This window comes from Hyla sarda, unplaced genomic scaffold (assembly GCF_029499605.1).
Source record: "Hyla sarda isolate aHylSar1 unplaced genomic scaffold, aHylSar1.hap1 scaffold_308, whole genome shotgun sequence".
Classification (NCBI taxonomy): Eukaryota; Metazoa; Chordata; class Amphibia; order Anura; family Hylidae; genus Hyla; species Hyla sarda.
The window spans coordinates 81,239-204,142 of record NW_026609803.1 but is presented as its reverse complement, the minus strand read 5'-3'; the positions used below and the strand labels follow the sequence as shown (position 1 = coordinate 204,142).

The following is a 122,904-nucleotide window of genomic DNA, read 5'->3' as shown; positions in this document are numbered from 1 at the left end:
CTGCCCCCCCCCCCTTTCTTCCATCTCTCTGCCCCACTTCTTCCATCTCTCTGCCCCCCTTCCTTCCATCTCTCTGCCCCCCTTCTTTCCATCTCTCTGCCCCCCCCCTTCTTCCATCTCTCTGCCCCCCCTTTCTTCCATCTCTCTGCCCCCCCTCTCTTCCATCTCTCTGCCCCCCCCTTTCTTCCATCTCTCTGCCCCCCTTCTTCCATCTCTCTGCCCCCCCTCTCTTCCATCTCTCTGCCCCCCCTTTCTTCCATCTCTCTGCCCCACTTCTTCCATCTCTCTGCCCCCCCTTCTTCCATCTCTCTGCCCCCCCTTCTTCCATCTCTCTGCCCCCCCCTTCTTCCATCTCTCTGCCCCCCCTTTCTTCCATCTCTCTGCCCCCCCTCTCTTCCATCTCTCTGCCCCCCCCTTTCTTCCATCTCTCTGCCCCCCTTCTCTTCCCATTCTCTCTGCCCCCCCTTTCTTCCATCTCTCTGCCCCCCCTTTCTTCCATCTCTCTGCCCCCCCCTTTCTTCCATCTCTCTGCCCCCCCCCTTTCTTCCATCTCTCTGCCCCCCCCTTTCTTCCATCTCTCTGCCCCCCCCTTTCTTCCATCTCTCTGCCCCCCCCTTTCTTCCATCTCTCTGCCCCCCTCTCTCTCCCCCCTTCCATCTCTCTGCCCCCCCCTTTCTTCCATCTCTCTGCCCCCCCCTTCTTCCATCTCTCTGCCCCCCCTTCTTCCTTCTCTCTGCCCCCCCCCTTTCTTCCATCTCTCTGCCCCCCCTTCTTCCATCTCTCTGCCCCCCCCCTTTCTTCCATCTCTCTGCCCCCCCCCTTTCTCCATCTCTCTGCCCCCCTTCTTCCATCTCTCTGCCCCCCCCCTTTCTCCCATCTCTCTGCCCCCCTTCTTCCATCTCTCTGCCCCCCCCTTTCTCCCATCTCTCTGCCCCCCCCCTCCCCCCCCCCTTCTCCCCCTCTCCCCCCCTCTCTTCCATCTCTCTGCCCCCCCCCTCTCTTCCATCTCTGTGCCCCCCCCCCTTTCTTCCATCTCTCTGCCCCCCCCTCCCCCCCTTTCTTCCATCTCTCTGCCCCCCCCTTTCTCCATCTCTCTGCCCCCCCCTTTCTTCCATCTCTCTGCCTCCCCTTTCTTCCATCTCTCTGCCCCCCCTTTCTCCCATCTCTCTGCCCCCCCCTTTCTCCCATCTCTGTGCCCCCCCCCCCTTTCTTCCATCTCTCTGCCCCTTCCTGATTTTGTCAGGAGTTCAGGGTAGATTTGGGGGACCCCCTCCTGTAGACGTCCTGATATTTCTCTCTTATTATTCTTAGTTTTTGCAGAGACTTGTTTCCTGTCCTGATCTCGTCACTGAAGAGGCTGGAGAAAGTCAGGAAGGACGAGCGCATTTCTCTTATTCCTGGCAGATCACAGAGCAGGTAGGAAGTCTTCAGGATGTGTCCGAGGCCTAATATCCTGGAGGAGGTGGAGGAGCCCGCGGTCCTGTCTCCTACCCGAACATATTGAGGAGAAAAATAATAACGGGATGATTGGGGGATCTGTAGAGGAGAGGACTGGGGTATAGATTAGATTGGGGGGGATCTGTAGAGGAGAGGACTGGGGTATAGATTAGATTGGGGAGAATCTGTAGAGGAGAGGACTGGGGTATAGATTAGATTGGGGGATCTGTAGAGGAGAGGACTGGGGTATAGATTAGATTGGGGGGATCTGTAGAGGAGAGGACTGGGGTATAGATTGGGGGATCTGTAGAGGAGAGGACTGGGGTATAGATTGGGGGATCTGTAGAGGAGAGGACTGGGGTATAGATTAGATTGGGGGGGGATCTGTAGAGGAGAGGACTGGGGTATAGATTAGATTGGGGGGATCTGTAGAGGAGAGGACTGGGGTATAGATTAGATTGGGGATCTGTAGAGGAGAGGACTGGGGTATAGATTAGATTGGGGAGGATCTGTAGAGGAGAGGACTGGGGTATAGATTAGATTGGGGAGGATCTGTAGAGGAGAGGACTGGGGTATAGATTAGATTGGGGGAATCTGTAGAGGAGAGGACTGGGGTATAGATTAGATTGGGGGAATCTGTAGAGGAGAGGACTGGGGTATAGATTAGATTGGGGGGGGATCTGTAGAGGAGAGGACTGGGGTATAGATTAGATTGGGGGGATCTGTAGAGGAGAGGACTGGGGTATAGATTAGATTGGGGATCTGTAGAGGAGAGGACTGGGGTATAGATTAGATTGGGGGATCTGTAGAGGAGAGGACTGGGGTATAGATTAGATTGGGGGATCTGTAGAGGAGAGGACTGGGGTATAAATTAGATTGGGGGATCTGTACAGGAGAGGACTGGGGTATAGATTAGATTGGGAAGGATCTGTAGAGGAGAGGACTGGGGTATAGATTAGATTGGGGGATCTGTAGAGGAGAGGACTGGGGTATAGATTGGGGGATCTGTAGAGGAGAGGACTGGGGTATAGATTGGGGGATCTGTAGAGGAGAGGACTGGGGTATAGATTAGATTGGGGGGATCTGTAGAGGAGAGGACTGGGGTATAGATTAGATTGGGGGATCTGTAGAGGAGAGGACTGGGGTATAGATTAGATTGGGGATCTGTAGAGGAGAGGACTGGGGTATAGATTAGATTGGGGGGATCTGTAGAGGAGAGGACTGGGGTATAGATTAGATTGGGAAGGATCTGTAGAGGAGAGGACTGGGGTATAGATTAGATTGGGGGGGGATCTGTAGAGGAGAGGACTGGGGTATAGATTAGATTGGGGATCTGTAGAGGAGAGGACTGGGGTATAGATTAGATTGGGGGATCTGTAGAGGAGAGGACTGGGGTATAGATTAGATTGGGGATCTGTAGAGGAGAGGACTTGGGGTATAGATTAGATTGGGGGGGTCTGTAGAGGAGAGGACTGGGGTATAGATTAGATTGGGGGATCTGTAGAGGAGAGGACTGGGGTATAGATTAGATTGGGGGGGGATCTGTAGAGGAGAGGACTGGGGTATAGATTAGATTGGGGATCTGTAGAGGAGAGGACTGGGGTATAGATTAGATTGGGGGGATCTGTAGAGGAGAGGACTGGGGTATAGATTAGATCAGGGGATCTGTAGAGAAGAGGACTGGGGTATAGATTAGATCAGGGGATCTGTAGAGGAGAGGACTGGGGTATAGATTAGATTGGGGGGGGATCTGTAGAGGAGAGGATTGGGGGGATCTATAGAGGAGAGGACTGGGGTATATATTAGATTGGGGGATCTGTAGAGGAGAGGACTGGGGTATAGATTAGATTGGGGGATCTGTAGAGGAGAGGACTGGGGTATAGATTAGATTGGGGGATCTGTAGAGGAGAGGACTGGGGTATAGATTAGATTGGGGGGGATCTGTAGAGGAGAGGACTGGGGTATAGATTAGATTGGGGGGGATCTGTAGAGGAGAGGATTGGGGGGGATCTGTAGAGGAGAGGACTGGGGTATATATTAGATTGGGGGATCTGTAGAGGAGAGGATTGGGGTATAGATTAGATTGGGGGATCTGTAGAGGAGAGGACTGGGGTATAGATTAGATTGGGGGGGGTCTGTAGAGGAGAGGACTGGGGTATAGATTGGTGGATCTGTAGAGGAGAGGACTGGGGTATAGATTAGATTGGGGGATCTGTAGAGGAGAGGACTGGGGTATAGATTAGATTAGGGGGGAACTGTAGAGGAGAGGACTGGGGTATAGATTAGATCGGGGGGGGGATCTGTAGAGGAGAGGACTGGGTATAGATTAGATTGGGGGGATCTGTAGAGGAGAGGACTGGGGTATAGATTAGATTGGGGGGATCTGTAGAGGAGGACTGGGGTATAGATTCGATTTGGGGATCTGTAGAGAGAGGACTGGGGTATAGATTGGGGGATCTGTAGAGAGAGGACTGGGGTATAGATTGGGGGATCTGTAGAGGAGAGGACTGGGGTATAGATTAGATTGGGGGATCTGTAGAGGAGGACTGGGGTATAGATTCGATTTGGGGGATCTGTAGAGGAGAGGACTGGGGTATAGATTAGATTGGTGGATGTGTAGAGGAGAGGACTGGGGTATAGATTAGATTGGGGGGGATCTGTAGAGGAGAGGACTGGGGTATAGATTAGATTGGGGGATCTGTAGAGAGGACTGGGCTATAGATTAGATTGGGGGGGATCTGTAGAGGAGAGGACTGGGTATAGATTAGATTGGGGGATCTGTAGAGGAGAGGACTGGGGTATAGATTAGATTGGGGGGATCTGTAGAGGAGAGGACTGGGTATAGATTAGATTCGGGGATCTATAGAAGAGAGGACTGGGGTATAGATTGGGGATCTGTAGAGGAGAGGAATGGGGTAAAGATTAGATTGGGGGGATCTGTAGAGGAGAGGACTGGGGTATAGATTAGATTGGGGATCTGTAGAGGAGAGGACTGCGGTATAGATTAGATTGGGGGGTATGTAGAGGAGAGGACTGGGGTATAGATTAGATTGGGGGGGATCTGTAGAGGAGAGGAATGGGGTATAGATTAGATTGGGGGGATCTGTAGAGGAGAGGACTGGGGTATAGATTAGATTGGGGGGGATATGTAGAGGAGAGAACTGGGGTATAGATTAGATTGGGGAGGATCTGTAGAGGAGAGGACTGGGCTATAGATTAGATTGGGGGGGATCTGTAGAGGAGAGGACTGGGGTATAGATTAGATTGGGGATCTGTAGAGGAGAGGACTGGGGTATAGATTACATTGGGGGGGGGATCTGTAGAGGAGAGGACTGGGGTATAGATTAGATTGGGGGGGATCTGTAGAGGAGAGGACTGGGGTATAGATCAGATTGGGGGGGGGATCTGTAGAGGAGAGGACTGGGGTATAGATTAGATTGGGGGAGATCTGTAGAGGAGAGGACTGGGGTATAGATTAGATTGGGGGGGGATCTGTAGAGGAGAGGACTGGGTATAGATTAGATTGGTGGATCTGTAGAGGAGATGACTGGGGTATAGATTAGATTGGGGGGGGGGGGGGGGTCTGTAGAGGAGAGGACTGGGGTATAGATTAGATTGGGGGATCTGTAGAGGAGAGGACTGGGGTATAGATTAGATTGGGGGGGATGTGTAGAGGAGAGGACTGGGGTATAGATTAGAGTGGGGATCTGTAGAGGAGAGGACTGGGGTATAGATTAGATTGGGGGGGGGGTCTGTAGAGGAGAGGACTGGGGTATAGTTTAGATTGGGGGATCTGTAGAGGAGAGGACTGGGGTATAGATTAGATTGGGGGATCTGTAGAGGAGAGGACTGGGGTATAGATTAGATTAGGGGGGAACTGTAGAGGAGAGGACTGGGGTATAGATTAGATCGGGGGGGGGGATCTGTAGAGGAGAGGACTGGGGTATAGATTAGATTGGGGGGATCTGTAGAGGAGAGGACTGGGTATAGATTAGATTGGGGGGATCTGTAGAGGAGGACTGGGGTATAGATTCGATTTGGGGGATCTGTAGAGGAGAGGACTGGGTATAGATTAGATTGGTGGATGTGTAGAGGAGAGGACTGGGGTAAGGTATAGATTAGATTGGGGGGGATCTGTAGAGGAGAGGACTGGGGTATAGATTAGATTGGGGGATCTGTAGAGGAGAGGACTGGGCTATAGATTAGATTGGGGGCGATCTGTAGAGGAGAGGACTGGGGTATAGATTAGATTGGGGGGATATGTAGAGGAGAGGACTGGGGTATAGATTAGATTGGGGGGGATCTGTAGAGGAGAGGACTGGGCTATAGATTAGATTGGGGGGGATCTGTAGAGGAGAGGACTGGGGTATAGATTAGATTGGGGATCTGTAGAGGAGAGGACTGGGGTATAGATTGGGGGATCTGTAGAGGAGAGGACTGGGGTATAGATTAGATTGGGGGGGGGATCTGTAGAGGAGAGGACTGGGGTATAGATTAGATTGGGGGGGATCTGTAGAGGAGAGGACTGGGGTATAGATCAGATTGGGGGGGGATCTGTAGAGGAGAGGACTGGGGTATAGATTAGATTGGGGGAGATCTGTAGAGGAGAGGACTGGGGTATAGATTAGATTGGGGGGGGATCTGTAGAGGAGAGGACTGGGGTATAGATTAGATTGGTGGATCTGTAGAGGAGATGACTGGGGTATAGATTAGATTGGGGGGGGGGTCTGTAGAGGAGAGGACTGGGGTATAGATTAGATTGGGGGATCTGTAGAGGAGAGGACTGGGGTATAGATTAGATTGGGGGGGGATGTGTAGAGGAGAGGACTGGGGTATAGATTAGATTGGGGGGGATCTGTAGAGGAGAGGACTGGGGTATAGATTAGATTGGGGGGATCTGTAGAGGAGAGGACTGGGGTATAGTTTAGATCGGGGGATCTGTAGAGGAGAGGACTGGGGTATAGATTAGATTGGGGGGATCTGTAGAGGAGAGGACTGGGGTATAGATTAGATTGGGGGGATCTGTAGAGGAGAGGACTGGGGTATAGATTAGATTGGGGGGGATCTGTACAGGAGAGGACTGGGGTATATATTAGATTGGGGGGGATCTGTAGAGGAGGACTGGGGTATAGATTCGATTGGGGGGATCTGTAGAGGAGAGGACTGGGGTATAGATTAGATTGGGGGATCTGTAGAGGAGAGGACTGGGGTATAGATTAGATTGGGGGATCTGTAGAGGAGAGGACTGGGGTATAGATTAGATTGGGGGGGATCTGTAGAGGAGAGGACTGGGCTATAGATTAGATTGGGGGGGATCTGTAGAGGAGAGGACTGGGGTATAGATTAGATGGGGGGATCTGTAGAGGAGAGGACTGGGGTATAGATTAGATTGGGGGGATCTGTAGAAGAGAGGACTGGGGTATAGATTGGGGGATCTGTAGAGGAGAGGACTGGGGTATAGATTGGGGGATCTGTAGAGGAGAGGACTGGGGTATAGATTGGGGGATCTGTAGAGGAGAGGACTGGGGTATAGATTGGGGGATCTGTAGAGGAGAGGACTGGGGTATAGATTAGATTGGGGGGATCTGTAGAGGAGAGGACTGGTGTATAGATTAGATTGGGGGATCTGTAGAGGAGAGGACTGCGGTATAGATTAGATTGGGGGGATCTGTAGAGGAGAGGACTGGGGTATAGATTAGATTGGGGGAATCTGTAGAGGAGAGGACTGGGGTATAGATTAGATTGGGGGGATCTGTAGAAGAGAGGACTGGGGTATAGATTGGGGGATCTGTAGAGGAGAGGACTGGGGTATAGATTAGATTGGGGGGATCTGTAGAGGAGAGGACTGGGGTATAGATTAGATTGGGGGGGATCTGTAGAGGAGAGGACTGGTGTATAGATTAGATTGGGGGGGATCTGTAGAGGAGAGGACTGGGGTATAGATTAGATTGGGGGGATCTGTAGAGGAGAGGACTGGGGTATAGATTAGATTGGGGGGGATCTGTAGAGGAGAGGACTGGGGTATAGATTAGATTGGGGGGGGGATCTGTAGAGGAGAGGACTGGGGTATAGATTAGATTGGGGGGATCTGTAGAGGAGAGGACTGGGGTATAGATTAGATTGGTGGATGTGTAGAGGAGAGGACTGGGGTATAGATTAGATTGGTGGATGTGTAGAGGAGAGGACTGGGGTATATATTAGATTGGGGGGATCTGTAGAGGAGAAGACTGGGGTATAGATTAGATTGGGGGGATCTGTAGAGGAGAGGACTGGGGTATAGATTAGATTGGGGGATATGTAGAGGAGAGGACTGGGGTATAGATTAGATTGGGGGGGATCTGTAGAGGAGAGGACTGGGGTATAGATTAGATTGGGGGGATCTGTAGAGGACAGGACTGGGGTATAGATTAGATTGGGGGGGATCTGTAGAGGAGAGGACTGGGCTATAGATTAGATTGGGGGGGATCTGCTGAGGAGAGGACTGGGGTATAGATTAGATTGGGGTGGGATCTGTAGAGGAGAGGACTGGGGTATAGATTAGATTGGGGGGATCTGTAGAGGAGAGGACTGGGGTATAGATTAGATTGGGGGGGGATCTGTAGAGGAGAGGACTGGGGTATAGATTAGATTGGGGGGATCTGTAGAGGAGAGGACTGGGGTATAGATTAGATTGGGGATCTGTAGAGGAGAGGACTGGGGTATAGATTAGATTGGGGGATCTGTAGAGGAGAGGACTGTGGTATAGATTCGATTGGGGGGGATCTGTAGAGGAGAGGACTGGGGTATAGATTCGATTGGGGGGGGATCTGTAGAGGAGAGGACTGGGGTATAGATTAGATTGGGGGGGATCTGTAGAGGAGAGGACTGGGGTATAGATTAGATTGGGGGATCTGTAGAGGGGAGGACTGGGGTATAGATTAGATTGGGGGATCTGTAGAGGAGAGGACTGGGGTATAGATTAGATTGGGGGGATCTGTAGAGGAGAGGACTGGGGTATAGATTAGATTGGGGGGATCTGTAGAGGAGAGGACTGGGGTATAGATTAGATTGGGGGGATCTGTAGAGGAGAGGACTGGGGTATAGATTAGGTTGGGGGGATCTGTAGAGGAGAGGACTGGTGTATAGATTAGATTGGGGGATCTGTAGAGGAGAGGACTGCGGTATAGATTGGGGGGATCTGTAGAGGAGAGGACTGGGGTATAGATTAGATTCGGGGATCTGTAGAGGGGAGGACTGGGGTATAGATTAGATTGGGGGATCTGTAGAGGAGAGGACTGGGGTATAGATTAGATTGGGGGGATCTGTAGAGGAGAGGACTGGGGTATAGATTAGATTGGGGGGATCTGTAGAAGAGAGGACTGGGGTATAGATTGGGGGATCTGTAGAGGAGAGGACTGGGGTATAGATTAGATTGGGGGGATCTGTAGAGGAGAGGACTGGGGTATAGATTGGGGGATCTGTAGAGGAGAGGACTGGGGTATATATTAGATTGGGGGATCTGTAGAGGAGAGGACTGGGGTATAGATTAGATTGGGGGATCTGTAGAGGGGAGGACTGGGGTATAGATTAGATTGGGGGGATCTGTAGAGGAGAGGACTGGGGTATAGATTAGATTGGGGGGGATCTGTAGAGGAGAGGACTGGGGTATAGATTAGATTGGGGGGGATCTGTAGAGGAGAGTACTGGGGTATAGATCAGATTGGGGGGGGGGGATCTGTAGAGGAGAGGACTGGGGTATAGATTAGATTGGTGGATGTGTAGAGGAGAGGACTGGGGTATAGATTAGATTGGTGGATGTGTAGAGGAGAGGACTGGGGTATATATTAGATTGGGGGGATCTGTAGAGGAGAAGACTGGGGTATAGATTAGATTGGAGGGATCTGTAGAGGAGAGGACTGGGGTATAGATTAGATTGGGGGATATGTAGAGGAGAGGACTGGGGTATAGATTAGATTGGGGGGATCTGTAGAGGACAGGACTGGGGTATAGATTAGATTGGGGGGGATCTGTAGAGGAGAGGACTGGGCTATAGATTAGATTGGGGGGGATCTGCTGAGGAGAGGACTGGGGTATAGATTAGATTGGGGTGGGATCTGTAGAGGAGAGGACTGGGGTATAGATTAGATTGGGGGGATCTGTAGAGGAGAGGACTGGGGTATAGATTAGATTGGGGGGGGATCTGTAGAGGAGAGGACTGGGGTATAGATTAGATTGGGGGGATCTGTAGAGGAGAGGACTGGGGTATAGATTAGATTGGGGATCTGTAGAGGAGAGGACTGGGGTATAGATTAGATTGGGGGATCTGTAGAGGAGAGGACTGTGGTATAGATTCGATTGGGGGGGGGATCTGTAGAGGAGAGGACTGGGGTATAGATTCGATTGGGGGGGATCTGTAGAGGAGAGGACTGGGGTATAGATTAGATTGGGGGGGATCTGTAGAGGAGAGGACTGGGGTATAGATTAGATTGGGGGATCTGTAGAGGGGAGGACTGGGGTATAGATTAGATTGGGGGATCTGTAGAGGAGAGGACTGGGGTATAGATTAGATTGGGGGGATCTGTAGAGGAGAGGACTGGGGTATAGATTAGATTGGGGGGATCTGTAGAGGAGAGGACTGGGGTATAGATTAGATTGGGGGGGATCTGTAGAGGAGAGGACTGGGGTATAGATTAGATTGGGGGATCTGTAGAGGAGAGGACTGGTTTATAGATTAGATTGGGGGATCTGTAGAGGAGAGGACTGGGGTATAGATTAGATTGGTGGATGTGTAGAGGAGAGGACTGGGGTATAGATTAGATTGGGGGATCTGTAGAGGAGAGGACTGGGGTATAGATTGGGGGATCTGTAGAGGAGAGGACTGGGGTAAAGATTGGGGGATCTGTAGAGGAGAGGACTGGGATATAGATTAGATTGGGGGATCTGTAGAGGAGAGGACTGGGGTATAGATTAGATTGGGGGGATATGTAGAGGAGAGGACTGGGGTATAGATTAGATTGGGGGGGATCTGTAGAGGAGAGGACTGGGGTATAGATTAGATTGGGGGGATCTGTAGAGGACAGGACTGGGGTATAGATTAGATTGGGGGGGATCTGTAGAGGAGAGGACTGGGCTATAGATTAGATTGGGGGGGATCTGCTGAGGAGAGGACTGGGGTATAGATTAGATTGGGGTGGGATCTGTAGAGGAGAGGACTGGGGTATAGATTAGATTGGGGGGATCTGTAGAGGAGAGGACTGGGGTATAGATTAGATTGGGGGGGGGATCTGTAGAGGAGAGGACTGGGGTATAGATTAGATTGGGGGGATCTGTAGAGGAGAGGACTGGGGTATAGATTAGATTGGGGATCTGTAGAGGAGAGGACTGGGGTATAGATTAGATTGGGGGATCTGTAGAGGAGAGGACTGGGGTACAGATTAGATTGGGGGATCTGTAGAGGGGAGGACTGGGGTATAGATTAGATTGGGGGGATCTGTAGAGGAGAGGACTGGGGTATAGATTCGATTGGGGGGGATCTGTAGAGGAGAGGACTGGGGTATAGATTAGATTGGGGGATCTGTAGAGGGGAGGACTGGGGTATAGATTAGATTGGGGGGATCTGTAGAGGAGAGGACTGGGGTATAGATTAGATTGGGGGGATCTGTAGAGGAGAGGACTGGGGTATAGATTAGATTGGGGGGGATCTGTAGAGGAGAGGACTGGGGTATAGATTAGATTGGGGGATCTGTAGAGGAGAGGACTGGCTTATAGATTAGATTGGGGGATCTGTAGAGGAGAGGACTGGGGTATAGATTAGATTGGTGGATGTGTAGAGGAGAGGACTGGGGTATAGATTAGATTGGGGGATCTGTAGAGGAGAGTACTGGGGTATAGATTGGGGGATCTGTAGAGGAGAGGACTGGGGTAAAGATTGGGGGATCTGTAGAGGAGAGGACTGGGATATAGATTAGATTGGGGGATCTGTAGAGGAGAGGACTGGGGTATAGATTAGATTGGGGGGATCTGTAGAGGAGAGGACTGGGGTATAGATTAGATTGGAGATCTGTAGAGGAGAGGACTGGGGTATAGATTAGATTGGGGGAGATCTGTAGAGGAGAGGACTGGGGTATAGATTAGATTGGGGATCTGTAGAGGAGAGGACTGGGGTATAGATTAGATTGGGGATCTGTAGAGGAGAGGACTGGGGTATAGATTAGATTGGGGGATCAGTAGAAGAGAGGACTGGTGTATAGATTAGATTGGGGGATCTGTAGAGGAGAGGACTGGGGTATAGATTAGATTGGGGGGATCTGTAGAGGAGAGGACTGGGGTATATATTAGATTGGGGAATCTGTAGAGGAGAGTACTGGGGTATAGATTAGATTGGGGGATCTGTAGAGGAGAGGACTGGGGTATAGATTAGATTGGTGGATCTGTAGAGGAGAGGACTGGGGTATAGATTAGATTGGGGGATCTGTAGAGGGGAGGACTGGGGTATAGATTAGATTGGGGGATCTGTAGAGGAGAGGACTGGGGTATAGATTAGATTGGGGGGGATCTGTAGAGGAGAGGACTGGGGTATAGATTAGATTTGGGGGGATCTGTAGAGGAGAGGACTGGGGTATAGATTAGATTGGGGGGGATGTGTAGAGGAGAGGACTGGGGTATAGATTAGATTGGGGGATCTGTAGAGGAGAGGACTGGGGTATAGATTAGATTGGGGATCTGTAGAGGAGAGGACTGGGGTATAGATTAGATTGAGGGGGATCTGTAGAGGAGAGGACTGGGGTATAGATTAGATTGGGGGGGGATCTGTAGAGGAGAGGACTGGGGTATAGATTAGATTGGGGGGGATCTGTAGAGGAGAGGACTGGGGTATAGATTAGATTGGGGGGATCTGTAGAGGAGAGGACTGGGGTATAGATTAGATTGGGGGATCTGTAGAGGAGAGGACTGGGGTATAGATTAGATTGGGGGGGATGTGTAGAGGAGAGGACTGGTGTATAGATTAGATTGGGGGATCTGTAGAGGAGAGGACTGGGGTATAGATTAGATTGGGGGGGGATCTGTAGAGGAGAGGACTGGGGTATAGATTAGATTGGGGGATCTGTAGAGGAGAGGACTGGGGTATAGATTAGATTGGGGGATCTGTAGAGGAGAGGACTGGGGTATAGATTGGGGGATCTGTAGAGGAGAGGACTGGGGTATAGATTAGATTGGGGGGGGATCTGTAGAGGAGAGGACTGGGGTATAGATTAGATTGGGGGGATCTGTAGAGGAGAGGACTGGGGTATAGATTAGATTGGGGATCTGTAGAGGAGAGGATTGGGGTATAGATTAGATTGGGGGATCTGTAGAGGAGAGGACTGGGGTATAGATTAGATTGGGGGGGATGTGTAGAGGAGAGGACTGGGGTATAGATTAGATTGGGGGGATCTGTAGAGAAGAGGACTGGGGTATAGATTAGATTGGGGGATCTGTAGAGGAGAGAACTGGGGTATAGATTAGATTGGGGATCTGTAGAGGAGAGGATTGGGGTATAGATTAGATTGGGGGGGATGTGTAGAGGAGAGGACTGGGGTATAGATTAGTTTGGGGGATCTGTAGAGGAGAGGACTGGGGTATAGATTAGATTGGGGATCTGTAGAGGAGAGGACCGGGGTATAGATTAGATTGGGGATCTGTAGAGGAGAGGACCGGGGTATAGATTAGATTGGGGGGGGATCTGTAGAGGAGAGGACTGGGGTATAGATTAGATTGGGGGATCTGTAGAGGAGAGGACTGGGGTATAGATTAGATTGGGGTGATCTGTAGAGGAGAGGACTGGGGTATAGATTAGATTGGGGGATCTGTAGAGAAGAGGACTGGGGTATAGATTAGATTGGGGGGATCTGTAGAGGAGAGGACGGGTATAGATTAGATTGGGGATCTGTAGAGGAGAGGACTGGGGTATAGATTAGATTGGGGGATCTGTAGAGGAGATGACTGGGGTATAGATTAGATTGGGGATCTGTAGAGGAGAGGACTGGGGTATAGATTAGATTGGGGGATCTGTAGAGGAGAGGACTGGGGTATAGATTAGATTGGTGGATGTGTAGAGGAGAGGACTGGGGTATAGATTAGATTGGGGGGGATCTGTAGAGGAGAGGACTGGGGTATAGATTAGATTAGGGGGGAACTGTAGAGGAGAGGACTGGGGTATAGATTAGATTGGGGGGATCTGTAGAGGAGAGGACTGGGGTATAGATTAGATTGGGGGAGATCTGTAGAGGAGAGGACTGGGGTATAGATTAGATTGGGGGGGGATCTGTAGAGGAGAGGACTGGGGTATAGATTAGATTAGGGGGGAACTGTAGAGGAGAGGACTGGGGTATAGATTAGATCGGGGGGGGACCTGTAGAGGAGAGGACTGGGGTATAGATTAGATTGGGGGGATCTGTAGAGGAGAGGACTGGGGTATAGATTAGATTGGGGGAGATCTGTAGAGGAGAGGACTGGGGTATAGATTAGATTGGGGGATCTGTAGAGGAGAGGACTGGGGTATAGATTAGATTGGTGGATGTGTAGAGGAGAGGACTGGGGTATAGATTAGATTGGGGTGGGATCTGTAGAGGAGAGGACTGGGGTATAGATTAGATTGGGGGGGATCTGTAGAGGAGAGTACTGGGGTATAGATCAGATTGGGGGGGGGGATCTGTAGAGGAGAGGACTGGGGTATAGATTAGATTGGTGGATGTGTAGAGGAGAGGACTGGGGTATAGATTAGATTGGGGGGGATGTGTAGAGGAGAGGACTGGGGTATATATTAGATTGGGGGGATCTGTAGAGGAGAAGACTGGGGTATAGATTAGATTGGGGGGATCTGTAGAGGAGAGGACTGGGGTATAGATTAGATTGGGGGGGATGTGTAGAGGAGAGGACTGGGGTATAGATTAGATTGGGGGATATGTAGAGGAGAGGACTGGGGTATAGATTAGATTGGGGGGGATGTGTAGAGGAGAGGACTGGGGTATAGATTGGGGGATGTGTAGAGGAGAGGACTGGGGTATAGATTAGATTGGGGGGGATGTGTAGAGGAGAGGACTGGGGTATAGATTAGATTGGGGGGGATGTGTAGAGGAGAGGACTGGGGTATAGATTAGATTGGGGATCTGTAGAGGAGAGGACTGGGGTATAGATTAGATTGGGCGGATCTGTAGAGGAGAGGACTGGGGTATAGATTAGATTGGGGGATCTGTAGAGGAGAGGACTGGGGTATAGATTAGATTGGGGGATCTGTAGAGGAGAGGACTGGGGTATAGATTAGATTGGGGGGGATCTGTAGAGGAGAGGACTGGGGTATAGATTAGATTGGGGGGATCTGTAGAGGAGAGGACTGGGGTATAGATTAGATTGGGGGGATCTGTAGAGGAGAGGACTGGGGTATAGATTAGATTGGGGGATCTGTAGAGGAGAGGACTGGGGTATAGATTAGATTGGGGGGATCTGTAGAGGAGAGGACTGGGGTATAGATTAGATTGGGGGGATATGTAGAGGAGAGGACTGCGGTATAGATTAGATTGGGGGGGATCTGTAGAGGAGAGGACTGGGGTATAGATTAGATTGGGGATCTGTAGAGGAGAGGACTGGGGTATAGATTAGATTGGGGGATCTGTAGAGGAGAGGACTGGGGTATAGATTAGATTGGGGGGATCTGTAGAGGAGAGGACTGGGGTATAGATTCGATTGGGGGGGGATCTGTAGAGGAGAGGACTGGGGTATAGATTAGATTGGGGGGGATCTGTAGAGGAGAGGACTGGGGTATAGATTAGATTGGGGGATCTTTAGAGGGGAGGACTGGGGTATAGATTAGATTGGGGGGGATCTGTAGAGGAGAGGACTGGGGTATAGATTAGATTGGGGGGGATCTGTAGAGGAGAGGACTGGGGTATAGATTGGGGGATCTGTAGAGGAGAGGACTGGGTATAGATTAGATTGGGGGGATCTGTAGAGGAGAGGACTGGGGTATAGATTAGATTGGGGGGATCTGTAGAGGAGAGGACTGGGGTATAGATTAGATTGGGGGGATCTGTAGAGGAGAGGACTGGGGTATAGATTAGATTGGGGGGATCTGTAGAGGAGAGGACTGGGGTATAGATTAGATTGGGGGGGATCTGTAGAGGAGAGGACTGGGGTATAGATTAGATTGGGGGATCTGTAGAGGAGAGGACTGGCTTATAGATTAGATTGGGGGATCTGTAGAGGAGAGGACTGGGGTATAGATTAGATTGGTGGATGTGTAGAGGAGAGGACTGGGGTATAGATTAGATTGGGGGATCTGTAGAGGAGAGGACTGGGGTATAGATTGGGGGATCTGTAGAGGAGAGGACTGGGGTAAAGATTGCGGGATCTGTAGAGGAGAGGACTGGGATATAGATTAGATTGGGGGATCTGTAGAGGAGAGGACTGGGTTATAGATTAGATTGGGGGGATCTGTAGAGGAGAGGACTGGGGTATAGATTAGATTGGGGGATCTGTAGAGGAGAGGACTGGGGTATATATTAGATTGGTGGATCTGTAGAGGAGAGGACTGGGGTATAGATTAGATTGGGGATCTGTAGAGGAGAGGACTGGGGTATAGATTAGATTGGGGGGGATCTGTAGAGGAGAGGACTGGGGTATAGATTAGATTGGGGGATCTGTAGAGGAGAGGACTGGGGTATAGATTAGATTGGGGGGGATGTGTAGAGGAGAGGACTGGTGTATAGATTAGATTTGGGGATCTGTAGAGGAGAGGACTGGGGTATAGATTAGATTGGGGGGATCTGTAGAGGAGAGGACTGGGGTATAGATTAGATTGGGGATCTGTAGAGGAGAGGACTGGGGTATAGATTAGATTGGGGGGATCTGTAGAGGAGAGGACTGGGGTATAGATTAGATTGGGGGGATCTGTAGAGGAGAGGACTGGGGTATAGATTAGATTGGGGGGGGGATCTGTAGAGGAGAGGACTGGGGCATAGATTAGATTGGGGGGGATCTGTAGAGGAGAGGACTGGGGCATAGATTAGATTGGGGGGGATCTGTAGAGGAGAGGACTGTGGTATAGATTAGATTGGGGGGATCTGTAGAGGAGAGGACTGGGGTATAGATTAGATTGGGGGGGATGTGTAGAGGAGAGGACTGGTGTATAGATTAGATTTGGGGATCTGTAGAGGAGAGGACTGGGGTATAGATTAGATTGGGGGGATCTGTAGAGGAGAGGACTGGGGTATAGATTAGATTGGGGATCTGTAGAGGAGAGGACTGGGGTATAGATTAGATTGGGGGGATCTGTAGAGGAGAGGACTGGGGTATAGATTAGATTGGGGGGATCTGTAGAGGAGAGGACTGGGGTATAGATTAGATTGGGGGGGATCTGTAGAGGAGAGGACTGGGGCATAGATTAGATTGGGGGGGATCTGTAGAGGAGAGGACTGTGGTATAGATTAGATTGGGGGGATCTGTAGAGGAGAGGACTGGGGTATAGATTAGATTGGGGGATCTGTAGAGGAGAGGACTGGGGTATAGATTAGATTGGGGGATCTGTAGAGGAGAGGACTGGGGTATAGATTAGATTGGGGGATCTGTAGAAGAGAGGACTGGTGTATAGATTAGATTGGGGGATCTGTAGAGGAGAGGACTGGGGTATAGATTAGATTGGGGGGATCTGTAGAGGAGAGGACTGGGGTATAGATTAGATTGGGGGATCTGTAGAGGAGAGTACTGGGGTATAGATTAGATTGGGGGATCTGTAGAGGAGAGGACTGGGGTATAGATTAGATTGGTGGATCTGTAGAGGAGAGGACTGGGGTATAGATTAGATTGGGGGATCTGTAGAGGGGAGGACTGGGGTATAGATTAGATTGGTGGATCTGTAGAGGAGAGGACTGGGGTATAGATTAGATTGGGGATCTGTAGAGGAGAGGACTGGGGTATAGATTAGATTGGGGGGGATCTGTAGAGGAGAGGACTGGGGTATAGATTAGATTGAGGGATCTGTAGAGGAGAGGACTGGGGTATAAATTAGATTGGTGGATCTGTAGAGGAGAGGACTGGGGTATAGATTAGATTGGGGGATCTGTAGAGGGGAGGACTGGGGTATAGATTAGATTGGGGGGATCTGTAGAGGAGAGGACTGGGGTATAGATTAGATTGGGGGGGATCTGTAGAGGAGAGGACTGGTGTATAGATTACATTGGGGGGGATCTGTAGAGGAGAGGACTGGGGTATAGATTAGATTGGGGGGGGATCTGTAGAGGAGAGGACTGGGGTATAGATTAGATTGGGGGATCTGTAGAGGACAGGACTGGGGTATAGATTAGATTGGGGGATCTGTAGAGGAGAGGACTGGGGTATAGATTAGATTGGGGGGATCTGTAGAGGAGAGGACTGGGGTATAGATTAGATTGGGGGGATCTGTAGAGGAGAGGACTGGGGTATAGATTAGATTGGGGGATCTGTAGAGGAGAGGACTGGGGTATAGATTAGATTGGGGGGGATGTGTAGAGGAGAGGACTGGGGTATAGATTAGATTGGGGGGGATCTGTAGAGGAGAGGACTGGGGTATAGATTAGATTGGGGGATCTGTAGAGGAGAGGACTGGGGTATAGATTAGATTGGGGATCTGTAGAGGAGAGGATTGGGGTATAGATTAGATTGGGGATCTGTAGAGGAGAGGATTGGGGTATAGATTAGATTGGGGGGGATGTGTAGAGGAGAGGACTGTGGTATAGATTAGATTGGGGGGGATCTGTAGAGGAGAGGACTGGGGTATAGATTAGATTGGGGGGATCTGTAGAGGAGAGGACTGGGGTATAGATTAGATTGGGAGATCTGTAGAGGAGAGGACTGGGGTATAGATTAGATTGGGGATCTGTAGAGGAGAGGACTGGGATATAGATTAGATTGGGGATCTGTAGAGGAGAGTTCTGGGGTATAGATTAGATTGGGGGATCTGTAGAGGAGAGGACCGGGGTATAGATTAGATTGGGGATCTGTAGAGGAGAGGACCGGGGTATAGATTAGATTGGGGGGGATCTGTAGAGGAGAGGACTGGGGTATAGATTAGATTGGGGGGATCTGTAGAGGAGAGGACTGGGGTATAGATTATATTGGGGGATCTGTAGAGGAGAGGACTGGGGTATAGATTAGATTGGGGATCTGTAGAGGAGAGGACTGGGGTATAGATTCGATTGGGGGGGATCTGTAGAGGAGAGGACTGGGGTATAGATTAGATTGGGGGATCTGTAGAGGAGATGACTGGGGTATAGATTAGATTGGGGATCTGTAGAGGAGAGGACTGGGGTATAGATTAGATTGGGGGATCTGTAGAGGAGAGGACTGGGGTATAGATTAGATTGGGGGGGATCTGTAGAGGAGAGTACTGGGGTATAGATTAGATTGGGGGGGATCTGTAGAGGAGAGGACTGGGGTATAGATTAGATTGGGGGGATCTGTAGAGGAGAGGACTGGGGTATATATTAGAGTGGGGGATCTGTAGAGGAGAGGACTGGGGTATAGATTAGATTGGGGGGGATGTGTAGAGGAGAGGACTGGGGTATAGATTAGATTGAGGGGGATGTGTAGAGGAGAGGACTGGGGTATAGATTGGGGGATGTGTAGAGGAGAGGACTGGGGTATAGATTAGATTGGGGGGGGATGTGTAGAGGAGAGGACTGGGGTATAGATTAGATTGGGGGGGATGTGTAGAGGAGAGGACTGGGGTATAGATTAGATTGGGGGGGATGAGGAGAGGACTGGTGTATAGATTAGATTGGGGGATCTGTAGAGGAGAAGACTGGGGTATAGATTAGATTGGGGGATCTGTAGAGGAGAGGACTGGGGTATAGATTAGATTGGGGATCTGTAGAGGAGAGGACTGGGGTATAGATTAGATTGGGGGGATCTGTAGAGGAGAGGACTGGGGTATAGATTGGGGGATCTGTAGAGGAGAGGACTGGGGTATAGATTTGGGGATCTGTAGAGGAGAGGACTGGGGTATAGATTAGATTGGGGGGGGATCTGTAGAGGAGAGGACTGGGGTATAGATTAGATTGGGGGGATCTGTAGAGGAGAGGACTGGGGTATAGATTAGATTGGGGATCTGTAGAGGAGAGGACTGGGGTATAGATTAGATTGGGGGATCTGTAGAGGAGAGGACTGTGGTATAGATTCGATTGGGGGGGGATCTGTAGAGGAGAGGACTGGGGTATAGATTCGATTGGGGGGGGATCTGTAGAGGAGAGGACTGGGGTATAGATTAGATTGGGGGGGATCTGTAGAGGAGAGGACTGGGGTATAGATTAGATTGGGGGATCTTTAGAGGGGAGGACTGGGGTATAGATTAGATTGGGGGGGATCTGTAGAGGAGAGGACTGGGGTATAGATTAGATTGGGGGGGATCTGTAGAGGAGAGGACTGGGGTATAGATTGGGGGATCTGTAGAGGAGAGGACTGGGGTATAGATTAGATTGGGGGGATCTGTAGAGGAGAGGACTGGGGTATAGATTAGATTGGGGGGATCTGTAGAGGAGAGGACTGGGGTATAGATTAGATTGGGGGGATCTGTAGAGGAGAGGACTGGGGTATAGATTGGGGGATCTGTAGAGGAGAGGACTGGGGTATATATTAGATTGGGGGATCTGTAGAGGAGAGGACTGGGGTATAGATTAGATTGGGGGGGATCTGTAGAGGAGAGGACTGGGGTATAGATTAGATTGGGGGATCTGTAGAGGAGAGGACTGGGCTATAGATTAGATTGGGGGGGATCTGTAGAGGAGAGGACTGGGGTATAGATTAGATTGGGGGATCTGTAGAGGAGAGGACTGGGGTATAGATTAGATTGGTGGATGTGTAGAGGAGAGGACTGGGGTATAGATTAGATTGGGGGATCTGTAGAGGAGAGGACTGGGGTATAGATTGGGGGATCTGTAGAGGAGAGGACTGGGGTAAAGATTGGGGGATCTGTAGAGGAGAGGACTGGGATATAGATTAGATTGGGGGATCTGTAGAGGAGAGGACTGGGGTATAGATTAGATTGGGGGGATCTGTAGAGGAGAGGACTGGGGTATAGATTAGATTGGGGGATCTGTAGAGGAGAGGACTGGGGTATATATTAGATTGGTGGATCTGTAGAGGAGAGGACTGGGGTATAGATTAGATTGGGGATCTGTAGAGGAGAGGACTGGGGTATAGATTAGATTGGGGGGGATCTGTAGAGGAGAGGACTGGGGTATAGATTAGATTGGGGGATCTGTAGAGGAGAGGACTGGGGTTTAGATTAGATTGGGGGGGATGTGTAGAGGAGAGGACTGGTGTATAGATTAGATTTGGGGATCTGTAGAGGAGAGGACTGGGGTATAGATTAGATTGGGGGGATCTGTAGAGGAGAGGACTGGGGTATAGATTAGATTGGGGATCTGTAGAGGAGAGGACTGGGGTATAGATTAGATTGGGGGGATCTGTAGAGGAGAGGACTGGGGTATAGATTAGATTGGGGGGATCTGTAGAGGAGAGGACTGGGGTATAGATTAGATTGGGGGGGGATCTGTAGAGGAGAGGACTGGGGCATAGATTAGATTAAGGGGGATCTGTAGAGGAGAGGACTGTGGTATAGATTAGATTGGGGGGATCTGTAGAGGAGAGGACTGGGGTATAGATTAGATTGGGGGATCTGTAGAGGAGAGGACTGGGGTATAGATTAGATTGGGGGATCTGTAGAGGAGAGGACTGGGGTATAGATTAGATTGGGGGATCTGTAGAAGAGAGGACTGGTGTATAGATTAGATTGGGGGATCTGTAGAGGAGAGGACTGGGGTATAGATTAGATTGGGGGGATCTGTAGAGGAGAGGACTGGGGTATATATTAGATTGGGGAATCTGTAGAGGAGAGGACTGGGGTATAGATTAGATTGGGGGATCTGTAGAGGAGAGGACTGGGGTATAGATTAGATTGGGGGGGATCTGTAGAGGAGAGGACTGGGGTATAGATTAGATTGGGGGATCTGTAGAGGAGAGGACTGGGGTATAGATTAGATTGGTGGATCTGTAGAGGAGAGGACTGGGGTATAGATTAGATTGGGGGATCTGTAGAGGGGAGGACTGGGGTATAGATTAGATTGGGGGATGTGTAGAGGAGAGGACTGGGGTATAGATTAGATTGGGGGGGATCTGTAGAGGAGAGGACTGGGGTATAGATTACATTGGGGGGGGATCTGTAGAGGAGAGGACTGGGGTATAGATTAGATTGGGGGGGATCTGTAGAGGAGAGGACTGGGGTATAGATTAGATTGGGGGATCTGTAGAGGACAGGACTGGGGTATAGATTAGATTGGGGGATCTGTAGAGGAGAGGACTGGGGTATAGATTAGATTGGGGGGATCTGTAGAGGAGAGGACTGGGGTATAGATTAGATTGGGGGGATCTGTAGAGGAGAGGACTGGGGTATAGATTAGATTGGGGGATCTGTAGAGGAGAGGACTGGGGTATAGATTAGATTGGGGGGGATGTGTAGAGGAGAGGACTGGGGTATAGATTAGATTGGGGGGGATCTGTAGAGGAGAGGACTGGGGTATAGATTAGATTGGGGGATCTGCAGAGGAGAGGACTGGGGTATAGATTAGATTGGGGATCTGTAGAGGAGAGGACTGGGGTATAGATTAGATTGGCGGATCTGTAGAGGAGAGGACTGGGGTATAGATTAGATTGGGGGGGATGTGTAGAGGAGAGGACTGGGGTATAGATTAGATTGGGGGGATCTGTAGAGGAGAGGACTGGGGTATAGATTAGATTGGGGGATCTGTAGAGGAGAGAACTGGGGTATAGATTAGATTGGGGATCTGTAGAGGAGAGGATTGGGGTATAGATTAGATTGGGGATCTGTAGAGGAGAGGATTGGGGTATAGATTAGATTGGGGGGGATGTGTAGAGGAGAGGACTGTGGTATAGATTAAATTGGGGGGATCTGTAGAGGAGAGGACTGGGGTATAGATTAGATTGGGGGGATCTGTAGAGGAGAGGACTGGGGTATAGATTAGATTGGGAGATCTGTAGAGGAGAGGACTGGGGTATAGATTAGATTGGGGATCTGTAGAGGAGAGGACTGGGGTATAGATTAGATTGGGGATCTGTAGAGGAGAGGACTGGGGTATAGATTAGATTGGGGGGATCTGTAGAGGAGAGGACTGGGGTATAGATTATATTGGGGGATCTGTAGAGGAGAGGACTGGGGTATAGATTAGATTGGGGATCTGTAGAGGAGAGGACTGGGGTATAGATTCGATTGGGGGGGATCTGTAGAGGAGAGGACTGGGGTATAGATTAGTTTGGGGGATCTGTAGAGGAGATGACTGGGGTATAGATTAGATTGGGGATCTGTAGAGGAGAGGACTGGGGTATAGATTAGATTGGGGGATCTGTAGAGGAGAGGACTGGGGTATAGATTAGATTGGGGGGGATCTGTAGAGGAGAGGACTGGGGTATAGATTAGATTGGGGGGGGGTCTGTAGAGGAGAGGACTGGGGTATAGATTAGATTGGGGGGATCTGTAGAGGAGAGGACTGGGGTATATATTAGAGTGGGGGATCTGTAGAGGAGAGGACTGGGGTATAGATTAGATTGGGGGGGATGTGTAGAGGAGAGGACAGGGGTATAGATTAGATTGAGGGGGATGTGTAGAGGAGAGGACTGGGGTATAGATTGGGGGATGTGTAGAGGAGAGGACTGGGGTATAGATTAGATTGGGGGGGGATGTGTAGAGGAGAGGACTGGGGTATAGATTAGATTGGAGGGGATGTGTAGAGGAGAGGACTGGGGTATAGATTAGATTGGGGGGGATGAGGAGAGGACTGGTGTATAGATTAGATTGGGGGGGGATGTGTAGAGGAGAGGACTGGTGTATAGATTAGATTGGGGGATCTGTAGAGGAGAGGACTGGGGTATAGATTAGATTGGGGGATCTGTAGAGGAGAGGACTGGGGTATAGATTAGATTGGGGATCTGTAGAGGAGAGGACTGGGGTATAGATTAGATTGGGGGGATCTGTAGAGGAGAGGACTGGGGTATAGATTGGGGGATCTGTAGAGGAGAGGACTGGGGTATAGATTTGGGGATCTGTAGAGGAGAGGACTGGGGTATAGATTAGATTGGGGGATCTGTAGAGGAGAGGATTGGGGTATAGATTAGATTGGGGGATCTGTAGAGGAGAGGACTGGGGTATAGATTAGATTGGGGGGATCTGTAGAGGAGAGGACTGGGGTATAGATTAGATTGGGGGATCTTTAGAGGGGAGGACTGGGGTATAGATTAGATTGGGGGGGATCTGTAGAGGAGAGGACTGGGGTATAGATTAGATTGGGGGGGATCTGTAGAGGAGAGGACTGGGGTATAGATTGGGGGATCTGTAGAGGAGAGGACTGGGGTATAGATTAGATTGGGGGGATCTGTAGAGGAGAGGACTGGGGTATAGATTAGATTGGGGGGATCTGTAGAGGAGAGGACTGGGGTATAGATTAGATTGGGGGGATCTGTAGAGGAGAGGACTGGGGTATAGATTGGGGGATCTGTAGAGGAGAGGACTGGGGTATATATTAGATTGGGGGATCTGTAGAGGAGAGGACTGGGGTATAGATTAGATTGGGGGGATCTGTAGAGGAGAGGACTGGGGTATAGATTAGATTGGGGGATCTGTAGAGGAGAGGACTGAGGTATAGATTAGATTGGTGGATGTGTAGAGGAGAGGACTGGGGTATAGATTAGATTGGGGGATCTGTAGAGGAGAGGACTGGGGTATAGATTGGGGGATCTGTAGAGGAGAGGACTGGGGTAAAGATTGGGGGATCTGTAGAGGAGAGGACTGGGATATAGATTAGATTGGGGGATCTGTAGAGGAGAGGACTGGGGTATAGATTAGATTGGGGGGATCTGTAGAGGAGAGGACTGGGGTATAGATTAGATTGGTGGATCTGTAGAGGAGAGGACTGGGGTATAGATTAGATTGGGGATCTGTAGAGGAGAGGACTGGGGTATAGATTAGATTGGGGGGGATCTGTAGAGGAGAGGACTGGGGTATAGATTAGATTGGGGGATCTGTAGAGGAGAGGACTGGGGTATAGATTAGATTGGGGGGGATGTGTAGAGGAGAGGACTGGTGTATAGATTAGATTTGGGGATCTGTAGAGGAGAGGACTGGGGTATAGATTAGATTGGGGGGATCTGTAGAGGAGAGGACTGGGGTATAGATTAGATTGGGGATCTGTAGAGGAGAGGACTGGGGTATAGATTAGATTGGGGGGATCTGTAGAGGAGAGGACTGGGGTATAGATTAGATTGGGGGGATCTGTAGAGGAGAGGACTGGGGTATAGATTAGATTGGGGGGGGGGATCTGTAGAGGAGAGGACTGGGGCATAGATTAGATTGGGGGGGATCTGTAGAGGAGAGGACTGTGGTATAGATTAGATTGGGGGGATCTGTAGAGGAGAGGACTGGGGTATAGATTAGATTGGGGGATCTGTAGAGGAGAGGACTGGGGTATAGATTAGATTGGGGGATCTGTAGAGGAGAGGACTGGGGTATAGATTAGATTGGGGGATCTGTAGAAGAGAGGACTGGTGTATAGATTAGATTGGGGGATCTGTAGAGGAGAGGACTGGGGTATAGATTAGATTGGGGGGGGATCTGTAGAGGAGAGGACTGGGGTATAGATTAGATTGGGGGATCTGTAGAGGAGAGGACTGGGGTATAGATTAGATTGGGGGGGATCTGTAGAGGAGAGGACTGGGGTATAGATTAGATTGGGGGATCTGTAGAGGAGAGGACTGGGGTATAGATTAGATTGGTGGATCTGTAGAGGAGAGGACTGGGGTATAGATTAGATTGGGGGATCTGTAGAGGGGAGGACTGGGGTATAGATTAGATTGGGGGATGTGTAGAGGAGAGGACTGGGGTATAGATTAGATTGGGGGGGATCTGTAGAGGAGAGGACTGGGGTATAGATTACATTGGGGGGGGATCTGTAGAGGAGAGGACTGGGGTATAGATTAGATTGGGGGGGATCTGTAGAGGAGAGGACTGGGGTATAGATTAGATTGGGGGATCTGTAGAGGACAGGACTGGGGTATAGATTAGATTGGGGGATCTGTAGAGGAGAGGACTGGGGTATAGATTAGATTTGGGGGGATCTGTAGAGGAGAGGACTGGGGTATAGATTAGATTGGGGGGATCTGTAGAGGAGAGGACTGGGGTATAGATTAGATTGGGGGATCTGTAGAGGAGAGGACTGGGGTATAGATTAGATTGGGGGGATGTGTAGAGGAGAGGACTGGGGTATAGATTAGATTGGGGGGGATCTGTAGAGGAGAGGACTGGGGTATAGATTAGATTGGGGGATCTGCAGAGGAGAGGACTGGGGTATAGATTAGATTGGGGATCTGTAGAGGAGAGGATTGGGGTATAGATTAGATTGGCGGATCTGTAGAGGAGAGGACTGGGGTATAGATTAGATTGGGGGGGATGTGTAGAGGAGAGGACTGGGGTATAGATTAGATTGGGGGGATCTGTAGAGGAGAGGACTGGGGTATAGATTAGATTGGGGGATCTGTAGAGGAGAGAACTGGGGTATAGATTAGATTGGGGATCTGTAGAGGAGAGGATTGGGGTATAGATTAGATTGGGGATCTGTAGAGGAGAGGACTGGGGTATAGATTAGATTGGGGGGGATGTGTATAGGAGAGGACTGTGGTATAGATTAAATTGGGGGGATCTGTAGAGGAGAGGACTGGGGTATAGATTAGATTGGGGGGATCTGTAGAGGAGAGGACTGGGGTATAGATTAGATTGGGAGATCTGTAGAGGAGAGGACTGGGGTATAGATTAGATTGGGGGATCTGTAGAGGAGAGGACTGGGGTATAGATTAGATTGGGGGGGATCTGTAGAGGAGAGGACCGGGGTATAGATTAGATTGGGGATCTGTAGAGGAGAGGACCGGGGTATAGATTAGATTGGGGGGGATCTGTAGAGGAGAGGACTGGGGTATAGATTAGATTGGGGGGATCTGTAGAGGAGAGGACTGGGGTATAGATTATATTGGGGGATCTGTAGAGGAGAGGACTGGGGTATAGATTAGATTGGGGATCTGTAGAGGAGAGGACTGGGGTATAGATTCGATTGGGGGGGATCTGTAGAGGAGAGGACTGGGGTATAGATTAGATTGGGGGATCTGTAGAGGAGAGGACTGGGGTATAGATTAGATTGGGGGGGATCTGTAGAGGAGAGGACTGGGGTATAGATTAGATTGGGGGGGGATCTGTAGAGGAGAGGACTGGGGTATAGATTAGATTGGGGGGATCTGTAGAGGAGAGGACTGGGGTATATATTAGAGTGGGGGATCTGTAGAGGAGAGGACTGGGGTATAGATTAGATTGGGGGGGATGTGTAGAGGAGAGGACAGGGGTATAGATTAGATTGAGGGGGATGTGTAGAGGAGAGGACTGGGGTATAGATTAGATTGGGGGGGGGATGTGTAGAGGAGAGGACTGGGGTATAGATTAGATTGGAGGGGATGTGTAGAGGAGAGGACTGGGGTATAGATTAGATTGGGGGGGATGAGGAGAGGACTGGTGTATAGATTAGATTGGGGGATCTGTAGAGGAGAGGACTGGGGTATAGATTAGATTGGGGGATCTGTAGAGGAGAGGACTGGGGTATAGATTAGATTGGGGATCTGTAGAGGAGAGGACTGGGGTATAGATTAGATTGGGGGGATCTGTAGAGGAGAGGACTGGGGTATAGATTGGGGGATCTGTAGAGGAGAGGACTGGGGTATAGATTTGGGGATCTGTAGAGGAGAGGACTGGGGTATAGATTAGATTGGGGGATCTGTAGAGGAGAGGATTGGGGTATAGATTAGATTGGGGGATCTGTAGAGGAGAGGACTGGGGTATAGATTAGATTGGGGGATCTGTAGAGGAGAGGACTGGGGTATAGATTAGATTGGGGGGATCTGTAGAGGAGAGGACTGGGGTATAGATTAGATTGGGGGATCTGTAGAGGGGAGGACTGGGGTATAGATTAGATTGGGGGATCTGTAGAGGAGAGGACTGGGGTATAGATTAGATTGGGGGGGATCTGTAGAGGAGAGGACTGGGGTATAGATTAGATTGGGGGGATCTGTAGAGGAGAGGACTGGGGTATAGATTGGGGGATCTGTAGAGGAGAGGACTGGGGTATAGATTAGATTGGGGGGATCTGTAGAGGAGAGGACTGGGGTATAGATTAGATTGGGGGGATCTGTAGAGGAGAGGACTGGGGTATAGATTAGATTGGGGGGATCTGTAGAGGAGAGGACTGGGGTATAGATTAGATTGGGGGGATCTGTAGAGGAGAGGACTGGGGTATAGATTAGATTGGGGGATCTGTAGAGGAGAGGACTGGGGTATAGATTAGATTGGGGGGATCTGTAGAGGAGAGGACTGGGGTATAGATTAGATTGGGGGATCTGTAGAGGAGAGGACTGGGGTATAGATTAGATTGGGGGGATCTGTAGAGGAGAGGACTGGGGTATAGATTAGATTGGGGGGGATCTGTAGAGGAGAGGACTGGGGTATAGATTAGATTGGGGGGATCTGTAGAGGAGAGGACTGGGGTATAGATTAGATTGGGGGGATCTGTAGAGGAGAGGACTGGGGTATAGATTAGATTGGGGATCTGTAGAGGAGAGGACTGGGGTATAGATTAGATTGGGGGATCTGTAGAGGAGAGGACTGGGGTATAGATTAGATTGGGGATCTGTAGAGGAGAGGACTGGGGTATAGATTAGATTGGGGGATCTGTAGAGGAGAGGACTGGGGTATAGATTAGATTGGGGGATCTGTAGAGGAGAGGATTGGGGTATAGATTAGATTGGGGATCTGTAGAGGAGAGGACTGGGGTATAGATTAGATTGGGGATCTGTAGAGGAGAGGACTGGGGTATAGATTAGATTGAGGGATCTGTAGAGGAGAGGACTGGGGTATAGATTAGATTGGGGGGGATCTGTAGAGGAGATGACTGGGGTATAGATTAGATTGGGGGATCTGTAGAGGAGAGGACTGGGGTATAGATTAGATTGGGGATCTGTAGAGGAGAGGACTGGGGTATAGATTAGATTGGGGGGATCTGTAGAGGAGAGGACTGGGGTATAGATTAGATTGGGGGGATCTGTAGAGGAGAGGACTGGGGTATAGATTAGATTGGGGGGGATCTGTAGAGGAGAGGACTGGGGTATAGATTAGATTGGGGGGATCTGTAGAGGAGAGGACTGGGGTATAGATTAGATTGGGGATCTGTAGAGGAGAGGACTGGGGTATAGATTAGATTGGGGGGATCTGTAGAGGAGAGGACTGGGGTATAGATTAGATTGGGGGGGATCTGTAGAGGAGAGGACTGGGGTATAGATTAGATTGGGGGGATCTGTAGAGGAGAGGACTGGGGTATAGATTAGATTGGGGGATCTGTAGAGGAGAGGACTGGGGTATAGAGTAGATTGGGGATCTGTAGAGGAGAGGACTGGGGTATAGATTAGATTGGGGATCTGTAGAGGAGAGGACTGGGGTATAGATTAGATTGGGGGGATCTGTAGAGGAGAGGACTGGGGTATAGATTAGATTGGGGGGGATCTGTAGAGGAGAGGACTGGGGTATAGATTGGGGGATCTGTAGAGGAGAGGACTGGGGTATAGATTAGATTGGGGGATCTGTAGAGGAGAGGACTGGGGTATAGATTAGATTGGGGATCTGTAGAGGAGAGGACTGGGGTATAGATTAGATTGGGGGGATCTGTAGAGGAGAGGACTGGGGTATAGATTAGATTGGGGGGGATCTGTAGAGGAGAGGACTGGGGTATAGATTAGATTGGGGGGGATCTGTAGAGGAGAGGACTGGGGTATAGATTAGATTGGGGGAGCTTGTCTGTTCTTTTCCTCCTCACCGTTCTGTTTCTTCTCTTTCAGAGCTGAGAATATGGAGGTGACCGGCCATTCTCTCCTCACGCACATCCTTGTCGCCCTCTTTGGGATGGGCTCCTGGGTGTCTGTAAACTCCTTGTGGGTGGAGCTTCCGGTTGTGGTGAATGAGCTCCCAGAAGGTAGGCTCATCTCTCAAGGAGTCCTGTGTTGCTCTTAATGGGAGATTGTTTAAACCATGGTTTGGGGGCCCTGGCTGATGACCGGTGAGGGGGTTGTGTAGTCCTTGGAAATTGGCTTCATTGTTATTCAGGGTGATCTCTGTTCTCCATACATCTCCTCTGTAATGGGGGCTGTGGATGTTGGGGTTTTTGCAGTCATCGCTCAATTTTTAAGCTTTATAGGAGCTTTATTCTGCTGCATGATAAAAACTTTTAAATATAAGAGGTTCTTTATTGGGACCAGGAGAGGAGTCGCACTGCAGGCTAGGGCCACTAGAGGGTGACACCTTACCGCAAATTATCACTGGTACAAAAAGGAGCTAATAAGACATAATATGCAAAAGGTAGAACCATAACAAAGAATATAGAAAGACAAAGGCTTTGATCCCAAAACGCAGCGTTGGGGTGGTGTCCCCTAAGGTTACCCTGGAACATTTTGAGACTCAGTATGTTTTTATTACTAGCATTGCTTTGCCTTGTAGTCCTTTTGGACACATGTTTATACTTGTCCTGCTATATTTTATGTTAGGGTTCTACCTATTGCATTTTATGTTGTATTAGCTCCTTTTTGTAATGAGGAGTCACCTATCTTGCTGTTCTTTCCTCCATCTTGGTGGAAATCCTCCGTTTTTTTTGTATTTTATGTGTATGTATAAAGTTTATATTGTATTTTCTATAAATGACTCCATTTGTTTCTGTAATATTGTATGTTTATGGGAGTGCATTATATTAGCAAATATTATATTTGGGCAGGTGCATTACCGGTTTTTGGAGGATTTTATATCCTATTTTAGTAACTTTAGCTATTTATACCTGCTTTTGTTAGTGTTAGTAGTGTTTAAATTATCACTAGTGACTGATAAGGCAGATTGTGACCAGACCTGTAGAGAACGGCCCAAGTAATGTCATGCTGAGCACAAGTGTAAACTGTCCCTCACTATTCCCCTCCAGAGCTTTCCTCACTATTCTGCTCTTACATCATGTCTTATTCTCCAGAGCTTTTCTCACTATTCTGCTCTTACATCATGTCTTATTCTCCAGAGCTTTTCTCACTATTCTGCTCTTACATCATGTCTTATTCTCCAGAGCTTTTCTTACTATTCTGCTCTTACATCATGTCTTACTCTCCAGAGGTTACCTCACTATTCTGCTCTTACATCATGTCTTATTCTCCAGAGCTTTTCTTACTATTCTGCTCTTACATCACGTCTTATTCTCCAGAGCTTTTCTCACTATTCTGCTCTTACATCATGTCTTATTCTCCAGAGCTTTCCTCACTATTCTGCTCTTACATCATGTCTTATTCTCCAGAGCTTTTCTTACTATTCTGCTCTTACATCACGTCTTATTCTCCAGAGCTTTTCTTACTATTCTGCTCTTACATCATGTCTTATTCTACCAGTGCTTTCCTCACTATTCTCCTGTTACATCATGTCTTATTCTCCAGAGCTTTCCTCACTATTCTCCTGTTACATCATGTCTTATTCTCCAGAGCTTTTCTTACTATTCTCCTGTTACATCATGTCTTATTCTCCAGAGCTTTCCTTACTATTCTGCTCTTACATCCTGTCTTATTCTCCAGAGCTTTCCTCACTATTCTGCTCTTACATCATGTCTTATTCTCCAGAGCTTTTCTCACTATTCTGCTCTTACATCATGTCTTATTCTCCAGAGCTTTCCTCACTATTCTGCTCTTACATCATGTCTTATTCTCCAGAGCTTTTCTCACTATTCTGCTCTTACACCATGTCTTATTCTCCAGAGCTTTCCTCACTATTCTGCTCTTACATCATGTCTTATTCTCCAGAGCTTTTCTCACTATTCTGCTCTTACACCATGTCTTATCCTCCAGAGCTTTCCTCTCTATTCTGCTCTTACATCATGTCTTATTCTCCAGAGCTTTTCTTACTATTCTGCTCTTACATCATGTCTTATCCTCCAGAGCTTTCCTCACTATTCTGCTCTTACATCATGTCTTATCCTCCAGAGCTTTTCTCACTATTCTGCTCTTACATCATGTCTTATTCTCCAGAGCTTTTCTCACTATTCTGCTCTTACACCATGTCTTATTCTCCAGAGCTTTCCTCACTATTCTGCTCTTACATCATGTCTTATCCTCCAGAGCTTTTCTCACTATTCTGCTCTTACACCATGTCTTATTCTCCAGAGCTTTTCTCACTATTCTGCTCTTACATCATGTCTTATTCTCCAGAGCTTTCCTCTCTATTTTGCTCTTACATCATGTCTTATTCTCCAGAGCTTTTCTTACTATTCTCCTGTTACATCATGTCTTATTCTCCAGAGCTTTCCTCACTATTCTGCTCTTACATCATGTCTTATTCTCCAGAGCTTTTCTCACTATTCTGCTCTTACATCATGTCTTATTCTCCAGAGCTTTCCTCACTATTCTGCTCTTACATCATGTCTTATTCTCCAGAGCTTTTCTCACTATTCTGCTCTTACATCATGTCTTATCCTCCAGAGCTTTCCTCACTATTCTACTCTTACATCATGTCTTATTCTCCAGAGCTTTTCTCACTATTCTCCTGTTTCATCATGTCTTATTCTCCAGAGCTTTCCTCACTATTCTGCTCTTACATCATGTCTTATTCTCCAGAGCTTTCCTCACTATTCTCCTGTTTCATCATGTCTTATTCTCCAGAGCTTTCCTCACTATTCTGCTCTTATATCATGTCTTATTCTCCAGAGCTTTTCTTACTATTCTGCTCTTACATCCTGTCTTATTCTCCAGAGCTTTCCTCACTATTCTGCTCTTACATCATGTCTTATCCTCCAGAGCTTTTCTCACTATTCTGCTCTTACATCATGTCTTATCGTCCAGAGCTTTTCTCACTATTCTGCTCTTACATCATGTCTTATTCTCCAGAGCTTTCCTCTCTATTCTGCTCTTACATCATGTCTTATTCTCCAGAGCTTTTCTTACTATTCTCCTGTTACATCATATCTTATTCTCCAGAGCTTTCCTCACTATTCTGCTCTTACATCATGTCTTATTCTCCAGAGCTTTTCTCACTATTCTGCTCTTACATCATGTCTTATTCTCCAGAGCTTTCCTCACTATTCTGCTCTTACATCATGTCTTATTCTCCAGAGCTTTTCTTACTATTCTGCTCTTACATCATGTCTTCTTCTCCAGAGCTCTCCTCACTATTCTGCTCTTACACCATGTCTTATTCTCCAGAGCTTTCCTCACTATTCTGCTCTTACATCATGTCTTATTCTCCAGAGCTTTCCTCACTATTCTGCTCTTACATCATGTCTTCTTCTCCAGAGCTTTCCTCACTATTCTGCTCTTACACCATGTCTTATTCTCCAGAGCTTTTCTCACTATTCTGCTCTTACATCATGTCTTATTCTCCAGAGCTTTTCTCACTATTCTGCTCTTACACCATGTCTTATTCTCCAGAGCTTTTCTCACTATTCTGCTCTTACATCATGTCTTATTCTCCAGAGCTTTCCTCTCTATTCTGCTCTTACATCATGTCTTATTCTCCAGAGCTTTTCTTACTATTCTCCTGTTACATCATGTCTTATTCTCCAGAGCTTTTCTCACTATTCTGCTCTTACATCATGTCTTATTCTCCAGAGCTTTCCTCTCTATTCTGCTCTTACATCATGTCTTATTCTCCAGAGCTTTTCTTACTATTCTCCTGTTACATCATGTCTTATTCTCCAGAGCTTTTCTCACTATTCTGCTCTTACATCATGTCTTATTCTCCAGAGCTTTTCTCACTATTCTGCTCTTACATCATGTCTTATTCTCCAGAGCTTTCCTCACTATTCTGCTCTTACATCATGTCTTATTCTCCAGAGCTTTCCTCTCTATTCTGCTCTTACATCATGTCTTATTCTCCAGAGCTTTTCTTACTATTCTCCTGTTACATCATGTCTTATTCTCCAGAGCTTTTCTCACTATTCTGCTCTTACATCATGTCTTATTCTCCAGAGCTTTTCTCACTATTCTGCTCTTACATCATGTCTTATTCTCCAGAGCTTTTCTCACTATTCTGCTCTTACATCATGTCTTATTCTCCAGAGCTTTTCTCACTATTCTGCTCTTACACCATGTCTTATTCTCCAGAGCTTTCCTCACTATTCTGCTCTTACATCATGTCTTATCCTCCAGAGCTTTTCTCACTATTCTGCTCTTACATCATGTCTTATTCTCCAGAGCTTTTCTCACTATTCTGCTCTTACATCATGTCTTATTCTCCAGAGCTTTCCTCTCTATTCTGCTCTTACATCGTGTCTTATTCTCCAGAGCTTTTCTTACTATTCTCCTGTTACATCATGTCTTATTCTCCAGAGCTTTTCTCACTATTCTGCTCTCACATCATGTCTTATTCTCCAGAGCTTTCCTCACTATTCTGCTCTCACATCATGTCTTATTCTCCAGAGCTTTTCTCACTATTCTGCTCTTACATCATGTCTTATTCTCCAGAGCTTTTCTCACTATTCTGCTCTTACATCAAGTCTTATTCTCCAGAGCTTTTCTTACTATTCTGCTCTTACATCATGTCTTATTCTCCAGAGCTTTCCTCACTATTCTGCTCTTACATCATGTCTTATTCTCCAGAGCTTCTTACTATTCTGCTCTTACATCATGTCTTATTCTCCAGAGCTTTCCTCAATATTCTGCTCTTACATCATGTCTTATTCTCCAGAGCTTTCCTCAATATTCTGCTCTTACATCATGTCTTATTCTCCAGAGCTTCTTACTATTCTGCTCTTACATCATGTCTTATTCTCCAGAGCTTTCCTCACTATTCTGCTCTTACATCATGTCTCTTATTCTCCAGAGCTTTTCTTACTATTCTGCTCTTACATCCTGTCTTATTCTCCAGAGCTTTCCTCACTATTCTGCTCTTACATCATGTCTTATCCTCCAGAGCTTTTCTCACTATTCTGCTCTTACATCATGTCTTATCGTCCAGAGCTTTTCTCACTATTCTGCTCTTACATCATGTCTTATTCTCCAGAGCTTTCCTCTCTATTCTGCTCTTACATCATGTCTTATTCTCCAGAGCTTTTCTTACTATTCTCCTGTTACATCATATCTTATTCTCCAGAGCTTTCCTCACTATTCTGCTCTTACATCATGTCTTATTCTCCAGAGCTTTTCTCACTATTCTGCTCTTACATCATGTCTTATTCTCCAGAGCTTTCCTCACTATTCTGCTCTTACATCATGTCTTATTCTCCAGAGCTTTTCTTACTATTCTGCTCTTACATCATGTCTTCTTCTCCAGAGCTCTCCTCACTATTCTGCTCTTACACCATGTCTTATTCTCCAGAGCTTTCCTCACTATTCTGCTCTTACATCATGTCTTATTCTCCAGAGCTTTCCTCACTATTCTGCTCTTACATCATGTCTTCTTCTCCAGAGCTTTCCTCACTATTCTGCTCTTACACCATGTCTTATTCTCCAGAGCTTTTCTCACTATTCTGCTCTTACATCATGTCTTATTCTCCAGAGCTTTTCTCACTATTCTGCTCTTACACCATGTCTTATTCTCCAGAGCTTTTCTCACTATTCTGCTCTTACATCATGTCTTATTCTCCAGAGCTTTCCTCTCTATTCTGCTCTTACATCATGTCTTATTCTCCAGAGCTTTTCTTACTATTCTCCTGTTACATCATGTCTTATTCTCCAGAGCTTTTCTCACTATTCTGCTCTTACATCATGTCTTATTCTCCAGAGCTTTCCTCTCTATTCTGCTCTTACATCATGTCTTATTCTCCAGAGCTTTTCTTACTATTCTCCTGTTACATCATGTCTTATTCTCCAGAGCTTTTCTCACTATTCTGCTCTTACATCATGTCTTATTCTCCAGAGCTTTTCTCACTATTCTGCTCTTACATCATGTCTTATTCTCCAGAGCTTTCCTCACTATTCTGCTCTTACATCATGTCTTATTCTCCAGAGCTTTCCTCTCTATTCTGCTCTTACATCATGTCTTATTCTCCAGAGCTTTTCTTACTATTCTCCTGTTACATCATGTCTTATTCTCCAGAGCTTTTCTCACTATTCTGCTCTTACATCATGTCTTATTCTCCAGAGCTTTTCTCACTATTCTGCTCTTACATCATGTCTTATTCTCCAGAGCTTTTCTCACTATTCTGCTCTTACATCATGTCTTATTCTCCAGAGCTTTTCTCACTATTCTGCTCTTACACCATGTCTTATTCTCCAGAGCTTTCCTCACTATTCTGCTCTTACATCATGTCTTATCCTCCAGAGCTTTTCTCACTATTCTGCTCTTACATCATGTCTTATTCTCCAGAGCTTTTCTCACTATTCTGCTCTTACATCATGTCTTATTCTCCAGAGCTTTCCTCTCTATTCTGCTCTTACATCGTGTCTTATTCTCCAGAGCTTTTCTTACTATTCTCCTGTTACATCATGTCTTATTCTCCAGAGCTTTTCTCACTATTCTGCTCTCACATCATGTCTTATTCTCCAGAGCTTTCCTCACTATTCTGCTCTCACATCATGTCTTATTCTCCAGAGCTTTTCTCACTATTCTGCTCTTACATCATGTCTTATTCTCCAGAGCTTTTCTCACTATTCTGCTCTTACATCAAGTCTTATTCTCCAGAGCTTTTCTTACTATTCTGCTCTTACATCATGTCTTATTCTCCAGAGCTTTCCTCACTATTCTGCTCTTACATCATGTCTTATTCTCCAGAGCTTCTTACTATTCTGCTCTTACATCATGTCTTATTCTCCAGAGCTTTCCTCAATATTCTGCTCTTACATCATGTCTTATTCTCCAGAGCTTTCCTCAATATTCTGCTCTTACATCATGTCTTATTCTCCAGAGCTTCTTACTATTCTGCTCTTACATCATGTCTTATTCTCCAGAGCTTTCCTCACTATTCTGCTCTTACATCATGTCTCTTATTCTCCAGAGCTTTCCTCACTATTCTACTGTTACATCGCGTCTTATTCTCCAGAGCTTTCCTCACTATTCTGCTCTTACATCATGTCTTATCCTCCAGAGCTTTCCTCACTATTCTGCTCTTACATCATGTCTCTTATTCTCCAGAGCTTTTCTCACTATTCTGCTCTTACATCATCTCTTATTCTCCAGAGCTTTTCTCACTATTCTACTCTTACATCATGTCTTATTCTCCAGAGCTTTCCTCACTATTCTCCTGTTTCATCATGTCTTATTCTTCAGAGCTCTCCTCACTATTCTGCTCTTACATCATCTCTTATTCTCCAGAGCTTTTCTCACTATTCTACTCTTACATCATGTCTTATTCTCCAGAGCTTTCCTCACTATTCTCCTGTTTCATCATGTCTTATTCTCCAGAGCTCTCCTCACTATTCTGCTCTTACATCATGTCTTATTCTCCAGAGCTTTCCTCACTATTCTGCTCTTACATCATGTCTTATTCTCCAGAGCTTTCCTCACTATTCTGCTCTTACGTCATGTCTTATTCTCCAGAGCTTTCCTCACTATTCTGCTCTTACATCATGTCTTATTCTCCAGAGCTTTTCTTACTATTCTGCTCTTACATCATGTCTTATTCTCCAGAGCTTTTCTTACTATTCTGCTCTTACATCATGTCTTATCCTCCAGAGCTTTCCTCACTATTCTGCTCATACATCATGTCTTATTCTCCAGAGCTTTTCTCACTATTCTGTTCTTACATCATGTCTTATACTCCAGAGCTTTTCTCACTATTCTGCTCTTACATCATGTCTTATACTCCAGAGCTTTTCTCACAATTCTGCTCTTACATCATGTCTTATTCTCCAGAGCTTTTCTTACTATTCTGCTCTCACATCATGTCTTATTCTCCAGAGCTTTTCTCACTATTCTGCTCTTACATCATGTCTTATTCTCCAGAGCTCTCCTCTCTATTCTGCTCTTACATCATGTCTTATTCTCCAGAGCTTTCCTCAGTATTCTGCTCTTACATCATGTCTTATTCTCCAGAGCTTTCCTCACTATTCTGCTCTTACATCATGTCTTATTCTCCAGAGCTTTCCTCTCTATTCTGCTCTTGCACAATGTCTTATTCTCCATAGCTTTCCTCACTATTCTGCTCTTACATCATGTCTTATTCTCCAGAGCTTTCCTCTCTATTCTGCTCTTACATCATGTCCTTACATCATGTCTTATTCTCCAGAGCTTTTCTCACTATTCTGCTCTTACATCATGTCTTATTCTCCAGAGCTTTCCTCTCTATTCTGCTCTTACATCATGTCTTATCCTCCAGAGCTTTCCTCACTATTCTGCTCTTACATCATGTCTTATTCTCCATAGCTTTCCTCACTATTCTGCTCTTACATCATGTCTTATTCTCCAGAGCTTTCCTCTCTATTCTGCTCTTACATCATGTCCTTACATCATGTCTTATTCTCCAGAGCTTTTCTCACTATTCTGCTCTTACATCATGTCTTATTCTCCAGAGCTCTCCTCTCTATTCTGCTCTTACATCATGTCTTATCCTCCAGAGCTTTCCTCACTATTCTGCTCTTACATCATGTCTTATTCTCCAGAGCTTTTCTCACTATTCTGCTCTTACATCATGTCTTATTCTCCAGAGCTTTCCTCACTATTCTGCTCTTACATCATGTCTTATCCTCCAGAGCTTTCCTCACTATTCTGCTCTTACATCATGTCTTATTCTCCAGAGCTTTTCTCACTATTCTGCTCTTACATCATGTCTTATTCTCCAGAGCTTTCCTCACTATTCTGCTCTTACATCATGTCTTATTCTCCAGAGCTTTTCTCACTATTCTGCTCTTACATCATGTCTTATTCTCCAGAGCTTTTCTCACTATTCTGCTCTTACATCATGTCTTATCCTCCAGAGCTTTTCTCACTATTCTGCTCTTACATCATGTCTTATCCTCCAGAGCTTTCCTCTCTATTCTGCTCTTACATCATGTCTTATTCTCCAGAGCTTTCCTCACTATTCTGCTCTTACATCATGTCTTATTCTCCAGAGCTTTCCTCTCTATTCTGCTCTTACATCATGTCCTTACATCATGTCTTATTCTCCAGAGCTTTTCTCACTATTCTGCTCTTACATCATGTCTTATTCTCCAGAGCTTTCCTCTCTATTCTGCTCTTACATCATGTCTTATCCTCCAGAGCTTTCCTCACTATTCTGCTCTTACATCATGTCTTATTCTCCATAGCTTTCCTCACTATTCTGCTCTTACATCATGTCTTATTCTCCAGAGCTTTCCTCTCTATTCTGCTCTTACATCATGTCCTTACATCATGTCTTATTCTCCAGAGCTTTTCTCACTATTCTGCTCTTACATCATGTCTTATTCTCCAGAGCTCTCCTCTCTATTCTGCTCTTACATCATGTCTTATCCTCCAGAGCTTTCCTCACTATTCTGCTCTTACATCATGTCTTATTCTCCAGAGCTTTTCTCACTATTCTGCTCTTACATCATGTCTTATTCTCCAGAGCTTTTCTCACTATTCTGCTCTTACATCATGTCTTATTCTCCAGAGCTTTCCTCACTATTCTGCTCTCACATCATGTCTTATCCTCCAGAGCTTTCCTCACTATTCTGCTCTTACATCATGTCTTATTCTCCAGAGCTTTTCTCACTATTCTGCTCTTACATCATGTCTTATTCTCCAGAGCTTTTCTCACTATTCTGCTCTTACATCATGTCTTATCCTCCAGAGCTTTCCTCACTATTCTGCTCTTACATCATGTCTTATTCTCCAGAGCTTTTCTCACTATTCTGCTCTTACATCATGTCTTATTCTCCAGAGCTTTTCTCACTATTCTGCTCTTACATCATGTCTTATTCTCCAGAGCTTTTCTCACTATTCTGCTCTTACGTCATGTCTTATCCTCTAGTCACATCCAGATCTGTAGTAACTATTTGCTCTTACTGGGCATTGTGGCCCCTCAGTGTTGGCACGTTGGGCTTTCTCGGGATATCTTTCATTCTTCGGCTTCTTACATTGAGCTTTCTTTTCTTCTGCAGGATGGAACCTCCCGGCATACCTGACAATGCTCATCGCCTTTGGGAACATTGGGCCTCTGGCTGTCACTCTTGCTCACCGCTTCTGTCGACCCGGTGGTATCTCAGAGCCATGGCTAATTCGCTCCATACAAGTACTGAGCCTGCTAGCTGCTGCCTTCCTGGCACTGTTCTGGAATCGTCGTGTAGTGGTGGGCGGCGAGGAGCATGCTGTGCCGTACCTTCTCCTGGCATACCTGCTGGCACTGGGCTGCTGCACATCTAATGTCACCTTCCTGCCCTTCATGTATAGCTTCCCACAGCAGTATGTGCGAAGCTTCTTCATCGGGCAGGGCCTTAGCGCCCTCTTCCCGTGCGTGCTGGCACTGGGCCAGGGAGTAGGGCGGCTGGAGTGCAGAAATTCCACATCTGGAAATGGCACTGAACCCATCTACCTGAAGGAGAACTTCTCTGCCTCCTCCTACTTCTGGGGCCTCTTCTCACTACTTATAGTCTCTGCGCTCTCATTCGCAATCCTGATATTCTGGCGACAAAGAGTTGCAAAGGAACCAGGGCAGGAACTTGGGGCATCAGGTGTCCCCCAAGATGGTAACGGCTCTGAGGACTCCTACCCCCTGAGGACGCCGGAGCAGGAGAAGCCTCAAGACACAGCCAGGGTGGTGGGGCAAACGTTCTGGACCTCACGGAATATCTACCTGCTTGTCCTGTTGGGACTGTCCAACGCCCTGACCAATGGTGTCCTCCCCTCAGTACAGACTTACAGCTGCCTGCCCTATGGAGCTGACGCATATCACCTTTCTGTCGTCCTTAGCAACATCGCCAACCCAGCCGCCTGCTTTATCGCCATGTGTGTTTTGTGCAGGTAAGAGAGCAGAGGAGGGGGTGCCATGTGTGTCGTGTATGTCAGGAACAGGAGGCAGGGCTGTGTTATTATATTTTTTATATATCAGTGATGTCATACAGGGGGCGGGTCTGTGATCACATGTCATTATATTACTATTATATCAGTGATGTCATACAGGGGGAGGGTCTGTGATCACATGTCATTATATTACTATTATATCAGTGATGTCATACAGGGGGCGGGGCTGTGATCACATGTCATTATATTACTATTATATTATATCAGTGATGTCATACAGGGGGCGGGGCTGTGATCACATGTCATTATATTACTATTATATCAGTGATGTCATACAGGGGGCGGGTCTGTGATCACATGTCATTATATTACTATTATATCAGTGATGTCATACAGGGGGCGGTGCTGTGATCACATGTCATTATATTACTATTATATCAGTGATGTCATACAGGGGGCAGGTCTGTGATCACATGTCATTATATTACTATTATATCAGTGATGTCATACAGGGGGCGGGTCTGTGATCACATGTCATTATATTACTATTATATCAGTGATGTCATACAGGGGGCGGGTCTGTGATCATATGTCATTATATTACTATTATATCAGTGATGTCATACAGGGGGCAGGTCTGTGATCACATGTCATTATATTACTATTATATCAGTGATGTCATACAGGGGGCGCGTCTGTGACCACATGTCATTATATTACTATTATATCAGTGATGTCATACAGGGGGCAGGTCTGTGTTCACATGTCATTATATTACTATTATATTATATCAGTGATGTCATACAGGGGGCGGGTCTGTGATCACATGTCATTATATTACTATTATATCAGTGATGTCATACAGGGGGCGGTGCTGTGATCACATGTCATTATATTACTATTATATCAGTGATGTCATACAGGGGGCAGGTCTGTGATCACATGTCATTATATTACTATTATATCAGTGATGTCATACAGGGGGCGGGTCTGTGATCACATGTCATTATATTACTATTATATCAGTGATGTCATACAGGGGGCGGGTCTGTGATCATATGTCATTATATTACTATTATATCAGTGATGTCATACAGGGGGCAGGTCTGTGATCACATGTCATTATATTACTATTATATCAGTGATGTCATACAGGGGGCGGGTCTGTGATCACATGTCATTATATTACTATTATATCAGTGATGTCATACAGGGGGCGGGTCTGTGATCACATGTCATTATATTACTATTATATCAGTGATGTCATACAGGGGGCAGGTCTGTGATAACAAGTCATTATATTACTATTATATTATATCAGTGATGTCATACAGGGGGCGGGTCTGTGATCACATGTCATTATATTACTATTATATCAGTGATGTCATACAGGGGGCAGGTCTGTGTTCACATGTCATTATATTACTATTATATTATATCAGTGATGTCATACAGGGGGCGGGGCTGTGATCACATGTCATTATATTACTATTATATCAGTGATGTCATACAGGGGGCGGGTCTGTGATCACATGTCATTATATTACTATTATATTATATCAGTGATGTCATACAGGGGGCGGGTCTGTGATCACATGTCATTATTACTATTATATCAGTGATGTCATACAGGGGGCGGGGCTGTGATCACATGTCATTATATTACTATTATATCAGTGATGTCATACAGGGGGCAGGTCTGTGATCACATGTCATTATATTACTATTATATTATATCAGTGATGTCATACAGGGGGCGGGTCTGTGATCACATGTCATTATATTACTATTATATCGGTGATGTCATACAGGGGGCGGGTCTGTGATCACATGTCATTGTATTACTATTATATCAGTGATGTCATACAGGGGGCAGGTCTGTGATCACATGTCATATTACTATTATATTATATCAGTGATGTCATACAGGGGGCGGGTCTGTGATCACATGTCATTATATTACTATTATATCAGTGATGTCATACAGGGGGCGGGGCTGTGATCACATGTCATTATATTACTATTATATCAGTGATGTCATACAGGGGGCAGGTCTGTGATCACATGTCATTATATTACTATTATATCAGTGATGTCATACAGGAGGCGCGTCTGTGACCACATGTCATTATATTACTATTATATTATATCAGTGATGTCATACAGGGGGCGGGTCTGTGATCACATGTCATTATATTACTATTATATCAGTGATGTCATACAGGGGGCAGGTCTGTGTTCACATGTCATTATATTACTATTATATTATATCAGTGATGTCATACAGGGGGCGGGTCTGTGATCACATGTCATTATATTACTATTATATCAGTGATGTCATACAGGGGGCGGGTCTGTGATCACATGTCATTATATTACTATTATATCAGTGATGTCATACAGGGGGCAGGTCTGTGATCACATGTCATATTACTATTATATTATATCAGTGATGTCATACAGGGGGCGGGGCTGTGATCACATGTCATTATATTACTATTATATCAGTGATGTCATACAGGGGGCGGGTCTGTGATCACATGTCATTATATTACTATTATATTATATCAGTGATGTCATACAGGGGGCGGGTCTGTGATCACATGTCATTATTACTATTATATCAGTGATGTCATACAGGGGGCGGGGCTGTGATCACATGTCATTATATTACTATTATATCAGTGATGTCATACAGGGGGCAGGTCTGTGATCACATGTCATTATATTACTATTATATTATATCAGTGATGTCATACAGGGGGCGGGTCTGTGATCACATGTCATTATATTACTATTATATCGGTGATGTCATACAGGGGGCGGGTCTGTGATCACATGTCATTATATTACTATTATATCAGTGATGTCATACAGGGGGCGGGGCTGTGATCACATGTCATTATATTACTATTATATCAGTGATGTCATACAGGGGGCAGGTCTGTGATCACATGTCATTATATTACTATTATATTATATCAGTGATGTCATACAGGGGGCGGGTCTGTGATCACATGTCATTATATTACTATTATATCAGTGATGTCATACAGGGGGCGGGTCTGTGATCATATGTCATTATATTACTATTATATCAGTGATGTCATACAGGGGGCGGGTCTGTGATCACATGTCATTATATTACTATTATATCAGTGATGTCATACAGGGGACAGGTCTGTGATCACATGTCATTATATTACTATTATATCAGTGATGTCATATAGGGGGCGGGTCTGTGATCACATGTCATTATATTACTATTATATCAGTGATGTCATACAGGGGGCGGGCTGTGATCACATGTTATATTATATCAGTGATGTCATACAAGGGGCGGGGCTGTGATCACATGTCATTATATTACTATTATATCAGTGATGTCATACAGGGGGCGGGGCTGTGATCTCATGTCATTATATTACTATTATATCAGTGATGTCATACAGGGGGCGGGGCTGTGATCACATGTTATATTATATCAGTGATGTCATACAAGGGGTGGGGCTGTGATCACATGTCATTACATTATATCAGTGATGTCATACAGGGGGAGGGGCTGTGTCATTATATTACTATTATATCAGTAATGTTTTACAGGGGGCGGGCTGATCACATGTCATTATATTACTATTATATATATATCAGTGATGTCATACAGGGGGCGGGGCTGTGATCACATGTCATTATATTACTATTATATTATATCAGTGATGTCATACAGGGGGCAGGGCTGTGATCACGTCATTATATTATATCAGTGATGTCACACAGGGGGCGGGGCTGTGATCACATGTCATTATATTACTATTATATTATATCAGTGATGTCATACAGGGGGCAGGGCTGTGATCACATGTCATATTATATCAGTGATGTCATACAGGGGGCGGGGCTGTGATCACATGTCATTTTATTACTATTATATTATATAAGTGATGTCATACAGGGGGCGGGGCTGTGATCGCATGTCATTATATTACTATTATATCAGTGATGTCATACAGGGGGCAGGGCTGTGATCACATGTCATTATATTACTATTATATTATATCAGTGATGTCATACAGGGGGCGGGGCTGTGATCACATGTCATTATATTACTATTATATCAGTGATGTCATACAGGGGGCAGGGCTGTGATCACATGTCATATTATATCAGTGATGTCATACAGGGTGCGGGGCTGTGATCACATGTCATTTTATTACTATTATATTATATAAGTGATGTCATACAGGGGGCGGGGCTGTGATCACATGTCATTATATTACCATTATATTATATCAGTGATGTCATACGGGGGGCGGGGCTGTTTCATTATATTACTATTATATCAGTGATGTCATACAGGGGGCGGGGCTGTGATCACATGTCATTTTATTACTATTATGTTATATCAGTGATGTCATACAGGGGGCAGGGCTTTAATTACATGTTATATTATATCAGTGATGTCATACAAGGGGTGGGGCTGTGATCACATGTCATTACATTATATCAGTGATGTCATACAGGGGGAGGGGCTGTGTCATTATATTACTATTATATCAGTAATGTTTTACAGGGGCCGGGGCTGATCACATGTCATTATATTACTATTATATATATATATCAGTGATGTCATACAGGGGGCGGGGCTGTGATCACATGTCATTATATTACTATTATATTATATCAGTGATGTCATACAGGGGGCGGGTCTGTGATCACATGTCATTATATTACTATTATATCAGTGATGTCATACAGGGGGCGGGCTGTGATCACGTTATATTATATCAGTGATGTCATACAGGGGGCGGGGCTGTGATCACATGTCATTATATTACTATTATATTATATCAGTGATGTCATACAGGGGGCAGGGCTGTGATCACATGTCATATTATATCAGTGATGTCATACAGGGGGCGGGGCTGTGATCACATGTCATTTTATTACTATTATGAATTCGGGTAGAAAAACAGACATGGTGCACATCTACAATCTTGTATAATGATCTGATTGCTTCTCAGCATAATATCAAAAACTAACAGGTTGTTAGTATACATTTTTGATCAAAAAGTACAAGCCCACTCGCCACGTCAAGGCCACCTATTTAGAGTGGGTCCCTAACGTCCCTAGCATAAAATGGCGCAGCACCGAGCGGCGACCACCACCGCCGCAACACCAATGCCCACAGGGGGGAACGACCCACCGGCAGAGCGGCCCCAATGCCACTCAAACCAGTCTATGGGCCGCACCCCCCCGCAGACACGGCGCCACGGCAGCAACGGACACCGCACGGCACCACACCAGTGTGAACAAGGTGTAATAGCTCACTTACCATGCTCTCTCAGTCAGACTGGGAGGCTGCTAGGAAAGAAATGACCCATGTGTAGCTAACTACTACTTATATAGGGTTGGGCTGAGGGGGTGGGGAAGAGTGCAGACAACATGTTCAAACAAAAAAAAGAGGGGATAGAAATCACAATGTGAATTCGGGTAGAAAAACAGACATGGTGCACATCTACAATCTTGTATAATGATCTGATTGCTTCTCAGCATAATATCAAAAACTAACAGGTTGTTAGTATACATTTTTGATCAAAAAGTACAAGCCCACTCGCCACGTCAAGGCCACCTATTTAGAGTGGGTCCCTAACGTCCCTAGCATAAAATGGCGCAGCACCGAGCGGCGACCACCACCGCCGCAACACCAATGCCCACAGGGGGCGGGAACGACCCACCGGCAGAGCGGCCCCAATGCCACTCAAATTATATTATATAAGTGATGTCATACAGGGGGCGGGGCTGTGATCACATGTCATTATATTACTATTATATTATATCAGTGATGTCATACAGGGGGCAGGGCTGTGATCACATGTCATTATATTACTATTATATTATATCAGTGATGTCATACAGGGGGCGGGGCTGTGATCACATGTCATTATATTACTATTATATTATATCAGTGATGTCATACAGGGGGCAGGGCTGTGATCACATGTCATATTATATCAGTGATGTCATACAGGGGGCGGGGCTGTGATCACGTCATTTTATTACTATTATATTATATAAGTGATGTCATACAGGGGGCGGGGCTGTGATCACATGTCATTATATTACCATTATATTATATCAGTGATGTCATACGGGGGGGCGGGGCTGTTTCATTATATTACTATTATATCAGTGATGTCATATAGTGGGCGGGGCTGTGATCACATGTCATTATATTACTATTATATCAGTGATGTCATACAGGGGGCGGGGCTGTGATCTCATGTCATGATATTACTATTATATCAGTGATGTCATACAGGGGGCGGGGCTGTGATCACATGTCATTTTATTACTATTATGTTATATCAGTGATGTCATACAGGGGGCGGGGCTTTAATCACATGTTATATTATATCAGTGATGTCATACAAGGGGTGGGGCTGTGATCACGTCATTACATTATATCAGTGATGTCATACAGGGGGAGGGGCTGTGTCATTATATTACTATTATATCAGTAATGTTTTACAGGGGCCGGGGCTGATCACATGTCATTATATTACTATTATATATATATATCAGTGATGTCATACAGGGGGCGGGGCTGTGATCACATGTCATTATATTACTATTATATTATATCAGTGATGTCATACAGGGGGCAGGGCTGTTTTCACGTCATTATATTACTATTATATTATATCAGTGATGTCATACAGGGGGCGGGGCTGTGATCACGTCATTATATTATATCAGTGATGTCACACAGGGGGCGGGGCTGTGATCACATGTCATTATATTACTATTATATTATATCAGTGATGTCATACAGGGGGCGGGTCTGTGATCACATGTCATTATATTACTATTATATATATATATCAGTGATGTCATACAGGGGGCGGGGCTGTGATCACATGTCATTATATTACTATTATATTATATCAGTGATGTCATACAGGGGGCAGGGCTGTTTTCACGTCATTATATTACTATTATATTATATCAGTGATGTCATACAGGGGGCGGGGCTGTGATCACATGTCATTATATTACTATTATATTATATCAGTGATGTCATACGGGGGGCGGGGCTGTGATCACGTCATTATATTACTATTATATCAGTGAGGTCATACAGGGGGAGGGGCTGTGATCACATGTCATTATATCTGTGATTTCATACTGGGGCGGGGCTGTGACCACCTCAAGGACATGATCCACAGGCTGGCTATCAGCTGTAAAAGATTGAACTTCCCCATCTTTAATCCCTTTGGTCCTGATAAAAACTTAAGATCAATGCAAAAAAAAATGAGCCCTCTACATCCTCGTAAACAGAAAAATAAGAGTGTTATAGCCGTGACCCTGCATTATACCGGTTCAGTCCCGGCTGCTAATGATAGCCTTGACCCTGGGCTAATCGCGCGCGGCACAGATCGTTGTGCCGCGCTCTATTAACCCTTCAGATGCGGCAATCAAAGTTGATCGCCGCGTCCAAAACTAAAGTAAAAGCTTCCCTGTAGCTCAGTTGGGCTGATTGGGATTATAGCGATAAAATTGCGATGTCCCGATCAGCTAGGACGCGAGCGGAGACCCCCTTACCTTGCTCCGTCACGTCCGATCGGCGTTTGAATGCTCCAAACCTAAGCAACAGGCTTGCGCAATCGAGCCCCTAGAACGCTGATCCATGCAAAGCTATGGCTTTGCAGGGATCAGGGTAAAAGATCAGTGTGATCAGTGTTAAAGTCTCCTATGGGATAACAATGATCAGTGTGTACAGTGTTATAGCCCCCTATGGGAGCTATAACACTGCAAAAAAAAAAAAAAAAGTGAAAAACAAAAGTTAATAAAAGGTCATTTAACCCCTTCCCTAATAAAAGTTTTAATCACCCCCCTTTTCCCATATAAAAAAAAAAAATAAACATGTGGTATCGCTGCGTGCGTAAATGTCCGAACTATAAATATATATATCGTAAATTAAACCGCACGGTCTATAGCGTATTTTTGGTCACTTTTTATATCATGAAAAAATGAATAAAAAGCGATCAAAAAGTCCGATCAATAAAAAAAATGGTACCGCTAAAAACTTCAGAACACGACGCAAAAAATGAGCCCTCATACCGTCCCATACGCGGAAAAATAAAAAAGTTATAGGGGTCAGAAGATGAGAATTTTTTACATATAAATTTCCCTGCATGTAGTTATGATTATTTTTTTTTGAAGTACGACAAAATCAATCCTACCGTATTTATCAGCGTATAACACGCATTTTTTAGGCAAAATTTTTTAGCCTAAAGTCTTATCTGCATGTTATACACCGATAAGCCGCTTCAGTTCAATGATTTAAAGCGGGTGCTTTAAATCAATGAACTGCAGCGGCTTTTGCAGGGCCAAAGACCTGCCGTCACTGCCCGATTCTCTGCCCCTGCCTATTCTGGGGTCCAGAGACCGCCGCCGCCACTGCCCTATTGCCTTCCCCATCCCCGGTTTAATAATTACCTGTTCCCGGGTCGGGTCCGCGCTGCTTCTGGCTCCGGCGTCTTCTGCGTCGTTGCTATGTGCTGCGCAATGACGAGTGAAGTCTTCGACGTGATGTCACAGTCAGTGGCCCGGCGCACAGTGACAGCGAAGGACGCCTCCGGAGCCAGAAGCAGCTTGGACCCGACCCCGGGAACAGGTAATTATAAAACCGGGGATGGGAGAGGTAATGGGGCAGTGGTTGCTGCAGTCTCTGGATAGCCAGGGGGAGAGAAGCGGCGACAGCAGGACTCTAGACCCAAAGAGAGCCAGGGGGAGAGAAGCGGCGGCAGCAGGACTCTAGACCCCAAGAGAGCCAGGGGGAGAGAAGCGACGGCAGCAGGACTCTAGACCCCAGGAGAGGCAGAGGGAGAGAAGCGGCGGCAGCAGGACTCTAGACCCCAAGAGAGGCAGGGGGAGAGAAGCGGCGGCAGCAGGACTCTAGACCCCAGGAGAGGCAGAGGGAGAGAAGCGGCGGCAGCAGGACTCTAGACCCCAAGAGAGGCAGGGGGAGAGAAGCGGCGGCAGCAGGACTCTAGACCCCAAGAGAGGCAGGGGGAGAGAAGCGGCGGCAGCAGGACTCTAGACCCCAAGAGAGGCAGGGGGAGAGAAGCGGCGACAGCAGGACTCTAGACCCCAAGAGAGGCAGGGGGAGAGAAGCAGCGGCAGCAGGACTCTAGACCCCAAGAGAGGCAGGGGGAGAGAAGCGGCGACAGCAGGACTCTAGACCCAAAGAGAGCCAGGGGGAGAGAAGCGGCGGCAGCAGGACTCTAGACCCCAAGAGAGCCAGGGGGAGAGAAGCGACGGCAGCAGGACTCTAGACCCCAGGAGAGGCAGAGGGAGAGAAGCGGCGGCAGCAGGACTCTAGACCCCAAGAGAGGCAGGGGGAGAGAAGCGGCGGCAGCAGGACTCTAGACCCCAGGAGAGGCAGAGGGAGAGAAGCGGCGGCAGCAGGACTCTAGACCCCAAGAGAGGCAGGGGGAGAGAAGCGGCGGCAGCAGGACTCTAGACCCCAAGAGAGGCAGGGGGAGAGAAGCGGCGGCAGCAGGACTCTAGACCCCAAGAGAGGCAGGGGGAGAGAAGCGGCGGCAGCAGGACTCTAGACCCCAAGAGAGGCAGGGGGAGAGAAGCGGCGGCAGCAGGACTCTAGACCCCAGGAGAGGCAGAGGGAGAGAAGCGGCGGCAGCAGGACTCTAGACCCCAAGAGAGGCAGGGGGAGAGAAGCGGCGGCAGCAGGACTCTAGACCCCAAGAGAGGCAGGGGGAGAGAAGCAGCGGCAGCAGGACTCTAGACCCCAAGAGAGGCAGGGGGAGAGAAGCGGCGACAGCAGGACTCTAGACCCAAAGAGAGCCAGGGGGAGAGAAGCGGCGGCAGCAGGACTCTAGACCCCAAGAGAGCCAGGGGGAGAGAAGCGACGGCAGCAGGACTCTAGACCCCAGGAGAGGCAGAGGGAGAGAAGCGGCGGCAGCAGGACTCTAGACCCCAAGAGAGGCAGGGGGAGAGAAGCGGCGGCAGCAGGACTCTAGACCCCAGGAGAGGCAGAGGGAGAGAAGCGGCGGCAGCAGGACTCTAGACCCCAAGAGAGGCAGGGGGAGAGAAGCGGCGGCAGCAGGACTCTAGACCCCAAGAGAGGCAGGGGGAGAGAAGCGGCGGCAGCAGGACTCTAGACCCCAAGAGAGGCAGGGGGGAGAGAAGCGGGCAGCGACGGCCTCTCTCCCCCAGCCTTTCCTGGGGGCTACTGCGGGGTCAGAAACAGTCTATCAGGGTATACACATGCGCGCACACACACGCACCCTCATTTTACCAAGGATATTTGGGTAAACTTTTTTTACCCAAATGTCCTTGTAAAAATGAGGTTGCGTGTTATCGGCTGGTGCGTGGTATACCCCGATAAATACGGTATATAAGTAGGGGATCACTTTAACCGTATGGACCTACAGAATAAAGATTAGGTGTCATTGTTACCGAAAAATGCACTGCGTAGAAACGGAAGGCCCCAAAAGTTACAAAATGACTTTTTTTTCTTCAATTTTGTCGCACAATGAATTTTTTTTCCATTTCGCCTTGGATTTTTTGATAAAATGACTAATGTCACTGCAAAGTAGAATTGGTGGCGCAAAAATAAGCCATAATATGGAATTTTATGTGCAAAATTGAAAGTGTTATGATTTTTAGAAGGTGATGAGGAAAAAATGAAAATGCAAAAACAGAAAAACGCTGAGTCCTTAAGGGGTTAAGCATACAAATTTTCATACAAAATATTACAAATTTTTTAAAGTATTACAAAAACAAAAAAACTAAACCTAAATAAATTGGTTATCATTTTAATTGTATAGACCTAAGTAAATAAACCCCATTATCTTTATTCCAAACATGATCCCGACTCTTTGTTGGGTTTTGCGCCCAAATTGTGTCGCTGGTCCCTTGCAACACAATTTGCAACCAAAAAAACCAAAACCCTACATTTTTACAAGGAAACCCCGAAATGGGGCGTGGTCACGGGATAGTGGGCACGGCCCCGACAAAAGGGGCGTGTCCCCGACAGTTTTGAAAAATCCCAACATATTTACTATGGTTTCCACAGAAAATGTGGTGGATTTGAGCTGAGGAAAACCCGACAGATCAGAACCGTTGTAAAAAAAAAAAGCAAAACGTAGGGAAAAGTGCAAAATGTAGGGAAAGTAAATCCCTTGGGGAAATACCAGACGGAAATCCAAACCCACAAAGAAACCTACACAACACTCTTAGTAAATAAACCCCAGTGTGTCATTGTAACCGAAAAGTGCACTGGGTAGAAACAGAAGCCCCCCAAAAGCAACAAAATGATCAGGTATTTTTTTTTTCTTCAGTTTTGCCCTAATAATAATTGTTTGTTTCACTGTACATTTGGTGGTAAAATACGTGATGTCTTTACAAAGTACAATTGATGACGCCAAAAAAACAAGCCTTCATATGGATCTCTAGGTGGAAAACAAAGAGTTATGTCTATTAGAAGGCAGAGAGAAAAAACGAAAACCTCAAAAATAAAAATTGTTTCAATCCACTAGCTGCTATGATATTAAACCAACAATTTAATTTGGCTTTTTTTACACTTATACACTTGCAGCTATTATGAAATAGAAATTCTGTAATTACTGTTCGTATTCTCCTCCTACTATGACACATCTTTAGATATGTCCTCTGTCTCTCAGAGACAGCCTGTGTGCCCCTTATTATAGGATATTCAGAAGGTCCCGCTGCTAAGGAGTCCTGGGTCTCAGCAAAACCAGCACCATGAAGGCAATGTCTCCAGATTCTGGAGGGACAGGACATGGGAAAATAATCTGTATAGAGACCGATGGTCACTGACTGGTACAGCTGTCAAAGTGTGTTCTCAGTCCTGAGACACCCTGCATGGAGGACATTAGTAAGGGGGACACCAGAGACATGACAGCTCTGAAGAGAGTACAAGGCCCCGGGATGAGATAGAGACACCCTGCATGGAAGACATTAGTAAGGAGGACACCAGAGACATGACAGCTCTGAAGAGAGTACAAGGCCCCGGGATGAGATAGAGACACCCTGCATGGAAGACATTAGTAAGGGGGACACCAGAGACATGACAGCTCTGAAGAGAGTACAAGGCCCCAGGATGAGATAGAGACACCCTGCATGGAAGACATTAGTAAGGAGGACACCAGAGACATGACAGCTCTGAAGAGAGTACAAGGCCCCGGGATGAGATAGAGACACCCTGCATGGAGGACATTAGTAAGGAGGACACCAGAGACATGACAGCTCTGAAGAGAGTACAAGGCCCCAGGATGAGATAGAGACACCCTGCATGGAAGACATTAGTAAGGGGGACACCAGAGACATGACAGCTCTGAAGAGAGTACAAGGCCCCGGGATGAGATAGAGACACCCTGCATGGAGGACATTAGTAAGGGGGACACCAGAGACATGACAGCTCTGAAGAGAGTACAAGGCCCCGGGATGAGATAGAGACACCCTGCATGGAAGACATTAGTAAGGAGGACACCAGAGACATGACAGCTCTGAAGAGAGTACAAGGCCCCGGGATGAGATAGAGACACCCTGCATGGAAGACATTAGTAAGGGGGACACCAGAGACATGACAGCTCTGAAGAGAGTACAAGGCCCCGGGATGAGATAGAGACACCCTGCATGGAGGACATTAGTAAGGAGGACACCAGAGACATGACAGCTCTGAAGAGAGTACAAGGCCCCGGGATGAGATAGAGACACCCTGCATGGAAGACATTAGTAAGGAGGACACCAGAGACATGACAGCTCTGAAGAGAGTACAAGGCCCCGGGATGAGATAGAGACACCCTGCATGGAGGACATTAGTAAGGAGGACACCAGAGACATGACAGCTCTGAAGAGAGTACAAGGCCCCAGGATGAGATAGAGACACCCTGCATGGAAGACATTAGTAAGGGGGACACCAGAGACATGACAGCTCTGAAGAGAGTACAAGGCCCCGGGATGAGATAGAGACACCCTGCATGGAGGACATTAGTAAGGAGGACACCAGAGACATGACAGCTCTGAAGAGAGTACAAGGCCCCGGGATGAGATAGAGACACCCTGCATGGAAGACATTAGTAAGGAGGACACCAGAGACATGACAGCTCTGAAGAGAGTACAAGGCCCCAGGATGAGATAGAGACACCCTGCATGGAGGACATTAGTAAGGGGGACACCAGAGACATGACAGCTCTTGAAGAGAGTTATATAGTGGATAAGCAGGGTCCACAGCAGTACAGAGTATTTCAGGAGAGGAGTATGCTGATCATGTAGGGGTCACAGAGTGAGAGTTATATAGTGGAGGAGCAGGGTCCACAGCAGTACAGAGTATTTCAGGAGAGGAATATACTGATCATGTGGGAGGTCACAGGGTGAGAGTTATATAGTGGATGAGTAGGGTCCACAGCAGTACAGAGTATTTCAGGAGAGGAGTATGCTGATCATGTAGGGGTCACAGGGTGAGAGTTATATAGTGGAGGAGCAGGGTCCACAGCAGTACAGAGTATTTCAGGAGAGGAATATACTGATCATGTGGAGGTCACAGGGTGAGAGTTATATAGTGGATGAGCAGGGTCCACAGCAGTACAGAGTATTTCAGGAGAGGAGTGTTCTGATCATGTGGGAGTCACAGGGTGAGAGTTATATAGTGGAGGAGCAGGGTCCACAGCAGTACAGAGTATACAGGAGAGTAGTGTACTGATCATGTGGGGGTCACAGGGTAAGAGTTATATAGTGGAGGAGCAGGGTCCACAGCAGTACAGAGTATTTCAGGAGAGGAATATACTGATCATGTGGGAGGTCACAGGGTGAGAGTTATATAGTGGATGAGTAGGGTCCACAGCAGTACAGAGTATTTCAGGAGAGGAGTATGCTGATCATGTAGGGGTCACAGGGTGAGAGTTATATAGTGGAGGAGCAGGGTCCACAGCAGTACAGAGTATTTCAGGAGAGGAATATACTGATCATGTGGAGGTCACAGGGTGAGAGTTATATAGTGGATTAGCAGGGTCCACAGCAGTACAGAGTATTTCAGGAGAGGAGTGTTCTGATCATGTGGGAGTCACAGGGTGAGAGTTATATAGTGGAGGAGCAGGGTCCACAGCAGTACAGAGTATACAGGAGAGTAGTGTACTGATCATGTGGGGGTCACAGGGTGAGAGTTATATAGTGGAGGAGCAAGGTCCACAGCAGTACAGAGTATTTCAGGAAAGGAGTGTACTGATCATGTGGAGGTCACAGGGTGAGAGTTATATAGTGGATGAGCAGGGTCCACAGCAGTACAGAGTATTTCAGGAGAGGAATATACTGATCATGTGGAGGTCACAGGGTGAGAGTTATATAGTGGAGGAGCAGGGTCCACAGCAGTACAGAGTATTTTAGGAGAGGAGTGTACTGATCATGTAGAGGTCACAGGGTGAGAGTTATATAGTGGATGAGCAGGGTCCACAGCAGTACAGAGTATTTCAGGAGAGGAGTGTACTGATCATGTGGAGGTCACAGGGTGAGAGTTATATAGTGGAGGAGCAGGGTCCACAGCAGTACAGAGTATTTCAGGAGAGGAGTGTGCTGATCATGTGGAGGTCACAGTGTGAGAGCTATATAGTGGATGAGCAGGGTCCACAGCAGTACAGAGTATTTCAGGAGAGGAGTGTGCTGATCATGTAGAGGTCACAGGGTGAGAGTTATATAGTGGAGGAGCAGGGTGCACAGCAGTACAGAGTATTTCAGGAGAGGAGTGTACTGATCATGTGGAGGTCACAGTGTGAGAGTTATATAGTGGAGGAGCAGGGTCCACAGCAGTACAGAGTATTTCAGGAGAGGAGTGTACTGATCATGTAGAAGTCACAGGGTGAGAGTTATATAGTGGAGGAGCAGGGTCCACAGCAGTACAGAGTATTTCAGGAGAGGAGTGTTCTGATCATGTGGGAGTCACAGGGTGAGAGTTATATAGTGGAGGAGCAGGGTCCACAGCAGTACAGAGTATACAGGAGAGTAGTGTACTGATCATGTGGGGGTCACAGGGTGAGAGTTATATAGTGGAGGAGCAGGGTCCACAGCAGTACAGAGTATTTCAGGAGAGGAATATACTGATCATGTGGGAGGTCAAAGGGTGAGAGTTATATAGTGGATGAGTAGGGTCCACAGCAGTACAGAGTATTTCAGGAGAGGAGTATGCTGATCATGTAGGGGTCACAGGGTGAGAGTTATATAGTGGAGGAGCAGGGTCCACAGCAGTACAGAGTATTTCAGGAGAGGAATATACTGATCATGTGGAGGTCACAGGGTGAGAGTTATATAGTGGATTAGCAGGGTCCACAGCAGTACAGAGTATTTCAGGAGAGGAGTGTTCTGATCATGTGGGAGTCACAGGGTGAGAGTTATATAGTGGAGGAGCAGGGTCCACAGCAGTACAGAGTATACAGGAGAGTAGTGTACTGATCATGTGGGGGTCACAGGGTGAGAGTTATATAGTGGAGGAGCAAGGTCCACAGCAGTACAGAGTATTTCAGGAAAGGAGTGTACTGATCATGTGGAGGTCACAGGGTGAGAGTTATATAGTGGATGAGCAGGGTCCACAGCAGTACAGAGTATTTCAGGAGAGGAATATACTGATCATGTGGAGGTCACAGGGTGAGAGTTATATAGTGGAGGAGCAGGGTCCACAGCAGTACAGAGTATTTTAGGAGAGGAGTGTACTGATCATGTAGAGGTCACAGGGTGAGAGTTATATAGTGGAGGAGCAGGGTGCACAGCAGTACAGAGTATTTTAGGAGAGGAGTGTACTGATCATGTAGAGGTCACAGGGTGAGAGTTATATAGTGGATGAGCAGGGTCCACAGCAGTACAGAGTATTTCAGGAGAGGAATATACTGATCATGTGGAGGTCACAGTGTGAGAGCTATATAGTGGATGAGCAGGGTCCACAGCAGTACAGAGTATTTCAGGAGAGGAGTGTGCTGATCATGTAGAGGTCACAGGGTGAGAGTTATATAGTGGAGGAGCAGGGTGCACAGCAGTACAGAGTATTTCAGGAGAGGAGTGTACTGATCATGTGGAGGTCACAGTGTGAGAGTTATATAGTGGAGGAGCAGGGTCCACAGCAGTACAGAGTATTTCAGGAGAGGAGTGTACTGATCATGTAGAAGTCACAGGGTGAGAGTTATATAGTGGAGGAGCAGGGTCCACAGCAGTACAGAGTATTTCAGGAGAGGAGTGTACTGATCATGTAGAGGTCACAGGGTGAGAGTTATATAGTGGAGGAGCAGGGTCCACAGCAGTACAGAGTATTTCAGGAGAGGAGTGTACTGATCATGTGGAGGTCACAGGGTGAGAGTTATATAGTGGAGGAGCAGGGTCCACAGCAGTACAGAGTATTTCAGGAGAGGAGTGTACTGATCATGTAGAAGTCACAGGGTGAGAGTTATATAGTGGAGGAGCAGGGTCCACAGCAGTACAGAGTATTTCAGGAGAGGAGTGTACTGATCATGTAGAGGTCACAGGGTGAGAGTTATATAGTGGAGGAGCAGGGTCCACAGCAGTACAGAGTATTTCAGGAGAACAGTGCGATAATCCTGTGAGTGAGTTAATCTTTTCCCTGTAGATTCACTGCCCTCTCCTCCATGTATTATAGAGATTAATGGCGGATACATGAGATTAAGTATTATTTATTAACAGCGAGTCTGGGCCCCTGATCCTGCTCCAGCTCCCCATGTGACTCTGTTTTTATACATTCCAGACATATTTTGGACTGATCTTGTGATGGTCACGGCATTCACTCTCACACAGTCGTCTAGTAGATGCTCTATGCCAGCGATCTCTAAACTGCATCCCTCCAGATGTTGCAAGACTATAACTTCGTCCATGCCTGGACAGACAACTATTTTCTGGGCATGCTGGAAGTTGTAGTTTTGCAACATCTGGAGGGCTGCAGTTTAAAGCCCACAGCTCTATGTGATGGTCGCAACAGCGGTGCCTGACTGAACCCATTGACTTTAATGGGGTCTATCGGGACCCGCTGTTACCCGTCATAATGACGGCTATCAAACTCCAAACAAAACAAGAGAGTTTGACAGCCATTCTTGACTGAGAGCAAAGGCAGTGTGTAAGTAGCCTAAGAAGGATTTGGGGTTGGGATATGTTAGGGGGCCTCACTCTCTTGTTGGTTGGGAATGATCTTATGACAATGGTGGTCACAGGTTGATGTGTTTATCCATAATGTCTTTTCTTTCAGGTCCTCTCTGGGCCTCGGGGTGATCATGGCGGTGGGCGTTGTGTTCGGGGGTTATCTGATGGCCCTGGCCGCTCTCAGTCCATGCCCTCCCCTGTTGGGAAGCACAGCGGGTGTAGCCTTGGTGGTGAGTATCGCTATGTGTACAGTTGTGAAAAAAGTATGCGGTCTTTGAATTCTAAGTTTTTACATACCAAGCTCAGTACTAGCCTTAGACATGCCCCTTCCTGAGCTCAGTACTAGCCTTAGACATGCCCCTTCCTGAGCTCAGTACTAGTCTTAGACATGCCCCTTCCTGAGCTCAGTACTAGCCTTAGACATGCCCCTTCCTGAGCTCAGTACTAGCCTTAGACATGCCCCTTCCTGAGCTCAGTACTAGCCTTAGACATGCCCCTTCCTGAGCTCAGTACTAGTCTTAGACATGCCCCTTCCTGAGCTCAGTACTAGCCTTAGACATGCCCCTTCCTGAGCTCAGTACTAGCCTTAGACATGCCCCTTCCTGAGCTCAGTACTAGTCTTAGACATGTCCCGTCCTGAGCTCAGTACTAGCCTTAGACATGCCCCTTCCTGAGCTCAGTACTAGCCTTAAGACATGCCCCTACCTGAGCTCAGTACTAGCCTTTGACATGCCCCTTCCTGAGCTCAGTGCTAGCCTTAGACATGCCCCTTCCTGAGCTCAGTACTAGCCTTAGACATGCCCCTTCCTGAGCTCAGTTTTAGCCTTAGACATGCCCCTTCCTGAGCTCAGTACTAGCCTTAGACATGCCCCTTCCTGAGCTCAGTACTAGCCTTAGACATGCCCCTCCCTGAGCTCAGTACTAGCCTTAGACATGCCCCTTCCTGAGCTCAGTACTAGCCTTAGACATGCCCCTTCCTGAGCTCAGTACTAGCCTTAGACATGCCCCTCCCTGAGCTCAGTACTAGCCTTAGACATGGCCCTTCCTGAGCTCAATGCTAGCCTTAGACATGCCCTTGCCTGAGCTCAGTACTAGCATTAGACATGCCCCTTCCTGAGCTCAATTTTAGCCTTGGACATGCCCCTTCCTGAGCTCAGTACTAGCCTTAGACATGCCCCTTCCTGAGCTTATTACTAGCCTTAGACATGCCCCTTCCTGAGCTCAGTACTAGCCTTAGACATGCCCCTTGTGAACTCAGTACTAGCCTTAGACATGCCCCTTCCTGAGCTCAGTACTAGCCTTAGATATGCCCCTTCCTGAGCTCAGTTTTAGCCTTAGACATGCCCCTTCCTGAGCTCAGTACTAGCCTTAGACATGCCCCTTCCTGAGCTCAGTACTAGCCTTAGACATGCCCCTTCCTGAGCTCAGTACTAGCCTTGGACATGCCCCTTCCTGAGCTCAGTACTAGCCTTAGACATGCCCCTTCCTGAGCTCAGTACTAGCCTTAGACATGCCCCTTCCTGAGCTCAGTACTAGCCTTAGACATTCTCCTTCCTGAGCTCAGTACTAGCCTTAGACATGCCCCTCCCTGAGCTCAGTACTAGCCTTAGACATGCCCCTTCCTGAGCTCAGTACTAGCCTTAGACATGCCCCTTCCTGAGCTCAGTACTAGCCTTAGACATGCCCCTTCCTGAGCTCAGTACTAGCCTTAGACATGCCCCTCCCTGAGCTCAGTACTAGCCTTAGACATGGCCCTTCCTGAGCTCAGTGCTAGCCTTAGACATGCCCTTTCCTGAGCTCAGTACTAGCATTAGACATGCCCCTTCCTGAGCTCAATTTTAGCCTTGGACATGCCCCTTCCTGAGCTCAGTACTAGCCTTAGACATGCCCCTCCCTAAGCTCAGTATTAGCCTTAGACATGCCCCTTCCTGAGCTCAGTACTAGCCTTAGACATGCCCCTTCCTGAGCTCAGTACTAGCCTTAGACATGCCCCTTCCTGAGCTCAGTGCTAGCCTTAGACATGTCCCTTCCTGAGCTCAGTACTAGCCTTAGACATGCCCCTTCCTGAGCTCAGTACTAGCCTTAGACATGCCCCTTCCTGAGCTCAGTACTAGCCTTAGACATGCCCCTTCCTGAGCTCAGTACTAGCCTTAGACATGCCCCTTCCTGAGCTCAGTACTAGCCTTAGACATGCCCCTTCCTGAGCTCAGTACTAGCCTTAGACATGCCCCTTCCTGAGCTCAGTACTAGCCTTAGACATGCCCCTTCCTGAGCTCAGTACTAGTCTTAGACATGCCCCTTCCTGAGCTCAGTACTAGCCTTAGACATGCCCCTTCCTGAGCTCATTACTAGCCTTAGACATGCCCCTTCCTGAGCTCAGTACTAGCCTTAGACATGCCCCTTCCTGAGCTCAGTACTAGCCTTAGACATGCCCCTTCCTGAGCTCAGTACTAGCCTTAGACATGTCCCTTCCTGAGCTCAGTGCTAGCCTTAGACATGCCCCTTCCTGAGCTCAGTACTAGCCTTAGACATGCCCCTTCCTGAGCTCAGTACTAGCCTTAGACATGCCCCTTCCTGAGCTCAGTACTAGCCTTAGACATGCCCCTTCCTGAGCTCAGTACTAGCCTTAGACATGCCCCTTCCTGAGCTCAGTACTAGCCTTAGACATGCCCCTTCCTGAGCTCAGTACTAGCCTTAGACATGCCCCTTCCTGAGCTCATTACTAGCCTTAGACATGCCCCTTCCTGAGCTCATTACTAGCCTTAGACATGCCCCTTCCTGAGCTCAGTACTAGTCTTAGACATGCCCCTTCCTGAGCTCAGTACTAGTCTTAGACATGCCCCTTCCTGAGCTCAGTACTAGCCTTAGACATGCCCCTTCCTGAGCTCAGTGCTTGCCTTAGACATGCCCCTTCCTGAGCTCAGTACTAGCCTTAGACATGCCCCTTCCTGAGCTCAGTACTAGCCTTAGACATGCCCCTTCCTGAGCTCAGTACTAGCCTTAGACATGTCCCTTCCTGAGCTCAGTACTAGCCTTAGACATGCCCCTTCCTGAGCTCAGTACTAGCCTTAGACATGCCTCTTTCTGAGCTCATTACTAGCCTTAGACATGCCCCTTCCTGAGCTCAGTACTAGTCTTAGACATGCCCCTTCCTGAGCTCAGTACTAGTCTTAGACATGCCCCTTCCTGAGCTCAGTACTAGCCTTAGACATGCCCCTTCCTGAGCTCAGTACTAGCCTTAGACATGCCCCTTCCTGAGCTCAGTACTAGTCTTAGACATGCCCCTTCCTGAGCTCAGTACTAGTCTTAGACATGCCCCTTCCTGAGCTCAGTACTAGCCTTAGACATGCCCCTTCCTGAGCTCAGTACTAGCCTTAGACATGCCCCTTCCTGAGCTCAGTACTAGCCTTAGACATGCCCCTTCCTGAGCTCAGTACTAGCCTTAGACATGCCCCTTCCTGAGCTCTAGACATGCCCCTTCCTGAGCTCAGTACTAGCCTTAGACATGCCCCTTCCTGAGCTCAGTGCTAGCCTTGGACATGCCCCTTCCTGAGCTCAGTACTAGCCTTAGACATGCCCCTTCCTGAGCTCATTACTAGCCTTAGACATGTCCCTTCCTGAGCTCAGTACTAGTCTTAGACATGCCCCTTCCTGAGCTCAGTACTAGCCTTAGACATGCCCCTTCCTGAGCTCAGTACTAGCCTTAGACATGTCCCTTCCTGAGCTCAGTACTAGCCTTAGACATGCCCCTTCCTGAGCTCAGTACTAGTCTTAGACATGCCCCTTCCTGAGCTCAGTACTAGTCTTAGACATGCCCCTTCCTGAGCTCAGTACTAGCCTTAGACATGCCCCTTCCTGAGCTCAGTACTAGCCTTAGACATGCCCCTTCCTGAGCTCAGTACTAGTCTTAGACATGCCCCTTCCTGAGCTCAGTACTAGCCTTAGACATGCCCCTTCCTGAGCTCAGTACTAGTCTTAGACATGCCCCTTCCTGAGCTCAGTACTAGCCTTAGACATGCCCCTTCCTGAGCTCAGTACTAGCCTTAGACATGCCCCTTCCTGAGCTCAGTACTAGTCTTAGACATGCCCCTTCCTGAGCTCAGTACTAGCCTTAGACATGCCCCTTCCTGAGCTCAGTACTAGCCTTAGATATTTCCCTTCCTGAGCTCAGTACTAGCCTTAGACATGCCCCTTCCTGAGCTCAGTACTAGCCTTAGACATGCCCCTTCCTGAGCTCAGTACTAGCCTTAGACATGCCCCTTCCTGAGCTCAGTACTAGCCTTAGACATGCCCCTTCCTGAGCTCAGTACTAGCCTTAGACATGCCCCTTCCTGAGCTCAGTACTAGCCTTAGACATGCCCCTTCCTGAGCTCAGTACTAGTCTTAGACATGCCCCTTCCTGAGCTCAGTACTAGTCTTAGACATGCCCCTTCCTGAGCTCAGTACTAGTCTTAGACATGCCCCTTCCTGAGCTCATTACTAGCCTTAGACATGCCCCTTCCTGAGCTCAGTACTAGTCTTAGACATGCCCCTTCCTGAGCTCAGTACTAGTCTTAGACATGCCCCTTCCTGAGCTCAGTACTAGTCTTAGACATGCCCCTTCCTGAGCTCAGTACTAGCCTTAGACATGCCCCTTCCTGAGCTCAGTACTAGCCTTAGACATGCCCCTTCCTGAGCTGAGTACTAGCCTTAGACATGCCCCTTCCTGAGCTCAATGCTAGCCTTAGACATGCCCTTTCCTGAGCTCAGTACTAGCATTAGACATGCCCCTTCCTGAGCTCAATTTTAGCCTTGGACATGCCCCTTCCTGAGCTCAGTACTAGCCTTAGACATGCCCCTTCCTGAGCTTATTACTAGCCTTAGACATGCCCCTTCCTGAGCTCAGTACTAGCCTTAGACATGCCCCTTCCTGAGCTCAGTACTAGCCTTAGACATGCCCCTTGCTGAGCTCAGAACTAGCCTTAGACATGTCCCGTCCTGAGCTCAGTACTAGCCTTAGACATGCCCCTTGTGAACTCAGTACTAGCCTTAGACATGCCCCTTCCTGAGCTCAGTACTAGCCTTAGATATGCCCCTTCCTGAGCTCAGTTTTAGCCTTAGACATGCCCCTTCCTGAGCTCAGTACTAGCCTTAGACATGCCCCTTCCTGAGCTCAGTACTAGCCTTAGACATGCCCCTTCCTGAGCTCAGTACTAGCCTTAGACATGCCCCTTCCTGAGCTCAGTACTAGCCTTAGACATGCCCCTTCCTGAGCTCAGTACTAGCCTTAGACATGCCCCTTCCTGAGCTCAGTACTAGCCTTAGACATGCCCCTTCCTGAGCTCAGTACTAGCCTTAGACATGCCCCTTCCTGAGCTCAGTACTAGCCTTAGACATGCCCCTTCCTGAGCTCAGTACTAGCCTTAGACATGGCCCTTCCTGAGCTCAGTACTAGCCTTAGACATGCCCCTTCCTGAGCTCAGTACTAGCCTTAGACATGCCCCTTCCTGAGCTGAGTACTAGCCTTAGACATGCCCCTTCCTGAGCTCAGTACTAGCCTTAGACATGCCCCTTCCTGAGCTCAGTACTAGCCTTAGACATGCCCCTTCCTGAGCTCAGTACTAGCCTTAAATTAACTATAGACCACCATAGGTGGTCACTAATACCCTAAATATACCAACCAACTAAATGTTTTGCCACAATGTTTTGCCACGGCTGTGGCTTTGTCAAGAGGCAAATGGACAATGCTGGTGGTGAGTGCTCATTCATTCTACTTCTAGATCTTGTTTTCAGAATAATTGGTACCAGAAAGTTCTACAGATCAGTAAATGACTTCTATTTAAAGGAACTCCAGTCCTGTTTAGAGCTGTAGAGAGGTTTCTTCTGCTCTGGACAAATCCTGACACAGACATATGGGGCAGCAGTAAGCACCTTGTCAGATTTTTTTTTTTAAGTGAACCTGCCAACAGGGACTCAGGGGTGTAAATAGGCCCAAGGCTAGATCGGGCGAATAGGATTGTGGGGATACCTGTATGATCTCCATAGTTCTTTCTAGCGCTCAGATTTAGGCACTAAGCCTCATTTGTATAATAACAAAAAAGGCTTAGATCTCGCGCACCTGATAGCTCCAGACCAAAGGCGTCCACATTGATGATGATCAGTGAATCAAGGGCTTTCCATTAGCAGCACCTTGCAGTTACTTACCCTCTTAATTCCTATGAAACTAGAAAAAAAACACATCCCACAGGCTTGTGAACACATGTGGACAAAACCAACCCCTTAGTGGTCACCAATGGCCGCATGATATTGCTGATCTCAGAAACATTGCACAGCCATTAATAAACACATGGTAGCTTGGTTTCAGGCCACACACTACCTTCTGCATTTCGGTGTGTTATTTGTTAAATAAATGAGAATATGATGAAATCTGATGGGTGTTTAAGACCTTCTAAGAACCAGATTTTAGTTTTTTTAATTATGCACTAAGTAAAACCAAAGAACTCAAAGAAGGTGGACCCCCCATCATCCCTGACCCCAGGAGCTCACAATCTAATCTCCTATCATACAATGTATCACCCCCATCATCCCTGACCCCGGGATCACAATCTAATCTCCTATCATACAATGTATCACCCCCATCATCCCTGACCCCAGGAGATCACAATCTAATCTCCTATCATACAATGTATCACTCCCATCATCCCTGACCCCAGGAGATCACAATCTAATCTCCTATCATACAATGTATCACTCCCATCATCCCTGACCCCAGGAGCTCACAATCTAATCTCCTATCATACAATGTATCACCCCCATCATCCCTGACCCAAGGAGCTCACAATCTAATCACATACAATGTATCACTCCCATCATCCCTGACCCCAGGAGCTCACAATCTAATCTCCTATCATACAATGTATCACTCCCATCATCCCTGACCCCAGGAGCTCACAATCTAATCTCCTATCATACAATGTATCACTCCCATCATCCCTGACCCCAGGAGCTCACAATCTAATCTCCTATCATACAATGTATCACCCCCATCATCCCTGACCCCAGGAGCTCACAATCTAATCTCCTATCATACAATGTATCACTCCCATCATCCCTGACCCCAGGAGATCACAATCTAATCTCCTATCAGACAATGTATCACTCCCATCATCCCTGACCCCAGGAGATCACAATATAATCTCCTATCATACAATGTATCACTCCCATCATCCCCGACCCCAGGAGATCACAATCTAATCTCCTATCATACAATGTATCACTCCCATCATCCCTGACCCCAGGAGATCACAATCTAATCTCCTATCATACAATGTATCACTCCCATCATCCCTGACCCCAGGAGATCACAATCTTATCTCCTATCATACAATGTATCACTCCCATCATCCCTGACCCCAGGAGATCACAATCTAATCTCCTATCATACAATGTATCACTCCCATCATCCCTGACCCCAGGAGATCACAATCTAATCTCCTATCACATACAATGTATCACTCCCATCATCTCTGACCCCAGGAGATCACAATCTAATCTCCTATCATACAATGTATCACTCCCATCATCCCTGACCCCAGGAGCTCACATTCCAATCTCCTATCATACAATGTATCACTCCCATCATCCCTGACCCCAGGAGATCAATCTAATCTCCTATCAGACAATGTATCACTCCCATCATCCCTGACCCCAGGAGCTCACAATCTAATCTCCTATCATACAATGTATCACTCCCATCATCCCTGACCCCAGGAGCTCACAATCTAATCTCCTATCATACAATGTATCACTCCCATCATCCCTGACCCCAGGAGCTCACAATCTAATCTATCACATACAATGTATCACTCCCATCATCCCTGACCCCAGGAGATCACAATCTAATCTCCTATCATACAATGTATCACTCCCATCATCCCTGACCCCAGGAGATCACAATCTAATCTCCTATCATACAATGTATCACTCCCATCATCCCTGACCCCAGGAGATCACAATCTAATCTCCTATCATACAATGTATCACTCCCATCATCCCTGACCCCAGGAGATCAATCTAATCTCCTATCAGACAATGTATCACTCCCATCATTCTTGTCCCGCCTCCACTGCACATTTTCCTGGTGTAACTTGGTGATTTGTCTCGGCAGGTTTTGTCTTGGTCTCTCTTTTTGGGTCTCCTGTCGTACCTGAAGGTGGTGATTGGCAGCCTTCTCCATGAAGCTGGGCACAGCGCCCTCCTGTGGTGTGGTGCTGTCATCCAGGCCGGTTCTCTACTGGGGGCCCTAGTAATGTTCCCCATGGTCAGTGTCTACCACCTGTTCCAGAGCGGCAGAGACTGTGAAGACAGCTGCTCCCTGTGAGAAGGTTGTCCTGTGCCTGCCCATGAGGAGGTTGTTCTGATCCTGCCCATGAGGAGGTTGTCCTGTGCCTGCTTTATGTGGAGGTTGTCTTGTTCCTGCACTTGTATTGTGTCTTCTTTCTCAGGATCTTTTTATAAGAGTAAAATTCAACTTTTCCACAAAGTGTTGTCTGTGTCATGTATTGTGTGCAGATGACATCATGAGGGGGGTGGGGAATGATACGTGGTTCTGCACAGTGGCACCACTACAAGCATCTGGAGAGGAGTTATAATGTAAGTCGGGGAGATCTGAAGCACGTTCTTCACCGGCCCATGGTTCTTTTAATAAACTGGGATCCAACCTGCAGGGAGTGTTATATGAGGATTAACCCCTCACATCACATCCCCAGGGGTCATGTTCCTAAAAGTCCATCGCTAGATGAAATGTCCTGACCCTAAATCAGCAGACCATAGCATTAGAACTAAAGTAATTTATAGTGCCAATCAATGTGTGTCGTTGCGGTGTATTATGGTTGTGTACTGGTGACATTGCGGTGTATTATGGTTGTGTACTGGTGACGTTGCGGTGTATTATAGTTATAGCTGGTGAGGTTGTGGTGTATTTTGGTTGTGTACTGGTGACGTTGTGGTGTATTATGGTTGTGTACTGGTGACATTGCGGTGTATTATGGTTGTGTACTGGTGACGTTGCCGTGTATTATGGTTATAGCTGGTGACGTTGCGGTGTATTATGGTTGTGTACTGGTGACGTTGCCGTGTATTATGGTTATAGCTGGGGATGTTGCGGTGTATTATGGTTGTGTACTGGTGACGTTGCGGTGTATTATGGTTATAGCTGGTGATATTGTGGTGTATTATGGTTGTGTACTGGTGACGTTGCGGTGTATTATGGTTATAGCTGGTGATGTTGTGGTGTATTATGGTTGTGTACTGGTGACGTTGCGATGTATTATGGTTATAGCTGGTGATATTGTGGTGTATTATGGTTGTGTACTGGTGACGTTGCGGTGTATTATGGTTATAGCTGGTGATGTTCCAGTGTATTATGGTTGTGCACTGCTGACGTTGCGGTGTATTATGGTTGTGCACTGGTGACGTTGCGGTGTATTATGGTTGTGTACTGGTGACGTTGCAGTGTATTATGGTTATAGCTGGTGATATTGTGGTGTATTATGGTTGTGTACTGGTGACGTTGCGGTGTATTATGGTTGTGTACTGGTGACATTGCTGTGTATTATGGTTGTGTAATCATGTTGCAGTGTATTATGGTTGTAGCTGGTGACGTTGCGGTGTATTATGGTTATAGCTGGTGATATTGTGGTGTATTATGGTTGTGTACTGGTGACGTTGCGGTGTATTATGGTTGTGTACTGGTGACATTGCTGTGTATTATGGTTGTGTAATCATGTTGCAGTGTATTATGGTTGTAGCTGGTGACGTTGCGGTGTATTATGGTTATAGCTGGTGATATTGTGGTGTATTATGGTTGTGTACTGGTGACGTTGCGGTGTATTATGGTTGTGTACTGGTGACATTGCTGTGTATTATGGTTGTGTAATCATGTTGCAGGGTATTATGGTTGTAGCTGGTGACGTTGTGTTGTATTATGGTTATAGCTGGTGATATTGTGGTGTATTATGGTTGTGTACTGGTGACGTTGCGGTGTATTATGGTTGTGTACTGGTGACATTGCTGTGTATTATGGTTGTGTAATCATGTTGCAGTGTATTATGGTTGTAGCTGGTGATATTGTGGTGTATTATGGTTGTGTACTGGTGACGTTGCGGTGTATTATGGTTGTGTACTGGTGACATTGCTGTGTATTATGGTTGTGTAATCATGTTGCAGTGTATTATGGTTGTAGCTGGTGACGTTGCGTTGTATTATGGTTATAGCTGGTGATATTGTGGTGTATTATGGTTGTGTACTGGTGACGTTGCGGTGTATTATGGTTGTGTACTGGTGACATTGCTGTGTATTATGGTTGTGTAATCATGTTGCAGTGTATTATGGTTGTAGCTGGTGATATTGTGGTGTATTATGGTTGTGTACTGGTGACGTTGCGGTGTATTATGGTTGTGTACTGGTGACATTGCTGTGTATTATGGTTGTGTAATCATGTTGCAGTGTATTATGGTTGTAGCTGGTGATATTGTGGTGTATTATGGTTGTGTACTGGTGACGTTGCGGTGTATTATGGTTGTGTACTGGTGACATTGCTGTGTATTATGGTTGTGTAATCATGTTGCAGTGTATTATGGTTGTAGCTGGTGACGTTGCGTTGTATTATGGTTATAGCTGGTGATATTGTGGTGTATTATGGTTGTGTACTGGTGACGTTGCGGTGTATTATGGTTGTGTACTGGTGACATTGCTGTGTATTATGGTTGTGTAATCATGTTGCAGTGTATTATGGTTGTAGCTGGTGATATTGTGGTGTATTATGGTTGTGTACTGGTGACGTTGCGGTGTATTATGGTTGTGTACTGGTGACATTGCTGTGTATTATGGTTGTGTAATCATGTTGCAGTGTATTATGGTTATAGCTGGTGATATTGTGGTGTATTATGGTTGTGTACTGGTGACGTTGCGGTGTATTATGGTTGTGTACTGGTGACATTGCTGTGTATTATGGTTGTGTAATCATGTTGCAGTGTATTATGGTTGTAGCTGGTGACACTGTGGTGTATTATAGTTGTATATGATTTTGCAGTGATTTATAGTTGTGTTCAAGGCTTCACACTTGTACTTGTGATTACAACGGTACATACCTACCTGTTATGGAAGACATTTAAACTTAACAAAGCGGTCAGATTTGTGCCCATAACAGCGACGGAGGGCATGCCTTTATTGGGCATACCCTGTAATGGATAAATTGAAAAAAGGGGAGGGTTGGTAGGGGTCCGCAAAACGTCACGTACGCCCCGCCAGTAGGAGCAGGGGCGTTATATACGCCAGCCCCTACCCACACTTCTTAACAACCCGCTTAGAAGTGCAGAGGGTGGAGATACTACCACCCCTCACACAAATACAGCCATAATAGGCATAAAGGAGATATCCAGTGCTGAAAAACTTATCCCCCTATCCTAAGGATCTCCTGTACGGGGCCCTGGCTCGCTGGCCAGATAGTGGGTGTCGACCACCGCACGAAACGGTGGCTGACACGCCCCCTCAATACAGCTCTATGGCAGAGCCGGTGCGCTGCCTTTGGCAATCTCCGGCTCTGCCATAGCAATGTATTGAGGGGGCGTGTCGGCCACCGCTTCGTGCGGTGGTCGACACCCACTATCTGGCCAGCGAGCCAGGGCCCCGTACAGGAGATCGCGGGGGGCCCCAGTGGTCGGACCCCCCCGCGATCTGAATCTTATCCCCTATCCTTAGGATAGGGGATAAGTTTTTCAGCACTGGATTACCCCTTTAATACTTGTGTTCGGGGCTTCACACTCGTGCTCTTGATTACAGCGTTACGTACCTACCTGTTATGGAACTTAACCCCTTAAGGACGTACCGGTACGTCCTTGGTCCTGCTCCCGTGATATAACGCGGGGTTACACGGTAACCCCGCATCATATCACGGCGGGCCCGGCGTCATAGTGAAGCCGGGACCCGCCGCTAATAGCGCACAGCGCCGATCGCGCTGCCGCGTGCTATTAACTCTTTAGCCGCGCGCTCAGAGCTGAGCCACGCGGCTAAAAGTGACAGTAAAAACTGCCGGTTAGCTCAGTGGGCTGTTCGGGATAGCCGCGGCGAAATCGCGGCATCCCGAACAGCTTACAGAACAGCGGGAGGGTCCCTACCTGCCTCCTCGCTGTCCGATCCCCGAATGACTGCTCAGTGCCTGAGATCCAGGCATGAGCAGTCAAGCGTCAGAATCATCGATCACTGGTTTCCTATGAGAAACCAGTGATGAATGATAAAGATCAGTGTGTGCAGTGTTATAGGTCCCTATGGGATAACAATGATCAGTATAAGAGATCAGTATGTGCAGTGTTATAGGTCCCTATGGGATAATAATGATCAGTATAAGAGATCAGTATGTGCAGTGTTATAGGTCCCTATGGGATTACAATGATCAGTATAAGAGATCAGTATGTGCAGTGTTATAGGTCCCTATGGGATAATAATGATCAGTATAAGAGATCAGTGTGTGCAGTGTTATAGGTCCCTATAGGATAATAATGATCAGTGTAAGAGATCAGTGTGTGCAGTGTTATAGTCTCCTATGGGATAATAATGATCAGTATAAGAGATCAGTGTGTGCAGTGTTATAGTCTCCTATGGGATAACAATGATCAGTATAAGAGATCAGTGTGTGCAGTGTTATAGGTCCCTATGGGATAATAATGATCAGTATAAGAGATCAGTGTGTGCAGTGTAATAGGTCCCTATGGGATAATAATGATCAGTATAAGAGATCAGTATGTGCAGTGTTATAGGTCCCTATGGGATTACAATGATCAGTATAAGAGATCAGTATGTGCAGTGTTATAGGTCCCTATGGGATAATAATGATCAGTATAAGAGATCAGTATGTGCAGTGTTATAGGTCCCTATGGGATAATAATGATCAGTATAAGAGATCAGTGTGTGCAGTGTTATAGGTCCCTATGGGATAATAATGATCAGTATAAGAGATCAGTGTGTGCAGTGTTATAGGTCCCTATGGGATAATAATGATCAGTGTAAGAGATCAGTGTGTGCAGTGTTATAGTCTCCTATGGGATAATAATGATCAGTATAAGAGATCAGTATGTGCAGTGTTATAGGTCCCTATGGGATAATAATGATCAGTATAAGAGATCAGTGTGTGCAGTGTTATAGTCCCCTATGAGATAACAATGATCATTATAAGAGATCAGTGTGTGCAGTGTTATAGGTCCCTATGGGATAATAATGATCAGTATAAGAGATCAGTGTGTGCAGTGTTATAGGTCCCTATGGGACCTATAACACTGCAAAAAAAAAGTGAATAAAGATCATTTAACTCCTCCCCTATTAAAAGTTTGAATCACCCCCCTTTTCCCATAAAAAATAAACATATATGGTATCACCACGTGCGGAAATGTCCGAATTATAAAAATATATAGTTAATTAAATCGCTCGGTCAATGGCGTGCGCGCAAAAAAATTCCTAAGTCCAAAATAGTGCATTTTTGGTCACTTTTTATATAATTTAAAAATGAATAAAAAGCGATCAATAAGTCCTATCAATGCAAAAATGATACCGTTTAAAACTTCAGATCACGGCGCAAAAAATGAACCCTCATACCGCCCCATACACGGAAAAATAAAAAAGTTATAGGGGTCAGAAGATGACAATTTTAAACGTATTAATTTTCCTGCATGTAGTTATGATTTTTTGAAGAAGACAATATCCAACCTATATAAGTAGGGGATCATTTTAATCGTATGGACCTACAGAATAATGAGAAGGTGTCATTTTTACCGAAAAATGTACTACGTAGAAACGGAAGCCCCCAAAAGTTACAAAACGGCGTATTTTTTTTTTTCAATTTTGTCTCACAATGATTTTTTTTTCCGTTTCACCGTAGATTTTTGGGCAAAATGACTGACGTCATTACAAAGTAGAATTGGTGGCGCAAAAAATAAGCATCATATGGATTTTTAGGTGCAAAATTGAAAGAGTTATAATTTTTTAAAGGCAAGGAGGAAAAAACGGATCACTTTACTTACACTTAACTTACACTTTCATTACCCCCCCCCCCCCCCCCCCCACCGTAGTTTCCCTACCTGAGCCAGGATCCAGCAGTCTCCAGCGACGATTGGGGTCCCCAGGCATCTTCTCCTCCAGGTATCGGCCTCCATCTTCTCCCCACTGTCACGATGCCGGCTGGCAGGTAGTGGATCCTCTGTGCCAGAGAGGGATTGGCGTGGACCGTGCTAGTGGACCGGTTCTAAGCCACTACTGGTTTTCACCAGAGCCCGCCGCAAAGCGGGATGGTCTTGCTGCGGCGGTAGTGACCAGGTCGTATCCACTAGCAACGGCTCACCTCTCTGGCTGCTGAAGATAGGCGCGGTACAAGGGAGTAGACAGAAGCAAGGTCGGACGTAGCAGAAGGTCGGGGCAGGCAGCAAGGATCGTAGTCAGGGGCAACGGCAGAAGGTCTGGAAACACAGGCAAGGAACACACAAGGAACGCTTTCACTGGCACTAAGGCAACAAGATCCGGCAAGGGAGTGCAAGGGAAGTGAGGTAATATAGGGAAGTGCACAGGTGATTACCCTAATTGGAACCACTGCGCCAATCAGCGGCGCAGTGGCCCTTTAAATCGCAGAGACCCGGCGCGCGCGCGCCCTAGGGAGCGGGGCCGCGCGCGCCGGGACAGAACAGACGGGGAGCGAGTCAGGTAGGGGAGCCGGGGTGCGCATCGCGAGCGGGCGCTACCCGCATCGCGAATCGCATCCCGGCTGGCAGCGGGATCGCAGCGCCCCGGGTCAGAGGATGTGACCGGAGCGCTGCAGCGGAGAGAGTGAAGCGAGCGCTCCGGGGAGGAGCGGAGACCCGGAGCGCTCGGCGTAACAGTACCCCCCCCCTTGGGTCTCCCCCTCTTCTTGGAGCCTGAGAACCTGAGGAGCAGACTTTTGTCAAGGATGTTGTCCTCAGGTTCCCAGGATCTCTCTTCAGGGCCACAACCCTCCCAGTCTACTAAAAAAAAATTTTTCCCTCTGACCTTTTTGGCAGCCAAAATTTCCTTGACCGAGAAGACGTCCGAGGAGCCGGAAACAGGAGTGGGAGGAACAGATTTGGGGGAAAAACGGTTGAGGATGAGTGGTTTGAGAAGAGAGACGTGAAAGGCATTAGGGATACGAAGAGAAGGAGGAAGAAGAAGTTTATAAGAGACAGGATTAATTTGACACAAAATTTTGAAAGGACCAAGATAGCGTGGTCCCAACTTGTAGCTAGGGACACGGAAGCGGACATATTTAGCGGAGAGCCATACCTTGTCTCCAGGGGAAAAAACGGGGGGAGCTCTTCTTTTCTTATCCGCGAACCTCTTCATGCGTGAAGAAGCCTGTAAGAGAGAATTTTGGGTCTCTCTCCATATAATGGAAAGGTCACGAGAAATTTCATCCACAGCGGGCAGACCAGAGGGCAAGGGGGTAGGGAGGGGGGGAAGAGGGTGACGGCCGTACACCACGAAAAATGGGGATTTGGAGGAAGATTCAGAGACCCTGAAGTTATACGAGAATTCGGCCCATGGAAGGAGATCTGCCCAGTCATCCTGGCGGGAGGAAACAAAATGTCGCAAATAATCACCCAAGATCTGGTTAATTCTTTCTACTTGTCCATTGGACTGGGGATGATATGCAGAGGAAAAATTTAATTTAATCTTGAGTTGTTTACAGAGAGCCCTCCAGAATTTAGACACGAATTGGACACCTCTATCCGAGACAATCTGCGTAGGCAACCCGTGAAGACGAAAAATGTGTACAAAAAATTGTTTAGCCAACTGAGGCGCAGAAGGAAGACCAGGAAGAGGGATGAAATGTGCCATTTTGGAGAATCGATCAACGACCACCCAAATAACAGTGTTGCCACGGGAAGGGGGTAAATCAGTAATAAAATCCATACCAATCAGAGACCAAGGCTGTTCGGGGACAGGCAGAGGATGAAGAAAACCAGCGGGCTTCTGGCGAGGAGTCTTATCCCGGGCACAGATAGTGCAGGCTCGCACAAAGTCCCCAACATCCGTCTCCAGAGTCGGCCACCAATAGAAGCGGGAGATGAGTTGCACAGATTTCTTGATGCCCGCATGACCTGCGAGATGGGAGGAGTGACCCCATTTGAGGATTCCGAGGCGTTGGCGTGGAGAAACAAAGGTCTTTCCTGGAGGAGTCTGCCTGATGGAGGCAGGAGAAGTGGAGATCAGGCAGTCAGGTGGAATGATGTGTTGCGGAGGGAGATCAACTTCTGAGGCATCCGAGGAACGAGAGAGAGCATCGGCCCTAATGTTCTTATCGGCAGGACGAAAGTGAATCTCAAAATTAAATCGGGCAAAGAACAGAGACCACCGGGCCTGGCGAGGATTCAGCCGTTGGGCAGACTGGAGGTAGGAGAGGTTCTTGTGGTCGGTGTAGATAATAACAGGAAATCTTGATCCCTCCAGCAGATGCCTCCATTCCTCAAGTGCTAATTTAATGGCTAGAAGCTCTCGATCCCCGATGGAGTAGTTCCTCTCCGCTGGAGAGAAGGTCCTAGAGAAAAAACCACAAGTGACAGCATGCCCAGAAGAATTTTTTTGTAGAAGAACAGCTCCAGCTCCCACTGAGGAGGCATCAACCTCCAATAGGAAGGGTTTGGAAGGGTCAGGTCTGGAGAGCACGGGAGCCGAAGAAAAGGCAGACTTGAGTCGTTTAAAGGCGTCTTCTGCTTGAGGAGGCCAGGACTTGGGATCAGCATTTTTTTTGGTTAAAGCCACGATAGGAGCCACAATGGTAGAAAAATGTGGAATAAATTGCCTGTAATAATTGGCGAACCCCAAAAAGCGTTGGATAGCACGGAGTCCGGAGGGGCGTGGCCAATCTAAGACGGCAGAGAGTTTGTCTGGATCCATCTGTAGTCCCTGGCCAGAGACCAAATATCCTAGAAAAGGAAGAGATTGGCATTCAAACAGACATTTCTCAATTTTGGCATAGAGTTGGTTGTCACGAAGTCTCTGAAGAACCATACGGACATGCTGGCGGTGTTCTTCTAGATTGGCAGAAAAAATTAGGATATCGTCCAGATATACAACAACACAGGAGTATAACAGATCACGAAAAATTTCATTGACAAAGTCTTGGAAGACGGCAGGGGCATTGCACAGTCCAAAGGGCATGACCAGATACTCAAAGTGTCCATCTCTGGTGTTAAATGCCGTTTTCCACTCGTCCCCCTCTCTGATGCGGATGAGGTTATAGGCGCCTCTTAAGTCCAATTTAGTGAAGATGTGGGCACCTTGGAGGCGATCAAAGAGTTCAGAGATGAGGGGTAAGGGGTAGCGGTTCTTAACCGTGATTTTATTAAGACCGCGGTAGTCAATGCAAGGACGTAGGGAGCCATCTTTTTTGGACACAAAGAAAAATCCGGCTCCGGCAGGAGAGGAGGATTTACGGATAAAGCCCTTTTTTAGATTCTCCTGGACGTATTCGGACATGGCAAGAGTCTCTGGGGCAGAGAGAGGATAAATTCTGCCCCGGGGTGGAGTAGTGCCCGGGAGGAGGTCGATAGGGCAATCATAAGGCCTGTGAGGAGGTAGAGTCTCAGCTTGTTTTTTGCAGAAAACATCCGCGAAGTCCATATAGGCCTTAGGGAGACCGGTTACTGGAGGAACCACAGAGTTACGGCAAGGGTTACTGGGAACCGGTTTTAGACAGTTCTTGGAACAAGAGGACCCCCAACTCTTAATCTCCCCAGTGGACCAATCCAGGGTTGGGGAATGAAGTTGAAGCCAGGGAAGTCCAAGGAGAATTTCTGAGGTGCAATTGGGGAGGACCAAAAGTTCAATCCTCTCATGATGAGATCCGATGCTCATAAGAAGGGGCTCCGTGCGGAAACGTATGGTACAGTCCAATCTTTCATTATTTACACAATTGATGTAGAGGGGTCTGGCGAGACTGGTCACCGGGATGTTGAACCTGTTGACGAGAGAGGCCAAAATAAAATTTCCTGCAGATCCAGAGTCCAAGAAGGCCACAGCAGGGAAGGAGAAGGCAGAGGCAGACATCCGCACAGGCACTGTAAGACGTGGAGAAGCAGAGTAGACATCAAGGACTGTCTCACCTTTGTGCGGAGTCAGCGTACGTCTTTCCAGGCGGGGAGGACGGATAGGACAATCCCTCAGGAAGTGTTCGGTACTAGCACAGTACAGGCAGAGGTTCTCCATACGGCGTCGTGTCCTCTCTTGAGGTGTCAGGCGAGACCGGTCGACCTGCATAGCCTCCACGGCGGAAGGCACAAGAACAGATTGCAGGGGACCAGAGGAGAGAGGAGCCGAGGAGGAGAAACGCCTCGTGCGAACAGAGTCCATATCTTGGCGGAGTTCCTGACGCCTTTCGGAAAAACGCATGTCAATGCGAGTGGCTAGGTGAATAAGTTCATGTAGATTAGCAGGAATTTCTCGTGCGGCCAGAACATCTTTAATGTTGCTGGATAGGCCTTTTTTGAAGGTCGCGCAGAGGGCCTCATTATTCCAGGACAATTCTGAAGCAAGAGTACGGAATTGTACGGCATACTCGCCAACGGAAGAATTACCCTGGACCAGGTTCAACAGGGCAGTCTCAGCAGAAGAGGCTCGGGCAGGTTCCTCAAAGACACTTCGGATTTCCGAGAAGAAGGAGTGTACAGAGGCAGTGACGGGGTCATTGCGGTCCCAGAGCGGTGTGGCCCATGACAGGGCTTTTCCGGACAGAAGGCTGACTACGAAAGCCACCTTAGACCTTTCAGTGGGAAACAGGTCCGACATCATCTCCAGATGCAGGGAACATTGGGAAAGAAAGCCACGGCAAAACTTAGAGTCCCCATCAAATTTATCCGGCAAGGATAGGCGTAGCCCAGGAGCGGCCACTCGCTGCGGAGGAGGTGCAGGAGCTGGCGGCGGAGATGACTGCTGAAGCTGTGGTAGTAACTGTTGTAGCATAACGGTCAGTTGAGACAGCTGTTGGCCTTGTTGCGCTATCTGTTGTGACTGCTGGGCGACCACCGTGGTGAGGTCAGCGACAACTGGCAGAGGAACTTCAGCGGGATCCATGGCCGGATCTACTGTCACGATGCCGGCTGGCAGGTAGTGGATCCTCTGTGCCAGAGAGGGATTGGCGTGGACCGTGCTAGTGGACCGGTTCTAAGCCACTACTGGTTTTCACCAGAGCCCGCCGCAAAGCGGGATGGTCTTGCTGCGGCGGTAGTGACCAGGTCGTATCCACTAGCAACGGCTCACCTCTCTGGCTGCTGAAGATAGGCGCGGTACAAGGGAGTAGACAGAAGCAAGGTCGGACGTAGCAGAAGGTCGGGGCAGGCAGCAAGGATCGTAGTCAGGGGCAACGGCAGAAGGTCTGGAAACACAGGCAAGGAACACACAAGGAACGCTTTCACTGGCACTAAGGCAACAAGATCCGGCAAGGGAGTGCAAGGGAAGTGAGGTAATATAGGGAAGTGCACAGGTGATTACCCTAATTGGAACCACTGCGCCAATCAGCGGCGCAGTGGCCCTTTAAATCGCAGAGACCCGGCGCGCGCGCGCCCTAGGGAGCGGGGCCGCGCGCGCCGGGACAGAACAGACGGGGAGCGAGTCAGGTAGGGGAGCCGGGGTGCGCATCGCGAGCGGGCGCTACCCGCATCGCGAATCGCATCCCGGCTGGCAGCGGGATCGCAGCGCCCCGGGTCAGAGGATGTGACCGGAGCGCTGCAGCGGAGAGAGTGAAGCGAGCGCTCCGGGGAGGAGCGGAGACCCGGAGCGCTCGGCGTAACACCCACGTTCCCCTCGACATTCAGGGGTGGGCAGAACGGGGGGTTGCCATGGCAACCCACTGCCCTGCCATTGGTCAGAATAAGTTCTGACCAATGGCAGGGGATAGGATGAGATCGCAGCACTGCGACCTTGCTCCTATCCCTCAGGATGATCAGGGCTGTCACTGACAGCTCCGATCATCCCTATTTTCCGGGTGATCGGGTCATCAGTCTGAACTGACATGCGATTTTCTGCGATCGCCGACATGGGGGGGATGCCTGACATGCGATTTTCTGCGATCGCCGACATGGGGGGGGGGATGCCTGCTGAATGATTTCAGCAGGCATCCCGGTCCAGTCCCCAACCGGCTAGCGGCGGGGACCGGAATTCCCACGGGCGTATGCATACGCCCCACGTCCTTAAGGACTCGGGATGCAGGGCGTATGCATACGCCCGGCGTCCTTAAAAGGTTAACAGTATGAAGGCGATGAGCGTTTGAAAGGTATAAATGCCTTGAGTGTACAGTGGTGTAAATGTCAAGAGCATGTGAATAGTATCAATGCAATGAGTGTATGTACAGTATAAATGCTATGAGTGTATGAACAGTATGAAAACCATGAGCGAATGAAGAGTATAAAATCCATGAGCGTGTGAACAGTATAAAAACCATGAGTGTATGAACAGTATAAACTCTCACACTCATGTTGCTTATACTGTTCACACGCTCATGAGTATAGTGGTCAGAGGTGTGCCATAAACCGTGTAGGAGGGCATGCCTATAGAGGGCAAAAAGCAACCATAATAGGATGAATAACAATTCATGAGAATAACATAGCTTACACCCAGCATCATGCTTTACATACCCTAAGTAGACTATACCAACTAGTGAGTACTAGAGGCAGTAATTGTACCTGAGAGGCTGTGGTAGTAACGTCCATTTGTGAAAAAAACGACCTGAGAATAATAACAGGACCCGAGAGATGTACTAACTGAACTATACCTACTAACATACTTACTTGTGACATCACTTCAAAAGGACACTGAAAGGATGACTATGTCAGGTCTGACAAGCACCAATTGCTGCTATTAAGAGGAAAAATTTAACTGTCAGGTAAATGACAAGCAAGAACCAATCTACATGATAGACCGTGTGGGGTCATATTGCCTGTTGACCAAAACAAGGCTCATGAAAGCACCTTACCTGATGATTTAGACTGTATAGTCAGACATACCTAAACTGCCAAAATTCTGACCTGACTGGTCTCGGGAGTGATGACCCTTTACAGATGACAGTTCCCTGCGTAACCAACATGCCTGTAGATGTATTTGTGAACCCATCATGCCTGTAGATGTGACAGGTCTTGTGAAACCGTTGTGCCTGTAGACGTGACAGGTCTTTGCGAAACCATCGTGCCTGTAAACGTGACAGGTCTTTGAAACCATTGTTCCTGTAGATGTGACAGGTCTTTGTGAAACCATCGTTCCTGTAGATGTGACTGATCTTTGTGAAACCATCGTGCCTGCAGACGTGACAGATCTTTGTGAACCATTGAGCTAACCATATGCACCTAATAACATACTAACCGCATGCACAGAATAACTGTAACCGTATGCACAGAATAAAACATACTGTGACGTGATAAAACATGCTAAAACCCGCTAACCGGATACACAGAATAAAACATACTAACCGTAATACATGATAAACATGAAAAAACCTGCTAAGCGTATACGCAGACTAAAAAACCCCTAACCAAATAGCTAGAATGAACCCACTAACCGTATACACAGAATAAAACCGCATGACACATGCTAACTGTATTTACAGCATAAACCTGCTAACCGTATACACAAAATAAAACTCGCTAATCGAAGTGTTATTGCTCTGAAGACATGTCCGTAACAATAACCTATGTGGTGCATCCCCCTGCAGACGTGGCAGGCACCAATGGGTAAACAACCACCTACAAGTCGAGATGTTATTGCTCTGAAGGAATGTTAGTAACCACCAGTGCTGTGGAGTCGGATGAAATTTTGGGTACCTGGAGTCGTAGTCGTCAAACAATGCACCGACTCCTACTAAATTTAGATTGGAATAAAAAAAACGCAAGTTTAAATGTCCCAATTCACAAAAAGTTATAATTAATGACTTCTCTACTGTACGAATAAAGACCAATGCATGCAGTGCCTCACGTAACCGCAAAACAAACTTGTTAAGTGCCCGTGAAGAAGCATGCTTTTCATGTGCTTCACTATATGGCACGCAACGCACAATTAGGAGCGGCATACTTATACTTTCCATAGTGTTGTGTTCTGCTGTTACAGGGAACCCATGGGTAACCTCGCCTCTCAGTGATAAGGGATTAAGTAAATATATTTTTTGCAGGACTAGAGAAACTTAAATAAGTGAAGGGAATGGAGGGTCAATAGTTCAAGACTGAAGCTGTAAACCATTGGAAAAACTGCTGCCATTCAGCTAAGGCTATAAAAACTTGTAAACTCCGATTGTAAGCTTAAACTTTAAACATGACTATGGGATTCTACTAGGGAAATCATGTTTTATAATAAATGCCCCTTCCTGGATCCTCCCACTGCCCTATCTTCAGCAGCAGATCAGCACACAAAAAGGGGAAGTAGGAGCTTCTGCCCAACTACTTCTCTCTGCTAGAAGAGCTTAGAAGAACTTGGTGGAACAGCTTCTTGTATTCAACTGTAAGTGTTTATAAATACATTCGCATATTAATACAGAGGAGTCTGAGTCGGAAGTACAAAAAACGTCAGAGTCGGAACATTTATCTACCGACTTCACAGCCCTGGTAACCACAACCTGTATAGTGCATCCCCCTGCAGACGTGGCAGGCATAACTGATATACAACCACCTACCCTCGTGAAATTATTGCTCTGAAAACGTGTCAGTAACAACAACCTATGTACTACATCCCCCTGCAGACATGGCAGTCATAAGAAACATATGCTCGGTATGGTTGCTATGAACGCGTGCACAGTATGAATGCTGTGAACGAATATCAAATGAATATACAGTAAGAGGCTGGAAAGCACTCCCAAACGATTGCTACATAACCGAATAAACTGATAACTGATGCACTCCATAACACACTAACGTATGCACAGAATAAAACATGCTAGCCGTGAACAGGATAAACATGCTAACCGTATACACAGGACAAACATGCTAAACATATACACAGGACAAACATGCTAACCGTATGCACGAAATAAAAACATGCTAACCGTATGCACATAATAAAACATGCTAACCATATGCACAGAATAAAACATGCTAAACCGAATAAAAACATGCTAGACGTGTGTACTGAATAAACGTGCTAACGGAATGCACGAAAACATGCTAACCGGAAATACAGAGTAACCATACTCACCGTACGCCCTGAGTAAAGCACACTAATCGTATGCACAGAATAACACCCTAACCGTATGCACAAATAAACATGCTAACCATAAGCCCAGCATAAAAGACAACCTTATGCACAGCACAAAATATGTTAGCTGTATATACCGACTAAACATGCTAATCATGCACAGAATAACCTAACAGTATAGAAAATATAAAACATGCTAATCGAGATGTTATCGCTCTGAAGACGTGTCAGTAACGATAACCTATTTGGTGCATCCCCCTGCAGACAGCAGGCACAAATGGGTAAACAACTACCTATGAATCAAGATGTTATAGCTCTTAAGTTATGTCAGTAACAACAATGTACTGCTTCCCCCTGCCGACGTGTCAGGTATAGGTACGTCGATATAGCTGCTATGAAACGTACGCACAATATGAAATGCTGTAATCATGTATTATAATGTATGTATTGAAAGATGTGGAATGCACATCCAGCTAACTGTATATCCAGAGTAAAACACGCTAACCGGATGCCCACAATAAATGATAACCGTAAACACAGAATACAGCCAACCGAATGCACAACATCCTAACCATATGAATGCTGGGAAACGTATGCACATGATGAACATATACGTACTGTGAAGGCTACGCACCTATGCACCGAGTAAAGCTATTGTCAGGATCCGGGTACTGTGAGGATACTGGTGGTGGATCCTCTGTGTCAGTGGGGTGATGACGTGGGCCGTACCAGGGGAACGGAGTCTAAGGGGTTACTGGTATTCACCAGAGCCCGCCGCCAAGTGGGATGGACTTGCTGCGGCAGGTAACCCCCAGGTTGTTCCACCCGATAGCGACTCAACCCCGACTGACTGCTGAGATAGGCGCGGTACAAGGGATTAGGCAAAAGCAAGGTCGGACGTAGCAGAAGGTCAGGGCAGGCAGCAAGGATCGTAGTCAGGGGCAACGGCAGGAGGTCTGGAACACTGGCTTGGGACATACAAGGAACGCTTTCACTGGCACAATGGCAACAAGATCCGGCAATGCTGGGAAGGGGAAGTGAGGTTATATGAGCAAGGAGCAGGTGGAAGCTAATTACAGTGATTGGGCCAGGCACTAAACAGTGGTGCACTGGCCCTTTAAATCTTAGAGAGCTGGCGCGCGGGCGCCCTAGTGAGCGGAGCCGCGCGCGCCAGGACGTGACAGCCAGGGACCGGGACAGGTGAGTAGCTTGGGATGCGATTCGCGAGCGGGCGCTTCCCGCTATGCTAATCGCATCCCCGCCGGCAGTGTCAGTGCAGCGCTCCCGGTCAGCGGGTCTGACCGGGGCGCTGCAGAGAGGAAAACGCCGCGAGCGCTCCGGGGAGGAGCAGGGACCTGGAGCGCTCGGCGTAACAGTACCCCCCCCCCCTTAGGTCTCCCCCTCTTTTTGTCTGCTTGTCCCTTCATAGGAGACGAGGCCATTGGGAGCGATTCTTGAGTTTCCTTCCGGAAGGCAGAGAAGTCCTGGGTAACTTCAACAATGGCAGGCAATCCAGAAGAAGGGGGAGGGGGGGCAGATGGTGAAGCTTGCCACGGGGCAGAGTGTTACCAGGAAGGGGGCTATGAGGATGCAAAATCCCAGCTTGTTTTTTGCCGAAAATATCCAGGTAAGCCTTGGGGGAGACGGTATGGGTGGCACCTCAGGAGTTAGACAAGTGGGAGCAGATGTGAGGCATCGTTTGTGGCAAGATGAACCCCAATTCTTGATCTCCCCGGTGGTCCAGTCAAGGGTAGGAGAATGACGTTGGAGCCATGGCAGACTGAGGAGGACTTCAGAGGTGCAGTTGGGCAGAACAAAAAATTTAATTTTTTCGTGATGCAGTCCAATGCTCATAAGCAAGGGTTCTGTGCGGTAACGCACAGTGCAGTCCAATTTTACTCCGTTGACAGAGGAAATGTAGAGCGGCTTGACAAGACGGGTCACAGGGATGTTGAACCTATTAACAAAAGAGGCCAAAATAAAATTTCCCGCAGAACCAGAGTCCAAGAAGGCCACAGCTGAGAAGGAGGAGTTGGCAGAAGGAGAAATCCGCACGGGCACAGTGAGACGTGGAGAAGCAGACTTCATACCAAGAGACGCCACTCCCACGTGAGCTGGGTGCGTGCGTGCGTTTCCCAGACGTGGAGGACGAATAGGGCAATCCACTAGGAAATGTTCGGTACTAGCGCAGTACAGACAAATTTTTATCTCTGCGGCGAGTCCTCTCTTCATGGGTCAGGCGAGACCGATCCACTTGCATAGCCTCCTCGGTGGGAGGCACAGGGGTAGATTGCAAAGGATACTGGGAGAGAGGTGCCCAGAGATCAAGGTCCTTTTCCTGGCGGAGCTCCTGGTGTCTCTCAGAAAAACGCATGTCAATGCGGGTGGCCAAATGGATAAGTTCATGCAGGTTGGCAGGGATTTCTGGAGCGGCCAGCACATCCTTGATGTTACTGGATAGGCCTTTTTTGAAGGTCGTGCAGAGGGCCTCATTGTTCCAAGATAATTCAGAAGTGGGGGTACGAAATTGGATGGCGTATTCGCCCACAGAAGAATCTCCTTGGACAAGGTTCAACAAGGCAGTTTCGGCAGAAGAGGCTCTGGATGGTTCCTCGAAGACACTACGAACCTCAGCGAAGAAGGACTGAACAGTGGCAGTGACAGGATCGTTGCGGTCCCAGAGCGGTGTGGCCCATCACAAGGCCTTCCCAGACAGGAGACTAACCACGAAAGCCACCTTTGACCGTTCTGTGGGAAATTGGTCCGACAACATTGTAGGGAACATTGAGACAGGAAACCACGGCAGAGTTTAGAGTCCCCATCATATTTGTCCGGCAGGGACAAGCGGAGGTTAGGAGCGGCCACTCGCTGCGGAGGAGGTGCAGGAGCTGGCGGAGGAGATGGTTGCTGCTGTAGCTGGGGCAGAAGTTGCTGTAGCATGGCGGTCAACTGCAACAGCTGCTGTCCTTGTTGGGCGAACTGTTGTCCTAGTTGCGCTATCTGTTGAGACTGCTGGGCGACCACCGTGGTAAGGTCAGCGACAACTGGCAGCGGGACCTCAGCGGGATCCATGGCCGGATCTACTGTCAGGATCCGGGTACTGTGAGGATACTGGTGGTGGATCCTCTGTGTCAGTGGGGTGATGACGTGGGCCGTACCAGGGGAACGGAGTCTAAGGGGTTACTGGTATTCACCAGAGCCCGCCGCCAAGCGGGATGGACTTGCTGCGGCAGGTAACCCCCAGGTCGTTCCACCCAATAGCGACTCAACCCCGACTGACTGCTTAGATAGGCGCGGTACAAGGGATTAGGCAAAAGCAAGGTCGAACGTAGCAGAAGGTCAGGGCAGGCAGCAAGGATCGTAGTCAGGGGCAACGGCAGGAGGTCTGGAACACTGGCTTGGGACATACAAGGAACGCTTTCACTGGCACAATGGCAACAAGATCCGGCAATGCTGGGAAGGGGAAGTGAGGTTATATGAGCAAGGAGCAGGTGGAAGCTAATTACAGTGATTGGGCCAGGCACCAATCAGTGGTGCACTGGCCCTTTAAATCTTAGAGAGCTGGCGTGCACGCGCCCTAGAGAGCGGAGCCACGCGCACCAGGACGTGACAGCCGGGGACCGGGACAGGTGAGTAGCTTGGGATGCGATTCGCGAGCGGCCGCGTCCCACTATGCGAATCGCATCCCCACCGGCAGTGTCAGTGCAGCGCTCCCGGTCAGCGGGTCTGACCGGGGCGCTGCAGAGAGGAAAACGCTGCGTAACAGCTATGAACAAATGTATAGAATAAAAATACTACGACTATATGCATGATCAATGCTGTGAACTAGTGCATGTGCAGTATAAGGGCTGAGCATATGTACAATGTTAATGTAAAGAATGCTATGCATGTATGATATGCTGTGAGTGTATGTACAGCATAAAAGCTATGTACAGTGAAACGCTACATATAAACCGTATGACGAACCTACATGTACAGTGAAATTCTATGTATGACCAATAAACTATGCTACAAGTGTATGTACTTTAAAAACTGCTATGAGCATATGTACGGTAAACGCTGCATGTATGTAAACATTATAAATGCTAGAACACCTGCCAGTAGACTAGGAGCATATGTACGATATGAAAGCAATGAACGCATGAACAATAATGCTACAAGCGTACAAACAATATAATGCTATGAGCGTATGTACAGCAGAAAAGCAATTAAAATTATGTATGACATAAAAAAAAAAACATATGCTCCGCAGAACAAGTTTTTTTCTTTTTGCTATGAGCGTATGAAGCGAATAAATGCTGCGAGTGTGAATACAGAATAACAGCTACCAGTGTATGTACAGTATTAATGCAATGAGCATCTTGAACAGAATAAAGCTACGAGCGTATGAATAGCAAAAAAAGCTACGAGCATGCACCGCACAAACGCCATGAGTGCATACACTGCCAAACACTACACAAATAATATAACAATACACTTTATATCAGAAACGTGAATTACCACCAGGGGACAGGCACAGGGCTAAGTACTACTGTAACCTCCAGCAAAGCCTGCTGACTGCGCAGGAAATCAACCCCTGCTTAACACCATGTACACTATAAAATACCATGACCATATGCACTGACTGTATACTAAGACGACTGCACTGTATATATACTAATCGTATGTACTGTATTCTACCACCATATGTCCTGAATATAACTGTATATACTGACTGTATACTAAGACGACTGCACTGTATATATACTAATTATATGTACTGTATACTACCACCATATGTCCTGAATATAACCGTATATACTGACTGTATACTAAGACGACTGCACTGTATATATACTAATCGTATGTACTGTATACTACCACCATATGTCCTGAATATACCCGTATATACTGACTGTATACTAAGACGACTGCACTGTATATATACTAATCGTATGTACCGTATACTACCACCATATGTCCTGAATATAACTGTATATACTGACTGTATACTAAGACGACTGCACTGTATATATACTAATCGTATGTACCGTATACTACCACCATATGTCCTGAATATAACCCTATATACTGACTGTATACTAAGACGACTGAACTGTATATATACTAATCATATGTACTGTATACTACCACCATATGTCCTGAATATAACTGTATATACTGACTGTATACTAAGACGACTGCACTGTATATATACTAATCATATGTACCGTATACTATACTAATCGTATGTACCGTATACTACCACCATATGTCCTGAATATAACTGTATGTACTGACTGTATACTAAGACGACTGCACTGTATATATACTAATCGTATGTACCGTATACTACCACCATATGTCCTGAATATAACCGTATATACTGACTGTATACTAAGACGACTGCACTGTATATATACTAATCGTATGTACTGTATACTACCACCATATGTCCTGAATATACCCGTATATACTGACTGTATACTAAGACGACTGCACTGTATATATACTAATCGTATGTACCGTATACTATACTAATCGTATGTACCGTATACTACCACCATATGTCCTGAATATAACTGTATGTACTGACTGTATACTAAGACGACTGCACTGTATATATACTAATCGTATGTACCGTATACTACCACCATATGTCCTGAATATAACCGTATATACTGACTGTATACTAAGACGACTGAACTGTATATATACTAATCATATGTACTGTATACTACCACCATATGTCATGAATATAACTGTATATACTGACTGTATACTAAGACGACTGCACTGTATATATACTAATGGTATGTACTGTATACTACCACCATATGTCCTGAATATAACTGTATATACTGACTGTATACTAAGACGACTGCACTGTATATATACTAATCGTATGTACTGTATACTACCACCATGCTCGCTTGCTCTTTTTGAGTGTTGCTGTGTAAGAGGGGGCGTGAAAGAGGAGTTTCAAAAACTGTGATTATCTGTTGTGCGGAGTGAATCTGTGGAGTGGGTGCGACTGCCTATAGCCCACATTCTTATTTTGGGTAAGTTTTTCTCTTTTGCACATAGTGGGATAACTGTTAGAGTTTAAACACCCTTTTTCATTTTTTTTTTTTTTTCTCTGTTCCACCTCTAGGGGGAGGAGGAGTAGATTGGGCACAGGTGTATAAATCTTAGCTTGGGACTCTTATTGAGAGCTTGCTCTTTTTGAGTGTTGCTGTGTAAGAGGGGGCGTGAAAGAGGAGTTTCAAAAACTGGAGTTTGAAAGCAGGAGGTTGAGATCGCTGTGAGTTTTCATTTTTGAACCCACAAGGTCTACAAAAAATTTTAAGTGTCATTTTGACTGTCTGTTTTTTTTTTGTGAAATCCCCATAATTAGATGGCCTCCATGTTGGAAAATGCAGTCCAATGTACATCCTGTTCAATGTATGCAATCCTTGAACAACAGTTTGAGGGTGCATATTGTTGTGCGAGATGTGTGCTAGTTGTCCGTTTGGAAGCCCAGATCCTGCATCTAGAGGGGCGACTGGCAACAATGAGAAGCATTAACAACATGGAGAGGAGTCTCCTGCTCACTGAGCAGGCACTCTCGGGAATAGAGGTGGGGGAGGATAGTGGGACGGAGTTGCAGGACAGTCAGGCAGTTAGCTGGGTTACAGTTAGAAAGAGGGGTAGGGGAAAAAGTGTCAGGGAGGCTAGTCCTGAACTGGCACACCCCAACAAGTTTGCCCGCTTGGCAGATGAGGGGGATGCCATTACAGAGCTAGCAGAACTGCAGCAGGATACCGCCTCTGACCGCCAGGGGGGTGTCTGCTCCAGTAAGGAGGGAGGGAGGAGTACAGGGCAGGCCAGACAGGTACTAGTGGTGGGGGACTCAATTATTAGGGGGACAGACAGGGCAATCTGTCACAAAGACCGGGATCGCTGAACAGTGTGTTGTCTGCCTGGCGCACGAGTTCGGCACATCGCGGATCGGGTTGACAGGTTGTTGGGCGGGGCTGGAGAGGACCCAGCAGTCATGGTACATATTGGCACCAATGACAAAGTAAGAGGTAGGTGGAGTGTCCTTAAAAATGATTTCAGGGACTTAGGCCGCAAGCTTAAGGCAAGGACCTCCAAGGTAGTCTTTTCTGAAATACTACCAGTACCACGAGCCGCACCAGAGAGGCAGCGGGAGATCAGGGAGGTAAACAAGTGGCTCAGAAGCTGGTGTAGGAAGAAAGGGTTTGGGTTCATGGAGAACTGGGCTGACTTCGCTGTCGGTTACCGGCTCTACCGTAGGGACGGGCTGCACCTCAATGGGGAGGGTGCAGCTTTGCTTGGGGAGAAGATGGCTAGAAGGGTGGAGGAGTGTTTAAACTAGGGACTTGGGGGGAGGGAACCTACAGCAAAGAGGGGGAAGATAGTGTAGATAGAGAGGTGGGAATTATAAATGTACCTGGGGGTGGAGCGGAGGGAGGGGTTAGAATAGTTAATAGGAATAGGCTTCATAGGAAAATAAAACTTACACCCTTGAATCCCATTAACCCCAATAACATAAAGGATGGAAATGTAAAGTGTATGTTCACAAATGCCAGAAGCCTAGCAAATAAAATGGGGGAGCTTGAGGCCTTGATACTGGAGGAACATATTGATATAGTTGGGGTCACTGAGACATGGCTGGTGATATAGTTGGGGTCACTGAGACATGGCTGGTGATATAGTTGGGGTCACTGAGACATGGCTGGACTCCTCACATGACTGGGCTGTTAATCTGCAGGGGTTTACATTGTTTCGCAAGGATAGAATGAACAGAAAAGGTGGTGGAGTCTGTCTGTATGTAAGAAGTGGTATGAAAGTCAGTGTGAACGATGCCATAGTGTGTGATGATTCTGAGGATGTGGAATCATTGTGGGTAGAATTACAAAAGGAGGGAAATACTGAAAAAATAATATTTGGGGTAATCTACAGACCCCCTAATATCACTTAAGAGATAGAAGTTCGGCTTCATAAACAAATAGAGAGGGCCGCCCGGGCAGGTACAGTGGTAATAATGGGAGATTTTAACTATCCAGATATAGATTGGGGTCCGGGGTTGGCTAAAACTACAAAGGGGCGACAATTCCTAAATTTATTGCAGGATAATTTTATGGGCCAGTTTGTGGAGGACCCAACAAGAAGTGATGCCTTGTGGGATCTGATCATTTCCAACAACGCAGAGCTGGTTGGTAATGTAACTGTGCGGGAAAACCTTGGTAATAGCGACCACAATATAGTTACTTTTGACTTAAAATGTAGAAAACAAAGACAGGCGGGGAAGGCAAAAACATATAACTTTAAAAAGGCAAATTTCCCTGGGCTGAGGGCTGCACTACAGGACATAGACTGGGGGAGGGGTTCTCAAATACTGATTCAGAAGGTAAATGGGACATCTTTAAATTAACTCTAAATAACTATACAGCTAAATATATACCAAAGGGGAACAAATATAAACGATTGAAACTAAATCCTACATGGCTGACACATGATGTTAAAAGAGCAATAAACAGCAAAAAAATAGCCTTCAAAAAATACAAATCTGATGGGTCAGCGATAACATTTAAACAGTACAAGGAGCTTAATAAAATCTGTAAAAATGTAATAAAAACAGCAAAAATTCAAAATGAGAGACAGGTGGCCAAAGAAAGCAAAACTAATCCTAAATATTTTTTTAGATATATAAATGCAAAAAAACCAAGGACAGAGCATGTAGGACCCCTTAATAATGATAATGGGGAGGTTGTCACAGGCGATCAAGAGAAGGCGGAGCTACTGAATGGGTTCTTTAGTTCTGTATACACTATGGAAGAAGGAGCTGACATTGGCCAGGTCAGTGCTGGTAACACATCATGTACAGGTCAGTGCTGGTAACGCATCATGTACAGGTCAGTGCTGGTAACGCATCATGTACAGGTCAGTGCTGGTAACACATCATGTACAGGTCAGTGCTGGTAACACATCATGTAATGTATTGAACTGGCTTAATGTAGAGATGGTACAAGGTAAGTTCAGTGATATAAATGTAAGCAAATCCCCAGGACCGGATGGACTACACCCAAGAGTTCTTAGAGAGGTAAGTTCAGTAATATCTGTACCCCTGTTCATGATATTTAGAGATTCTCTGGTGTCTGGTATTGTGCCAAGGGACTGGCGCAAGGCGAATGTGGTGCCAATCTTCAAAAAGGGCTCCAGGTCTTCCCCAGGAAACTATAGACCGGTAAGTTTAACGTGCATTGTGGGTAAATTGTTTGAAGGACTTATAAGGGATTACATACAGGAATACATAGGGGATAATAGTATTATAAGTGATAGCCAGCATGGGTTTACTAAGGAGAGAAGTTGTCAAACCAATCTAATTTGCTTTTATGAAGAGGTGAGTAGAAGCCTTGACAGAGGAATGGCTGTGTATATAGAGGGGGGCTGTGTATATAGAGGGGGGGGCTGTGGATATAGAGGGGGTGCTGTGGATATAGAGGGGGGCTGTGTATATAGAGGGGAGCTCTGTATACAGAGGAATGGCTGTGGATATGGTGTTTCTGGATTTTGCTAAAGCGTTTGATACTGTCCCTCATAGACGTCTGACAGGTAAGTTAAGGTCTTTGGGTTTGGAAATTTTAGTTTGTAACTGGATTGAACACTGGCTCATGGATCGTACCCAGAGAGTGGTGGTCAATGATTCGTACTCTGATTGGTCCCCGGTAATTAGTGGTGTACCCCAAGGTTCAGTACTGGGCCCGCTGTTGTTTAATTTATTTATCAATGATATAGAGGATGGTATTAACAGCTCTGTTTCTATCTTTGCAGATGACACCAAGCTTTGTAGCACAGTACAGTCTATAGAGGATGTGTATATAGAGGGGGGCTGTGTATATAGAGGGGGGGTACAGTCTATAGAGGATGTGCATAAGTTACAGGATGACTTGGATAGACTAAGTGTCTGGGCCTCCACTTGGCAAATGAGGTTCAATGTGGATAAATGTAAAGTTATGCATCTGGGTACTAATAACCTGCAGCGTCGTATGTCTTAGGGGGGATTAAACTGGCAGAGTCACTGGTAGAGAAGGATCTGGGTGACTTGTAGATCACAGACTACAGAATAGCATGCAATGTCAGGCTGCTGCTTCCAAGGCCGGCAGGATATTGTCATGTATCAAAAGAGGCATGGACTCAAGGGACAGGGACATAATACTCCCCCCTTTATAAAGCATTGGTACAGTCTATAGTGTATAATACTCCCCCTTTATAAAGCATTGGTACGGCCTCACCTGGAATATGCTGCTCAGTTTTGGTCACCTGTCCATAAAAGGGACACTGCGGAGTTGGAAAGGGTGCAGAGACGCGCGACTAAACTAATATGGGGCCTGGAACATCTTAGCTATGAGGAGCGATTAAAGGAGTTACAATTGTTTAGTCTTGAGAAGAGACGTATAAGGGGGGATATGATAAACGTATATAAGTATATTAATGGCCCATACAAAAAATATGGAGAAAAACTGTTCCAGGTTAAACCCCCCCAAAGGACGAGGGGGCACTCCCTCCGTCTGGAGAAGAAAAGGTTTAGTCTCAAGGGGCGACACGCCTTCTTTACCGTGAGGACTGTGAATTTATGGAACGGTCTACCTCAGGAACTGGTCACAGCAGGAACAATTAACAGCTTTAAAACAGGATTAGATACATTCCTGGAACAAAATAAGATTAATGCTTATGAAGAAATATAAAATCTCATCCCTTCCCCAATATCGCGCCGCACCCCTACCCCTTAATTCCCTGGTTGAACTTGATGGACATATGTCTTTTTTCGACCGTACTAACTATGTAACTATGTAACCATATGTCCTGAATATAACTGTATATACTGACTGTATACTAAGACGACTGCACTGTATATATACTAATGGTATATACTGTATACTACCACCATATGTCCTGAATATAACCGTATATACTGACTGTATACTAAGACGACTGCACTGTATATATACTAATCGTATGTACTGTATACTACCACCATATGTCCTGAATATACCCGTATATACTGACTGTATACTAAGACGACTGCACTGTATATATACTAATCGTATGTACCGTATACTACCACCATATGTCCTGAATATAACCGTATATACTGACTGTATACTAAGACGACTGCACTGTATATATACTAATCGTATGTACTGTATACTACCACCATATGTCCTGAATATAACTGTATATACTGACTGTATACTAAGACGACTGCACTGTATATATACTAATCGTATGTACTGTATACTACCACCATATGTCCTGAATATAACTGTATATACTGACTGTATACTAAGACGACTGCACTGTATATATACTAATCATATGTACCGTATACTATACTAATCATATGTACCGTATATTATACTAATCATATGTACCGTATACTATACTAATCGTATGTACTGTATACTACCACCATATGTCCTGAATATAACTGTATGTACTGACTGTATACTAAGACGACTGCACTGTATATATACTAATCATATGTACCGTATATTATACTAATCATATGTACCGTATACTATACTAATCGTATGTACTGTATACTACCACCATATGTCCTGAATATACCCGTATATACTGACTGTATACTAAGACGACTGCACTGTATATATACTAATCGTATGTACTGTATACTACCACCATATGTCCTGAATATAACTGTATATACTGTATAGGATTACTGACCTTGTGCACTGTATACAGATGCTAGGACTATATGCCCGGTAAGCAAATATTAACTGTTTACACTGTGTATAGATTTCATTAGATGTAGCATGTTATATCTCTACAGAGCATTGCACCCTATTGTAACTAGACACTCTGCAGAGCATTGCACAAGCACACACTGTATATGCTACACTGCAGCGAGACCCTCTGCAGAGTATTGCACTACTCTGTATACAGTATATGCCACACTGTGATGTAACGAGACCCTCCGCAGAGCATTGCATCACACCGTAAACAGTACATGCTATATTGCAACAACTCTCTGCAGAGCATTGCACTATACTTTATACAGTTTAGTGCAATGCTCTGCCGATGGTCTGGTTTCAATATAAATACTATATAAAGTTAATGTTATGTTGTAACAAGACCACCTGCAGAGTATTGCACTATACTGTATATAGTATATGTTAGTTATATTGTAACGAGACCATCTGCAGAGCATTGCACCACAACAGCATATCATGAATACTATATTGTGGCGAGACCATCTGCTGAGCATTGCACCACAACTGCATATCATGTATACTATATTGTGACGAGACCATCTGCAGAGCATTGCACTATATTGTTATACAGTATATGTTATATTGTAACCAGACCCACTGCAGAGCATTACATTGCACTGTATACAGTACACTGCAACAACCCTTCACAGAGCACCGCACCACACTGCACACAGCAAATGCTATATGGAAGCAACCTTCTGCAGAACATTGCACCACACTGTACACAGTAAACTTTTATATTAAAACAACCCTCTGCAGAGCATTGTACTATACTGTAGATTAACGATAGACAAGCTGACAGGACCGCCTAATGAGCAGCTGTGCAGAGAACTGGGCAGCTGCCACAACCTGTCCCAAGGACAGACAATTGTAGCCGTGCGGGTGGCGGGCAGTCGGCATGCCGCCATGAGGCAGCTAGCGAGCTGCGTGAGATACTGAGGCCACACCACCACCAGCAACAATTTAGCTTGCTGCTCCTGGACCCCACTACCGCTGCGGGCAGAGCCAGCACGCACCATAACTGCCCTATATTACCTTATAGTTAGAGGAGACACAGCGTCCCACCATAAGACAGCTGCGGAGCTGCCAGGGATGCCGCACCTGCACCCCCCAAGCCAGGCTCATGTTCATCGAGGCCTCGGCACCATGAGCAGGTGCTCTGAAGATTTTAGCGGGAGATTCAAACACCAGACTTCCACTGGAAGCAGAGGCCCCCGCAAACATCATATTACAATGCTCCCCGACAGGTAGAAGAAGCCGCCGCTTGGAATGATCCCCTTCTCCAGGAACACAGGTTGGTTCCAGCCGACCGTCCAACTCCCGACCGGAGGATACGAACGCGGCCGCTCCCGATCAGCAAATCAGTCGAACTCCTTCCATAGCTAGAAATAACGAAAGCGCTGTCCCAATAGTAATTCCGCCCACAAATGAGACCAGCTCCGTCTTGAGGGTCAAACAGGAATGAATTTAATGGCTCTACCTGCCCGGTATTTATGCAGGTCTCCACCAGGTGGACACTCCCATAGGGGACCTGATGGAAGACTGTAAAACATAGTGGACAGTAGCCAGTTGCAGTTGCTTCAACATAAGCCCTTCCCACTTTACCCATACCTCCCTCCTCTCTATCCCCCAGACAACTGGGAAGAAATCCAATTATCTCCCAGAACGAAGAAATCCAATTATCTCCCGGGACAGAGACAATCGCCATCCCAGAACACAACCAGAAAACTCATTGAAACAAAATAAATGACGAAATAGAAGGTGGGCCGCAGCTTCCAGCGGTGTTTGGTAGATAAAGGGTCCGTTTTTAGTTCCATAGGATTTGTACCGAACACTGCTGATTTTTCCTCGGGTCCCAAAAACGGCCGCCGCCTCATGGTCGGCGAACGATGACCACCCGTACGAATGGAATGGAGAGGTGCCTGCGGTTAACCACAACGTTCTAATTGGGGCAAAGAGGTTAACCAGCAGATGGATCTGTCACAGCTGGTGACGTTGCGGTGTATTATGGTTATAGCTGGTGATGTTGCAGTGTATTATGGTTGTGTACTAGTGACGTTGTGGTGTATTATGGTTGTGTACGGGTGATGTTGTGGTGTATTATGGTTATAGCTGGTGATGTGGTGTATTATGGTTGTGTACGGGTGATGTTGTGGTGTATTTTGGTTATAGCTGGTGACGTTGAGGTGTATTATGGTTGTGTACGGGTAATGTTGTGGTGTATTATGGTTGTGTACGGATGATGTTGTGGTGTATTATTGTTGTGTACGGGTGATGTTGTGGTGTATGATTGTTGTGTACGGGTGATGTTGTGGTGTATTATTGTTGTGTACGGGCGATGTTGTGGTATATTATGGTTGTGTACGGGTGATGTTGTGGTGTATTGTTGTGTACGGGTGATGTTGTGGTGTATTATGGTTGTGTACGGGTGATGTTGTAGTGTATTATTGTTGTGTACCGGTGATGTTGTGGTGTATTATCGTGTACGGGTGATGTTGTGGTGTATTATGGTTGTGTACGGGTGATGTTGTGGTGTATTGTTGTGTATGGGTGATGTTGTGGTGTATTATGGTTGTGTACGGGTGATGTTGTTGTGTATTATCGTGTACGGGTGATATTGTGGTGTATTATTGTTGTGTACCTGTGATGTTGTGGTGTATTATCGTGTACGGGTGATGTTGTGGTGTATTATGGTTGTGTACGGGTGATGTTGTGGTGTATTATGGTTGTGTACGGGTGATGTTGTAGTGTATTATTGTTGTGTACCGGTGATGTTGTGGTGTATTACCGTGTACGGGTGATGTTGTGGTGTATTATGGTTGTGTACGGGTGATGTTGTGGTGTATTGTTGTGTACGGGTGATGTTGTGGTGTATTATTGTGTACGGGTGATATTGTGGTATATTGTTGTGTACGGGTGATGTTGTGGTATATTATTGTGTACGGGTGATGTTGTGGTATATTATTGTGTACGGGTGATGTTGTGGTATATTATTGTGTACGGGTGATGTTGTGGTGTATTATCGTGTACGGGTGATGTTGTGGTGTATTATGGTTGTGTACGGGTGATGTTGTGGTATATTATTGTTGTGTACGGGTGATGTTGTGGTGTATTATCGTGTACGGGTGATGTTGTGGTGTATTATCGTGTACAGGTGATGTTGTGGTGTATTATGGTTGTGTACGGGTGATGTTGTGGTATATTATTGTGTACGGGTGATGTTGTGGTATATTATTGTTGTGTACGGGTGATGTTGTGGTGTATTATGGTTGTGTACGGGTGATGTTGTGGTATATTATTGTGTACCAGTGATGTTGTGGTATATTATTGTTGTGTACGGGTGATGTTGTGGTATATTATCGTGTACGGGTGATGTTGTGGTGTATTATCGTGTACGGGTGATGTTGTGGTGTATTATCGTGTACAGGTGATGTTGTGGTGTATGATTGTGTACGGGTGATGTTGTGGTATATTATTGTGTTCGGGTGATGTTGTGGTATATTATTGTTGTGTACGGGTGATGTTGTGGTGTATTATGGTTGTGTACGGGTGATGTTGTGGTATATTATTGTGTACTGGTGATGTTGTGGTATATTATTGTGTACGGGTGATGTTGTGGTATATTATCGTGTACGGGTGATGTTGTGGTATATTATTGTGTACGGGTGATGTTGTGGTATATTATTGTGTACGGGTGATGTTGTGGTATATTATTGTGTACGGGTGATGTTGTGGTGTATTATCGTGTACAGGTGATGTTGTGGTGTATTATGGTTGTGTACGGGTGATGTTGTGGTATATTATTGTGTACGGGTGATGTTGTGGTATATTATTGTGTACGGGTGATGTTGTGGTATATTATTGTGTACGGGTGATGTTGTGGTATATTATTGTTGTGAACGGGTGATGTTGTGGTGTATTATTGTGTACGGGTGATGTTGTGGTATATTATTGTGTACGGGTGATGTTGTGGTATATTATTGTTGTGTACGGGTGATGTTGTGGTGTATTATTGTGTACGGGTGATGTTGTGGTGTATTATGGTTGTGTACGGGTGATGTTGTGGTGTATTATCGTGTACGGGTGATGTTGTGGTGTATTATGGTTGTGTAGGGGTGATGTTGTGGTATATTATTGTGTACGGGTGATGTTGTGGTGTATGGTTGTGTAAGGGTGATGTTGTGGTATATTATCGTGTACGGGTGATGTTGTGGTATATTATTGTTGTGTACGGGTGATGTTGTGGTGTATTATTGTGTACGGGTGATGTTGTGGTGTATTATCGTGTATGGGTGATGTTGTGGTGTATTATGGTTGTGTACGGGTGATGTGGTGTATTGTTGTGTACGGGTGATGTTGTGGTGTATTATCGTGTACGGGTGATTTTGTGGTATATTATTGTGTACGGGTGATGCTGTGGTGTATTATTGTGTACGGGTGATATTGTGGTGTATTATTGTGTACGGGTGATGTTGTGGTGTATTATTGTGTACGGGTGATGTTGTGGTGTATAATTGTGTACGGGTGATGTTGTGGTGTATTATGGTTGTGTACGGGTGATGTTGTGGTGTATTATGGTTGTGTACGGGTGATGTTGTGGTATATTGTTGTGTACCGGTGATGTTGTGGTGTATTATCGTGTACGGGTGATGTTGTGGTGTATTATTGTGTACGGGTGATGTTGTGGTATATTATTGTGTACGGGTGATGCTGTGGTGTATTATTGTGTACGGGTGATATTGTGGTGTATTATTGTGTACGGGTGATGTTGTGGTATATTATTGTGTACGGGTGATGTTGTGGTATATTATTGTGTACGGGTGATGTTGTGGTGTATTATTATTGTGTACGGGTGATGTTGTGGTGTATTATCGTGTACGGGTGATGTTGTGGTGTATTATGGTTGTGTACGGGTGATGGTGTGGTGTATTATGGTTGTGTATGGGTGATGTTGTGGTGTATGGTTGTGTACGGGTGATGTTGTGGTATATTATCGTGTACGGGTGATGTTGTGGTATATTATTGTTGTGTACGGGTGATGTTGTGGTGTATTATCGTGTACGGGTGATGTTGTGGTATATTATTGTGGTGTATTATTGTGTACGGGTGATGTTGTGGTGTATAATTGTGTACGGGTGATGTTGTGGTGTATTATGGTTGTGTACGGGTGATGTTGTGGTGTATTATGGTTGTGTACGGGTGATGTTGTGGTATATTGTTGTGTACCGGTGATGTTGTGGTGTATTATCGTGTACGGGTGATGTTGTGGTGTATTATTGTGTACGGGTGATGTTGTGGTATATTATTGTGTACGGGTGATGCTGTGGTGTATTATTGTGTACGGGTGATATTGTGGTGTATTATTGTGTACGGGTGATGTTGTGGTATATTATTGTGTACGGGTGATGTTGTGGTATATTATTGTGTACGGGTGATGTTGTGGTGTATTATTATTGTGTACGGGTGATGTTGTGGTGTATTATCGTGTACGGGTGATGTTGTGGTGTATTATGGTTGTGTACGGGTGATGGTGTGGTGTATTATGGTTGTGTATGGGTGATGTTGTGGTGTATGGTTGTGTACGGGTGATGTTGTGGTATATTATCGTGTACGGGTGATGTTGTGGTATATTATTGTTGTGTACGGGTGATGTTGTGGTGTATTATCGTGTACGGGTGATGTTGTGGTATATTATTGTTGTGTACGGGTGATGTGGTGTATTATTGTGTACGGGTGATATTGTGGTGTATTATTGTGTACGGGTGATGTTGTGGTGTATTATCGTGTACGGGTGATGTTGTGGTATATTATTGTTGTGTACGGGTGATGTTGTGGTGTATTATGGTTGTGTACGGGTGATGTTGTGGTATATTATTGTGTACCGGTGATGTTGTGGTATATTATCGTGTACGGGTGATGTTGTGGTATATTATTGTTGTGTACGGGTGATGTTGTGGTGTATTATCGTGTACGGGTGATGTTGTGGTATATTATTGTTGTGTACGGGTGATGTTGTGGTGTATTATGGTTGTGTACGGGTGATGTTGTGGTGTATTATCGTGTACGGGTGATGTTGTGGTATATTATTGTTGTGTACGGGTGATGTTGTGGTGTATTATTGTGTACGGGTGATATTGTGGTGTATTATGGTTGTGTACGGGTGATGTTGGGGTGTATGGTTGTGTACGGGTGATCTTGTGGTGTATTATTGTGTACGGGTGATGTTGTGGTGTATTATCGTGTACGGGTGATGTTGTGGTGTATTATGCTTGTGTACGGGTGATGTTGTCGTGTATTATCGTGTACAGGTGATGTTGTGGTATATTATTGTTGTGTACGGGTGATGTTGTGGTGTATTATGGTTGTGTACGGGTGATGTTGTGGTGTATTATCGTGTACGGATGATGTTGTGGTATATTATTGTTGTGTTCGGGTGATGTTGTAGTGTATTATTGTGTACGGGTGATGTTGTGGTGTATTATTGTGTACGGGTGATGTTGTGGTGTATTATTGTTGTGTACGGGTGATGTTGTGTACGGGTGATGTTGTGGTGTATTATCGTGTACGGATGATGTTGTGGTATATTATTGTTGTGTTCGGGTGATGTTGTAGTGTATTATTGTGTACGGGTGATGTTGTGGTGTATTATTGTGTACGGGTGATGTTGTGGTATATTATTGTTGTGTACGGGTGATGTTGTGGTATATTATTGTTGTGTACGGGTGATGTTGTGGTATATTATCGTGTACGGGTGATGTTGTGGTATATTATTGTGTACGGGTGATGTTATGGTGTATTATTGTGTACGGGTGATGTTGTGGTGTATTATCGTGTACGGGTGATGTTGTGGTGTATTATTGTGTACGGGTGATCTTGTGGTGTATTATTGTGTACGGGTGATGTTGTGGTGTATTGTTGTGTACGGGTGATGTTGTGGTGTATTATTGTCGTGTACGGGTGATGTTGTGGTATATTATCGTGTACGGGTGATGTTGTGGTATATTATTGTTGTGTACGGGTGATGTTTTGGTGTATTATGGTTGTGTACGGGTGATGTTGTGGTGTATTATCGTGTACGGGTGATGTTGTGGTATATTATTGTTGTGTACGGGTGATGTTGTGGTGTATTATTGTGTACGGGTGATATTGTGGTGTATTATGGTTGTGTACGGGTGATGTTGGGGTGTATGGTTGTGTACGGGTGATCTTGTGGTGTATTATTGTGTACGGGTGATGTTGTGGTGTATTATCGTGTACGGGTGATGTTGTGGTGTATTATGGTTGTGTACGGGTGATGTTGTGGTATATTATCGTGTACGGGTGATGTTGTGGTATATTATTGTTGTGTACGGGTGATGTTGTCGTGTATTATCGTGTACAGGTGATGTTGTGGTATATTATTGTTGTGTACGGGTGATGTTGTGGTGTATTATGGTTGTGTACGGGTGATGTTGTGGTGTATTATCGTGTACGGATGATGTTGTGGTATATTATTGTTGTGTTCGGGTGATGTTGTAGTGTATTATTGTGTACGGGTGATGTTGTGGTGTATTATTGTGTACGGGTGATGTTGTGGTATATTATTGTTGTGTACGGGTGATGTTGTGGTATATTATTGTTGTGTACGGGTGATGTTGTGGTATATTATCGTGTACGGGTGATGTTGTGGTATATTATCGTGTACGGGTGATGTTGTGGTATATTATTGTGTACGGGTGATGTTATGGTGTATTATTGTGTACGGGTGATGTTGTGGTGTATTATCGTGTACGGGTGATGTTGTGGTGTATTATTGTGTACGGGTGATCTTGTGGTGTATTATTGTGTACGGGTGATGTTGTGGTGTATTGTTGTGTACGGGTGATGATGTGGTATATTATTGTTGTGTACGGGTGATGTTGTGGTATATTATCGTGTACGGGTGATGTTGTGGTATATTATTGTGTACGGGTGATGTTATGGTGTATTATTGTGTACGGGTGATGTTGTGGTGTATTATCGTGTACGGGTGATGTTGTGGTGTATTATTGTGTACGGGTGATCTTGTGGTGTATTATCGTGTACGGGTGATGTTGTGGTGTATTATTGTGTACGGGTGATGTTGTGGTGTATTATCGTGTACGGGTGATGTTGTGGTGTATTATGGTTGTGTACGGGTGATGTTGTGGCGTATTATTGTTACGCCGAGCGCTCCGGGTCCCTGCTCCTCCCCGAAGCGCTCGCGGCGTTTCTCTCCTTGCAGCGCCCCGGTCAGACCCGCTGACCGGGAGCGCTGCAATGACATTGCCGGCGGAGATGCGATTCGCATAGCGGGACGCGCCCGCTCGCGAATCGCATCCCAGGTCACTTACTTGTCCCGGTCCCCGGCTGTCATGCTCTGGCGCGCGCGGCTCCGCTCTCTAGGGCGCGCGCGTGCCAGCGCTCTGAGATTTAAAGGGCCAGTGCACCAATGATGGTGCCTGGTCCAATCACCCTGATTAGCTTGCACCTGTTCCTTGCCTACTTATACCTCACTTCCCCTGCACTCCCTTGCCGGATCTTGTTGCCTTGTGCCTTGAGAAAGCTTTACTGTGTTACCCATACTGTGTTCCAGACCTCCTGCTATTCCACCTTTGACTACGAACCTTGCCGCCTGTCCCGACCTTCTGCTACGTCTGACCTTGCTCCTGTCTACTCCTTTGTACCGCGCTTATCTCAGCAGTCAGAGAGGTTGAGCCGTTGCCAGTGGATACGACCTGGTTGCTACCGCCGCTGCAAGACCATCCCGCTTTGCGGCGGGCTCTGGTGAATACCAGTAGCAACTTAGAACCGGTCCACCGACACGGTCCACGCCAATCCCTCTCTGGCACAGAGGATCCACCTCCAGCCTGCCGAATCGTGACAGTAGATCCGGCCATGGATCCCGCTGAGGTTCCCCTGCCAGCTGTCTCTGACCTCACCACGGTGGTCGCCCAGCAATCCCGACAGATCGCCCATTTAAGTCACCAGCTGTCGGAAGTGTCCACCATGGTACAGCAACTTCAGTCGCAGCTACAGCATCTGCAACAGCAGCTACCATCTCCTCCACCAGCTCCTGCACCTCCTCCGCAGCGAGTGGCCGCTCCTAACCTCCGCTTGTCCCTGCCGGACAAATTTGATGGGGACTCTAGACTCTGCCGTGGTTTTCTGCCACAATGTTCCCTACATTTGGAGATGTTGTCGGATCAATTTCCTACAGAACGGTCGAAGGTGGCTTTCGTGGTCAGTCTCCTGTCTGGGAAGGCTTTGTCTTGGGCCACACCGCTCTGGGACTGCGATGACCCTGTCACCGCCTCTGTCCAGTCCTTCTTCTCTGAGGTTCGCAGTGTCTTCGAGGAACCAGCCCGAGCTTCTTCTGCCGAGACTGCCCTGCTGAACCTGGTCCAGGGTAATTCTTCAATAGGCGAGTACGCCATCCGATTTCGTACTCTCGCTTCCGAATTATCTTGGAACAACGACGCTCTCTGCGTGACCTTTAAAAAAGGCCTATCCAGTAACATCAAAGATGTGCTGGCCGCACGAGAGATTCCTGCCAACCTGCATGAACTTATCCATTTGGCTACCCGCATTGACATGCGTTTTTCGGAAAGACACCAGGAACTCCGCCAAGAAAAAGACCTTAATCCCTGGGCACCTCTCTCACGGTATCCCTTGCAATCTACCCCTGTGCCTCCCGCCGAGGAGCCTATGCAAGTAGATCGGTCTCGCCTGACCCAGGAAGAGAGGAATCGCCGTAGGGATAAAAATCTATGTCTGTACTGCGCTAGTACCGAAAATTTCTTGGTGAATTGCCCTATTCGTCCTCCACGTCTGGAAAATGCACGCACGCAACCTGCTCATGTGGGCCTGGCGTCTCTTGGTACGAAGTCTGCTTCTCCATCTCTCTCTGTGCCCGTACGGATTTCTCCTTCTGCCAACTCCTCCTTCTCTGCTGTGGCCGTCTTGGACTCTGGTTCTTCTGGAAATTTGATTCTGGCCTCTTTGCTTGATACGTACTGCATCCCGGTGACCCGTCTCATCAAGCCGCTCTATATTTCTTCGGTCAACGGGGTCAAGCTGCACTGCACTGTGCGTTATCGCACAGTGCCCCTGCTTATGAACATTGGACCGCATCTCGAGGAAATAGAATTTTTGGTTTTGCCCGGCTGTACCTCTGAAATCCACCTCGGTCTGCCATGGCTCCAGCACCATTCTCCCACCCTTGACTGGACCACCGGGGAGATCAAGAATTGGGGTCTTGCTTGCCGCAAGGAGTGCCTCACGTCTGCCCCCAGCCCCGTCTGTCGATCCTCAGTGTCTCCTCCTGTGCCTGGTCTCCCCAAGGCCTGTCAGGACTGTGCCGTGCCTCCTCATAGTCCCCGTCCTGGTGACACTCTGCTCCTTGCCAAGCCTCACCTTCTGCCCCCCCCCATTCCCACTCCTTCTGACCGGTCTGCCATTCATGAGTGTACCCAGGACTTCACTGTCCCCCAGAAGGAGACTCTACAGTCGCTCCCAATGTCTTCGTCCCAGGTGGAGCGATATCCCGACAAAAAGAGGGGGAGACCTAAGGGGGGGGTACTGTTACGCCGAGCGCTCCGGGTCCCTGCTCCTCCCCGAAGCGCTCGCGGAGTTTCTCTCCTTGCAGCGCCCCGGTCAGACCCGCTGACCGGGAGCGCTGCACTGACATTGCCGGCGGAGATGCGATTCGCATAGCGGGACGCGCCCGCTCGCGAATCGCATCCCAGGTCACTTACTTGTCCCGGTCCCCGGCTGTCATGCTCTGGCGCGCGCGGCTCGCGCCAGCGCTCTGAGATTTAAAGGGCCAGTGCACCAATGATGGTGCCTGGTCCAATCACCCTGATTAGCTTGCACCTGTTCCTTGCCTACTTATACCTCACTTCCCCTGCACTCCCTTGCCGGATCTTGTTGCCTTGTGCCTTGAGAAAGCTTTACTGTGTTACCCATACTGTGTTCCAGACCTCCTGCTATTCCACCTTTGACTACGAACCTTGCCGCCTGTCCCGACCTTCTGCTACGTCTGACCTTGCTCCTGTCTATTCCTTTGTACCGCACTTATCTCAGCAGTCAGAGAGGTTGAGCCGTTGCCAGTGGATACGACCTGGTTGCTACCGCCGCTGCAAGACCATCCCGCTTTGCGGCGGGCTCTGGTGAATACCAGTAGCAACTTAGAACCGGTCCACCGACACGGTCCACGCCAATCCCTCTCTGGCACAGAGGATCCACCTCCAGCCTGCCGAATCGTGACAATTATGGTTGTGTACGGGTGATGTTGTGGTGTATGGTTGTGTACGGGTGATGTTGTGGTATATTATCGTGTACGGGTGATGTTGTGGTGTATTATTGTGTACGGGTGATATTGTGGTGTATTATGGTCGTGTACGGGTGATGTTGCGGTGTATGGTTGTGTACGGGTGATGTTGTGGTGTATTATTGTGTACGGGTGATGTTGTGGTGTATTATCGTGTACGGGTGATGTTGTGGTGTATTATTGTGTACGGGTGATGTTGTGGTGTATTATCGTGTACGGGTGATGTTGTGGTATATTATTGTTGTGTACGGGTGATGTTGTGGTGTATTATCGTGTACGGGTGATGTTGTGGTGTATTATGGTCGTGTACGGGTGATGTTGTGGTGTATGGTTGTGTACGGGTGATCTTGTGGTGTATTATTGTGTACCGGTGATGTTGTGGTATATTATCATGTACGGGTGATGTTGTGGTATATTATTGTTGTGTACAGGTGATGTTGTGGTGTATTATCGTGTACGGGTGATGTTGTGGTATATTATTGTTGTGTACGGGTGATGTTGTGGTGTATTATGGTTGTGTATGGGTGATGTTGTGGTGTATTATCGTGTACGGGTGATGTTGTGGTATATTATTGTTGTGTACGGGTGATGTTGTGGTGTATTATTGTGTACGGGTGATGTTGTGGTGTATTATCGTGTACGGGTGATGTTGTGGTGTATTATTGTGTACGGGTGATGTTGTGGTATATTATTGTTGTGTACGGGTGATGTTGTGGTGTATTATGGTTGTGTACGGGTGATGTTGTGGTATATTATTGTTGTGTACGGGTGATGTTGTGGTGTATTGTTGTGTACGGGTGATGTTGTGGTGTATTATTGTGTACGGGGGATGTTGTGGTGTATTATCGTGTACGGGTGATGTTGTGGTGTATTATTGTGTACGGGTGATGTTGTGGTATATTATTGTTGTGTACGGGTGATGTTGTGGTGTATTATGGTTGTGTACGGGTGATGTTGTGGTGTATTATCGTGTACTAGTGATGTTGTGGTGTATTATCGTGTACGGGTGATGTGGTATATTATTGTTGTGTACGGGTGATGTTGTGGTGTATTATGGTTGTGTACGGGTGATGTTGTGGTGTATTATTGTGTACGGGTGAAGTTGTGGTATATTATCGTTGTGTACGGGTGATGTTCTGGTGTATTGTTGTGTACGGGTGATGTTGTGGTGTATTATTGTGTATGGGTGAAGTTGTGGTATATTATTGTTGTGTACGGGTGATGTTGTGGTGTATTATTGTGTATGGGTGATATTGTGGTATATTATTGTTGTGTACGGGTGATGTTGTGGTGTATTATTGTGTACGGGTGATATTGTGGTATATTATTGTTGTGTACGGGTGATGTTGTGGTATATTATTGTGTACGGGTGATGTTGTGGTGTTTTGTTGTCTACGGTGATGTTGTGGTGTATTGTTGTGTACGGGTGATGTTGTGGTGTATTATGGTTGTGTACGGGTGATGTTATGGTGTATTATTGTGTACGGGTGATGTTGTGGTATATTATTGTTGTGTACGGGTGATGTTGTGGTGTATTATGGTTGTGTACGGGTGATGTTGTGGTGTATTATTGTGTACGGGTGATGTTGTGGTATATTATTGTTGTGTACGGGTGATGTTGTGGTGTATTATGGTTGTGTACGGGTGATGTTATGGTGTATTATTGTGTACGGGTGATGTTGTGGTGTATTATTGTGTACGGGTGAGGTTGTGGTGTATTATTGTGTACGGGTGATGTTGTGGTGTTTTGTTGTGTACGGTGATGTTGTGGTGTATTATTGTGTACGGGTGATGTTGTGGTGTATTATGGTTGTGTACGGGTGATGTTATGGTGTATTATTGTGTACGGGTGATGTTGTGGTATATTATTGTGTACGGGTGATGTTGTGGTATATTATTGTGTACGGGTGATGTTGTGGTGTATTATTGTGTACGGGTGATGTTGTGGTGTATTATGGTTGTGTACGGGTGATGTTATGGTGTATTATTGTGTACGGGTGATGTTGTGGTATATTATTGTGTACGGGTGATGTTGTGGTATATTATTGTGTACGGGTGATGTTGTGGTGTATTATTGTGTACGGGTGATGTTGTGGTGTATTATTGTGTACGGGTGATGTTGTGGTATATTATTGTGTACGGGTGATGTTGTGGTATATTATTGTGTACGGTGATGTTGTGGTGTATTATTGTGTACGGGTGATGTTGTGGTGTATTATGGTTGTGTACGGGTGATGTTATGGTGTATTATTGTGTACGGGTGATGTTATGGTGTATTATTGTGTACGGGTGATGTTGTGGTATATTATTGTGTACGGGTGATCTTGTGGTATATTATTGTGTACGGGTGATGTTGTGGTGTATTATTGTGTACGGGTGATGTTGTGGTATATTATTGTGTACGGGTGATGTTGTGGTATATTATTGTGTACGGGTGATGTTGTGGTATATTATTGTGTACGGGTGATCTTGTGGTATATTATTGTGTACGGGTGATGTTGTGGTGTATTATTGTGTACGGGTGATGTTGTGGTATATTATTGTGTACGGGTGATGTTGTGGTATATTATTGTGTACGGTGATGTTGTGGTGTATTATTGTGTACGGGTGATCTTGTGGTATATTATGGTTGTGTACGGGTGATGTTATGGTGTATTATTGTGTACGGGTGATCTTGTGGTATATTATTGTTGTGTACGGGTGATGTTGTGGTGTATTATTGTGTACGGGTGATGTTGTGATATATTATGGTTGTGTACGGGTGATGTTGTGGTATATTATTGTGTACGGGTGATGTTGTGGTGTATTATTGTGTACGGGTGATGTTGTGGTGTATTATTGTGTACGGGTGATGTTGTGGTGTATTATTGTGTACGGATGATGTTGTGGTATATTATTGTTGTGTTCGGGTGATGTTGTAGTGTATTATTGTGTACGGGTGATGTTGTGGTGTATTATTGTGTACGGGTGATGTTGTGGTGTATTATTGTGTACGGGTGATGTTGTGGTGTATTATGTAGCTGGGTCAGCACTGTGGTTCTCAGTTTATTATTTGCCCTGAGGTCAGGATGACTCGATGTCTTCACCCTGAGAGGCCGGACTCTGTCAGCTGCTCGCCCATGTGTGTAGAGTCAGAGCTGCAGGTGAGGAGGGAGCAGTCTCATGATCGCAGGGAGGTCTCCTAAGATGTCTCGCCTCCTCTACTAACACTTCTCAGCTGAGGAATAAGAGGACGTGTTCAGAGAGCAGAGACTAATACAACAACTGGAGCTACAGGTAACACTAAGGGGGGGATGGTGGAAGGGACATGGATCTGTAGGTATGTGATGTCACCTCCTGTATAATATATATATGATATCTGGAGAGCAGTAATGTCACCTCCTGTATAATATATATATGATATCTGGAGAGCAGTGATGTCACCTCCTGTATAATATATATATGATATCTGGAGAGCAGTAATGTCACCTCCTGTATAATATATATATGATATCTGGAGAGCAGTGATGTCACATCCTGTATAATATATATATGATATCTGGAGAGCAGTGATGTCACCTCCTGTATAATATATATATGATATCTGAAGAGCAGTGATGTCACCTCCTGTATAATATATATATATGATATCTGGAGAGCAGTGATGTCACATCCTGTATAATATATATATGATATCTGGAGAGCAGTGATGTCACCTCCTGTATAATATATATATGATATCTGGAGAGCAGTAATGTCACCTCCTGTATAATATATATATGATATCTGGAGAGCAGTGATGTCACATCCTGTATAATATATATATGATATCTGGAGAGCAGTGATGTCACCTCCTGTATAATATATATATGATATCTGAAGAGCAGTGATGTCACCTCCTGTATAATATATATGATATCTGGAGAGCAGTGATGTCACCTCCTGTATAATATATATATATATGATATCTGGAGAGCAGTGATGTCACCTTCTGTATAATATATATATATGATATCTGGAGAGCAGTGATGTCACCTCCTGTATAATATATATATATGATATCTGGAGAGCAGTGATGTCACCTCCTGTATAATATATATATATATGATATCTGGAGAGCAGTGATGTCACCTCCTGTATAATATATATATATATATGATATCTGGAGAGCAGTGATGTCACCTCCTGTATAATATATATATATGATATCTGGAGAGCAGTAATGTCACCTCCTGTATAATATATATATATGATATCTGGAGAGCAGTGATGTCACCTCCTGTATAATATATATATATGATATCTGGAGAGCAGTGATGTCACCTCCTGTATAATATATATATGATATCTGGAGAGCAGTGATGTCACCTCCTGTATAATATATATATATGATATCTGGAGAGCAGTAATGTCACCTCCTGTATAATATATATATGATATCTGGAGAGCAGTGATGTCACCTCCTGTATAATATATATATATGATATCTGGAGAGCAGTGATGTCATCTCCTGTATAATTTATATATATATGATATCTGGAGAGCAGTGATGTCACCTCCTGTATAATATATATATATGATATCTGGAGAGCAGTGATGTCACCTCCTGTATAATATATATATATGATATCTGGAGAGCAGTGATGTCACCTCCTGTATAATATATATATATATATATATATATATATATGATATCTGGAGAGCAGTGATGTCACCTCCTGTATAATAGATATATATATATGTGATATCTGGAGAGCAGTGATGTCACCTCCTGTATAATATATATATATGATATCTGGAGAGCAGTGATGTCACCTCCTGTATAATATATATACATATATATATATATATATATATATATATATATATATATATATATATATATATATATGATATCTGGAGAGCAGTGATGTCACCTCCTGTATAATATATATATGTGATATCTGGAGAGCAGTGATGTCACCTCCTGTATAATATATATATATGATATCTGGAGAGCAGTGATGTCACCTCCTGTATAATATATATATATATATATATGATATCTGGAGAGCAGTGATGTCACCTCCTGTATAATATATATATATATATATGATATCTGGAGAGCAGTGATGTCACCTCCTGTATAATATATATATATGATATCTGGAGAGCAGTGATGTCACCTCCTGTATAATATATATATATATGATATCTGGAGAGCAGTGATGTCACCTCCTGTATAATATATATATATGATATCTGGAGAGCAGTGATGTCACCTCCTGTATAATATATATATATGATATCTGGAGAGCAGTGATGTCACCTCCTGTATAATATATATATATGATATCTGGAGAGCAGTGATGTCACCTCCTGTATAATATATATATATATATATATATGATATCTGGAGAGCAGTGATGTCACCTCCTGTATAATATATATATATATGATATCTGGAGAGCAGTGATGTCACCTCCTGTATAATATATATATATGATATCTGGAGAGCAGTGATGTCACCTCCTGTATAATATATATATATATATATATATATATATATATGATATCTGGAGAGCAGTGATGTCACCTCCTGTATAATATATATATATATGATATCTGGAGAGCAGTGATGTCACCTCCTGTATAATATATATATGATATCTGGAGAGCAGTGATGTCACCTCCTGTATAACATATATATATATATATATATATGATATCTGGAGAGCAGTGATGTCACCTCCTGTATAATATATATATGATATCTGGAGAGCAGTGATGTCACCTCCTGTATAATATATATATATGATATCTGGAGAGCAGTGATGTCACCTCCTGTATAATATATATATATGATATCTGGAGAGCAGTGATGTCACCTCCTGTATAATATATATATATATATGATATCTGGAGAGCAGTGATGTCACCTCCTGTATAATATATATATATATATATATATATGATATCTGGAGAGCAGTAATGTCACCTCCTGTATAATATATATATGATATCTGGAGAGCAGTAATGTCACCTCCTGTATAATATATATATGATATCTGGAGAGCAGTGATGTCACCTCCTGTATAATATATATATATATGATATCTGGAGAGCAGTGATGTCACCTCCTGTATAATATATATGATATCTGGAGAGCAGTGATGTCACCTCCTGTTTAATATATATATATGATATCTGGAGAGCAGTGATGTCACCTCCTGTATAATATATATATATATATATATATGATATCTGGAGAGCAGTGATGTCACCTCCTGTATAATATATATATATGGTAAGGCCTGCGCAGCTGGCCTGTAATTGTGGGAGGAGCGGGATGACCATAAGAACCCACGGCTCTCCCCCCTTCAATGACGCCGTGGGTTCTTCGCTTGAGGGTTTGTCACATGGTGTCGGCAGGAGGTGGAGTCACGTTCCAACCGGTCAGCTGACTGCACGAGTCAGCTGACTGGAAGGTCGCTTCAGCCGGCATGGTGGTGGTAAGTGGCTGTGGCTGACCGGGGGTAAAGCTGGCTGTTCCCGAACTCCGGAGGTGAGCCGGAGTTCAGGGAAACCCTTGGTCAGCCCGGCCCCAGGGTTATTGTATTACATATCTGCATTCGGCTTCTTGCACATGTATATCATTACCGCACTATGTGATCAGTCTCCTGCACATGTATATCATTACCGCACTATATGATCAGTCTCCTGCACATGTATATCATTACCGCACTATGTGATCAGTCTCCTGCACATGTATATCATTACTGCACTATGTGATCAGTCTCCTGCACATGTATATCATTACCGCACTATGTGATCAGTCTCCTGCACATGTATATCATTACTGCACTATGTGATCAGTCTCCTGCACATGTATATCATTACCGCACTATGTGATCAGTCTCCTGCACATGTATATCATTACCGCACTATGTGATCAGTCTCCTGCACATGTATATCATTACTGCACATGTATATCATTACTGCACTATGTGATCAGTCTCCTGCACATGTATATCATTACTGCACTATATGATCAGTCTCCTGCACATGTATATCATTACTGCACTATATGATCAGTCTCCTGCACATGTATATCATTACTGCACTATGTGATCAGTCTCCTGCACATGTATATCATTACTGCACTATATGATCAGTCTCCTGCACATATATATCATTACTGCACTATATGATCAGTCTCCTGCACATGTATATCATTACTGCACTATATGATCAGTCTCCTGCACATGTATATCATTACCGCACTATATGATCAGTCTCCTGCACATGTATATCATTACTGCACTATGTGATCAGTCTCCTGCACATGTATATCATTACTGCACTATGTGATCAGTCTCCTGCACATGTATATCATTACTGCACTATATGATCAGTCTCCTGCACATGTATATCATTACCGCACTATGTGATCAGTCTCCTGCACATGTATATCATTACTGCACTATATGATCAGTCTCCTGCACATGTATATCATTACCGCACTATATGATCAGTCTCCTGCACATGTATATCATTACCGCACTATGTGAACAGTCTCCTGCACATGTATATATCATTACTGCACTATATGATCAGTCTCCTGCACATGTATATCATTACTGCACTATATGATCAGTCTCCTGCACATGTATATCATTACCGCACTATGTGATCAGTCTCCTGCACATGTATATCATTACTGCACTATGTGATCAGTCTCCTGCACATGTATATCATTACTGCACTATATGATCAGTCTCCTGCACATGTATATCATTACCGCACTATGTGATCAGTCTCCTGCACATGTATATCATTACTGCACTATGTGATCAGTCTCCTGCACATGTATATCATTACCGCACTATGTGATCAGTCTCCTGCACATGTATATCATTACTGCACTATATGATCAGTCTCCTGCACATGTATATCATTACCGCACTATGTGATCAGTCTCCTGCACATGTATATCATTACCGCACTATATGAACAGTCTCCTGCACATGTATATCATTACTGCACATGTATATCATTACCGCACTATATGAACAGTCTCCTGCACATGTATATCATTACTGCACTATATGATCAGTCTCCTGCACATGTATATCATTACTGCACTATATGATCAGTCTCCTGCACATGTATATCATTACTGCACTATATGATCAGTCTCCTGCACATGTATATCATTACTGCACTATATGATCAGTCTCCTGCACATGTATATCATTACTGCACTATATGATCAGTCTCCTGCACATGTATATCATTACTGCACTATGTGATAGACTTCTTGCACATGTATATCATTACTGCACTATGTGATCAGTCTCCTACACATGTATATCATTACTGCACTATGTGATCAGTCTCCTGCACATGTATAACATTACCGCACTATATGATCAGTCTCCTGCACATGTATATCATTACTGCACTATGTGATCAGTCTCCTGCACATGTATATCATTACTGCACTATATGATCAGTCTCCTGCACATGTATATCATTACTGCACTATATGATCAGTCTCCTGCACATGTATATCATTACTGCACATGTATATCATTACTGCACTATGTGATCAGTCTCCTGCACATGTATATCATTACTGCACATGTATATCATTACTGCACTATGTGATCAGTCTCCTGCACATGTATATCATTACTGCACTATGTGATCAGTCTCCTGCACATGTATATCATTACTGCACTATGTGATCAGTCTCCTGCACATGTATATCATTACCGCACTATATGATCAGTCTCCTGCACATGTATATCATTACTGCACTATGTGATCAGTCTCCTGCACATGTATATCATTACTGCACTATATGATCAGTCTCCTGCACATGTATATCATTACTGCACTATATGATCAGTCTCCTGCACATGTATATCATTACTGCACTATATGATCAGTCTCCTGCACATGTATATCATTACTGCACTATATGATCAGTCTCCTGCACATGTATATCATTACTGCACATGTATATCATTACTGCACTATGTGATCAGTCTCCTGCACATGTATATCATTACTGCACATGTATATCATTACTGCACTATGTGATCAGTCTCCTGCACATGTATATCATTACTGCACTATGTGATCAGTCTCCTGCACATGTATATCATTACTGCACTATGTGATCAGTCTCCTGCACATGTATATCATTACCGCACTATATGATCAGTCTCCTGCACATGTATATCATTACTGCACTATGTGATCAGTCTCCTGCACATGTATATCATTACTGCACTATATGATCAGTCTCCTGCACATGTATATCATTACTGCACTATATGATCAGTCTCCTGCACATGTATATCATTACTGCACATGTATATCATTACTGCACTATGTGATCAGTCTCCTGCACATGTATATCATTACTGCACATGTATATCATTACTGCACTATGTGATCAGTCTCCTGCACATGTATATCATTACTGCACTATGTGATCAGTCTCCTGCACATGTATATCATTACTGCACTATGTGATCAGTCTCCTGCACATGTATATCATTACCGCACTATGTGAACAGTCTCCTGCACATGTATATCATTACCGCACTATGTGTTAGACTTCTTGCACATGTATATCATTACTGCACTATATGATCAGTCTCCTGCACATGTATATCATTACCGCACTATATGATCAGTCTCCTGCACATGTATATCATTACTGCACTATATGATCAGTCTCCTGCACATGTATATCATTACCGCACTATATGATCAGTCTCCTGCACATGTATATCATTACCGCACTATATGATCAGTCTCCTGCACATGTATATCATTACCGCACTATATGATCAGTCTCCTGCACATGTATATCATTACCGCACTATATGATCAGTCTCCTGCACATGTATATCATTACTGCACTATATGATCAGTCTCCTGCACATGTATATCATTACTGCACTATATGATCAGTCTCCTGCACATGTATATCATTACTGCACTATGTGATCAGTCTCCTGCACATGTATATCATTACTGCACTATGTGATCAGTCTCCTGCACATGTATATCATTACTGCACTATATGATCAGTCTCCTGCACATGTATATCATTACTGCACTATGTGATCAGTCTCCTGCACATGTATATCATTACCGCTCTATGTGATCAGTCTCCTGCACATGTATATCATTACTGCACTATATGATCAGTCTCCTGCACATGTATATCATTACCGCACTATGTGAACAGTCTCCTGCACATGTATATCATTACCGCACTATATGATCAGTCTCCTGCACATGTATATCATTACCGCACTATATGATCAGTCTCCTGCACATGTATATCATTACTGCACTATATGATCAGTCTCCTGCACATGTATATCATTACTGCACTATGTGATCAGTCTCCTGCACATGTATATCATTACTGCACTATGTGATCAGTCTCCTGCACATGTATATCATTACTGCACTATATGATCAGTCTCCTGCACATGTATATCATTACTGCACTATATGATCAGTCTCCTGCACATGTATATCATTACTGCACTATATGATCAGTCTCCTGCACATGTATATCATTACTGCACTATATGATCAGTCTCCTGCACATGTATATCATTACTGCACTATATGATCAGTCTCCTGCACATGTATATCATTACTGCACTATATGATCAGTCTCCTGCACATGTATATCATTACCGCACTATGTGAACAGTCTCCTGCACATGTATATCATTACTGCACTATATGATCAGTCTCCTGCACATGTATATCATTACCGCACTATATGATCAGTCTCCTGCACATGTATATCATTACCGCACTATGTGAACAGTCTCCTGCACATGTATATCATTACTGCACTATATGATCAGTCTCCTGCACATGTATATCATTACTGCACTATATGATCAGTCTCCTGCACATGTATATCATTACCGCACTATGTGAACAGTCTCCTGCACATGTATATCATTACTGCACTATATGATCAGTCTCCTGCACATGTATATCATTACCGCACTATATGATCAGTCTCCTGCACATGTATATCATTACCGCACTATGTGAACAGTCTCCTGCACATGTATATCATTACTGCACTATATGATCAGTCTCCTGCACATGTATATCATTACTGCACTATGTGATCAGTCTCCTGCACATGTATATCATTACTGCACTATATGATCAGCCTCCTGCACATGTATATCATTACTGCACTATGTGATCAGTCTCCTGCACATGTATATCATTACTGCACTATGTGATCAGTCTCCTGCACATGTATATCATTACCGCACTATGTGATCAGTCTCCTGCACATGTATATCATTACTGCACTATGTGATCAGTCTCTTGCACATGTATATCATTACTGCACTATATGATCAGTCTCCTGCACATGTATATCATTACCGCACTATGTGATCAGTCTCCTGCACATGTATAACATTACTGCACTATGTGATCAGTCTCCTGCACATGTATATCATTACCGCACCATGTGAACAGTCTCCTGCACATGTATATCATTACCGCACTATATGATCAGTCTCCTGCACATGTATATCATTACTGCACTATATGATCAGTCTCCTGCACATGTATATCATTACCGCACTATGTGAACAGTCTCCTGCACATGTATATCATTACTGCACTATGTGATCAGTCTCCTGCACATGTATATCATTACCGCACTATGTGATCAGTCTCCTGCACATGTATATCATTACTGCACTATATGATCAGTCTCCTGCACATGTATATCATTACTGCACTATGTGATCAGTCTCCTGCACATGTATATCATTACTGCACTATATGATCAGTCTCCTGCACATGTATATCATTACTGCACTATATGATCAGTCTCCTGCACATGTATATCATTACCGCACTATGTGATCAGTCTCCTGCACATGTATATCATTACCGCACTATGTGAACAGTCTCCTGCACATGTATATCATTACTGCACTATGTGATCAGTCTCCTGCACATGTATATCATTACCGCACTATATGAACAGTCTCCTGCACATGTATATCATTACCGCACTATGTGAACAGTCTCCTGCACATGTATATCATTACTGCACTATATGATCAGTCTCCTGCACATGTATATCATTACTGCACTATATGATCAGCCTCCTGCACATGTATATCATTACTGCACTATATGATCAGTCTCCTGCACATGTATAACATTACCGCACTATATGATCAGTCTCCTGCACATGTATATCATTACTGCACTATATGAACAGTCTCCTGCACATGTATATCATTACTGCACATGTATATCATTACCGCACTATATGATCAGTCTCCTGCACATGTATATCATTACTGCACTATGTGATAGACTTCTTGCACATGTATATCATTACTGCACTATGTGATCAGTCTCCTGCACATGTATATCATTACCGCACTATGTGATCAGTCTCCTGCACATGTATATCATTACTGCACTATGTGATCAGTCTCCTGCACATGTATATCATTACTGCACTATGTGATCAGTCTCCTGCACATGTATATCATTACTGCACTATGTGATCAGTCTCCTGCACATGTATATCATTACTGCACTATGTGATCAGTCTCCTGCACATGTATATCATTACCGCACTATGTGAACAGTCTCCTGCACATGTATATCATTACTGCACTATGTGATCAGTCTCCTGCACATGTATATCATTACTGCACTATATGATCAGTCTCCTGCACATGTATATCATTACTGCACATGTATATCATTACTGCACTATGTGATCAGTCTCCTGCACATGTATATCATTACTGCACATGTATATCATTACTGCACTATGTGATCAGTCTCCTGCACATGTATATCATTACTGCACTATGTGATCAGTCTCCTGCACATGTATATCATTACTGCACTATGTGATCAGTCTCCTGCACATGTATATCATTACTGCACTATATGATCAGTCTCCTGCACATGTATATCATTACTGCACTATGTGATCAGTCTCCTGCACATGTATATCATTACTGCACTATGTGATCAGTCTCCTGCACATGCATATCATTACCGCACTATGTGTTAGACTTCTTGCACATGTATATCATTACTGCACTATATGATCAGTCTCCTGCACATGTATATCATTACTGCACTATATGATCAGTCTCCTGCACATGTATATCATTACTGCACTATATGATCAGTCTCCTGTACATGTATATCATTACTGCACTATATGATCAGTCTCCTGCACATGTATATCATTACTGCACTATGTGATCAGTCTCCTGCACATGTATATCATTACTGCACTATATGATCAGTCTCCTGCACATGTATATCATTACCGCACTATATGATCAGTCTCCTGCACATGTATATCATTACCGCACTATATGATCAGTCTCCTGCACATGTATATCATTACCGCACTATATGATCAGTCTCCTGCACATGTATATCATTACCGCACTATATGATCAGTCTCCTGCACATGTATATCATTACTGCACTATGTGATCAGTCTCCTGCACATGTATATCATTACTGCACTATGTGATCAGTCTCCTGCACATGTATATCATTACTGCACTATGTGATCAGTCTCCTGCACATGTATATCATTACCGCACTATATGATCAGTCTCCTGCACATGTATATCATTACTGCACTATGTGATCAGTCTCTTGCACATGTATATCATTACCGCACTATATGATCAGTCTCCTGCACATGTATATCATTACTGCACTATGTGATCAGTCTCCTGCACATGTATATCATTACCGCACTATATGATCAGTCTCCTGCACATGTATATCATTACTGCACCATGTGAACAGTCTCCTGCACATGTATATCATTACTGCACTATGTGATCAGTCTCCTGCACATGTATATCATTACTGCACTATATGATCAGTCTCCTGCACATGTATATCATTACTGCACTATGTGAACAGTCTCCTGCACATGTATATCATTACTGCACCATGTGAACAGTCTCCTGCACATGTATATCATTACTGCACTATATGATCAGTCTCCTGCACATGTATATCATTACTGCACTATATGATCAGTCTCCTGCACATGTATATCATTACCGCACTATATGATCAGTCTCCTGCACATGTATATCATTACTGCACTATATGATCAGTCTCCTGCACATGTATATCATTACTGCACCATGTGAACAGTCTCCTGCACATGTATATCATTACTGCACTATATGATCAGTCTCCTGCACATGTATATCATTACTGCACTATGTGAACAGTCTCCTGCACATGTATATCATTACCGCACTATGTGATCAGTCTCCTGCACATGTATATCATTACTGCACTATATGATCAGTCTCCTGCACATGTATATCATTACCGCACTATATGATCAGTCTCCTGCACATGTATATCATTACTGCACTATGTGATCAGTCTCCTGCACATGTATATCATTACTGCACTATATGATCAGTCTCCTGCACATGTATATCATTACCGCACTATGTGAACAGTCTCCTGCACATGTATATCATTACTGCACTATGTGATCAGTCTCCTGCACATGTATATCATTACTGCACTATATGATCAGTCTCCTGCACATGTATATCATTACTGCACCATGTGAACAGTCTCCTGCACATGCATATCATTACCGCACTATGTGAACAGTCTCCTGCACATGTATATCATTACTGCACTATATGATCAGTCTCCTGCACATGTATATCATTACTGCACTATGTGATCAGTCTCCTGCACATGTATAACATTACTGCACTATGTGATCAGTCTCCTGCACATGTATAACATTACTGCACTATATGATCAGTCTCCTGCACATGTATATCATTACTGCACTATGTGATCAGTCTCCTGCACATGTATATCATTACTGCACTATATGATCAGTCTCCTGCACATGTATATCATTACCGCACTATGTGATCAGTCTCCTGCACATGTATATCATTACCGCACTATATGATCAGCCTCCTGCACATGTATATCATTACCGCACTATATGATCAGCCTCCTGCACATGTATATCATTACTGCACTATATGATCAGTCTCCTGCACATGTATATCATTACTGCACTATGTGATCAGTCTCCTGCACATGCATATCATTACCGCACTATGTGTTAGGCTTCTTGCACATGTATATCATTACTGCACCATGTGAACAGTCTCCTGCACATGTATATCATTACCGCACTATATGATCAGTCTCCTGCACATGTATATCATTACCGCACTATGTGATAGGCTTGCTGCGCATGTATATGATTACTGCACCATGTGAACAGCCTCCTGCACATGTATATCATTACCGCACTATGTGATCAGTCTCCTGCACATGTATATCATTACCGCTCTATGTGAACAGTCTCCTGCACATGTATATCATTACTGCACTATATGATCAGTCTCCTGCACATGTATATCATTACTGCACTATATGATCAGTCTCCTGCACATGTATATCATTACCGCACTATGTGATAGGCTTGCTGCGCATGTATATGATTACTGCACCATGTGAACAGCCTCCTGCACATGTATATCATTACTGCACTATGTGATCAGTCTCCTGCACATGTATATCATTACCGCACTATATGAACAGTCTCCTGCACATGTATATCATTACCGCACTATATGATCAGTCTCCTGCACATGTATATCATTACTGCACTATGTGATCAGTCTCCTGCACATGTATATCATTACTGCTCTATGTGAACAGTCTCCTGCACATGTATATCATTACTGCACTGTGTGATCAGTCTCCTGCACATGTATATCATTACTGCACTATATGATCAGTCTCCTGCACATGTATATCATTACTGCACTATATGATCAGTCTCCTGCACATGTATATCATTACTGCACTATATGATCAGTCTCCTGCACATGTATATCATTACTGCACTATATGATCAGTCTCCTGCACATGTATATATCATTACTGCACTATGTGATCAGTCTCCTGCACATGTATATCATTACTGCACTATATGATCAGTCTCCTGCACATGTATATCATTACTGCACTATATGATCAGTCTCCTGCACATGTATATCATTACTGCACTATATGATCAGTCTCCTGCACATGTATATCATTACTGCACTATATGATCAGTCTCCTGCACATGTATATCATTACTGCACTATATGATCAGTCTCCTGCACATGTATATCATTACTGCACTATGTGATCAGTCTCCTGCACATGTATATCATTACTGCACTATGTGAACAGTCTCCTGCACATGTATATCATTACTGCACTATGTGAACAGTCTCCTGCACATGTATATCATTACCGCTCTATGTGAACAGTCTCCTGCACATGTATATCATTACCGCACTATGTGAACAGTCTCCTGCACATGTATATCATTACTGCACTATATGATCAGTCTCCTGCACATGTATATCATTACTGCACTATATGATCAGTCTCCTGCACATGTATATCATTACTGCACTATGTGATCAGTCTCCTGCACATGTATATCATTACCGCTCTATGTGAACAGTCTCCTGCACATGTATATCATTACCGCACTATGTGATCAGTCTCCTGCACATGTATATCATTACTGCACTATATGATCAGTCTCCTGCACATGTATATCATTACTGCACTATGTGATCAGTCTCCTGCACATGTATATCATTACCGCTCTATGTGAACAGTCTCCTGCACATGTATATCATTACTGCACTATGTGAACAGTCTCCTGCACATGTATATCATTACTGCACTATGTGAACAGTCTCCTGCACATGTATATCATTACTGCACTATATGATCAGTCTCCTGCACATGTATATCATTACCGCTCTTTATGAACAGTCTCCTGCACATGTATATCATTACTGCACTATATGATCAGTCTCCTGCACATGTATATCATTACCGCACTATATGAACAGTCTCCTGCACATGTATATCATTACTGCACTATATGATCAGTCTCCTGCACATGTATATCATTACTGCACTATGTGATCAGTCTCCTGCACATGTATATCATTACCGCACTATATGATCAGTCTCCTGCACATGTATATCATTACTGCACTATGTGATCAGTCTCCTGCACATGTATATCATTACTGCACTATGTGATCAGTCTCCTGCACATGTATAACATTACTGCACTATATGATCAGTCTCCTGCACATGTATAACATTACTGCACTATATGATCAGTCTCCTGCACATGTATATCATTACTGCACTATATGATCAGTCTCCTGCACATGTATATCATTACTGCACTATATGATCAGTCTCCTGCACATGTATATCATTACTGCTCTATGTGAACAGTCTCCTGCACATGTATATCATTACTGCACTATGTGATCAGTCTCCTGCACATGTATATCATTACTGCACTATGTGATCAGTCTCCTGCACATGTATATCATTACCGCACTATGTGAACAGTCTCCTGCACATGTATATCATTACTGCACTATATGATCAGTCTCCTGCACATGTATATCATTACTGCACTATATGATCAGTCTCCTGCACATGTATATCATTACTGCACTATGTGATCAGTCTCCTGCACATGTATATCATTACTGCACTATGTGATCAGTCTCCTGCACATGTATATCATTACTGCACTATGTGATCAGTCTCCTGCACATGTATATCATTACCGCACTATGTGATAGACTTCTTGCACATGTATATCATTACCGCACTATGTGAACAGTCTCCTGCACATGTATATCATTACTGCACTATGTGATCAGTCTCCTGCACATGTATATCATTACTGCACTATATGATCAGTCTCCTGCACATGTATATCATTACCGCACTATATGATCAGTCTCCTGCACATGTATAACATTACCGCACTATATGATCAGTCTCCTGCACATGTATATCATTACCGCACTATATGATCAGTCTCCTGCACATGTATATCATTACTGCACTATGTGATCAGTCTCCTGCACATGTATATCATTACTGCACTATATGATCAGTCTCCTGCACATGTATATCATTACTGCACTATATGATCAGTCTCCTGCACATGTATATCATTTCCGCACTATATGATCAGTCTCCTGCACATGTATATCATTACTGCACTATGTGATCAGTCTCCTGCACATGTATATCATTACTGCACTATATGATCAGTCTCCTGCACATGTATATCATTACTGCGCTATATGATCAGTCTCCTGCACATGTATATCATTACTGCGCTATATGATCAGTCTCCTGCACATGTATAACATTACTGCACTATGTGATCAGTCTCCTGCACATGTATATCATTACTGCACTATGTGATCAGTCTCCTGCACATGTATATCATTACCGCACTATGTGAACAGTCTCCTGCACATGTATATCATTACTGCACTATGTGATCAGTCTCCTGCACATGTATATCATTACTGCACTATATGATCAGTCTCCTGCACATGTATATCATTACTGCACTATATGATCAGTCTCCTGCACATGTATATCATTACCGCACTATGTGATCAGTCTCCTGCACATGTATATCATTACTGCACTATATGATCAGTCTCCTGCACATGTATATCATTACCGCACTATGTCATCAGTCTCCTGCACATGTATATCATTACTGCACATGTATATCATTACTGCACTATATGATCAGTCTCCTGCACATGTATATCATTACTGCACTATATGATCAGTCTCCTGCACATGTATATCATTACTGCACTATATGATCAGTCTCCTGCACATGTATATCATTACTGCACTATATGATCAGTCTCCTGCACATGTATATCATTACCGCACTATATGATCAGTCTCCTGCACATGTATATCATTACCGCACTATATGATCAGTCTCCTGCACATGTATATCATTACTGCACTATGTGATCAGTCTCCTGCACATGTATATCATTACT

The 122,904-nt window shown here is 45.7% G+C and overlaps 1 protein-coding gene across 1 annotated transcript; it reads left to right on the top strand.

The window, feature by feature from the left end:
- The first annotated feature begins 1,311 nt into the window (after window positions 1-1,311).
- LOC130328481 (solute carrier family 52, riboflavin transporter, member 2-like) lies at window positions 1,312-66,134 on the top strand. The gene is made up of 5 exons (XM_056553465.1): window positions 1,312-1,416; window positions 29,416-29,549; window positions 39,586-40,444; window positions 57,726-57,849; window positions 65,766-66,134. The coding sequence occupies exons 2-5, from the start codon at window positions 29,426-29,428 to the stop codon at window positions 65,976-65,978; spliced, it is 1,320 nt and encodes a 439-aa protein (XP_056409440.1). The 5' UTR covers window positions 1,312-1,416; window positions 29,416-29,425; the 3' UTR covers window positions 65,979-66,134.
- The last annotated feature ends 56,770 nt before the right edge of the window (window positions 66,135-122,904 follow it).

Bases quoted from the DNA above. Each gene is read 5' to 3' on its own strand.
- LOC130328481 (XM_056553465.1), top strand. From the start codon at position 29,426: ATGGAGGTGACCGGCCATTCTCTCCTCACGCACATCCTTGTCGCCCTC. The intron at 40,445-57,725 runs GTAAGAGAGCAG...CTTTTCTTTCAG, and splicing joins GCCATGTGTGTTTTGTGCAG to GTCCTCTCTGGGCCTCGGGG. The intron at 57,850-65,765 runs GTGAGTATCGCT...TTGTCTCGGCAG, and splicing joins CAGCGGGTGTAGCCTTGGTG to GTTTTGTCTTGGTCTCTCTT.